Source organism: Neltuma alba, unplaced genomic scaffold, assembly GCF_004799145.2.
Source record: "Neltuma alba isolate B1F8T4 unplaced genomic scaffold, ASM479914v2 tig00012772_pilon, whole genome shotgun sequence".
Classification (NCBI taxonomy): Eukaryota; Viridiplantae; Streptophyta; class Magnoliopsida; order Fabales; family Fabaceae; genus Neltuma; species Neltuma alba.
The window spans coordinates 3,755-136,142 of NW_021637180.1; the positions used below are offsets into that span (position 1 = coordinate 3,755).

A 132,388-nucleotide genomic window follows, 5' to 3' on the forward strand; every position below is an offset into this window, starting at 1 on the left:
GAAGGCGAGTGGTCAACAAGATATGACAACCTCCAGTGGTTGGAATTCCAATATCTTCAAGCTTTAGTTTGCTCCACACATCATCCAGGATTATAAGAATCTTCTTATTTTTCAATCCTTCTGACAGCCTTTGTGCTTTAGTAAGTTGAGTTGGCTCTTGAAGTTGTAAGCCTATTTGCCCTGCTATTTCCTGCTGAATGTTCAGAATATTTAGGGGTTTAGAAACAACTACCATGATGACCTTGTCAAAAAGCTTCAGCTCATCCACTTTCTTGCCCACTTCTTTTGCCCAAGTGGTTTTGCCTGAGCCCCCTATACCATATAGTCCCACCATCTTGTTTTTGCCATTTATAATTGCCTCCAAAAGACGATTATAAGTTGATTTCCTTGAGTTGAAAGCCATAAACTCTTTGGAAGAGAAGTAAGTAATGCCAGGAAGTTGGATCAGTTGGGAAAATGGCTCAAAGCTAGAATTTTGTTTGAGATCTGTCATTTGCTTAGCTTTATTTTCCATTCGTTTTGCTAAAGAATATCTGAGTGACACATTAAAACACTTGTTTGGTCCTCCTTCAAGCTCTTGTTGCAGCTTTTGCACCTCTTCTAGGATTGCATTCACATCGTCCAACCACTTCTTCACGGATGGCATTATTTCTTCAGTTTTTCGATCAGCTTCTTCTTTACGCTTTTTCACGTCTTCTAGTTTTGCCTCCAGCTCTTGTTTTGCTTTCTCAACACCTCCAATGAACTGCTTGAAGCAAAACAAATAAGTAGCTCCTTGTGAAATTGGAGCCACCAAATATTCTGCAAGCTTTGACCCGATTGATATCACAATCTCTGCCATCTGATGCAATAAAACGCAATCACATATACTTACTTAATGTCGCTTTAGTACTAATAATCTCTCATATTATAAATATAAAATCAAGTAAAAAGAGTTCATTCTGCTGTCACATACTTTTGCTGCCAACTAATATAAAATCTAAATAATGACATGAAAATTAACAATGCAGAAAGACGATAACTGAAACTAATTAATTATAAGAGAGTACAAGAAAAAATAGGAATTCTCAAGTTATACCATACCAGAAGATATTATAGACAGCATTGTAAATTAATGATTAATAAATACTCTCTAAAAATGGAGAATTTTTTCTTAAACAAAAATTGAAAGTATTTCCTGCGATTTCCCAAATATTGAGCATCAGAAAGTATAACTTAGGCCCCAGAGTATTGTAACTTCACATAGTTATAGAAATTATTTAAGCAAAAAAAATCATAAGACGTAGCAAACAACTAAAATGAAAAAAATATAAAGCATTTATTCAATTAATTACCTCAAACTGTATAGTCAAATTAGTCTGGAAAGGAAAATGTTTCTCCGAAGCGAGCCTGGAATCAATAAAGAAACAAACAGTGATTCACGTCATTAAGCCTATGACATTATGGATCTTAAAATTTAGAATTCAATTTCTACAAATATTCATTCTCCTAAATTTATTATTGTGAAGTTCAAAAGAATGAATCGAACAGATTTGCAATTTTTTTATACTCCTCTTTCACCAAACTTCAAATAAAAAGTTGGGAAAATTACCCACAGGTTCCGAAAAAGAAAATTAAACATAGATAGTTTTCAAAATATTTTGTATTTACAACTTTTAATATGAATCAATGATTCGTGGAAGGATGATGATTTGGTTTTCTTCTGAAAATACACTAAAAAAATCTATCAGCTAATAATTAAATATTTATACCGCTGTTTTTTTTTTTGTTCAATTGATATAAATATCTAAATAAAGATCCACAATACATATTAAATTAATAACGACACCCAAACCCGATAGAAAAAGTAGAAACATCACAATAAAACTAAGAGTTTTTAGATTATTCTTTACTTTAGGTAAAAAAATCGGCCTGGGTGTTCAATCAGAAAACTGGCAAATTGGCCTTCAGTTTGGTCAAGTTTGCTTGTTAGACCCAGTGACAAACGGGTTTAACCAAGTAGCCACCAGGTGGGATGGGTGATTATCCGGTTTAAACTTTTTTACGTCCTAAAAGTGCATAAACTGTGAGAAAGGAGATGATTTACCGAGAAAAGAAGGTAGAGGAAGAGGAAAAATAGAGAGAGAAAACAAACCTTACTGTGAGAGAATTCCTAAACATGCTAGAAAATGAAGTGAAGAAGCATTTTAGCGTGGAAACTAAAACGCATGGAAGAAAGATAAAAGGATGATTCAACATTCAAGGCTTTACCAGGGGGGCTTATTTGTTGTTGAAGCTGTAAGAGAGAAACTGTGAGAGAGAGGGGAGAAACTAGAACAGTAAAAGGTAAGAAGGAAGATGACAGAGATAATGGAATGGATGAAGTATGGACAAATGAAAGAGAAATGAGGAAGGCAAATGCAAATTAGCTGAGAAAGAGAAATGAAGAACTGTGAAGCGGGTTCCAGGTTTGCTATTTTATTGTGCTTGCTGGTTGTTCGTTGTTCAAAGAAGAAAGAGGAAAACTGCTCATGATGCGTGTCATGGAGAGGAAAATGGGAAGCAGTAACGTGAGAGAGAGAGAGAGAGAGAGAGAGAGAAAGATATGTATTTTAATGAACTGCAGATTTTTGTCTCAACCACCTAAAAATATCAAACATTTAAAGTAGATATGTATTTTAATAATTTTGACTGCTACAATTAAACATTTAAACTGTTGGGAAAAAAATAAACATTTAAACTATTTTTATAGTTTCTTAGATTTTGTTGAGTGATTTTTATTTATAAATGTTGTTATATTTTTTTATTGTCAATTAAATTATATTATTTTAATATGACCAGTCTGACTCTGGCTGGACCCTGATCTAGTCTATTGTCTCAACCGGTTTAGTGATTGATCCGGTGTTTTATTTCTTATCTTTGTCAAGATATCAATTCATTTGGTGATTGAGATATTATTTCCTTACTATATTCATGGCAAATAATAAGAAAAATAAAATATAAATAAAATAAGTGACTAAATGGATTATTATGATATTTGTTACTTACCTCAAATATCATAATAAAGTTACACGAATAATGCAGAAATGCCCTCCCGAGTAACTCTTAGGGATGTTCTGCTGTACAAAAGTAACAAATAACAATTCATGCAATTGGTACAAATACATGATATATTAAATTTTTTTAAAAAAAGTTTAAGTCTTAAAATTCATTATTGCAATTTTTTTGGCCTGATATTATTGCAATTATTGAGGAACTAAAAGGAGGGAAAAATAAAGTTCAATAATCAAACTTGTTATGAAATGCAGAAAAAATAAATTCATTCAAGAATAAATATTCAGTTAATATAAATTCATCATAATATGACAAAAACATCTGATAGATTTGATGTTTAATATTTTAATATTATAATATTTGATAAAATTAATTTAAAAGCCAATAAAAAATATAATTTGATTAAAAGTATTTCAGGAGCCAGTGAACAAAAAGGAAGGTGATCAGAAAATGGTATTTATTTTATTTACGTACTTATGTTTTGATATGATTAATCTATAAGATCAAAATGATTAGACATAATTCTTCGATCTTGTCAAAATATGAAAGTTAAGAAACAACGTTCTGCATGATTATACTGTCACAGATTGAACACACACAAATCCAATCAATACTAATTTACAGTCACCTAGTGATAGGGGTGAGCAACAAACCTATTACCCGTCAAGCTGCCCATAACCCATGAAATTTTTGCCCGTTTGAGCCCTCCCAATTAACCCAAATAAGAGATTATAAATGGGCAGGCTTAAATAGACAGGGTAGCCCATTAAACAGGTTAAGCTATGGGTAAGATATTAGGCTGCCCATACCCGCCCATTTCAGTTTTAATTTTTTTAAAAATATTTTTATTCTTCATTTAATTGATGATATTGTTTCTCATTCATCTTTTATCAAACATTTATGCTTGTCTAAACTTTTATTTTATCCTTTAAGTGAAAGTTGGAACTTTCAAAGTTTATGAGACTTTTTATTATTGGTGACTATTTTTATAATTTTATCAAACTTTGATTGTTTGTGACTCTAAGTGATGTTGTGTGATTGGATATGGTTGATATTATGTGATGTTATTTCATATTTGATTTGCTATTTAGCATGCAAAATTTATTGACAGCTTCATAAGGTTACATATACAAAGTAACTATGCTGAAAAAATTACAAAAAAAAAAAACAGAAACATAAATGGGTTACCCCGTAAACTGGTCAGCCCAAACAGGCTGCCCCATAGCCTATTTAATAAGGGCTAAATAAGCTGCTATCGGATTATGGGTTAGCCCATGCCCGTTTATTCATAAAGGGGCAGGCTAGGGCCTAACTTTCAGGTTAGCCCGCCCTGCCTATTGCTCAACCCTACTTGGTGAGAACATCTAACAGATTGTTTTTTATGTTTAATTTTCTAATATTCATAATTTTTCCCAATAAAAATTAATTAAAGAATCAACATAACAAAGGTTCTCCAAAGACAATATTGACCCGCAAGACGCCTTAGATGAGCTGATGAAATAGGGCAATGAACGGCATAAGAATGTCAACAAAGATAAGAAGGAAGTCTGAACTCTTTAAAGGAGAATAGATGATGAGGATTTATTTTTTACTTGACCTCTTTAATTATGGGGACACCAATTCTAAAGTTGAAGTAAGCCATATGTTCATTCCTTAATGGTGATTTAAATCGGTTTTGATGCACACTGCTTTAGGTTTCTTTTGTGCTGTCCTTTTGCTTGAAGATGAAGAAAATAAATATTCCCTTCTTTCTTTGGGCCCCAAAGTAATTGTTATTTCAATTTTAGTATGGCAAAGGGAATAAGTATGTAAAACAGGCCCCAAACAATCAAGTTATTCCCCAGGTAGTACTTTAAAATATTCATATTTAATAAGCGTACAATAGGAATTAGGGAAAAATTTCTTTTTGAAAACTTAATTAGTTAAAAGGACCTATATTTGGGCACATACAATTATCATCTGTGAGTGTCACATTTCATCTGTTGTATGCAACATATTTTTTGTTATGTGCAAATGCTTTACGTATTGATAATTGTTACACATCTCTAATGATATATTGCATACAGTAAAAGAAAAGTTACACTCATATATATCATAGTTGTATTCGCTCAAATTTAAATTCTTTTAGCTAATTAAATTTTTAAACAGGAACTTTTAATCAAATTTCCTGCGGAATTACTATGGTTGTTTAAAGGGAACTCGTATGCCAAAGACTTGGGACAACAAAAGTAAACATGAAATCTTAGGCGTCACACACCTGGATGAGCAAGAAGAGAGCCTGGTTTGTAAAATCAAGATGAAAAAGAAAAGCACCAGTCAACTTCCAAGTCACTAATTTAATTGGAGTCAAAAAAGAAAAGGATCATGTACATAATTACATATGCTTGAACATATTTGTACTTAAAGAAGGGTTGTTTCAAGATAAAGAGCTAACACTAGTACAAAATTCTGCTCATGTGATTATAATATAATTTGGAAAAGAGCAGTGGTTGAAAAGTCTCCCCGAGAAACCTACTGGATCTAGTGAATACTTTAGTTACAATATTTTCTCCACAGCATTTAGCATCTTAAATTAATTTTTATACAGTTTTTTCTCAAGCTGACAAAATATTACAATTTTTTCTTACAATATTTTTCAGTAACAATGAGTATCCTAAACTATATCTATGTGTAATCTTGGTCATGACGTTTTACTGTGTTGAATACTATTAAGCAAATACCTTATGAGTAAAAATTGTATTCAAATTATCTTAATAATTTAGTGCACTTCTGACTTTAAAAGGAAATTGCTTTAAAAATTAATTTATGATTATGAGTTACGTTAACCATTTCTATAGTCGGTAAGAGCATCTCTTGAGATTTGAATCCACCTAATATAATTCATTGTCTCAACTGATGTAATGATTAGTCCGATTTTTTATTCCTTACCTTTGTCAAGATATCAATTCATTTGGTAATTGAGCTATTATTCCCTCACTATATTCATGGCAAACAATAAGAAAAATAAAATATAAGTAAAATAAGTGATTAAATGGGTCATTATGATATTTGTTACTTACCTCAAATATTATAATAAAGTAAGACGAATGAAGCAGAAATGCCCTCCCGACTAACTTTTAATTCAAATTTAGAGATGTCCAGCTGCGAAAAAATAACAAATAACAATTCATCCAATCGGTACAAATATAAGATATATTAAATTTTTTAAAAAAAATTCATGTCTTAAAATTCATTATTGCAATTTTTTTGGCCTGATATTATTGCAATTATTGACGAACCAAAAGGAGGAAAAAAATAAAGTTGAATAACCAAACTTGTTATGAAATGCAGATTCATTCAAAAATAAATATTCAGTTAATATAAATACATCATAACATGACAAAAGCGTCTAACAGATTTGATGTTCAATATTATAATATTATAATATTTGACAAAATTAATTTAAAAGCCAATAAAATATATAATTTGATTGAAAATATTTCAGGAGACAGTGAACAAAAAGAAAGGTGATCAGAAAATGGTATTAACTTTATTTTTTGTAGTTATGTTTTGATATGATTAATCTATAAGATCAAAATGATTAGACATAATTCTTCGATTTGGTCAAAATATGAAAGTTAGGAAACAGCATTCTGCATGATTATACTGTCACAGATTGAACACACACAAATCTAATTAATACAAATTTACAGTCACATGGTGAGAACATCTAACAGACTGTTTTTTATGTTTAATTTTCTAATACTCATAATTTTGTTCTCGTAAAAATTAATTAAGGAATCAACGTAATAGAGATTCTCCAAAGACAACATTTACCTGCAAGAAGAGAGTCTGGTTTGTAAAATCAAAATGAAAAAGAAAAGCACCAACCAACTGTCATGATAAATCACTAATTTAATTTAATTGGACATCAAAAAACAAAGAGATCATGTGCGTAATTACAGATGCTTGAACATATTTGTACTTAAAGAAAAAGATGGGTTGTTTCAACGTAAAAAGCTAACACTAGTACAAAATTCTGCTTATGGGATTATAATATAATTTGGAAAAGAGCGGCGGTTGAAAAGTCTCCCCCAGAAACCTACTGGATCTAGTGAATACTTTTATACAATATTTTCTCCACAACATTTAGCATCTTAATTTAATTTTTATACAATTTTTTCTTACAATATTTTTTTAGCGACAATGAGTACCCTAAACTATATTTCGGTGTAATCTTGGTCATGAAGTTTTACTGTGTTGAGTATTGTACTTTATGAGTACCAAAAAAATCTGAAATTTCAATTTTAATTTTATAATAATATTTTAATTAAAAAAGAAGTAAAGAAAATTGTTCAGCATGTGATGAGCAGCAGATCAGAAAATGAGAAACATACCGTGGGGTGTTCTTTCTAGAGGGGTCTGCAGGAACTTGTGGAAGCAGAGGAATGGCCGGCTTTTCAGAGCTGAAAAAGCTTCATACTTTGAGTTGGTAAAACGATCTTGGTCTCAAGCAACGGAATTCGCTGAAATGAAGGTTATCATTGAACGTATGAGTGCTGGGTTGAGGGAGGCTGTAGATGTATGGGAACCTCCGATGAGCTCAACACTGATGGATTCTGTAGAGGTGAGCCCGGTCTGGCGAGTTGTGGGGGAATCCTTCGTGATGAAAATGGGGAGTGGATCTGTGGCTTTTCTCAAAATTGGGGCATTTTGAGAGGGCTGGAGTTAGCTAGAGGGCTGAGGGGGTTCCGTGGGGTCATCATAGAAACAGACTCTGGGATTCTAGCTCGGCGTTTGAAGGGGAAGGAGATGAAGGGGTTCTGTAACGGAATCCATAGGGGAATTCTTTCTTTGATGGAGAAGGAGTGAGCTGCTCGTGTCTGCAAAATCAAGCGAAGTTCTAATTCTTGTGCATATATTATGGCTAAGACGGGATTTGGTCTTGGGGGGGTTTCAGATCTGGGAGAAAAGGCGCCCCGGTTCGAAAGGGATAAGGTTGGTGTACGGAGGTTGGAGAACAGGTCTGGGCTGATGTAGTTGGTTGTGTTTTGGACCCTAGGCCTCTTCCTTTGCCGAAACAAAAACCATGTGATGACTGGTGAGCAGCAAGGGAAGACACACAGAGATAAACACAGAGAAATAAGTATGTTGTAGGTATTTATCGCAATAGTGATTCTACATATTTTTTGCCAAAAAAATGGAGACCTTAAAATGAAATCGAGAGACTGAGGGAACAATTTATTCAATTTTTATAATTATCATTTCAATAAGTTTTTGACAAAAATTAAAAAACTAATTATTTTAACTATTTTCATTAGTCAGGGTAACATTTTACAATGTAAAACATATGTATACGTGTCTGTGTTGGGTATTATCATAAAAGAATTTATAAATATTTACTTAAGAAAAAATATTCAAAAAAATTTTCTCAAGAACTTAAATTTTCAAGTCACAAGCCCTTAACATAATATATTAAATATTCCCTTGACTAAAGAGGTGTGTAAAACTTTATAATATAATTATTCATCGTTTAATAATTTAAATTTGGAGTTTAAATAATGATTAGAGACACATTAAAAACTAATAAATATCTTAAGTTAACACAAGCTGTATGTAGTATAGTTTTGTAAAACATGTATTTCTAATATTCCATGCAAAAAGAAGTATATATTTTATGTACCTACATAAAATTTTTCCTCCCCTCCCTTTCCTTTCATTTTCCTCATATCAAACGAGCCCTGAGAATCTTATTCAAAATTTAACCAAACTACAAGCACTATCAAATTAATTTTTCCTATTTCAAAAAACAACATAGCAAAAAATCTTTACGTGAATATTTACGTGTTTGACAAATAAATGAACTTGAAAATGTTTGATGAGAAGCTTGAACAGTAGAGGCAGGTTGAAGAAAATGATTGAGACTGCTGCTAGTATGTACATATCGTGCAAGATTGAACATAAATATAAGAAAGAACAAATGAGATCAGGTGAATGTAAATGAATCAAACAAGTTAATCTAAACTCTTTAACAATTTAGAAATTAAACGAAATACCACATAAGAAGTCATCAACAACTAAATAATACAAATCCAACTAACATAAATTTACTCTCACATGGCTAGACCAAATAGCAAACTCTTGTTGATGTTTCACTTTCTATTATTCAATTTTTCCTAGCAAAAATTAATTTAAGAATCAATATAACAAAGAATCTCCAACACAATATTTACCTACAAGATTGAAACATGGCCTTGAGGATAAGAGGGCAATGAATGACAGAAGAATGTAATTACGGATACTTGAACATATTTGTACTTAAAGACAAAGATGGATCGATTCAAGTGAAAAAGCTTGCAACACTACAAAAGCAGCTGATTGATTCTAGTGAGTCAATGTGCACCATAAGCTTCTTGCTCTCTAGCAAACGGAATGCTCCATCAGCAAGTATGATTACAATTTGGAATACAGCAATGGTTGAAAAGTCTACCAAAGAAACCTACTTGATCTGAGGCATCTTACTGAATGAACAAACCTAATTACAATTTAATCTCTCATGTTCACCTTTAACTATGGGTGTTCCAACTGATGAGGTCTGTCTCCAATTAGCCGAACATGCCTACCTAAATAAATATAAGAGAATACTATAGTTATGGTGAAAATCTACTTGACATTGTTTCTAGTGAATAGTCTTGGCACAATATTTTCTCCACAGCATCTAGCATCCTAAATTAATTTTTATACAATTTTTTCTTAAGCTGGCAAAAAACAATTGTTTCTAAAAATATTTTCCAGTAATAATGAGTATCCTAAACTATATTTTGGTGTAATCTTGGTTATGAAGTTTTACGGTGTTAAATGAGTAAAAAATTGTATCAATATTATTTTAGAATTTTGAGTACTTCTGATTTTCAAAGCAAATTGTTTTAAAAATTAACTTAAGATGATAATTAAGTTACGTTGACACATTTTATAGTCGCTAAAAGCATTACTTGAGATTTGAATCGACCTTCTATTATTAGTTTATTACTCTTTTTCAAGGGTAAAGAAGATTTTTTGTTCCCTAAATTAATAATTAATTAATGAGTAGATTACTATTCCTACTGTATCATTTTATAAAAATAATTCATGTTCATTAAAAAAAGTTGTTAAAAATAGTTACTTCTTATAAAAATATTAATTACGTTTTTTTTAACTCATTTAATGTTTACTCCCTCCAATTTATAATATAAATTTTATTAGAAGGAAAAATTTGTTTCAATTCATATTTTTTCAGAAGTAGAAAGCAACATCTGTTAATGCTTTTTATTTTATGATCTAACGCCAAACTTTTTTTTTATTAATAGGCTTCTTTGAATGAAAAGAGAAATTGAAAGAAAAAAATAAATAAAAATATTTTAAAACAATCTCTCATCATACTTTTGATCAATAAAAGAAAACACAGAAAAGCAAAATTAGCTAATTTTATTATTGTTGTTGTTGTTGTTGTTGTTATTATTATTATTATTATTATTATTATTTGCAAAAGATATGGGTCATATGTTTGGAAAACTTTAGAAACAATGTTTTAAAGCATATTTTTTATGCTATCGTTTAGGTTTCTCTTATACTGTTTTTTTCCTTGAAGATGAAGAAAATGAAAGTATTCCCTTCTTTCTTTGGATCCCAAAGTAATTGTTATTCCAGTCTTAATATATAAAGAGAAGACAAGATGTGACACAAGTCTCACTAATTTGATTGGAATCAAAAAGGGAAAAGGTAATGCAATTAAAGATGCTTGAACATTTATTAATGAAAGAAGGTTGTATGCCCACAATATGCTTCATTTTCTATTTATTTAATCAAAGATGAGACCAAGTGGCTCAATATGAGTGGGCATGAGATGAAACGTGTTTCAGAGCGCTCATATAATGAATTTGTTGACCAACTTTTTCAAAGAAATATAATTATGAGATTTAAAGAGATCATTAACATAAATTATGGGCAATATTAAGAAGGAATAAAGCTTGTTAATTTCATTAGCGTAGATTAACAAGTCACGATTTCAACCTAAACACTTGATTATTGCTCGCGGTTGAATGTGCCTAATCCAGAAGCCATTACATATCAAGATTCAAGAACATGAGGCTAAGCTTTAACTCCTTCGGTTAATTAACCATGCCGACATGGTCTAAAAATATGAGTTGTCATTTTTTTTTCTTCTGGTGACTAAGGTCTTTTTCCCCACTGGGAATGGGAGAAGTTGGTGGAAGCCTTCAGCGATGGTAAGCTAGAACTCACGGAAGACAAATGTGCTCTGTTCATCCGCAGTGCTCTACTAAAGTCATCATTTTTCTTCTGGAAAAAAGAAAAATCTACTGGTGTCTCTCTTACTGCCACCACATGAAGTTTTCAGCTATGTGTTTGATCTTATTCTATGGAGAGTGCCCTGTTTTAAACAGAATTTTAGTGGAAGTTTTCAGTTTTTTTTTTTTTTTAATATTGACAACTATATCGATTATACAATCAGTGTAAAAGAGTGAGTTCAACAGCAGCTAAAAAGGTATGATGATCCATTCCCTTCTTCTTCTCTCAATTTTCTTTCTTTACTTTCTCAGTCTCTCCCTTTGTGCTTCTTAACTCTCTCTCTCTCTCTCTCCCCTGTCTTCCAGCCACCTATTAATTTGTTAGAAGGTCTCCATATCTGTGTGTGTTTGTGTGTAGCTTTAATTAAAGCAAAGCTCCGTGTATATATCTGTGTGGCTTCTGGCTTTCTCCAGAGGATTTTCAGTTTATTTTACGTCATATCTCCGGATGATTTTGGCCGCTAGCAGCCAGGGATATACGACTAACCCGACCCGGCAGCGATGTTACCCCTTTGCTTGTGGCCGATAACGAACAAAAATCGATGTTCTCCTCTGTCCACAATGATACAGAGGATCCGGCGGTGGGGGGAAAAAAAAAAAAAGAAGAAGAGATTTTCCCTGTCCGGATTTGAAGAGAAAAGTGGGAGGAAAGGAAAATACAGGAGAAAATAGGGTATAACGAACAACAATCGATGTTCTCCTCTGTCCACATCCCTTGTATGTCCTCCTCCAAAATAGTCTAGTAATCTCCCATTTCTATGTTTGATGCAAAATTTTTCTTTTTATTTTTATTTATGGCTACTTCATAATTCAGCAAATTAATATTAATAAATCATCTCACTGTATTATGGCCAAATTCAAAACCAGCACGCAAACTCCATTATTAATATATATATCTTCATATATTTCAAATTTTATTTTAAATTTTGATTATTAATATATAATTTATTTATTTCTTTTATCATGTTTAATTTTAAAAATTTACCCACTTTTTATTTTTACCTTAAAAATAATATTTTTTACTAAATTATTTGGTTTTTAAAATATAATCAAATGACAATATTCTTTTACCAAATCATTTGATTTTAAATTATTTAATGATGTTAGTCTTAGTATGATGTTTTCATTGGAATGTTCAATTTTATTTTCAACATGATATATTTTGATATAGATATAAAAGTATTTTAGTCATTTATGTATTTGCTCTTTTTTTTTCCTATTTTCTCTCCTCTAATCAAACAAGAAGGAGGATAACATTATCTCTTCAATTTTCTCTCTTCCTATTTTTGTTCCTTTTAACTTTTATTCCCATCCAAACGAAGCATAAAGAGTTTGGCTATAAAGTGACGCCTCCATCGTGACCCAATCTCCATCACATAATTTCAAGATCATTCTAGAAGAATATGGAAAACATGCTTGACAAGTTAGACGGAACAAAAATATAGCTCAATGCAGAGCCAGAGAAAGGAAAACAAAACACTAATTTCTTAAAAGAGCCACAGAGAATCTGGGATTCTGGATTCATAGCACCGTGCAGTATTCTAAAGCCTAGAATGATGATATTTAGAAAAATTCTTATGTTAGAATTGATCTATATATGTTTTATTAGAGAAAATGTGTTTTCCTGGAAGCTTCATAACCACGATGCAGGTAAAGATGTGTGGATGGAACCTAAAACAAATTATGAGGTTCATATATTCAATATGTCTTGTACTCCTTCAATCTGTGTATTTCTTATTAGATTATCTAATTAAAAATAATACTCTTCCGGTCCTAATTATAAGACCCAATTGACTTATTTGAGGAGATTAAGGAAGTAAGTTAAGTTGGTTATTTATAATAAATAAGTGTTGTCATTCCTAAAATATCCTTGCTAATTAAGTATATTGGCTAAAACTATCATTTTTAGAAGGATTATCTTGGAAAAAAATGCACAAATATAAGAGACAAAATGGATTGGGGTCTTATAATTAGAACTAAATAAAAAGTCAAATTGGGTCTTATAATAAGGACCGGAGAAGTATATTTATTTGTTATCATTGAAAGATATTTCCAAAAGCTTGAATAGGAATAGAATTCAATTGAGATCTGTCCGTTCTTTAGGTTCCAAAGGACAAGGCGGAGTTTACGACTTTCCAAGCAAGCTTCAGAAAGCAGATTCCAATTCTATGTCTCTGATCTTTAACACATGTTTGATCCGTTTAAAAAACATAACTATAGCTGATTATTAAACTGTACATGAAGCTTTTCTTACATGCTACCTCCCAAGGTTCAGAGCAATTTTAGTTTACTTTCTAATATTCTGACATGGCTCTCCAGCTTGAACTGTAATTCAGAAGCATCGATCATAATCAGAGTTGCAACATGAAACTAGGACATTAATCCAAATAGATGTTACTTGAAGTAATTGGTTGGATTCATTCCAATAAGGTACTATCTCTTATTCTTAATATTATTATACCGGAAGATACACTAATCCTCTGATATCTCCCCCAGTAGGTATCTGCCTCCATTGTGTGAGTGAAGATGACTATATCTACTAATTTTTGTGTGATTGGACAATTTTGATTATGAAGAAAGGTCACTTTCCTGAGCTTAACAAGTCAGTTGTTTTCTGTTATGATGACAGAGCTGAAAGCAGAGTAAGCAGATGGTTTTTTACACAAGTTTCCACAAGAAAGTTTGGGGCTGTTTTTGCATCTCTACCGTTCCTGATATTCACTACACTGTACTGCATTCTCTTTGGATAATAGATATTACACTTGTTTTATATGCAAGCAAAATGGAATCTATTTCCAGAAATGTTGAACCAAACAAGTTAAGTTAAATAAATTTCAGTCTATTTCTTTGTGGTTTGACTTGAAGTTAAAATGGTTTAGAATATTTTCTATTAATTTAGAATATTTAATTTCAATGCCTTTGACGGCATTAAGGGGAAAGTTGTCTAAAAGGCTGAGATTATTGATTAAGATAAAAGCAAACCATCTTTGCATTATTGCTGAAATTTTTGAACATCAAGAGCTCATTTTAATGTGCGACAATGTGTCATCTTTGTAGTTTAATGCACTCATAAACACCATATTCTCATGGCCAGCCACAGTGGCTTTGATCGTGGGGGTATTACTTGCCAACACGCTCAAGGTTGAAAAGTCAAAGAAAGATAGAGGAATGACGTGGGGGATAAAGTTCAAAAAGTTTATAGGAGAATATTTTGCCTTTCAATCGAAGAGTTCTATACTTTGCCATTCAATTTCAATAGGTTCCTTCCACCTACTTGATATTCATGAGAATGAGAAGCACATATACATAAATCCTTAAGTCATGACATAGATGATGAGTGATATTATTTCTTCACAATCATCCCTCAATTTTTTTTTAACTTGTTTCCACTTAGGATTATAAAGCATTTGGATTCATGCTTTGTAAGTTCAATAAACAGAACATTTATGTTTCTAGCTTTAGTAACTTTTCAAAAACTCTCAAGACTATTTCTAATTTGTAGTTGCTTCTTTTTATGGAACTTTCCTCAAATGTGAATCCATGAATGTAAAGAACCTAATTTCTTATAAACGTTTGCTAAAGTATAATCTATTAGGTGAATTAAAAAAAGGGGAAAAATAGAGAACCTATCAGCAGGACTTTCGTTTACACTAAATGGACTATATATGGATGATATTTTTATTGTTAAATTAAACACTAGGAGCTTTGCCATATTCTTTTATTATATCACTTATCACTAATCCTTGTAGAGGCCAAATATAATTTAATTCTTTTTTAATAACATAATTTAATTCCATTTGATGATGGATTAATATTATTATCCCTTAATGACGTTTTCTTTCTCAATTTTTTTAATTTTTATACAAACATGTAGGCAACTCTTAAATTTTATAATTATTTACTGTTGTCAAATTGATGGATTGGATTATAAACTTCACTTAAAATGCTTTATAAACATTAACATGACTTTATCCTTTGGAAGGATGAAGCAAGTGTGGAGAGATTATGGGTAGGACCTTCAAAACTTATTCGTCTACAATTTAAAATATGTTATCCTTTTTTTTATTAGAAAAACCTTTTTTGTGATGATTCTTTTACATATAAATCAATATAGAATTGTGATTGTATTTTTTTAAACAATAACAACTATATTGCGAGATTGAAATAAAGGACGACATAAGAAATCATTGATTGATACAATATTTGAAATAAAATAAGTTACGCACACAAGGGCCACGCAGTTATTGTATTTTGTGTCCAATCTTGAATATAGTTTGCATAGCTCCAACAGACTCAAATAAAAACAACTTCAAAGCAGGGTATGTCTAAAATTTTAAGTTTTTCTTAATTTTTTGTGTAATTTTCAATACACTGATACAAATCCAACATATTTTCACACACAACATAGTAAGAAACAAATGCAGATAAAGAAACCATTGGAAGATCCAAAGCTCATCATCAGCCGTTCATTGTCTAACTTTCCAATTTGATCTCCAAGGCTGACCAAAAAAACAAACAATTAATTATCAGCTTAATCAAAATGGAACATATAGACAAAATAAAAGATAGAATTTTTTATTAAAAAAAATTAGAGGGATGTGATGTGTGGGTGTTAAGATAAAAAAATTTTCCTTCTAATAAAAGACCTTTTTTTTTCATATAGAGATAGAAATTGTAATGCACAAAATTATTTCATTGATTAAATATGATAATAGTTTGAAAGAAAGAGTGTAGCTACGAACTTGATGACGAGGGCTTGTCTTCTAATGGGATTTTTGAGATTTTTGATATGTTTGGACAATCTTCTATTGTTATAGTACCAGAAAGGAGGTTGGATTCATAACCTTCATAAATCTCTCTCAACTTTGGCAACTTCCCGAGATCCAAATCATTCAGTTTAGGAAACAGCCTTTGATGATGAGCAGCTACTTCACCTTCATTCAAACAACAACCCTCTCCAATTGAGAGCAATTCCTTATAGTTATTTCCTCCAAAGAAGGACAATGAGATGCCAGAGAATATGAGAACACCCTTCTCACTTTGTGGCAATCAATTATTTCAATGGTTTTAAGTTTGGGGAAGCAAACAAGAGGAGCAGTAGACAGATTCTCAAGTGACTCTTCACAAAATATTCCCTCCCATTCTTTGCAACTTTTTACACTAAGATACCTCAACTCTGGAAGGCTTGTAACAACAGCAAGAGTGAACGTATTTCTCAATCTTGGGCATTTACATAGTCCAATCGATTTAAGTCTATGGAAGCTCAAAATTTGTATGGGATCTTTCCAAATATATTCTAATTCCGGTAGATCTTCCAACAGTACAAAACACAATTTTGACTTTACCACCTTCACTCTGTCATTGTCATGTTTCTGTGAAGTAAATATATTCAATGATTAGATGAAAATTCAACATATGGACTATGTATACACACACATGAACCACATAAATTTAATGGCACTGTAACATTAAAAAGTGAACCCCATTCATTTCACATATTTATAAAACTGTAATAATATAAGCTCAGTAAGATGAATTTTATTAAGTTAGACTTTTCTTATACATATTATTGATGGTCCAATGTGAAATATACATAGACACACACACACGTACACAATGTATGATGTATAAATATGCATCGACGTTGATTTATTTCAAATCAAACAGTTTTGGACAAATCATACTTTCCATGATAAAGAACCGCTCACAAAAACAAAAAATGGTTCCGCAACCAAGCATTAATGGGAACATTGCTAATACTTCAAGTAATTTCTAGCTTGATTTCATGACGAGAAGACTTCTTCATTGACGCAAAATATTAAATAATAAAATTGAAATGATTATGGCTTTTCATTAGAATATAGTCTTGCTACTCATATATATCGTTTCACAGTAAACACAAATTTTCAAATAAATTTAAAAAGTAAACAAGAGGAAAGGAAAATAGGTCCTGTAAAAAGAATTTTCTCACGTCCAAAGAAAATGAGAAAATATTTCCACTAATTCATTCTTAACAAAAACAACCATGAACAAGTACTTTCTGTAATAACAAAGAAGTTATTTCTCCGACGAAGCTATAAAATGAAAAATAAAGTGTTATGTTTGATAAATAATTTAAAAGACATTTATCAATTTTATCCATAAAAAATCACAAATAAAAAAAGAAATAGTGAGAGAAAACACTTACGTGAGGGAAGATCTCTCTCAATTTTGGCACTGACCGCAAGCTTAAGTACTTCAGTTTGAGAAGTGGTAGCCGATCCCCATATGATGCTTCTTCAGCAAGCCTCTCAAGTTCAGAACAATTTCGGATCAAAGGTTGCTGAGAGATTAAAGCATGCCAGTTAGTTTCGCCAAAAAAGTTGAAAGGAAAACGTACAAATTTTAATAGCAATAAAAGATGTCCACTGACAAAGAACTTTTTAACGTCCACAGAAAAACAAATATTGTATATACGTAGGTAATTTATAGATATTATATCAACTCTAACTTATTCTAAATAAAATACAGTCCCACATAATTATTTGCTTGACAAAATAAAAAATAAAGAATCAAAAGGGTTGTTTGGAAAAATAAAATTAATTATTTGACAAAAAAATTAAAAGGAACTAAAGAGATTAAATTTTTTATCAAATTCACTTGTAGAAAGATAAATTCAAAAATGCAGCCTGCAAATAATATTTTGTAGTACTGGAAAAAGAAAAATTCGAGCAGTTTAATCTTTAGTAGCATAATGTAAATGCTAAACAGAAATTCTATGAAAAAGAGGTAGGTGAGTGAAAGAAAAATTTTATCAAAATGTTTGAAATCTGTGGTGAGAACTTCTACGGACAATAATTTATATTATGCTAGCCGTTATAAGTATTTTCCGAATTGATCATTTAATGGCAAAATGAAAATAACGTGCTTTTAAAATTGTGTTAACATAGTCTCGACACGTGTTTTACCAGACTCAATCAATCTTTATAGTAACATGGAAAATGTGTGACTGGCAAATGTTGTATATAATTTTTACTACATGATTATGTTAATTCTCCATTATGACAACCATATCACATTTAATAAATAATATATATATTTTTTAGCAAGAAGTACACATATTAAATATTTCTTGACCGACAAGAACTATTTGAACAAAAATTGTAATGTTAACTTAATTTTTAGCAGAAAAAGAAAGAGCCACAAAAAGGTATTTTTTTCACATCAAAAAGAAAAGAAAAGCATGGCGAAAATTTTGAAAGGAAAAATATTTCTTTTAAAGTATGTGTAGTTTTTAGATAATGCATCAACACTAATTTATTTTTGAATAAAATAACTTTGAACAAGCACTTACCACAATAAAAGTCATTATTTTAAAAAAAAATTAATAAGAAAAAGACAAAGCTCAAAAAGGCAATAATATTTTATTATTATAAAAATAAGGAAAACTCAGAAAATAGTTCCATCGTGCAGCCTGAATGTATAGCTAAGAAAATTTAATAATAAAAAGAGGTTTATACAGGTATAATAAAGTGAAGTCAAAAATAAAATAATTACTGTAGAAGTTATGTTTAATGATTATACAAATATATATATATATTATACGATAGTAAACAAAAAATTTTCAAATAAAAGGGAGATGTAAATTGAACATGGCTACTTTAGCAAATGCGTCAACATATATATATGGATTATTATTATTTCTAATATGCAATGATTCAAGAGAGACATTGCGGATTTGCTGTTCAAAAGAGAGAGAGAGAGAGAGAGAGACATTGCGGATGAGACTTACCTGTGGATGATCTTGCATATCATGAACTAGTGGATCCCCATGTGCAGCTTCTTCATCAATCAGCCCCTCAAATTCAGAGCAACTGGATATACTTATATCCTCTAGTGAAGGACAATGAGATGCTAGAAAATAAGTTAACAACCATCTCACTTTGTTGGAATAGGATATACTTATAACCGTAAGTTTGGGGAAGCAAATATTAGAAGAAGAGAGGTTTTTGAGTGATTCTTCACAAAATATTCCCTCCCATTCCTTGCAATAATTTACTTCAAGTATTCTCAACTCTGGAAAGCTTGCAATAATAGCAAGAGTGAAGATATTTTTTAATTTTGGGCAGTGCTGCAATAAAACATTTTCAAGTCTATAAAGACTCACAATTTGGATGGGGCCCTTCCAAATATATTCCAATTCTGGTAGACTAAATAATTTTAATCCACTCAACTCTGAATCCAGCTTTAGAGGCTCTTGGGCTTTAATAGATTCATCATCATCTTCCACTATTCCTTTGACTTGGATTTCCAATATACCTTTCTTTTTTCCACTCCTTACAATTTGTAGACTTTTCAATCTTAGAAAAAGGATCAAGGATTGCTCATTTTGCAACTGATTGAATCTTTTTGCTATAACGCCTACATAAGCACTGTCAGTTTCCTTTCCCTGTAAATGTATTAAAATTAAAATTATGAAATGGACTGATTATAACAACTTGCTTTTTACTCTAACTAGATTTGAGATTAAACCCAGTAAGTTTCTTATATTATATATTAATTATTGCCAACTATTGCTAGTAAATAATCCTCTTTAACAAGTTGGCAAATATATATAATAACAATCAAGACTTCTTACCAAAACTTGAAATGAAAATATAAAAATTTTAATAGCAATAAAAGAGGCATGGTAAGAGAGATCTTTTTAAATATCAAAAGAAAATTTAAGAAAAACATTTATCTTAAAATTTGGTATCCTAAATCATTATTTTATTGACAAAAATATAAAACAAAAAATTTAAAGTGCTGTTCGGAAGAATGAGATCAATTTTTTGATAATAAATTAAAATGAGCAAAAGATATTCAAGTTTTTATCAGATTCGTGTGTGGAAAGAAATAAAAAATACAATTTGTAAATAATTTTTGTAATACTCCAAAAAGAAAGAGAAAAATACAAGTAGTAGTGTATTTTGGTTACAATACATAATTAGTAGTTAAATCTATAAAAAAAATTAATCTCTTAGTCCCAATAATTTTAACTTAATATAAAATTTGGTCCCCAAACTTTTATTTATTATTGCTACTTAGTCCTTAATCTTCCCTTTAACATTATGCAAAGTTCTCCAATTATATATGATTATGTATGTATCCTATATATTTTTAAAATATTATCATTGAGGTGCACTGCAAACTATATTTTATACTGAGGACTAGCAGTAGTACAAAGATATAGAATTTCATTATACAAACATTATTATATAGTTAAAAATCTTTAAGTAAAGAAAGAAACGACACTAATTTATAATATATTAGCTTCTTTAATTACCTTGTACAATTAATATATAGATCGTGATATAAATTATGATTTACCAAACTATTTTATGATAACAAACAACACTTTTGCTTCATGGTAAAAAAAAAAAAAAGAAGAGAGAAGCAAAAAAATTCAGTTTAAAAATTAAATGAGAAGATAAATATTTTTCATCAAATGTGTGAATATGGACTATTATTTCTAATATGCAATGATTCAAGAGGAATTTTGCTTCATGGCCAAAAAAAAAAAAGAAAAGAGGAATTTTGCAAATAATACTTACATATGGATAATATTGCTTATCATGAAGTAGTGGATCCCCATGTGCAGCTTTTTCATCAATGAGCCTCTCAAATTCAGAGCAATGGCTTATAATTATTTCCTTCAGTAAAGGACAATAAGAAGCTAGGGAACAAGACAGTAGCCATTTCACTTTGTCATAGTTGCCAATATGAAGTTTTCTCAGCTTTGGCAGGCTCGTAATGGTGGCATGTGAGAAGATACAAATTCTCAATTCAGGACAACTCCATATCCATAGCTCTTGTAACATGGGGAGAGAGCAGCCAATAGATGAATCTTGAAACACTTGTTCAAGACTATTCATTTCAAACAATGTTAAAGTGATCAAGCGTGAGAATACTTGTTGTGTTTGAAGAATGTTCACATCAGGGTTCTTGATGATGAATCTTTTCTCTTGACAGCATGATACCACTAAGTGCTTTATCTAAAAATTTGTATCTTTATAATCCCACTCACAGTTATCTAGCCAAAGGTGGTTTGCTCTAAGAATGAGATCTTTCATTGGTAAATTCAAATAAGAGACTCTAAAGCCTTGTATACACAAAGCTCTTAATGCTTCATCACAACTATCAAAATATTCTTGAAAAGACTCGTGCCAATAGTCACAAATTAATCTGGAATCATAGATAATATACCTCTTCAAATTTGACAGAGAGAGAATTTCGAGGATGACAGATTTGTGGTCCCAAAAGTATAATTCTTCAAGCTGCTCACATCTTCCAATTACTTCTAAAGGGCTTTTCTCAATTTGACAACCAAATATATCCAAAAGTTTCAGCATTTTCATATCTACAATTCCAATAGGTAATTCATCAAATAGAGAACCACGTAAGTCAAGAATCTCCAATCCTTTAAGTTCACCCAAAAGAGATACGTCCCCCAAAATTTTCCCCCTAAGGCATAAGGTGTGAAGATTAGTTAATGATACAATTGATTGTGGAATTAAACAAAAATTTAGATCCCGCCTCCGCAATTCCCACTCAAATCCATGTCTTACGAGTGCCAAGACTTTGAGTGACTCCATTGCTTCAATATCTCGAATGAACCCATATGGTTGAAGTAGTAGAATCTCAAGTTTTGGAAAATGCAATTGTTTAGAGAGCTCTAGATGCTTATCCAAATTCCACAATGACACTGCCTTTGTATCTTCCAAACTTTGGTATTTACCAATTAACATCTCTGAAATTTCTTGGTTGTCCACCAGAACTTCTTGACACTTCTCCTTTGCAGTCCACAAGGCTACATCTCGAACCACATCATGCAATTTTACATGTGCCTGCTTACTGGTATACATTAACAAACAAGAATCTAACAATTTCTCAATGTTGGCTAAAACCCTATCCCTTGTTTTCTCCATTGTGTAAATTCTTTCACCAAGCTTAAGAGTCCCTTTGCCAAAACGAATTAAATCCTCTATATGGATTTCATGATCCTCAGGAAACATAGAGCACAATATGAAGAGTGACTTAGCTAGCGGACTCGACAAATTATCATAACTTACTTTGAGAGTTACATAAGGGGTCTTCAAATCATCTTCAATATCCAGTGGTGGGGGATGTCGTAGCCTTTCTAATGTTGATCTCCACGTATGAATACTCTTTTCTTTTAATGTGCTTCCAACTGTTACAATTGCTATAGGCAAACCCTTACACTCATCAACAATCTTCCTTCCGATGCTATCAAACTCATTCGTTGACACACTAGTTGTGTTAGCATGCATCTTGAACAAAGCCCATGCCTCTTCCTCTGTTAAGAGTAACAACTCAATTTTACTCTCACAATCCATAGAGACGCATACATATCGAAGGCGAGTGGTCAACAAGATATGACAACCTCCAGTGGTTGGAATTCCAATATCTTCAAGCTTTAGTTTGCTCCACACATCATCCAGGATTATAAGAATCTTCTTATTTTTCAATCCTTCTGATAGCCTTTGTGCTTTAGTAAGTTGAGTTGGCTCTTGAAGTTGTAAGCCTATTTGCCCTGCTATTTCCTGCTGAATGTTCATAATATTTAGGGGTTTAGAAACAACTACCATGATGACCTTGTCAAAAAGCTTCAACTCATCCACTTTCTTGCCCACTTCTTTTGCCAAAGTGGTTTTGCCTGAGCCCCCTATACCATATAGTCCCACCATCTTGTTTTTGCCATTTATAATTGCCTCCAAAAGACGATTATAAGTTGATTTCCTTGAGTTGAAAGCCATAAACTCTTTGGAAGAGAAGTAAGTAATGCCAGGAAGTTGGATCAGTTGGGAAAATGGCTCAAAGCTGGAATTTTGTTTGAGATCTGTCATTTGCTTAGCCTTATTTTCCATTCGTTTTGCTAAAGAATATCTGAGTGACACATTAAAACACTTGTTTGGTCCTCCTTCAAGCTCTTGTTGCAACTTTTGCACCTCTTCTAGGATTGCATTCACATCGTCCAACCACTTCTTCACGGATGGCATTATTTCTTCAGTTTTTCAATCAGCTTCTTCCTTGCACTTTTTCAAGTCTTCTAGTTTTGCCTCCAGCTCTTGTTTTGCTTTCTCAACACCTCCAATGAACTGCTTGAAGCAAAACAAATAATAGCTCCTTGTGAAATTAGAGCCACCAAATATTCTGCAAGCTTTGACCCGATTGATATCACAATCTCTGCCATCTAATGCAATAAAACGCAATCACATATACTTACTTAATGTCGCTTTAGTACTAATAATCTCTCATATTATAAATATAAAATCAAGTAAAAAGAGTTCATTCTGCTGCCACATACTTTTGCTGCCAACTAATATAAAATCTAAATAATGACATGAAAATTAACAATGCAGAAAGACGATAACTGAAACTAATTAATTATAAGAGAGTACAAGAAAAAACAAGAATTCTCAAGTTATACCATACCAGAAGATATTATAGACAACATTGTAAATTAATGATTAATTAATACTCTCTAAAAATGAAGAATTTTTTCTTAAACAAAAATTGAAAGTATTTCCTGCGATTTCCCAAATATGGAGCATCACAAAGTATAACTTAGGCCCCAGAGTATTGTAACTTCACATAGTTGTAGAAATTATTTAAGCAAAAAAAATCATAAGACGTAGCAAACAACTAAAATGAAAAAAAAAATAAAGCATTTATTCAGTTAATTACCTCAAACTGTACAGTCAAATTAGTCTGGAAAGGAAAATGTTTCGCCGAAGCGAGCCTGGAACCAGTAAAGAAACAAACAATGATTCACGTGATTAAGCCTATGACATTATGGATCTTAAAATTTAGAATTCAATTTCTGCAAATATTCATTCTCCTAAATTTATTATTGTGAAGTTCAAAAGAATGAATCGAACAGATTTGCAATTTTTTATAGTGCACTTTCACCAAACTTCAAATAAAAAGTTGGGAAAATTACCCACAGGTTCCGACGAAGAAAATTAAACATAGAGAGATTCAAAATATTTTGTATTTACAACTTTTAATATGAATCGATGATTCGTGGAAGGATGATGATTTGGTTTTCTTCTGAAAATACACTAAAAAAATCTATCAGCTAATAATTAAATATTTATACTGCTGTTTTTTTTTTTTGGGTTCAATTGATATGAATATCTAAATAAAGATCCACAATACATATTAAATTAATAAAGACACCCAAACCCGATAGAAAAAGCAGAAACATCACAATAAAACTAAGAGTTTTTAGATTATTCTTTACTTTAGGTAAAAAAATCGGCCTGGGTCAAGTTTGCTTGGTGGATCCAGTGACAAACGGGTTTAACCAAGTAGCCACAAGGTGGGATGGGTGGTTATCCAGTTTAAACTTTTTTGCGTCCTAAAAATGCATAAACTGTGGGAAAGGAGAAGATTTACCGAGAAAAGAAGGCAGAGGAAAAGGAAAAATTGAGAGAGAAAACAAACCTTACTGTGAGAGAATTCCTGAACATGCTAGAAAATGAAGTGAAGAAGCATTTTAGCGTGGAAACTAAAACGCATGGAAGAAAGATAAAAGGATGATTCAACATTCAAGGCTTTACCGGGGGGCTTATTTGTTGTTGAAGCTGTAAGAGAGAGGGGAGAAACTAGAACAGTAAAAGGTAAGAATGAAGATGACAGAGGTAATGGGATGGATGAAGTATGGACAAATGAAAGAGAAATGAGGAAGGCAAATGCGAATTAGCTGAGATAGAGAAATGAAGAACTGTGAAGCGGGTTCTAGGTTTGCTATTTTACTGGCGTTCGCATTCCGTGCTCATCAGTGAGAGGCATTACGTGTTAAAATTTAATCAATTGGTGATTTTAGTTAATACACATAATTAGTGAGAGGCATTTTAGAGAAAACAACACTTATTTATTACAAATGACTAATTTAACTAATTTTTGTAGTATACTCGAATTAGTTAAATTAACTTTTATATTAAGAATCGGAGGAAGTATGTATTAAAATTATTTTCGGTTAACATTTATCTAGTACTTAAAAATATTTTTTTTAGATGTTTTCAATATCTTAAAGTATTTTATGATTTATTTAGTACCTTAAAATATTTTTTCATGTGTATTTAATGTTTTAAAAAATTTTCTATTTCCTAATATTGTATCATAAAATATTTTAGAATACTAAAATTTTAGGATACTAGATAAATCATAAAAGACTTTAGAATACTAGATCCTGAAATATGTTTTTAGGTAAGCCCAGTCACAAAGTATTTTAAAATAATGAACACATATGAAAAAATATTTTAGGTACCAAATAGATCACAAAATACTTTAAAATACTAGATTCTTAAATATTTTTTCAAATGCATTGTCAGAAAATATTTTAGAACACTAAATACATATGAAAAAATATTTCAAGATATGATAAAATATTTTAAAATATTGAATATGTGTAAAAAAAACATTTAAAAGTATTAGATAAACTTTAACTAAAAATAATTCTAATACATATATTTTTTTAATAAAAAAAAAAGGTCCCTCATGCTCACGTTTTGAGTGCTGAGCACTCCGTGCTCATCATCTTGATGAGCACGGAATGTGGATCCTACTGGCGTTCGCATTCCGTGCTCATCAGTGAGAGGCATTATGTGTTAAAATTTAATCAATTGGTGATTTTAGTTAATACACATAATTAGTGAGAGGTATTTTAGAGAAAACAACACTTATTTATTACAAATGACTAATTTAACTAATTTTAGAGAAAAATACTGTGCTTGCTGTTTGTTCGTTGTTCAAGGAAGAAAGAGGAAAACTGCTCATGATACGTGTCATAGAGAGGAAAATGGGAAGCAGTCACGTGGGAGAGAGAAAAAAGAGTAAAAAAAATAAGAAAAAAGATATGTATTTTAATGAAGTGCAGATTTTTGTCTCAACCACCTAAAAATATCAAACATTTAAAGTAGATATGTATTTTTTTGGACCAAAAAAAAGTAGATATGTATTTTAATAATTTTGACTGCTACAATTAAACATTTAAACTGTTGGGAAAAAATAAACATTTAAACTATTTTTATAGTTTCTTATATTTTGTTGAGTGATTTTTATTTATAAATGTTGTTATATTTTTTATTGTCAATTAAATTATATTATTTTAATATAATCGGTCTGACTCTGACGGGACCCTGATCTAGTCTATTGTCTCAACCGGCTTAGTTATTGATTCGGTGTTTTATTTCTCATCTTTGTCAAGATATCAATTCATTTGGTGATTGAGATATTATTTCCTTACTATATTCATGGCAAATAATAAGAAAAATAAAATATAAATAAAATAAGTGACTAAATGGGTTATTATGATATTTGTTACTTACCTCAAATATTATAATAAAGTTACACGAATAATGCAGAAATGCCCTCCCGAGTAACTCTTAATTCAAATGAAGGGATGTCCGGCTGTACAAAAGTAACAAATAAGTGAATAACAATTCATGCAATTGGTACAAATACATTATATATTAAATTTTTTAAAAAAAAGTTTAAGTCTTAAAATTCATTATTGCAATTTTTTTGGCCTGATATTATTGCAATTATTGAGGAACCAAAAGGACGGAAAAATAAAGTTCAATAACCAAACTTGTTATGAAATGCAGAAAAAATAAATTCATTCAAGAATAAATATTCAGTTAATATAAATTCATCATAATATGACAAAAGCGTCTGATAGATTTGATGTTTAATATTTTAATATTATAATATTTGATAAAATTAATTTAAAAGCCAATGTAATATATAATTTGATTGAAAATATTTCAGGGGCTAGTGAACAAAAAGGAAGTTGATCAGAAAAAGGTATTTATTTTATTTACGTACTTATGTTTTGATATGATTAATCTATAAGATCAAAATGATTAGACATGTTTCTTCGATCTCGTCAAAATATGAAAGTTAGGAAACTGCATTCTGCATGATTATACTGTCACAGATTGAACACACACAAAACCAATAAATACTAATTTACAGTCAACTAGTGATAGGGGTGAGCAACAAACCCATTACCTACCAGGCCACCCGTGACCCATGAAATTTTTACACGTTTAAGCCCGCCCAATTAACCCAAATAAAAGATTATAAACGGGCAGACTTAAATGGATGAGGTAGCCCATTAAACAGGTTAGGCTATGGGTAAGATATTAGGCTGCCTATACCTGCCCGTTTGAGTTTTAATTTTTTTAAAAATATCTTTATTCTTCATTTAATTGATGATATTATTTCTCATTCATCTTTTATCAAATCTTTACGCTTGTCTAAATTTTGATTTTATCCTTTAAGTGGAAGTTGGAACTTTCAAAGTTTATGAGACTTTTTATGATTGGTGACTATTTTTATGATTTTATCAAACTTTGATTGTTTGTGACTCTAAGTGATGTTGTGTGATTGAATATGATTGATATTATGTGATGTTATTTTATATTTGATTTGCTATTTGACATGCAAAATTTATTGACAGCTTCATAAGGTTACATATACAAAGTAACTATGCTGAAAAAATTACAAAAAAAAAACAGAAAAGTAAATGGGTTACCCCGTAACCCAGTCAGCCCAAACGGGCTGCTATCGGGTTATGGGTTAGCCATGCCTGTTTATTCATAAATGGGTGGGCTAGGGGCTAACCTTCAAGCTAGCCTACCCTGCCTATTACTCAGCCCTACCTCGTCAAAACATCTAACAAATTGTTTTTTATGTTTAATTTTCTAATATTCATAATTTTTTCCCAGTAAAAATTAATTAAAGAATCAACATAACAAAGGTTCTCCAAAGACAATATTGACCCGCAAGACGCCTTAGATGAGCTGATGAAAGAGGGCAATGAACGGCATAAGAATGTGAACGAAGATAAGAAGGAAGTCTGAACTCTTTAAAGAAGAATAGATGATGAGGATTTATTTTTTACTTGACCTCTTTAATTATGAGGACACCAATTCTAAAGTTGAAGTAAGCCATACGTTCATTCCTTAATGGTGACTTAAATCAGTTTTGATGCACACTGCTTTAGGTTTCTTTTGTGCTGTCCTTTTGCTTGAAGATGAAGAGAATAAATATTCCCTTCTTTCTTTGGGCCCCAAAGTAATTGTTATTTCAATTTTAGTATGGCAAAAAGAATAAGTATGTAAAACAGGCCCCAAACAATCAAGTTATTCCCCACGTAGTACTTTAAAATATTCATATTTAATAAGTGTACAATAGGAATTAGGGAAAAATTTCTTTTTGAAAACAGAATTAGTTAAAAGGACCTAAGTTTGGGCACATGTAATTATGATCTGTGAGTGTCACATTTCATCTGTTGTATGCAACATATTTTTTGTGATGTGCAAATGCTTTCCGTATTGATAATTGTTACACATCTCTAATGATATATTGCATACAGTAAAAGAAAAGTTACACTCATGTATATCATAGTTGTATTCGCTCAAATTTAAATTCTTTTAGCTAATTAAATTTTTAAGCAAGAACTTTTAATCAAATTTCCTGAGGAATTACTATGGTTGTTTAAAGGGAACTCGTATGCCAAAGACTTAGGACAACAAAAGTAAACATGAAATCTTAGGCGTCACACCCCTGGATGAGCAAGAAGAGAGCCTGGTTTGTAAAATCAAGATGAAAAAGAAAAGCACCAGTCAACTTCCAAGTCACTAATTTAATTGGAGTCAAAAAAGAAAAAGATCGTGTACGTTATTACAGATGCTTGAACATATTTGTACTTGCAGAAAAAGATGGGTTGTTTCAAGATAAAAAGCTAACACTAGTACAAAATTCTGCTTGTGTGATTATAATATAATTTGGAAAAATTTGGAAAAGAGCAGTGGTTGAAACGTCTCCCCGAGAAACCTACTGGATCTAGTGAATACTTTAGTTGCAATATTTTCCCCACAGCATTTAGCACCTTAAATTAATTTTTATACAGTTTTTTTCTTAAGCTGGCAAAAAATTACAATTTTTTCTTACAATATTTTTTAGTAACAATGAGTATCCTAAACTATATTTCCGTGTAATCTTGGTCATGAAGTTTTACTGTGTTGAATACTATTAAGAAAATACCTTATGAGTAAAAATTGTATTAAAATTATCTTAAGAATTATGTGCACTTCTGACTTTAAAAGGAAATTGCTTTAAAAAATTAATTTATGATGATGAGTTACGTTAACCATTTCTATAGTCGGTAAGAGCATCTCGAGATTTGAATCCACCTTCTATTATTAGTGTGTCACTCTTTTTAACGGCAAAGAAAATTTTTTTATTCTTTAAATTAATAATTAATGCCCTGTTGTGCATTTTATAGTAGGTTACTATTCCTACTATCTCATTTAAAACAAATAATTAAATCATGTTTATTAAAAAAAAAGTTTTTAAGGATAGTTACGTCTTATAAAAATATTAATTACGTTGTTTACCTCGTTTAATATTTACTCCCTCCAATTTATAATATAAGTTTCATTAGAAGAAAAAAAGTGCTTCAATTCATATTTTTGTAGAAGTAGAAAGAAACATCTATTAATGCCTTTTATTTTATGATATACCGTCAAACTTATTTTGTTATTTATTTGCTTCTTTGCATGAAAAGAGAAATTGAGGGAAAAATAAATAAAAATATTAAAAAATCTCTCATTATATTTTGATCAATAAAAGAAAACACAGAAAAAGAAAATTAGCTAATTTTATTATAATAATAATAATAAAATATTCCAATTCCAAATTTCCATAAGTACTGTGATTCAAATCACAATATATCAAACAATTAACATTTTTCTAATTAAAAATGGATCGCATGCTTATCTTTACAATATTAGCATGGGATGCTCACATCTAAACTTGAATCAGACAGTCCAAATTAAATATTATTTTATTGTTGTAATTATATTTTAATATCATGATATCTAAAACAAGGCTGATCTTATAACTATCAGGTGTTTGATAAATGCATATTTCGTTTAAAACCGAAAACAAAATCATTCATTATATGGATGAGTTAAGTTAAAACAATTTATTTACATGAAAAACAGGTTCAATAGCATAAATTCAGTATCAAAGCATTGCCATTCTTTTTTCTTTTTGGCCAAAAGTTAGATTTCAATTAAAAAAATAACCTGAAAATAATCTTACTATTTTCACTAGTATATATTTCCGAAAATAGGCATTCCATCAAATTCAGTAAAAAAAAATTTAACTAATACAAATTGAATGCAAGAAAAAAATCTGAAATTACAATTTTAATTTTCTAATAATATTTTAATTAAGAAAGAAGTAAAGAAAATGGTCTTAAAAATCGAATTTACCTGGACTATTTTCAACATGTGATGAGCAGCAGATCAGAAAATGAGAAACATACCGTGGAGTGTTCTGCTTGGAGTGGTCTGCTGGAACTTGTGGAAGCAGATGAATGCCCGGCTTTTCAGAGCTGAAAAAGCTTCATACTTTGAGTTGGTCTCAAGCGACGGAATTTGCTGAAGTGAAAGGGTTAACGTATAAGTTTTGGGTTGAGGGAGCCGGTAGAATGGTAGATGTATGGGAAGCTCCGATGTAAGGCGTTTTGAGGGGGGAAAAGTAGCTTACAAGGATGATAAGTGAATTTGTAAATTTAAAAGCTGTTTATCACAGTTTTTGACTAATCTGACTTATGGGTCAAAAACTGTTTTTTTAAGTAGGATTGTAAAAGCACCTAAAATATACTTATGACTTGTGCAAAAACATCTTTTTGAAATTAAAAGACATTTTTCCTCTTATATTTATATTGTTCCCATGCTTCTCTCTATATATTATTTGTGCTTTCCAATTAGTTTTTAATTATTTATTTTTAATATTCTCTTAACTGAAAATAATTTTTAACAGTTTTTATAATATTTTTAATTTTTAATATTATTTTTATTTATATTTATACAAATTATGCAAAGCATATTATCCAGTTAATTATATTATATTATTGTTTTCAAAAAATTTTATATTATTATGATTTCTCATTTAAATATATTTTACTCATTAAATATAACATTATCCTATTATAATAATTTAAAATTATTATATTTTGTAAATTCACATTTTTAATCATTTTTCATTGTTAAATAAAAATTACACCTATTTTGATCATTTTACATATTAAACTTACTTATTTAATCATAATCCAAATAACTTTTTTACTTTAGAAACTAACTTTTATAAAAGTCAATCCAAACACAAATCACATTACTTAATATAACTTTTAATTACCCAATTTTACTTTTTTAAAATTCATATTAAAAATAAGTTACTTTTTCTACCACCAATCCAAACAAACCCTAAATGGGTTATTGTGATATTGGTTACTTACCTCAAATATCCTAATGAAATTAAATGAATAATGCAGAAAAATCCATTTGAGTGACTCTCAAATCCAATTAAGAGACATGTAATCTTTTTTAATCTTAATATCACTTTGTCCTTTTACCCAAAAAAAATAAATATTCATAAATTAAATATTATTTTATTAAAAAGGATCGCAGGCTTCTTAAAAGATTGGCATGGGATGTTCATAAATTAAATATTATTTTATTTTTGAAATTATACTTTAATATAATCATGATGTAAAACTAAAACAAGACTATTCTTATCAGTGGTTTGATAAATACATATATAATTTAAAACCGACAATAAAATTATTCAATATTTTGATGAGTTAAATTATAATAATTTATTTAAATGAAAAGCACGTTCAATAACATAAATTCAGTATAATATTAAAAGCATCTAACGAATTCAGTGTTTAATACAGTACTATCTTTTTGGCCTGATAATAATAATAATATTATTATTATTATTCTTTTTTTTTTTGGCCAAAACTTCTTTTATATTCTCAAGTTCAAACTGTGTCGCGCAGATGCAATAATAAAGAAACAAACAACAATTCGATATACTAGTATATCTAGATGATATTATTTTAAAACAAACAACATTTAAAAAAAAAAAACATAGCCAAAAAATCTTCAATGAATATATACCTGACAGATAGATGAACTTGAAGATATTTGAGAAGCTTGAACAGTAAAGGCAGGTTGGAGAGAATGATTGACTGCTGCTGGAACGTATAAAGCAAGATTGAATGTAAATATAAATGACTCAAGATAAGAAAGATTAGATGGGAGACAAAGGTAAATGAATCAAAGAAGTCAGTCTAACTCTTCAATATTTTAAAAAATTAAACAAAGGACCATATAAGAAGTCACCGATTGAACCAACATCTGAATAATACAAATCCAACTAATATAAATTTACTGTTACATAGCTGGAACATATAGCAAATTCCTTTTGATGTTTCATTTTCTAAAAGTCATTTTTTTCTGGCAAAATTAATTTAAGAATCAACATAACAAAGAATCTTCGCCTGCAAAATTGAAAGATTGCCCTGATGATAAGAGGGCAAAGAATGACAGAAGAATGTGCGCCCATAAAAACAAGAGCTTTTTTAAACATTGATTTGACCGCAAAGTTGCAGTCAGTTTTCCCCCACAAAACAGAGGATGGAAAGCTTGTCATTTTCTAAAGTATGAGGACTGAACTTTTTTCTTAGCATTACAGACATTTTGTAATTGAAGGGAAAATGCCGCTATTTGTTTTGAGTTTTCTGAGTAACTAAAGAAGTGTAGAAACATGCTTTCACTGTCCTTTTTGTGTGTCGATTAAAAGTTCAAATTTTTATGTTTCTCTCTGTTTGCTCTTTGAGGGTAATTTTCTTTATACTTCTGTGAACAAATTTACACTTTGCATTCTGGCTTTATAATTGGCATTTCGAGCTTCCCAGTACTTCATTATCATGTTTACTTAGCTATGGAAGATTAATAACCATGCGTCGCAAATGAGGGCATCAACAATGGCATCATGTCACGCTAAGTTGCCCTTTTACCCTGTCAAGTTTGAGCAACTTTCTCCTTCTAGCTAGTTCTGGTGAATGATTAATTGATTACTGAAGAGATTAAAGTGGCCCCACATATTTACTTAAGACTAATCCTTTATTTATTTAACTTGTTTCTGTTGGTAACCCTTGCATGAGTTGATGTTCTATCTACAATAGCCAAGTCAATATTATTTATTTGTTTTTGCTGTATCCTACTCCTACAATGAAACTATTTTGAATTCAAATCATCTTGTATAGTTAGAAGGTTTAAACTACTGGGCTATCTCGAATTGAGAAATGTAGCCATAGCATTAAAAAGGACAGAAACAGTTATTGACTTTATTTTCCAGACTTTGGACTAACTACTTTGTTGACTTATAAGACATGGAGAAATTTTAGGAAGACTCAATCATGTGCTTCTTGAGTTATGAAAATTATGCACTTGTTATGTTTTTAGTGAACTTGATAATGAATGCCCGAAACCTTTATCACTACAAAAAAATTGACTTTCAGCGGCGACTTTTGTCGCCGCTGAAAGTACAAAAGTCGCCGCCGAAAGTTTTTTGCGGCGACAAGTCGCCGTTGAAAAGTCGTTGCCATAGCAGCAGTGGCTGAAAACTTGTAGTGGCGACTAAAAAGGTCGCCGTTAAAAGATACTTTCAGTGGCGACTTTTAGAAGTTTCAGCAGCGACAAATGTCGCCGCCGAAAACACTTTCGGCGGCGACTTTTTTGTCGCCGCTGAAAGTAATGCCTAAGAAGAATTGGCTTTAACAATGCCACGTCATCATCGCCAGTGCCATGTCATCGTCTCCGGCCGCCACGTCAGCACCGTCGACCTCCACGTCATCGCCATCGGCGGCCACGTCATCATCGTCGACCGCCACATCATCACTAGCCACCTCCACGTCATTGCCACGTCACTCCTCCTCACCACGTCATCGTCTAAATATTTTCACCTTAAATGTGTCTTCTTCCAGATTCAAACTCGTGACCGCCTCCCTTCGTGTCCAACCTTCTTGCCGCTGAGCCAGATTGAATTTGTTTATTAATATTGTAAAATAAAATATATATTATTATATTATACTTTCAGCGGCGACAAAAAAGTCGCCGCTGAAAGTCCACTTTTGGCGGCGACAAAAAAGTCGCCGCTGAAGGTCCACTTTCGGCGGCGACAAAAAAAGTCGCCGCTGAAGGTCCATTGTCGGCAATTTATTTATTAATATTGTAAAATAAAATATATATTATTATATTATACTTTCAGCAGCGACAAAAAAAGTCGCTGCTGAAGGTCCACTTTCAGTGTCGCCGCTGAAGGTCCACTTTCGGCAATTTGTTTATTAATATTGTAAAATAAAATATATATTATTATATTATACTTTCAGCGGCGACAAAAAAAGTCGCCGCTGAAGGTCCACTTTCAGCGGCGATACTTTTGTCGCCGCTGAAGGTCCACTTTCAGCGGCGACACTTTTGTCGCCGCTGAAAGTCTTGGTTTCAATGGCGAACTTTCAGCGGCGACTAGAAAAGTCGCCGCTGAAAGTCCACTTTCGGCGGCGACACTTTTGTCGTTGCTGAAAGTCTTGGTTTCAGCGGCGACTTTTTGGTGTCGCCGCCGAAAGTGGACTTTCAGCGGCGACTTTTTTTGTCGCCGCCGAAAGTCATCGCCTAAAGTCTATTTTTTTGTAGTGTATCAACATTTTTTTGTTCTTTTGTTTATTTTTTCAAATTTTACTGGACAACATTCAGTTTTCTCTAGATTCCTAGTTGCATGAAATACAGATGGGAACCTCATGAAGGTCCCTTCAGTTTCTTTACCGTGTAAACCTCATGAAGGTCCCTTCAGTTTCTTTACCGTTAAAAATGGGTTAGCATAATGTTAATCTGTATCGTACAAAATTTAGTGATAGTCAAAGTTTGTAAAATGGTAACTATGAGAAAATTGCCATTAAGATTCTGAAAATTTTTCCTTATATCACATATCCTATTGGCGTGTACATAAAGATTCGCTTGGATGTTTCTCTATAAGTGACTGAGGTCTAGTTAAGTTGCATCAAAAAACAATTGTCTAACTCTAGTCTTCTGTTGTCATTTAAGCATATGAATGTAAGTTGTCTGATATATTGCCTGTGCGAGTCAGATAATAAAAGAATGCTATTCTATAATCTACCGCTGACTTTCTTCAAGCTTGGGAGATATTACAAGTCCTGGCTGCATTACCACGTGGCTATGTTAAGCATGTTTCAACTAAGCTACAATGTGTTCTGTTATGTGCGGCTGAGGAAAGAATAGAGAGAGAGTGAGAAAGAAGGAGGGAGGATTCTGTTACACCCTCTAAATCTTGATATCTGAAAAGTTCTAACTTTCTTAACTTTAAACAAATATATGATCTAAGTTAGGGTATAGGACATCCAATATTTAGAGAGTGAAGGATACATGTTTTGGTATAGTTAGATGCTTGTTTACATTCTGTTCTTTTTTCATTAAATTTTTGTCCCTTTTCCTGCTCATAGTGAATGTCCTTTTTTGCAGTGGAAACTATCTTATTAGGATTTCAAAATTACATACTAGTGCTGGGGGCAAGTGTGATGATACCTTCATTGCTCGTTCCAGCCATTGGAGGAAGTGATGTAAGCTGAGTTTCTGCTGCCTTGTGTTCTTTCATCTTTTCAACTTCCTTCACTATTGGCTCACATGTTCATGTATGGTTGAAAAGGCTTTTATTCATGATTCACTAAAGACCACGTAGGAATGGTATAACAGTTTGTTTATGCTTTTTATCTCTAAGTATCTACATTTAGTTATACCATGCTTGCGCTAATCTCACGTGCCAATTCCCATTCTAATTTTCAACTTGACAAAACTTCACAGAATTCTTTTTAACTACATAGGGTTAAATTTTAGCCAAGATGATCTTTTCAGGTTCTGTTAATGTGGTGTACAAAGCATTGAGTGATTTGCTTGCTCATACAACCAGGGTGACAAAGCAAGAGTGATACAGACTTTACTCTTTGTAGCCGGCATTAACACACTTCTCCAATCACTTTTCGGAACCAGATTGCCTGCAGTTGTTGGAGGATCCTATGCCTATTTAATTCCAGTCGGTTATATTATCAGTGACTCTTCATTGCATCGAATTAATGATAATCATGAAGTAAGTTTCCTTCACACATCTCATCTCAATGCATCAGCTTTAACAATGATTTTCTTTTCTTTCTTGCCATCTGATAATTGACTGAGGTTCTTCCCTTGTCATTGGCAGAGATTTATACAGTCAATGCGAGCTATACAAGGAGCTCTAATTGTAGGCTCAAGTATTCAGATAATCCTGGGATACAGCCAAGTTTGGGGACTACTTTCAAGGTACACAAGTTGCATCTGAAAATGTTGATGAAATGAAAATTACAAAAATAATATATCTAAGCATTTACTGAAATATGGTTTCCCCACCTAGTGAAATAAGGATTGTTGTTGTTGTTGGTGGTGGTGGTAGTGTTGTTGTTGTTGATGCTTTACTAAAACATGGTTTATGGATCTTCTCCCTAGATTTTTCAGCCCTCTTAACATGGCACCTGTAGTTGGATTGCTTGGATTAGGACTCTTTCAACGAGGATTTCCTGCGGTATGTGTTGCTATGAGCAGCTTTATATGTTATACATTTGGAAAACCTTAGCCTTTTCGAGGAGAAGAAAATGACAAGGGAAATTATGTGACCATACCATTTCAATTATAAAAGGACTTTACTCTGAAATCTGAATGTTGCTAAACAGTATAGCATCTAAAAAGTGTAATATCCTATTTTTTTAAAAAGAAAAAAAAAATATAAGAGTCAACTTTCCACCAACTTTCGGTGGAAAGTTGAAACTTGAGGGTGGAAAATTTGGGAGAGACGTGTGGAAAAAATGGGAGGAATGAAGACTTTGGGGAGAAGGATTTAATGCTAGAAGAAAAAAATGAAAAAGGTAGTTGGGAAGATGGAGATAAAAGAGCGAGTAAGGGGCAGATGAGAATGCGTGAGAGAAAGAGGAGAAGAGAGAAAGAGAGTTGGAGTGTGCTTGAGAGAGAGGAGCATACCGGTGAAGGAGAGGGCAAGCTTTGCAGATATTTTAGGTACATAAAATTTCTTCTTTTTATCAAACTTTCTTTATAAATATTTCCTGTATATTTTAAACTTCATATTTACATTATTACTGTAGTTATTAGAGAAAATTTTGAGACTTATATATGATCTAAGTACTGAGTTTTGACAAAAGATGACTATAGAAATTTAGAAATAAATGAGTTGTTAATTTTAATCGGTTTAGATTTCTCTATTTGTTGGTTTTTAGTATTTAAATAAATTTTTCTAGTTGAAAAATCTGTTACATATGATTTATATTATATTTTTACCGATTAAATTTAAGTTAAATAATTTATTTGGATTGTTTGATATATTATTGAGATTTTAATCGGTTTGGATTGGTCCATTTGTTGGTTTTAGTGCATAAATGGATTTTTCTAGTTGAAAAAATATGTGATATATGATTTATATCATATTTTACCGATTAAAATTAAGTTGAATAATTTAATTGAGGTGTTTAACATATTATTAAGATTTTAATCGGTTTATTTTTATTTATTGGGTGACTGGAGGTTTTAAAATAATTATTGTAGCTAAAAAGTTTATTATTTATGGAAATATATATATGGTAGTTATACCATTAAAGTTTTGATTAGATTATTTATTTATAAATATTTGAAATATTATTGAATTTTTGATAGTTTGATTTTGAGGTTTAAACTTAAATGAGGATTTTTAGAGTTTATAATATAATAATTTTATATTTAGAAATTGTTGAAAATCCTTTTTATTAAGGTAAATAATTTGGAGGTGGTAAATAAATAATTTGGGGTTGTTAGAAATTTTAAATTGTTGCTAAAATACTTAATAATTTTTGGGTTATGAGAGTTGCGGGAATTTAGAGTAAAAATTTAAATAATATAGAGAAGTTTAATTAATTAATTAGTTTATATTAATATGTGGTTATATTAATTGTGTAGATTAATTATTGGTTGAGCAAAGGATTGACCTTGTGGTAATCCTAAGTATTGCTTTGGCGAGAGGTAACCACTTTCCACTTGTTATATGTGCTAATATGTTGTTTGTGAGTATTTTGTTGTTTTTAGAATAATATTTGATATTTGGAACTTGAGTAGATATGTTATATCTTTTGAGCTATGAAAATTGTCTTGTGGGATTTTTGGAATGGTGATTGAGAAGTTTGGAAAAGATATATGATTTATATCTTATGGATTATACTGAGAAAAGATTGAGACATTTTTGTTATATTGTGAATGGTTGGTTGTTATTTGGATTTTGGATTGAGCGTTATCCTACCACGTGGTAAGGCCGCCATTGGTGCACATTGGTTGGCTTTTTCCTTCGTCCCTAGAGTAAGGGATAGACCTTGTGGCTTTTTATTCGTCCCCCAAAGTGTGGGATAGGCCTGTAATAAGGGATGGATCTTTGTGACTATTTAATCGTCCCCCAAAGTGTGGGATAGGCCTATAGGTCGGTTTGATCCCCTATAGTGAGGGATAGACTTATGTGGCTTGTGTGTTAGCCCCCATAATGAGGGTTTGGATGATTGAGATTATTTGAGTATACATATTTGTATTTTCATTGGTATATAGATATTGAGGTTTAATAATTATCCCACTTGACACCTCACGAGCACATGTTAGTATGTATGATGAGTTGGAAAGTTGGTTACTGAGGCGTTTGTCTCACCCCGTGGTTTAACATTTTCAGGCGATAGTTCAGGTGGTGGCCCATCAGGGAAGGCTCCGGAGGCATAGTGTGCTGTTATAGCTTGTATAGCCTTCCTGCTTTTGTTCTATGTGTTGACTTGTTATATATTGCCACATAGGGCTCATCTACTATCATGATGTAAAATAATACTTTTAATTACTACTATCTGGTATGATAGGGCCGTGAGGAGGTCCGAGACATTTTAGACTTTGCGTATTACACTGATTTGATAGTGTTGATTTTTGACTAATGGGCTCTATGACTTATATTAAAATGTTTTATCAGTTCGTGTGTTTAAAAGTGTAAGTTTGGTTTGGGCTAACGGTTGAATGATATTTCTGGACTTTGAAAGTCCAAGGCCCAAGTGAACGATTGATGTGGCTCGTAATATAAGTTTATTTCTTTTAACCATGATAGCGATTTTAAAATTTTAAGGTTTCTTCTTTTCTATCATGGTTAATCATTCAAATAAATTGTTGGATTTAATCTAAAATGGTTTTGAAAGAGCGGTTGTCACAATTTGGTATCAGAGCTAAAGATTCTGTGAAGCGGGTTGCATTACATTGCATTTAGTGGCAATATATAATAATCTCACATAACCTTCCCTGTTACTTTGTGTCTGTGTTTGTCCTTACGTTGTGTTTCTTTTGGTGGGTTCCATCCTTAGGTGGGGAGGATGGTACGGACACGATCCCGACAAACTGATCAGGGTGGGGATGAATCCACAAACCCGCCTAATCAACCACCGAATCCTTTGCAGTTTAACCAGGAGACTTTACTGCAACAGTTAAGGGAAGTGGTAGTTACGGTTACGGTGGTAGATGAGAGAGTAAGAAAGATGGAGGAAGATTTGAGAGTCAAGAAAGCTGTGGAAGAGTTTGAAGGGAGTGGGCTTCCTGGACCGTCGGTGGGAAATTCTGTCACCCACAGGGGTTCTATTGAAGGAACCAGAGGAGAGTAGTTCACAAAGGCGACCAGGAAAAGAAGAAGCGGTGAACCTTAAAAGCGTATGGAAGGACATAGAGCGGCATCACCCAAAGACGTTTGATGGGGGTATGGATCCTGACAAAGCTGAGGCTTGGATAGATGACATGGAGACAATATTTAAAGCTTGTGGCTGTAATACCTACCAAAAGGTACAAGCAGCGGTAGTTTTACTGAGGGACCGAGCTAAGAGGTGGTGGAGGAGCGTAAGCGGCATAGATGACTCGGGGATTACTTGGAACGAATTCAAACAAATGTTCTTTGATCACTACTTTCCCCCAGCCATGAGACAAGAAAAAGAAACAGCTTTTTATGCTCTTCGACAAGAGAACATGCATGAGGATGAGTTTATTGCCAAGTATATTGACCTCTCCAAGCATGTTACATACCTGCAGCAGAATGATAACCCAGAGTGGATGGCCCGACAATTGATAGAACGGGCGAGGCCAGAGTTGAAGCAGCAAATGGCCTTATATGAGTTTAAGAGTTTCGAGGATGCTTGCACGAAACTCAGGATGACAGCTCGCAGAACCCGAGAGGTAGAGGAGAGCCGACGTCGGGATAACCAGGGCAGATTCTCTGGTTTTATGAGGCCAATGGGAGGAATCAATAAAAGAATAGCTATAGTTATGGGAGCTCGGGTAACTCAAGCAGAGGCAAGAACCAGAATCAGAAGGATTCAGCCCGTAGAGGCTATATGCAGAGGAGACAGGCTCAGGGGAGCCGTATGGGAGGAAATCAGAGCTTTCCACCATGAGCCTACCAGATCCACACCAAGTGTTAGCGGTCCTTGCTCAGATGTGGGAAGAATCATCCAGGACAATGTTTGGAATGCTACCGATGCCATAAGTTCGGACATATAGCTCGCAATTGTCCAGAGATGCAGCAGCAAACTCCTAGTTTCAGATCCACGGTGCCAGGGAGAGTTTTTGCTTTGACTAGAGAGGAAGCTGGTATGTCTCCTAATCTGATTAGAGGTACTGTCTCTCTTCAAGGACATGATATACCTGTGTTGTTTGATTCTGGTGCCACTCATTCTTTTATTGCTGCGGAATGTGCTCAAAAGTTTAAATTTCCAATGCATGATTTGTCTTACATGTTGAAAGTGTCAACTCCAGCGGGAGCCACTGTGTTAACCACACAGGCATGTTTAAGTCTTGTGCTTAAATTTGAGAATCGTGAGTCTGTGATTGATTTGATTTGTCTACCCCTCAAGGGTATTGACGTGATTATTGGTATGGATTGGCTATCAGCAAATAATGCCATTTTGGATTGTAAAAGGAAGATAGTAACTCTTCCTTTGTGCACTACGATAGTTGAGGCTATTAATGGTCGTTTGTGGTTGTCTGCTACTCAAGCAACTAAGTGTATTCAGAAGGGTTGTCAAGCGTATGCTGTTTTCTTTTCCGTTAGTACGGATAAAGAAGTTGGTATAGAGCAAATCGAGGTAGTAAAGGAGTTTCCTGAGGTATTTCCTGAGGAAGTGTCCGGTTTACCTCCTGAAAGGGAAGTTGAATTCTCCATTGAGCTAGTACCAGGGACAGCTCCAATTTCTAAAGCACCGTACAGAATGTCACCTTCTGAATTGGCAGAGCTGAAAAAGCAAATCGAAGAGTTACTTGAAAAAGGATTTATTAGACCAAGTGTCTCACCGTGGGGATCACCAGTACTGTTTGTGAGAAAGAAGGATGGGAGCTTGAGATTGTGTATAGATTACAGGCAGTTGAACAAAGTGACTATCAAGAACAAATATCCTTTGCCTAGGATTGATGACTTGCTAGATCAATTAATGGGGTCAGCAGTGTTTTCTAAGATTGACTTAAGGTCGGGATATCATCAATTAAGAGTTAGAGCAGAGGACATCCCGAAGACGGCCTTTCGTACCAGATACGGACATTACGAGTTCCTAGTAATGCCTTTTGGTTTGACGAATGCTCCAGCGGTGTTTATGGACTATATGAACCGGATCTTTAGGCCGTACTTGGACAAGTTTATTGTGGTGTTTATAGATGATATCCTATATACTCCAAGAATGAGGAAGAACACCGAGAGCATCTTTACATTGCATTGCGAATATTGAGGGATCATCAGTTATATGCTAAGTTAAGCAAGTGCGAGTTCTGGCTTAGAGAAGTGAAGTTCTTAGGCCATGTAGTATCTGCCGAGGGAGTAGCTGTTGATCCTAGCAAGGTCGATGCCGTATTGAAATGGGAAACACCAAAATCTGTGACGGAGGTACGAAGTTTCGTGGGCTTAGCTGGGTATTACCGAAGATTCATCAAGGGATTTTCTCAGATCGCCATGCCTCTAACTAAGTTGACCAAGAAAGACCAACCGTTTATCTGGAGTGAAAAGTGTGAGGCGGCTTTTCAAGAACTGAAGGCTAAGTTGACCACGGCTCCAGTGTTGACTATTCCAGATCCTAGTAAACCGTACACCCTTTACACTGATGCTTCACTTAAGGGTTTAGGGTGTGTCCTGATGCAGGAAGGAAAGGTGGTTGCCTATGCATCTAGGCAATTAAGGCCACATGAGGAAAATTATCCTACACATGACCTGGAATTAGCGGCGGTGGTTTTTGCATTGAAGATCTGGAGGCACTACTTATATGGATCACAGTTTGAAGTCTTCAGCGATCACAAGAGCCTGAAGTATTTAATAGATCAGAAGGAACTGAATAATAGACAACGCCGGTGGATGGAATTCATCAAGGACTATGACTTTGAGCTTAAGTATCATCCGGGTAAAGCCAATGTGGTTGCAGACGCTTTGAGTAGGAAAACGGTGCATGTGTTTCACATGAGTTTGGAGGAACACTACTGCTTAGAGAGATTGAGAGATCTCCAAGTGGTGCATGAGGCTCCAGCCACTCTACAATCAATTTTGGGTGATTATGAGTTTTTTCGAGACTTGAAGGTTGCACAGATGGAGGATGACCGGTTACTAAGCATCCGAGAGGAAGTAGAGACCCATGGTATGCCTGATTATGAAATTGGTGAAGAAGGAATCCTGAGGTACAAGAAGAGGATTTGTGTCCCTAATAATGAGGAAATCAAAAGGACTATTCTAGAAGAGGCGCATCGAAGTAATTACACGATACACCCAGGGATAACCAAGATGTACCAAGACCTGAAAAGGAACTACTGGTGGCCAAAAATGAAGAGGGATGTCACGGACTTTGTAATGAATGTCTGACATGTCAAAAGGTCAAGATAGAACATCAGAGACCTCCAGGACTATTAAAGAATCTCGATATTCCCCAATGGAAATGGGATAGTATTTCTATGGATTTCATTACTGGTATGCCAAGAACCCCGGCTGGCTATGATGCGATATGGGTAATTGTAGATAGATTGACTAAGTCAGCGCACTTCCTGCCTATCAAGAGTACTTACTCTTTAGAACGATTGACAAAGCTGTATATAGATGAGATTGTTCGACTTCATGGAGTGCCGGAGTCTATCATTTCAGATAGGGACCCGAGGTTTACATCGAACTTCTGGCAGTCATTACATGAAGCCATGGGCACTAAGCTCAAGTTTAGTACTGCTTATCATCCTCAGACTGATGGACAGACTGAGAGGACGATTCAGACTCTCGAGGACATGTTGAGGGCTTGCGCTATAGAGCTAAAGGGTAGTTGGGACACTCACTTGTCATTAGCTGAGTTTGCCTATAACAACAGCTATCACGCTAGCATTCAGATGGCACCATATGAAGCTTTGTACGGGAGGAAATGTAGATCTCCACTTTGTTGGACTGAATTAAGTGAAAGAACAATTATTGGCCCAGATTTAGTGGACATCACAACCAGAAAGATTGAGCTGATCAAGCAGAAGTTGTTGATGGCCCAAAGTCGACAGAAGAGTTATGCAGACCGGAGGAGACCTTTAGAATTTGAAGTGGGTGATCATGTATTTCTGAAGGTTTCACCTGTTACTGGTGTTGGTAGATCCATCAAAGCCAAGAAGCTTACACCCCGATTTATGGGTCCTTATGAGATTTTGGAGCGGATTGGACCTGTTGCATATCGAATTGCGCTGCCGCCACATCTTTCCAGTTTACACGACGTGTTCCACGTGTCACAGTTGAAAAAGTATCATCCTGATCCGTCTCATGTTATTGAACCCGAAGAGGTCGAGTTGCGAGATAATTTGACCTATCAGCAGAACCAGAGCGGATTTTGGACGTTAAGGATAAACAATTGAGGAACAAAACTATCCGTCTTGTTAAAGTCTTTTGGAAGGGCATGAGTCCCGGTGATGCTACTTGGGAGACAGAGGAACGGATGCGTTACGAGTACCCTTACCTGTTTTCTTAGTAAGCGCTTTGAGTTACTTTTGTTTTTATTTCTTGTGTGTGGTTGTTTGAATTTTGGGGACAAAATTCTATTTAGGTGGGGAGAATTGTAATATCCTATTTTTTTTTAAAAAGAAAAAAAAAATAAGAGTCAACTTTCCACCAACTTTCGGTGGAAAGTTGAAACTTGAGGGTGGAAAATTTGGGAGAGACGTGTGGAAAAAATGGGAGAATGAAGACTTTGGGGAGAAGGATTTAATGCTAGAAGAAAAAAATGAAAAAGGTAGTTGGGAAGATGGAGATAAAAGAGCGAGTAAGGGGCAGATGAGAATGCGTGAGAGAAAGAGGAGAAGAGAGAAAGAGAGTTGGAGTGTGCTTGAGAGAGAGGAGCATACCGGTGAAGGAGAGGGCAAGCTTTGCAGATATTTTAGGTACATAAAATTTCTTCTTTTTATCAAACTTTCTTTATAAATATTTCCTGTATATTTTAAACTTCATATTTACATTATTACTGTAGTTATTAGAGAAAATTTTGAGACTTATATATGATCTAAGTATGAGTTTTGACAAAAGATGACTATAGAAATTTAGAAATAAATGAGTTGTTAATTTTAATCGGTTTAGATTTCTCTATTTGTTGGTTTTTAGTATTTAAATAAATTTTTCTAGTTGAAAAATCTGTTACATATGATTTATATTATATTTTTACCGATTAAATTTAAGTTAAATAATTTATTTGGATTGTTTGATATATTATTGAGATTTTAATCGGTTTGGATTGGTCCATTTGTTGGTTTTAGTGCATAAATGGATTTTTCTAGTTGAAAAAATATGTGATATATGATTTATATCATATTTTACCGATTAAAATTAAGTTGAATAATTTAATTGAGGTGTTTAACATATTATTAGATTTTAATCGGTTTATTTTTATTTATTGGGTGACTGGAGGTTTTAAAATAATTATTGTAGCTAAAAGTTTATTATTTATGGAAATATATATGGTAGTTATACCATTAAAGTTTTGATTAGATTATTTATTTATAAATATTTGAAATATTATTGAATTTTTGATAGTTTGATTTTGAGGTTTAAACTTAAATGAGGATTTTTAGAGTTTATAATATAATAATTTTATATTTAGAAATTGTTGAAAATCCTTTTTATTAAGGTAAATAATTTGGAGGTGGTAAATAAATAATTTGGGGTTGTTAGAAATTTTAAATTGTTGCTAAAATACTTAATAATTTTTGGGTTATGAGAGTTGCGGGAATTTAGAGTAAAAATTTAAATAATATAGAGAAGTTTAATTAATTAATTAGTTTATATTAATATGTGGTTATATTAATTGTGTAGATTAATTATTGGTTGAGCAAAGGATTGACCTTGTGGTAATCCTAAGTATTGATTTGGCGAGAGGTAACCACTTTCCACTTGTTATATGTGCTAATATGTTGTTTGTGAGTATTTTGTTGTTTTTAGAATAATATTTGATATTTGGAACTTGAGTAGATATGTTATATCTTTTGAGCTATGAAAATTGTCTTGTGGGATTTTTGGAATGGTGATTGAGAAGTTTGGAAAAGATATATGATTTATATCTTATGGATTATACTGAGAAAAGATTGAGACATTTTTGTTATATTGTGAATGGTTGGTTGTTATTTGGATTTTGGATTGAGCGTTATCCTACCACGTGGTAAGGCCGCCATTGGTGCACATTGGTTGGCTTTTTCCTTCGTCCCTAGAGTAAGGGATAGACCTTATGGCTTTTTATTCGTCCCCCAAAGTGTGGGATAGGCCTGTGATAAGGGATGGATCTTTGTGACTATTTAATCGTCCCCCAAAGTGTGGGATATGCCTATAGGTCGGTTTGATCCCTTATAGTGAGGGATAGACTTATGTGGCTTGTGTGTTAGCCCCCATAATGAGGGTTTGGATGATTGAGATTATTTGAGTATACATATTTGTATTTTCATTGGTATATAGATATTGTGGTTTAATAATTATCCCACTTGACACCTCACGAGCACATGTTAGTATGTATGATGAGTTGGAAAGTTGGTTACTGAGGCGTTTGTCTCACCCCGTGGTTTAACATTTTTCAGGCGATAGTTCAGGTGGTGGCCCATCAGGGAAGGCTCCGGAGGCATAGTGTGCTGTTATAGCTTGTATAGCCTCCCTGCTTTTGTTCTATGTGTTGACTTGTTATATATTGCCACATAGGGCTCATCTACTATCATGATGTAAAATGATACTTTTAATTACTACTATCTGGTATGATAGGGCCGTGAGGAGGTCCGAGACATTTTAGACTTTGCGTATTACACTGATTTGATAGTGTTGATTTTTCACTAATGGGCTCTATGACTTATATTAAAATGTTTTATCAGTTCGTGTGTTTAAAAGTGTAAGTTTGGTTTGGGCTAACGGTTGAATGATATTTCTGGACTTTGAAAGTCCAAGGCCCAAGTGAACGATTGATGTGGCTCGTAATATAAGTTTATTTCTTTTAACCATGATAGCGATTTTAAAATTTTAAGGTTTCTTCTTTTCTATCATGGTTAATCATTCAAATAAATTGTTGGATTTAATCTAAAATGGTTTTGAAAGAGCGGTTGTCACAAAAAGCATTCCTTGAATAGCTGAATGCAACCTCTGAAGTTGATTTCTGTTTCAAGTGACTACATTTTTTTTCCCTCAAGCTCAGAGTTGGACCTCTGCTTCTATCTTTGCTTATTTGAACTTAGTCTAAATTCTATCATTTTAGATTTCTGAATAGTACTTGATTTGACCTCTAAATAACCGTATTAATGAATCTTCTTTCAGAAGGCTATTTTAACTTGCTAAGCTATCTAATGCCAGATTGAAACCTTATTTGCATAATTGGATACCATCTAAGTTTGATGGCTCATTTGGTATGCAGAATATTGGGGATAGAGAGTAAAATAGAATAACAATGGAGAAAAGAATCTTACTTATATGCTTGGAAAAAAAAAGATCATAATGTTGAGTGATCATATGAGGAACATAATAGATGCCATGTATTTTTTTTTTTTTGGTTTTTTTAATTGGAAAGGGAATGCTTATTTCTTTATGATATAATATGGGTCCTAAGAGTACTCAATCATTTGATTATCTATTTCAGTTGGGAAACTGTATAGAAATTGGCCTGCCAATGCTCTTCTTGGTGATTGGATTATCACAAGTAAGTGGAAAATCACTAATAAAACATGGTCCTTCAAGCCATCACATTATTCAAATCTTCCTTCGGACAAAACTAATTCTGTCTAATTTGCAGTATTTTAAGCATGTGAGACCATTTAGAGATACCCCTATATTTGAAAGATTTCCAGTGTTGATTTGCATTGCCATTATTTGGATCTATGCTATTATATTGACTGCAAGTGGAGCTTACCGGCATAAACCTGCTAGAACGCAGCATTTTTGTCGTACAGACAGAGCAAACCTGATATCTACTACCCCATGGTACATCTTTTTGTTCGATTCTTCTTAAATTTTGAACCACTTAGTTGCTAAGGTCTCAGGTTTCTTTCAATGCTAATAATAGGTTCATGTTCCCGTACCCACTCCAGTGGGGCCCACCGACCTTTTCTGCTGGTCATGCATTTGCTACAATGTCTGCAGTTATTGTCTCAATTGTTGAGGTAACCATTTATCCTAATCATGTCATTTACCATTAGCACTGTTATTTTCACTATTCTGGCAAAGAGAATGATGTTCTGCATTAAGTGATAAAAGCTGTTTAGACCAAAAACCCTAGGCTTTTAAATATTTGTGGCACATATATTTTATGTCTTGTTCAAATGGTTTGGAAATAACTTTCCATGGTCTTGAGAAATTAGTATAACCACACACCAGCTGCTCCCATTGTGTTCAGTTATTTCTGTTGACTATTTCTGTAACTACAATATTTACACTTTGAAAATTGTTCAAGGGGCTGAAGATATTTTTCTCAACTCATTTATTTAGTAGTAATTAGACAAAGGGATTTTTCTTCCCTGTTCTGCAATGACTATTATATCTTTATAATCATTATTCAGTGTTTATTTTTATTACTTTTTCAAAGTAAGAGAATGATGTTTAATTTTTACCCTCAAAATCATTTTATTATTATTTTCCGATCCATTTATTTTTCAACGTGCATACCAAATGATAAAAGGAAGAATTTAGAATAATCATAATGTTGGCCTCTTTACTATTTTGGGGAATTCTGCAATGGTGTTCTGATAAAGAATTTCTCATTGCAGTCAACTGCTGGATATCAGGTAGCATCCCGGTTGGCAATTGCAACTCCACCTCCTGCTTATGTTCTGAGTCGAGGCATTGGCTGGCAGGTAAGTCACCACTTACCACAAATTAGTTATTGATAAAGTACGGCGTGTGGTCATACTGATTGTTAAATTTTGATTATATTGATTTGTTGGTCCTGTTACTTGAATTGCAAGAAATGCATAATAACATTATTACAGATCTGATACTTGATGTGTATGAAAGCTGATCCTATTAATTTTGCACAGGGCATTGGTGTCTTGCTCGGTGGTCTTTATGGAACAGGGACAGGTTCTACCGTTTCAGTGTAAGTGACACCCTTTCGTGAGATGTTACTGCAAAGTTACTTGCATATGGTCTCTCTAATATTTGAATTTAGTTTTATGGCCATCTTTATTATGCATTCCAGAGAAAATGTGGGTCTTCTTGGACTAACCCGAGTTGGAAGTCGAAGGGTTGTTCAGATTTCTGCTGGTTTCATGATATTCTTCTCCATGTTAGGTTTGTATGGTTCTTTCAAAACATTAGTCTGCACCACTGATACAACACCACTGATACAACAGAAATGAGGCTCTGATGTTTTATTTCTTTTTCATGTTGTGTATTTTAATTGGGGAAAATGAAAATACATCTCTTCATCTCTTTGTAATTTATGAACACCATCAACTTTGAAATGATATATTTCCAACTTTAACATATAAAACCTTTTGTTTATTACTTGGTTACAGAATATGACATCTCATACCCTTTATCCTGCCACATGAACTGCCCCTATTAGTTTAAACATAAACAAGAATGCAAGAGTGATTGGTCTCCTTGCCTTAAAAATGTATTAAAAAAGAGATATTATTGAGTTTAACAAAGATATAAAAAGCATCCTTTCCATCTTTATCTTTCCTCCTCAATACCAAACGGGGCCTAAATCCCAAAGTTTCCAGTAGAACTGTTTGCAAATGACTTAAAGGGTTGCATCCACATTTTCCTATGTTTTCTGATGTTCTAAGCTTAGTAAGTTAGTTGTTTTCTGTTATGATGATAGAGTAGAAATTAGAGTAGGAAGATAGTTTCATTTACACTAGCTAAAGTATTATTCTATTTGTTTCTGCAGGGAAGTTTGGGGCTGTCTTTGCATCTATTCCGTTCCCAATATTCACTGCACTGTACTGCATTCTCTTCGGTCTCGTAGGTACACAAGCAATTAGTTCAATTGAATTTTTATTTCCATAGTTAACTTTGGCTCCTCCATTCACAGTTACTTGTTTTTGTTCCTTTAGCTTCAGTTGGAATATCATTTCTTCAGTTCACAAACATGAACTCCATGAGAAACCTAATCATCACTGGGCTATCATTGTTCCTTGGAATTTCTATTCCTCAATTTTTCAATGATTACTGGAGTCCTCCACATCATGGCCTTGTTCATACCAATGCTGGATGGGTGAGTTTTCGTTTAGTGGCATAATTAGCTATTACGCAAAATTTGATTGAGAAGAGTAGTGATCAAAGTGTATAATAGATATTACACTAGTTTTATGTGCAAGCAAAATAAAATCTCGTCCCAGAAATGCTGAACCAAACAGTTAAAGTTAAATAAATTACAGTTCCTTCTTTGTGGTTTGACTCAAAATTAAAATGGTTTAGAATATTTTCTATTAATTTAGAACTAGTTTCAAGCCCTTTGATGGGATTAAGTGGAAAGTTGTCTTAAAAGGCTGAGATTATTGATTAAGACATAAGCAAACCATCCCTACATTGTTGCTGAAATTTTTGAACATCAAGAACTCATTTTTATGTGTGACAATGTGTCATCTTTGTAGCTCAATGCACTCATAAACACCATATTCTCATCGCCGGCCGTAGTGGCTTTGATTGTGGCGGTGTTCCTTGACAACACGCTCGAGGTTGAAAAGTCAAAGAAAGATAGAGGGATGACATGGTGGGCAAAGTTCAGAAAGTTTAAAGGAGATAGCAGAAATGAAGAGTTCTATACTTTGCCATTCAATCTCAACAGGTTCTTCCCACCTACTTGATATTCATGAGAATGAGAAGCACAGATACATAAATATTTAAGTCATGGCAAATATGATGAGTAATATTCTTTCTTCACAATCATCCTTCGATTTTTTTAACTTGGTCCCACTTAGGATTATAAAGCATTTGGATTCATGCTCTGTAGATTCAATAAAGAGAATATTTATGTTTCTAGCTTTAGTACCTTTTCAAAAACTCTCAAGACTATTTCTAATTTGTAGTTACATTCTTTTATGGAATTTTCTTCAAATGTATCAATCCATGAATGTAAAGAATCCTAATTTCTTATATATGTTTGCTAAAGTATGCTTTATTAGATGAGTAAAAAGGGGCGAAAACAGAGACCTATCAGCAAGACTTCGGTTTATAATAAGTGGACTATGAATGATATTTTTATTTTTAAATTAAACACAAGGGAGCTCTTAAAAATTGTTTTAATTTTTATACAAAATGGAGGCAACTCTTAACATTTTTTTTTAGTTATTTACAGTTGTCAAATTCATGGATTGTATTATAAAGTTTCACTTGAAATGCTTTATACACATTAACATTACTTTATCCTTTTGATTATGAAGCAAGTGTGGAGAGGTTATGGGTGAGACCTTCAAAATTTATTCGTCTACAATTTAAAAGTATGTTATCCTTTTTGCTATTTGAAAAACCTTTTTTGTGATGATTTTTTTTTTCAATATAAATGGATATACAAGATTGTTTTTTTTTTAAAATAATAACAACTATATTGCGAGATTGAAATAAAGAATAACATAAGAAATCATTGATACAATATTTGAAATAAAATAAGTTGTGCACACAAGGGCCACACAATTATTGTATTTTGTGTCCAATCTTGAATGTAGTTACATAGTTTCAACAGACTCAAATAAAATACAACTTCAAAGTAAAGGTATGTCTAAATTTTTAAGCTTCTTTGTTTTTTAAAAAAAATTTTTGTGAAATTTTCAACACACTGATACAAATCCAACATATTTTCACACACAACTTAGTAAAACACAAATGCAGATAAAGAAACCATTGGAAGATCCAAAGCTCATCATCAGCCCTTCATTATCTCACTTTCCAATTTGATCTCCAAGGCTGACAAAAAAAAAACAATTAATTAGGAGCTTAATCAAAATGGAACATATAGACAAAATAAAAATTAATAACCTTGTTTATTCTTCACAATCTTCGAGACGGTCCTTAGATAATGTGTATTAAATTAGAGCTAACTATTTATAATGATGAGAAATAATGTATTAAGAATGTCTAAATGGTGGAAATTAATTATTTTTGAGTTCCATATAATTATTCAACTTCTAATATTACCATAACATGTCACTTATTTAATACGAGTGCATTATTATGATTTTGATATGACGAAAAATTTTGGGAGTGATTGCAATTTCTGATTAAAAAAATTAGAGCGATGTATGTGTGGGTGTTAAGATAGAATTTTTTTTTTCTCGTAATAAGACCTTTTTTTTCCATATAAAATAGAAATTGTAATGCACAAAATTACTTCATTGATTAAATATGATAATAGTTTGAAAGAAAAAGTGTAGCTACGAACCTGATGATGAGGGCTTGTCTTCTAGTGGGATTATTGAGATTTTTGATATGTTTGGACAATCTTCTATTGTTATAGTACCAGAAAGGAGGTTGAATTCATAACCTTCATAAATCTCTCTCAACTTTGGCAACTTCCTGAGATCCAAATCATTCAGTTTAGGAAACAGCCTTTGATGATGAGTAGCTACTTCACCTTCATAAGCTTCAACAACCCTCTCCAGTTGACAGCAATTCCATATGGTTATTTCCTCCAATGAAGGACAATGAGATGCCAGAGAATATGAGAACACCCTTCTCACTTTGTGGCAATCATGTATACGAATGGTCTCAAGTTTGGGGAAGCAAACAGGGGAAGTAGTAGACAGATTCTTAAGTGACTCTTCACAAAATTCCCTCCCATTCATTGCATCCTCTTACTTCAAGTCTCCTCAACTCTGGAAGGCTTGTAACAATAGCAAGAGTGAACATATTTTTTAATCTTGGGCATCCCCTCAGTGTAATATATTCAAGTCTATGGAAGCTCAAAATTTGTATGGGATCTTTCCAAATATATTCTAATTCCAGTAGATCTTCTAACCATATAGAACACAATTCTGACTTTACCACCCTCACTGTGTCATTGTCATGTTTCTGTGAAGTAAATATATTCAATGATTAGATGAAAATTCAACATATGGACTATTTATACACACACATGAACCACATAAATTTAATGGCACTGTAACATTAAAAAGTAAACCCCATTCATTTCACATATTTATAAAACTGTAATAAGATAAGCTCAGTAAGATGAATTTTATTAAGTTAGACTTTTCTTATACATATTATTGATGGTCCAATGTGAAATATATATAGACACACACGTACACAATGTATGATATATAAATATGCATCGACGTTGATTTATTTCAAACCAAACAGTCTTGGACAAGTCATACTTTCCATGATAAAGAACCGCTCACAAAAACAAAAAATGATTCCGCAACCAAGCATTAATGGGAACATTGCTAATACTTCAAGTAATTTCTAGCTTGATTTCATGACGAGAAGATTGCTTCATAGACGCAAAATATTAAATAAAATTTGAAATGATTATTGCTTTTCATTAGAATATAGTCTTGCTACTCGTATATATCGTTTCATAGTAAACACAAATTTTCAAATAAATTTAAAAAGTAAATAAGAGGAAAGGAAAATAGGTCCTGTAAAAAGAATTTTCTCACGTCCAAAGAAAATGAGAAAATATTTCCACTGATTCATTCTTAACAAAACAACCATGAACAAGTACTTTCTGTAATAACAAAGAAGTTATTTCTCCGACGAAGCTATAAAATGAAAAATATAAAGTGTTATGTTTGATAAATAATTTAAAAGACATTTATCAATTTTATCCATAAAACATCACAAATAAAAAAAGAAATAGTTAAAGAAAACACTCACGTGAGAGAAGATCTCTCTCAATTTCGGCACTGACTGCAAGCTAAGTACTTCAGTTTGAGAAGTGGTAGCCGATCCCCATATGATGCTTCTTCAGCAAGCCTCTCAAGTTCAGAACAATTTCGGATCAAAGGTTGCTGAGAGATTAAAGCATGCTAGTTAGTTTCGTACAAAAGCTGAAAGGAAAACATACAAATTTTAATAGCAATAAAAGATGCCACTGACAAAGACCTTTTTAGCGTCCACAGAAAATTTAACAAATATTGTGTATACATACATAATTTGTAGATATTATATCAGCTCCAACTTATTCTAAATGAAATACAATTCCATATAATTATTTGCTTGACGAAATAAAAAATAAAAACCAGAAAGTGTTGTTTGGAAAAACAAAATTAATTATTTGACAAAAAAATTAAAATGAACTAAAGAGATTAAATTTTTTATCAAATTCATATGTGGAAAGATAAATTAAAAAATGCAGCTTGCAAATAATATTTTGTAGTACTGAAAAAAGAAAAAGAAAAATTTGAGCAGTTTAATCTTTCGTATTATAATGTAAATGCTAAATAAAAATTCTATGAAAAAGAGGTAGGTGAGCGGAAGAAAAATTTTATCAAAATGTTTGAAATCTCTAGTGAGAACTTCTATAGACACTAATTTATATTATGCTGGCCATTATAAGTATTTTCCGAATTGATCATTTAATGGCAAAATAAAAATAATGTACTTTTAAAATTGTGTTAACATAATCTCAACATGCGTTTTACCAGACTCAATCAATTTTTATAGTAACATGAAAAATGTGTGACTGGCAAATGTTGTATATACTTTTTACTACATGATTATGTTAATTCTCTATTATAACAACTAAATCACATTTAATAAATAATATATATCTTTTTTTTTAACAAGAAGTACACATATTAAATATTTCTTGACCGACAAGAATTATTTGAACAAAAGTACTAATGTTAACTTAATTTTTAGCAGAAAAAGAAAGAGCCACAAAAAGGTATTTTCTCACATCAAAAAGAAAAGAAAAGCATGGTGAAAAAATTTGAAAGGGAAAAATATTTCTCTTAAAGTATGTGTAGTTTTTATATAATGCATCAACACTAATTTATTTTTGAATAAAAATAACTTTGAATAAGCGCTTCCCACAATAAATATCTAATAGCAAAAGCAATATGAAAAAGTCATTTACTTGACCAAAATGCAGAATACGAAATCTAAAATGTTACTGCATCTGACAAATAAAAGTTGTTATTTAAAAAGAAGAGAAAAAGGAAATAATATTTTATTATTATGAAAATAAGGAAAACTCAGAAAATAGTTTCATTGTGCAGCCTGAATATATAGCCAAGAAAATTTAATAATAAAAAGAGGTTTATACAGGTATAATAAAGTGAAGTCAAAAATAAAATAATTACTGTAGAAGTTATGTTTAATGATTATACAAATATATATATTATACGACAGCAAACAAAAAATTTTCAAATAAAAGGGAGATGTAAATTGAACACGGCTACTTTAGCAAATGCGTCAACATATATATATGGATTATTATTATTTCTAATATGCAATGACTCAAGAGAGACATGGATGATCCCCATGTGCAGCTTCTTCACCAATAAGCCCCTCAAATTCAGAGCAACAGTATATGGTTATATCCTCTGGTGAAGGACAATGAGATGCAAGAGAATAAGATAACAACCATCTCACTTTGTGGCAATGATGTATGTTAATCTCCTTAAGTTTGGGGAAGCAAATATTAGAAGAAGAGAGGTTTTTGAGTGATTCTTCACAAAATATTCCCTCCCATTCTCGCACAATAATATACTCCAAGTGTTCTCAACTCTGGAAGGCTTGCAACAATAGCTAGAGTGAAGATACTTTTTAATTTTGGGCATTTCCACAACAAAACATTTTCAAGTCTATGGAGGCTCACAATTTGGGTGGGGCCCTTCCAAATATATTCCAATTCTGGTAGATCACCTAATTTTAATTCACTCAACTCTGAATCCAGCTTTAGAGGTTCTTGGGCTTTAATAGATTCATCATCATCTTCTACTCTTCTCTGACATGGATTTCCAATATACTTTCTTTTTTCCACTCTCTTTAATTCGTAGACTTTTCAACCTGAGAAAAAGGATCAAGGATTGCTGATTTTGCAACTGATTGAATCTTTTTGCTGTAACGCCCACATAAGCACTGTCAGTTTCCTTTCCCTGTAAATGTATTAAAATTAAAATTATGAAATGGACTGATTATAACAACTTGCTTTTTTTTTTTTTAATAACAAAGCAACCTCACAGCAAGCCCCCACGATCGCGTATGGCTGTACAAAAACAATTTGCTTTTTACTCTAACTAGATTGGAGATTAAACCCAGTAAGTTTCTTATATAATATATTAATTATTGCCAACTATTGCTAGTAAATAATCCTTTCTAACAACTGGGCAAATATATATAGTAACAATCAGGACTTTTTTTATTACCAAAACTTGAAATGAAAATATAAAAATTTTAATAGCAGTAAAAGAGGCACGGTAAGAGAGATCTTTTTAAATATCAAAAGAAAATTCAAGAAAAACATTTATCTTAAAGTGTGGTATCATAAATAATATTTTATTGACAAAATATAAAACAAAAATTTAAAGTGCTGTTCGAAAGAATGAGATCAATTTTTTGATAATAAATTAAAATGAACAAAAGATGTTAAAGTTTTTATCAAATTCGTGCGTGGAAAGAAATAACAATTACAATTTGTAAATAATATTTTGTAATACTGAAAACAGAAAAAGAAAACCACAAGTAGTAATACTCACTATAAAACCGTGTCCCTGGACTTTTATTTATTATTGCTACTCAGTCCTTGATCTTGCCTTTAGTGATCTAGAATTTCATCATAAGAACATTGTTATATAGTTAAAAATTCTAAAATAAAAAAATGACACTAATTATAATATAGCAGCCTCTCTAATTAATTTAGAAATCGTAACTTATAAAACTAGTTTTTGACAACAAACAACAACTTGACCTTCTTTCTGAAATTAAACTATATTGATTTCACGTATTTTTTAGATCATGATAACATAATCTCAACATGTATTTAACAAGAAAAATATGTAACGAACGAAGATTTTATATATTTTATGCTGCGTGATTATATTCAACCTCCATTATGACATTTAATTAATGACATGTATACAGTAGATCAGACATATTATGTATTTTATGACCAACACGAAGAATTATTTGACCAAAACCTGAAATATAAACATACAATTTTTTAAGACAAAGAGACACAGTTAAAAAGTGTTTTTTTTCACATCCATAAAAAGCATGGCGGAAAAATCAAAAAAATAAAGATAACTCTATGTTTAAAGTATGTGTAATTTATGGATAATGCATCGGCACTAATTTGTTATAAATAGAACAACTTTGAATTAATACTTCCTAAAATAAGTATCTGATGCCAAAAACAATGTATAAAATATTTCCTTGACCAAAATACAGAATAAAAAAATATGAAGTATTTCAATTGGCAAAGTAAAATGAATAAGTCAAAAATAAGAATTAATAAGAAAAATACAAAGCCTGAAAAGCAATATTATCTTGAAATAGTTTTATCATGTAGCCTAAATACAAATCTCAGAAAATTTCGCAATAAAAGAGGCTTATAAAGTCACAATGAAGTCAATTCAAAAATTAAATGACTATTATCTCTTACTAAGAATATATTTGTGTAGTGATTATATATAAATATATATAATACGATTATAAACATGGCTATTTTTAAATTTAAAAAAAAGTAGAGGAAGAATAAACAAAAAAGAAATATGATATGACTATTGTTTGTTATTGAGAACATATATCTTTTACGGAGAATCTCATAAAAAAAGTTTGAAGTTACTAAATCTCAAATAAGAAGTTTTTACAAAAATGTTTTATTATTTGCAAATCTAGCTTTATAAAAAACCTAATAAAGTGTTTGTTACAAAACCTAATTTAAGATTTAATAATTCAAGGTTCTCTTTATGGGATTATTCCTATTTTTTATACTTATATATATTGCTGGATCATATGCACAAAATTTTCAAATTAAATGAAAAATAAATAAATATGGCTATCTTCAAAAAAATTTTAAAAAAATAGTTAGCCTGGTAGAGTGAACAAAAAGAAAAAAAAAACCTAAAAACGTGTGAAATTATTAGCAGTTGCATGATTCTAGTTTTTCCAGCAAAGGAGTTAAAATAACTAGAGAGGCAAAATAGAGGCATTGATTTCACATAAATTGAGAAAAAGATATCAAATTCATATAAGGAAAGAAAAACAACAAATTTCAGCAAATGCATGTACACAGATTGTTATTTCTTATGCAGTGATTCATGAGGGATTTTGCGAATAATACTTACATGTGGATAATATTGCTTATCATGAAGTCGTGGACCCCCATCGGCAACTCCTTCATCAATGAACCTCTCAAGTTCAGAGCAATAGCGTATAATAATTTCCTCTAGTAAAGGACAATGAAAAGCCAGAGAACAAGACAATAGCCATTTCACTTTGATGCACCTATGAAACTGAAGTTTTCTCAACTTTGGCAAGCTCATAATTGTGGCATGTGAGAAGATGCAAGTTCTCAATTCAGGACAGCTCTGTATCCATAGCTCTTGTAACATGGGGAGAAAGTAGCTGATAGATGAATCTTGGAACACTTGCTCAAGACTATTCATTTCAAACAACCTTAAAGTAATTAAGTGTGAGAACACTTGTTGTGTTTGAAGCATGTTCATATCAAGGTTCTCGATGATGAATCTTTGATCTTGACAACACGATACCCCTAAGTGCTTTATCTGAAAATTTATATCTCTATGATCCCACCTCACATTATCTAGCCAAAGGTGGTTTGCCCTAAAAATGAGATCTTTCATTGATGAATTCAAATCAGAGACCTTGAAGCCTTCTATACATAAAGCTCTTAATGTTTCACCGCAACTATCCAAATATTTTTCAAAAGGATCATGATCAAATGGAGACATTATACTGCATGTGGAATCATAAATAACATACCTCTTCAACCTTGACGGAGAAATTTTTTTTGGGATGACAGATTTTTTGTCCCAAAAGTATAATTCTTCAAGCTGCTCACATCTTCCAATTACTTCTAAAGGGCTTTTCTCAATTTGGCAACCATATATATCCAAAAGTTTCAACATTTTCATTTCTACAATTCCAGCAGGTAATTCAACAAATAAGGAACCACGTAGGTCAAGAATCTCTAATCCTTTAAGTTCACCCAAAAGAGATATGTCACCCAATATTTTCCCTCTAAGACATAAGGTGTGAAGATTTGTTAATGATACAATTGATTGCGGAACTGAACAATAATCAACCCGCCAAGGTTTCCAATTAAAGCCATATTGTATGAACGCCAAGACTTTTAGTGCTTCCATTGCTCCAACGTCATCGATGAACCCATGGGGTTGAAGGAGCAGAATCTCAAGTGTTGGACAACACAATTGGTTAAAGCGCTTGAAATAATCCACATCCAAATCCCACAATGAGAGTGTCTTTACATCTTTCAGACTTTGGTGGTTTCTAACCAACATGTTTGAAACTGCATTGCTATCAACCAAAATTGGTTGACATTGCTTCTTTGCAATCCACAAAGCTACATCTCGAACTAAGTCATGCATTTTTACACAGGCTTCCTTATCCGTACTTATTAACAAACAAGAATCTAACAAGATGTCAAGAGCTACTAAAATCTGTCGCCTCACATCCTCGATTGTGTCAGTAGTCTCCTCTAGCTCAAGTGTTCTCTTGCCAAATCGAATTAAGTCCTCTTTATGGATTTTATGATCTTCAGGGAACATAGAGCATAATAAGTAGAGCGACTTGGCTGTTAGATTTGGCAAACTATCATAACTCAATTCGAGACAAGCATAAGGGCTTCTCAAACCTGGTTCAACATCCATTGGTTGGAATTGTTTTAGTCTCCCTAGGGTCAACTCCCACGCTTCAATACGTTTTTCCTTTAAGGATCTTCCAGCTACAACAATTGCAATAGGTAGCTCCTTGCACTCATCAATGATTTTCCTTCCCACATCATCAAACTTATTTGAGGGATCATTGCGCAGGTTCGCATGCTTCTTGAATAATTCCCATGCCTCCTCCTTAGTTATCAAAGGGAGTTCAATCAAAGGCTCACAATCCATAGAGACACAAATATTCCGAAGACGAGTGGTTAACAACACATGGCAACCTTCAACGAGTGAAATGCCAATATCTTCAAGCCTTAGACACTCCCAGACATCATCCAATATTATAAGAATCTTCTTATTTTTCAATCCTTCTAATAGCCTTTGTGCTCTCGCAGACTGAGTTTTCTCTTGAAGTTGCAAGCCTATTATCTCCGCTATTTGTTGCTGAATGTTCAAAATATTTGGGGGTTTCGAAATGACTACGATGATGACCTTGTCAAAAAGCTTCAGCTCATTTAATTTCTTGCCCACTTCTTCTGCCAAAGTGGTTTTGCCTGATCCTGCCATACCATATAAACCCACCATCTTGTTTGTGCCATCTTTAATTGCCTCCAAAAGATGATTATAAGTTGACTTCCTTGAATTGAAATCCATAAAGTCTTTGGAAGGGAAGCCAGTCAAGCCAGGAAGTTGCCTCAACTGGGCAAATACCGGAAAGTCAGACTTTTGTTTGAGATCCGTCATCTGTTTAGCCTTATTTTCCATTTGTTTGGATAATGAGTATCTAACTGACACATTGAAACAATTGTTTCGTCCTCGATCAAGCTCTGGTTGCAGCTTTTCCGCCTCTTGTAGGATAGCATTCACATCATCCAACCACTTCTCCACGGCTGGCATTATGTCTTCATTTTTTCGATCAGCTTCTTCCTTACGGTTTCTCACGTCTTCTAGTTTCACCTCCAGCTCTCGTCTTGCTTTCTCAAAGTCTTCATTAAATTTCCTAAAGCAGAACAAATGAGCAACTCCTTGTGAAATCGGACCCACCAAGCATTCTGCAACCTTTGACCCGATTGAGATCACAATCTCTGCCATCTAATGCAATCATAATTAATGCATGACTAATTAGTAATATATTCAGAGAACCAAACTTACACTGTGTGTGTTTGTGTATAATGCTTGAACACCACACTTTTTAAGCCGATTATTTTAATAACAACGCCATTTTTTTTTTCTAATCTTCTTATTTTCAGAATGTAAGCATTGGAACACAATAAAATACATCTTTTTTTAATAGGAAAAACCTAAAGCTTTTAATAATGTGAAAAGGGGTTGCTCCCTCAGCAAAACTATGACAAAGTTTAGCCAAAAGATCCCAATTCAAGATTATTTAATAAATTTTATTTATTTAAATTAAAAAAATACAATTAATTATAAAAATTTTAAGTGAGAACAATATCAAAATGCATATAATAAGAAGTTTAGGAAAGACTTGAGTTTTTTTTTGTTGCTATAATTGTAAAAAATATGTAATAACATTATTCTTATGTGATATGACATCTCCCATCTCATGAAAACTGATAAATCTTTTACGAGGAAGCAAGCTAAGTTATATATATAGCAGAATTTATGATCCACAATAGACATCTAAAGTGACAAAGACATACAATAGACACTAAAAAAATAAGAAGCCTTTGGATAAAAGAAATAAAGTTAAAAAGGTAAAAATAAATTATTCTTAACTTGAGTTCTTTGGCAAGGTACCGATTTCATTTGGTGATTAAGTTAACCGTCATCGCACTCACCACAAATGATAAGAAAAATCTGAAAAAACAAATAAGTAAATAAGTAAGTAAATACACAAAAATGGCAAATAACAATTCACAGAAATGAGACTAATGATGCAGAAATGTCTACCAAAATGACTCTTAAATTATGGGATGCCTAAATACACAAAAATAGCAAATAAAAATGCACAGAAGTTAGCACAAACATATTATATATATATATATATATATATATATATTAATTTTCAAAGATTTTAAATTCTGGAAATTCATTATTATATAATTATTGAAGAACAAAAAGAAGGGGAAGAAAGCTTACATGTGCCCAGAACATGGTGTTTATTGAAATAGTTTTCAGGTTCATGGTATTTTCTGATTTCTGATTTCTTTTCGATGAAAATATTCAAATTTTTGGAAAAGTACTATGATTCATCAACTACATATTGTCTTATTACTGTGAGCTTCATCTCAGAATTCACATCACAATATATCAAACAATTACTTGCCAAAGACGATCCAATTAAATATTATTGTATTTTTTATACTTTTATTTTAATATAATTGACAATCCCTATTTTGTTATATATTTTCATATCTTATTTAAGAGTTTTGTTATTTTTTTTGACAAAAAGATAAAATATATTAATTAAAAGACAAATAAAAGCTCACCTAATAGAAGTTATATGCGGACATAATTAGATGAAAAAGGGAAGAGAAATTCCTAAAAAGTCTACTTTAAGAATTTTGCTATTGCTATTGAGCTTAAAATATTTTCTCGTATTAACAATGATATTAATATTGTTAGAACGGAGGAAACTTAGATATTTTCACCTTATCTAGCATACTTAAACTACCTTCTTCCAATAAATTAGAATAATTGGATTTATTTTTTTAAAATATAAAAGTATTAACAACAAAATTTAGTTCGACGAAGAATCATAGATTTAAAAAAATACAAATATGCATATATCACCGGAAAAAATACAAATATATTGAAAATAAGCATTGCAAGTATGCAAAGTTAGTATCAAAATTTTTTCATGTGGAATTCGGATGGAAAGGAAAAAAAAGCTCATGTTTTTATTTTTGTTAGTCACTCCTTCCCAAAACTTCATAACACGTCATATAAAATTTAGTTCATAATTACTACGCAATTCAAATTATTAATTTTTCATTATAATAAAAACAATAATCACAAAATTTTTTACAATAGACTCCAAAGACAAAGAAAAAAAAAATATATCACATCATTTATCTTTTGCTTCTATATGTTTTCTTTTGTTAAAAGAAATATAATTTATTGTCTGTAAAATAAAGAACTCATATTCCCTTGTTTATATGTAATATGAATATAAATAAGTGATAATTTTAGTGCTTTTTCAAACTAGAAAATGCTCATTAATGCCTTATTTTAAGTTTATTTGTCATCATATTTCCAAATTAAACATTTTTTTGGTAATAAATGATATTTTATGTAACAGACGGAGAATTCTCAATCAAGTAAGAAGTATTCCTTCTGCTGTAATATAAAAATTTTGCCCCCTAGAGTATAGTGACTATGTTTATATACGCATAATAATTATAGAAGTCATTCATTTAAATGGAAGTAATCCTCGTATACCACTTTCAAGAAAGAAACAAATAGTGATTTAATAAAGCCTATGATATTATGAAGCTCAAAATTTTAAAGAGTTTGATTTCTACATATATTCTTTGTCGTAAATTTATTCTGAGATTCAAAAGAAAGAAAAACAAAGTTGTAATCTTTTATGACGAAGCAATTTATAAAGCATAACTTATTAACATGTATGAAACAATGAGTCTTTGCATAAAAAAATTAAAGTTAAAAACATAAAAATAAATTATTCTATACTCCTTTACAAAAGTATCAATTCATTTGGCGATTGAGAAGTTATTCCCCTACTATATCCATGGCAAATAATAAGAAAAATATAAAATATAAAAATAAGCAAATAAATAAAAAATGGAGTTCGACTAAAAGGGTTATTGTGATATTGGTTATTGACCTCGAATATCCTAATGAAGTTAGATGAATAATGCAGAAATATCCACTTGAGTGACTCTCAAGTCAAATTAAGAGACATTGTAATCTTTTTTAATCTTAATATCATTTTGTTCTTTTACTAAAAAGATCAAATTAACATTTACTTAAAAAAAATCAAATTAAGGAATACGTCCAGCTACATAAAAATAGGAAACAACAGTTCATCCAATTAATACAAATATATGATGTATATTAGTGTTCAAAAATTTTAAAGTCTTGAAATTCATTATTGTATAATAACTTAGGAATCCAAAGGAGGGGAAAAAAAAACTACAAAAACCAGTATATTAGCAATAACATTAGTAAAACAGTAAACTGATTAGAAACGAAAATTGTGTGGCTAATTTACGTTTTTTTTTTGGGGTAAAATAAAGCTCATTAGTCATTAACAAAACTTGCTATGAAATTTGAGGAAAAAATAAATTCATTAGTCTAAAAATTCAGTTAATTTAAATTCAGCATAAAATAAGAAAAGCGGGTAACAGATTTGATGTGTAATATTTTAATATTATTATGTTTGATAAAACTAATTTTAAAGGCAATAAAAAAAATCATATTTGATTGAAAATATTTTAGGTCTTTATTGAAATAGTTTATGGGTTAGTGATATTGTTGATTTCTTTTTTGGCTTTGATGAAAATATTCCAAATTTACATAAGTACTATGATTCAAATCACAATATTTCAAATTACGACTAAGATTTTTCTAATAAGAAAAGGATCGCATGCTTCTTAAAACATAATTAGATTAGCACGGGATGTTCATATCTAAACTCGAATCATCAGACGGGCCAAATTAAATATCATTTTTATTTTTGTAGTAATACTTTAATATAATCATGATGTAAAACTAAACCAAGACTAATCTTATAACTATCAGTGGTTTGATAAATACATATTTAATTTAAAACCGAAAATAAAATTATTCCATATTTGGATGACTTGATGAGTTAAATCAAAATAATTCATTTAAATTAAAAGCACGTTAAATAACATAAATTCAGTATAATATTAAAAGCACCTAACAAATTCAGTGTTTAATGCGGTACTATTTTTTCGGCCTGATAATATTATTATTCTTTTATATTTTTCTGTGGCCAAAACTTCTTTTATATTCTGAAAGTTTAGATAAGTTATATTCCATTAGTACTCCTCCAATCCTAAATATAAGACCCATTTTGCAGTGTAATTTACACTACAAAATGGGTTTTATATTTAGGACAAGAGGAGTATCAATTATTCTCGAGTTCAAACTCTGATCCGCAGATGCAAGAATAAAGAAGCAAACAACAATCTGATATGTATCTAAATGATATTATTTTGAAACAAACAATATTTAAAAAAAAAAACATAGCAAAGAATCTTCAAGTGAATATATACCTTTTTGACAATAGATGAACTTGAAGATATTTGAGAAGCTTGAACAGTAAAGGCAGGTTGTAGAGAATGACTGAAACTGCTGCTGGTACGTATAAAGCAAGGTTGAATGTAAATATAAATGACGCAAGATAAGAAAGATTCATATAATGAGAGACAAAAATGTAAATGAGTCAAAGAAGTTAATCTAACTCTTTAATATTTTGAAAAATTAAACAAAGGACCATCTAAGAATTCACCGATTGAACTAACATCTGAATAATACAAATCCAACTAATATAAATCTGCTGTCACATAGCCAGAACATCTAGCAGATTCCTTTCGATGTTTCATTTTCTAAATTTTTTTTTTCCTGGCAAAATTAATTTAAGAATCAACATAACAAAGAATCTCCAAGGCAATATTTACCTGCAAGATTGAAAGATGATGATAAGAGGGCAATGAATGACAGAAGAATGTGAATGGAGATAAGAAGCAAGTCCGAACTCTTTAAGGGAATAGATGATGAGGATTTGTTCCTTACTTAACCTCTTTAATTATGGGGACATGCCATAAGCTACATATTCATTCCTCAATAATAACTTATGCCTCTTCCTTTACCTAAGAGAAGAACATGAGATGAGGAAGCAAGGGAGGGCGGACACAAAATCACACACGCAGACAGAGAGAGTTTGGAGTACTTAATTTAAATAAGTATGTTTTTTACAAAAAAAAAAAAGTATGTTGTGAGTATTTATCGCAATAGTGATTCCACATTTTTTTGCCAAAAAAATGGAGACCCTAAAATTAAATCGAGAGACTGAGGGAACAATTTATTCGATTTTTATAATTCTTATTTCAATAAGTTTTTGGCAAAAATTGAAAAACTAATTACTCCTCCGATCCTAAATATAAGACCCTTATACTAGTGTGTATAAGGGTCTTATATTTAGGACCGGAGGAGTAATTTAAGTATTTTCATTAGTCAGGGTAACCTCTCTCTTTTCTTTTGTTTTTATTTTATTTTATGAAACACCTTCGCATCCACCTTAACGGCGGCTCCATAAGAGAGCGTCTTACAATGTAAAACATATATATGTGCGTGTCTGTGTTGGATATTATCATAAAAGAATTTATAAATATTTACTTAAGAAAAAAATATTCAAAAAAATTTACTCAAGAACTTAAATTTTCAAGTCACAAGCCCTTAACATAATATCTTAAATATTCCCTGACTAAAGAGGTGTGTAAAACTTTATAGTATAATTATTCATCGTTTAATAATTTAAATTTGGAGTTTAAATAATGATCAAAGACACATTAAAAACTAATAAATACCTTAAGTTAACACAAGCTGTATGTAGTATAGTTTTGTAAAACATGTATTTCTAATATTCCATGCAAAAAGAAGTATATATTTTATATACCTACATAAAATTTTTCCTCCCCTCCCTTTCCTTCCATTTCCCTCATATCAAACAAACCTCTAAGGTCACATAAGATGAAGAAATAATATTATGAAATTTACCAACGAATCTGTTGAAACTGAAAATTAATCTATAAGAGCAAAACGAAATCGTGGGAGAAAGTGTTGCGGCTGACGGAGGAAGACAATGTCAACTTAGACTAACGGCTTTTTAAATGTAATAATTGGCATTATTGACAGAGTAAACAATAAGGGTTAGGTGAAAAGAAAAATAACTAGAAGGACCTTATTTAAAATTTAACAAAACTACAAAGACTTTCAAATTAATTTTTCCTATTTCAAGAAACAATATAGCAGAATATTCAAGTGAATATTTACCTGTTTGACAGATGGATGAACCTGATGATGTTTGATGAGAAGCTTGAACAGTAGAGGCAGGTTGAAGACAATGATTGAAACTGCTGCTAATACCTACGTATTATGCAAGATTGAATGTAAATATAAGAACGAACAAATGAGATCAGGTGAATGTAAATGAATCAAACCAGTTAGTCTAAACTCTTTAATAATTTAGATATTAAACGAAGTACCACCTAAGAAGTCACCAACAACTGAATAATACAAATCTAACTAATATAAATTTATTGTCACATAGCTAGACCATCTAGCATACTCTTTTTGATGTTTCATTTTCTAATATTCAATTTTTCCTGGTAAAAATTAATTTAAGAATCAACATAATAAAGAATCTTCAAGACGATATTTACCTGCAAGATTGAAAGATGGCCTTGATGACAAGAGGGCAATGAATGATAGAAGAATGTGAATGGAGATAAGAAGCAAGTCCGAACTCTTTAAGAGAATAGATGATGAGGATTTGTTCTTTACTTAACTTCTTTAGTTATGAGGACATGCCAACTCTAAAGCTGAAGAAAGCTACATATTCATTCCTTAATGGTGACTTGTGCTATTGTTCTTTCCTTTCATTTAGGTTTCTTTTATGCTGTCATCTCCCTAAAGAGGGAGAAAATGAAAGTATTCCCTTCTTTCTTTGGGCCCAAAAGTAATTGTAATTTCAGTCTTAATATATCAAAAAGAGAACAAAGATGTGATACAAGCCACAAGCAATCAAGTTATTCCCTGCGTAGTACTATGGTTGTCTAAAGGGAACTTCTATGCAAAAGACATGGGACAACTATGCCATTCATGGTTACCGCATACAAATGTAAACACACGTATTTGTATCTGGGAAACGAAACGAATGAAGAAGGTCTGGTTTCTGAAATCAAAATGAAAAAGAAAAGCACCACTCAACTTCCAAAATAAGGCACTACTCTGATTGGAGTCAAAAAGGAAAAAGATGATGTAATTACAGATGCTTGAACATATTTGTACTTAAAGAAAAGATGGATTGATTCAAGAAAAAAAGCTTGCAATACAACAAATAAATTACAGATGCTTATTTGATCATAATATAATTTGGAAAAGAGTAGTGGTTGAAGAGTCTCTACGAGAAACCAACTGGATTTGACGTATCTTACTGAAGAAAGGAATATGCGTGATCAAGATGAATATAAGAGAATAATATCCTTGTGGTGAAAAACTAATATTGTTTCTAGTGAAGGTAAAGCAGCAATTTAGTAGCTTGAAACCACTGCATAAATCAAGCAGGCAAATTTATATTCCGTGCTAGGCAAACCGAAAACTAACAGAATCAATTATGACTTTATTCTTGAATAAAACAGCAAGAACAAAGCTTGAAAAGGGAACACATAACAAATCTGCAAACGAGGTAATAAGAAGCTAACCAAGACATAACTGCTGTCTTCTAGATATATGTAGATCCATAATTCCAGTGGACAGACACTGCGGAAGCTCAAAGTTGTTGGACAAATAATGGGCTGTTCTCGTAAGACAATCAGCACATTCCAGTCTGAATTCCTCGCTCTCTAGCAATTGGAATACTTGAATATTCCATTCTCTGCTTCTTCCATCAGGTTTGACTCTTTTTGTTGAGTGAGTTTGTAGGAAGCCTCTATTAACCTCTAGAATTTCATGCCATTTCACCACTTTTTCTTTAAGTTTTATGCACTATTTGATACAATTGTGCATAATTTGGCTTTAACCCTTGTTAGTTTTGAGCTTATAGAGGTTACACTATTGCATGGTTATTTTGGTCAAATAATTAAAGTCCCAAGCCGCTTGGAAGTGCTTTGAAAGGATTTGAAGACCAAGGTTGCTTAAGAATTATATTATGATGATCAAAGAAGAGCCTTATAATTCATAAACCATAAACTATTTTTTTTCTTCTCTTACAATCTCAATGCATGGCTGAAATCCAAATAGTGCTAGATAGGATTTCAATTCAGTAAACTCATTTGTCCACTGAAGATAGGTTAAAATAATTTAGTAACTTCCTTAATTTTCTCAAATTAGTCAAATGGGTCTTATATTAAAGACCGGGGGTAGTAATCTGGAAAAGAGCAATGGTTGAAAAGTCTACCCCGGAAACCTGATGAATCTGAGGCATCTTACTGAAGGGAGGAACTTTATACTACAAAATTCCAGTGGGCGGACTCTGCAGGAGCTCAATACTGCTGGCCTGTCACCAAAAAAAAAAAAAAATTTGCTGCTGCCCAAATGATGGGCTGTTCTCACAAGATAATCAGCACATTTCATTGTCTCTCTGCATAATTCCACTATGAGTAAATCATGCATGTCTCTGATCTCACTGACTTCAGTCCTTATGAACAGGTATGAAGAAGCTGATTGATTCCAGCGAGTCAGCGTATGTCTCTGATGTCATTGATTGGAATACTTGATGCTTAATGAGTATTCCATTCCCACCAAGAATCAATTAAGTCAAGTCACATTTCTCTTCATATAGAGACTTATAGTGTGTATAAACCATTTCAAAATTACATATTTAGAATTTCGATCGTCTTGTCTTCTTTCATCTTTTCTACTTCTTTCACTATTGGCAACATGTTCATGCGTGGTTTAAAAAAAGCCTTCTATTCTTGATTCACTAAAGAGCATGAAGGAATAGTACATCAGTTGGTTTATGCTTTGCATCCTTGAGGGTCTACATTTAGTTATATTATGCTTGCTGCTAATCTCATGCGCCAATTCCCATTCTAATTAGTAACTTAACAACACTTCACAGAATTCTTTTTTATTGGCTTATATTTTGACCCAGATCATCATGTCAGGTTTTGTTAATATGGTGTACAAAGCATTTAGTGATTTTCTTGCCCATACAACCAGGGAGAAAGCAAGAGTGGTAGAGACATTACTCTTTGTTGAAGGATCTTACGCCTATTTAATTCCAATTGGTTATATCATCAGTGACTCCTCATTGCATCGAATTAGTGATAATCATGAAGTAAGTTTCCTTCATCCATCTCTTCGTTGTGGTCAATTAATTTAGTAAGCATCAGCTTTAACAGTGATTTTATATTCTTTCTTGCCATCTGATAATTGACTTGAGGTTCTTCCCTTGTCATTGGCAGAGATTTATACAGTCAATGCGAGCTATACAAGAGCTCTAATTGTAGCCTCAGGTATTCAGATAATCTTGGAATACCATCTCTCCCTATGCTATTTCCCAATTCCACTTACATGGGTTTATCCAATTCCATGTAATAAGTAATCTCTCATGCTAAATACTCTTTTAATAGATTTTTTTTCAATTTCGATTCCCAAATAAGATCAAATGAGATCTTATTGTCTAACTTGTTACCAAATTGTAAATCAATTGGTCATAGGTTGGCTTGGCTTGTCTCAGTAATTAATCATTTGGCTATAATCACTATACAGATGGAAACGGTGCAAGGCAGCTTGGATTCAGAAAAGTTAGAGTAAGCCATATATTCATATCTTTATTCCAAAGTTAATGTTGCCTTTATTTGGGTTTATTCTATGCCTTCTTTCCTTGAAGACCAAGGAAAACAAAAGTATTGCCTTCTTTATTATTGGGGCCAAAGTAATTGATATTGTTTAGCTTTAACATATCAAAAAGAAGAAGACCAAGGGGTATTGGATCTAACGAAATGGGTTAATTCCATACAACGTGGTGAATAAAGGTGATCATTATTGATTTTTGTTTAGTTTTAACATACTGAAAAGAAGAAAGAAGCGTGTGATATAAGTCATTCTTTCAAATCAGATTTTCCCCCCCAAAAAAAATTTCTCATTTGTACATTCGAGTCTCAATGTAAGAAGTAATCAACTCCCCTCCCCCACCTTAGCCATGATTAAATTTGAAGAACCGAAGATATTTATTAATAAAAATTTGTCCTGTCATGTAATTAACAAACGTAGATGAAAAGTACCTAATTAATTATTATAAATATTGTGAGAAATGAAACTAGAGATAAAAGCTTTATGTATGATGCCTATTGAAAACATTTTAGTAGTAGTTGGTGCTAAATCTTAAAACTTGAATCTCATTATTACCAATTCTAAAGAGTTTGACTCTGAAGTGACCCCTCCAGCCACGACCCAATCTCCATCAAATAATTTCAAATCGTTCCAGAAGAATATTGAAGACATGTTCTTTGACGATTTGGATGGAACAAAAACATAGCTCAACACAAAACCAGAGAAAGGAAACAGAACACTAATTGCTTAAAGAGCCATGAAAAATATGGGATTCTGGATTCAGTAGTATTCTTAAGCCTAGAATGATTTTGTTTAGGAAAATTCTTAGGGAAAATTTCACTGTAGGACCGCAGAAGACAATTTATATTAGACAAGGACCAAAACTTTCTGAAATTTCACTGCAGAACCAAGGGACCAAATTGAAATTAAAATTTAGAGTGAGATTACAATAATACCCCTCCCTTTTTATTTTATTAAAAAATAAATATTTACCGGAGTTACTATTCCGGCCACCAGAGCTCAGGTGGCCGCCGCCGGGGTCCGACCACCGGTGGGCGGAATAGTAACTCCGGCTGGACCTCCGGCAGCCAGAATTTTTTTTTGTTTAAAACAAAGTGGCCAAGGGAGGGTTTGAACCCATGATCCCTTGGCACACCAAAAAACTTATAACCACCAAGCCAAGCAACCCATTTAATCATAAGATGCAAATAAAACTATATATAACAAAACAAACGCAATTATCCAAATATAAATGAACAAGTGAAATTAGATGATTTACAAGTGGAATTCAGAAATTTACAACAAAAATTAGGCAATTTACAAATAACATAATAGAAGTCATAACCCCAAATACAAGTATTTAAGTGCAAATGAGCAAGTGAAATTTGAAAATTTACAATAAAAGGTTATGGATTTACAATCCAAATTTGGCAAACGCAAGAGAATTCACAACCCAAAATGTAAGTGTTTGAGTGTAAGTGAACAAGTGAAATTAGACGATTTACAAGTTGAATTCAGCAATTTATAACAAAAATTAGGCAATTTACAAATAACATAATAAAAGTCATAACCCCAAATGCAAGTATTTAAGTGCAAATGAGCAAGTGAAATTTGAAAATTTACAATAAAAGTTTATGGATTTACAACCCAAATTTGGCAAACGCAAGAGAATTCATAACCCAAAATATAAGTGTTTGAGTGTAAGTGAATAAGTGAAATTGGACGATTTACAAGTGGAATTCAGCAATTTACAACAAAAATTAGGCAATTTACAAATAACATAATAGAAGTCATAACCCCAAATGCAAGTCTTTAAGTGCAAATGAGCAAGTGAAATTTGAAAATTTACAATAAAAGTTTATGGATTTACAACCCAAATTTGGCAAACGCAAGAGAATTCACAACCCAAAATGTAAGTGTTTGAGTGTAAATGAACAAGTGAAATTAGACGATTTACAAGTGGAATTCAGCAATTTACAAATAACATAATAGAAGTCATAATTCCAAATGCAAGTGTTTAAATACAAATGAGCATGTGAAATTTGAAGATTTACAACAAAAGTTTATGGATTTACAACCCAAATTTGGCAAACGTAAGAGAATTCACAACCCAAAATATAAGTGTTTGAGTGTAAGTGAACAAGTGGAATTAAACGATTTACAAGTGGAATTCAACAATTTACAACAAAAATTAGGCAATTTATAAATAACACAATAGAAGTCATAACCCCAAATGCAAATGTTTAAGTGCAAATGAGCAAGTGAAATTGTTGAATACTTGCATTTTGGGTTGTGAATTTTCTTGTGTTTCCCAAATTTGAGTTGTAAATCCATAAAATTTTGTTGTAAATCTTCAAAATTTACTTGCTCATTTGCACTTAAATACTTGCATTTTGGGTTATGACTTCTATTATGTTATTTGTAAATTGCCTAATTTTTATTGCAAATTGCTGAATTCAACTTGTAAATCATCTAATTTCACTTGTTCACTTATATTTGGACATTTGCATTTGTTTTGTTATATATAGTTTTATTTGCATCTTATAATTGAATGGGTTGTTTGGCTTGATGGTTACAAGTCTTTTGGTGTGTCAAGGGGTCATGGGTTCAAACCCTCCCTTAGCCACTTTGTTTTAAACAAAAAAAAAATTCCAGCCACCGGAGTTACTGTTCCGGCCACCGGTGGTCAGACCCCGGCGGCGGCCACCTAAGCTCTGGTGGCCGGAACAGTAACTCCAGTAAATATTTATTTTTTAATAAAATAAAAAGGGAGGGGTATTATTGTAATCTCACTCTAAATTTTAATTTCAATTTGGTCCCTTGGTCCTGCAGTGAAATTTCAGAAAGTTTTGGTCCTTGTCTGATATAAATTGCCTTCTGCGGTTCTACGGTGAAATTTTCCCAAATTCTTATGTTAGAATTGATGTATATATGGTTTATTAAAGAAAACGTCTGTTACTGGAAACTTCATGAGGACGGTGCAAGTAAAGATGATATGGATGGGACCTCAAAACAAATTCTCTGTCTCTGATCTTTAACATATGTTTGATCCATTTAAAAAGCATAACTATAGTTGATTGATCTTAAACTGTACATGAAGTTTTTCTTCCATGCTACATCCTACGCTTCAGAGCAATTTTAGTTTATTGTCTAATATTCTGACATGGCATTCCAACTAGAACTGTAACTCAGGAGCATCAGTCATAATCCGAGTTGAAACATAAAACAGATCATCATATAAAACTAGGACATTAATCCAAATAGATGTTACTTGAAGTAATAGGTTGGATTCATTCCAATAAGATACTATCTCTGGTCCTTAATATTATTGTACCAAAAGATACACTAATCCTCTGATGTAGCTGCTACGTATCTGCCTCCTTTGTGTGAGTGAAGATGACTATATCTACTAATTTTTGTGTGACTGGACGGTTTTGCTTATGAAGAAAGGTCACTTTCCTGAACTGTGGTTTAGGTGTATACACCTAAGTGATCTTATATTGTCTGATTTGTTACAAAGTTGTAAATCAGTTGGTCACCGGTTGTGTTATGACTATCTACTTTGCAATTCAAGCTGTGTTGTCAAACTAGATCACTTGGTTTGGGTTCCGTAGATTCCAAATTAGTGTTTCTAGCCTAACGGACTTGTGTTGGGCATTGACTGGTGGTTCGACTAAAGTAATCGTTTTTTAATTGAAAAAAGTTGAATTACTATGAATTATAATCTACTGATGTATCCTTTGCTGCCCCTACAAGAAGTTTTCAGCCATTGTGTTTGATCTTATTCCATTGATGTCAGTCTCGTTAGACCTCACTGATACAGAGGATTTACTAGAAGTTTCAAGTCACTAAGCATGGCCAGTCACTAAGCATAAATAAAGGGCACATTCAGGAATTACCTAAGCCGCATTCGAAGACCCTCATATACAGACTTTTTGGGCCACCAACTAATTAGGTTATTAACACTTGCAACTAATTAATCACCTTACTAATTCAACTTTCCAACTGCTACTACTAATATTCTGGCATGGCAATTCAAAAGCATCAGTCACAATCAGAATTACAGCAAAAAAGAGATTAAGTAGCGTACAAAACTAGGAAATTAATCCAACTAGATGTTATTACTTGAAGTTAGAATATCACAGGCGCCTTTTAAATGTCCAGCGAATATTTACTTTACACCTTCAACAGAAGTACTTTTGATTCCCCCCCCCCCCCAAAAAAAAAATTATGTCCAATGTAATCATAAGTTCTATGAAAAAGAAGTTCTAATGTGTGTGTGTGTGTATATAATAATAGTTTATAGGTTTTTAGTTGTTAATGTATTCTTTCCAATTTTAGATTTATATTAATTGATGCTGTCATGTGAATAATTGCTAGAAATGTACAATCGCACACCGTTATGTTATAACTGATGATGCACGCCATTAACTATTTGCAGCGGAGCTTCTTTCTTTTTTCCAGCAAAATTTTAACGGTTGCATTCACATTTTCCCATCTTTTCTGATGATCTGAACTTAATAAGTCAGTTGTTTTCTGTTATGATGACAAAGCTGAAAGCAGAGTAGGCAGATAGTTTCTTAAGCCATACACTAATGTTCTGTTTGTTTCCGTAAGAAAGTTTGGAGCTGCTTTTGCATCTATACCGTTCCCGATACTCACTGCATTGTACCGCATTCTCTCTGGATAATAGATATTTTCTATTTATTTAGAACATTTAATTTCAAGCCCTTTGATGGGATTAAGTGGAATAATTGATCAATTCTTTCTTTAGGGTGACGATGAACAAACTCCATAATTTTTGTGTGATTGGACAATTTTGGTTATGAAGAAAGGTCTCTTTAATTTCCTGAACTGTGGTTCAGGTGCCAGCTGTGTTACGCACCTAAGTGAACTCATATTGTTTGACTTGTTACCAAGCTGTCAATCAATTGGTCGCCGGTTGGCTTGGTTTGTCTCAGTGCAGCTAATCATTTGGCTATAATCACGATACAGATGGAAACGGTGCAAGGCAACTTGGATTCAGAAAAGTTAAAGAAAGGCATATATTCATTTCTTTATTCCAAAGTTAATGTTGCTTCCATTTGGTTTATTCTATGTCTTCTTTCCTTGGAGACCAAAGGAAAACGAAAGTATTGCCTTCTTTATTACTGGGGTCCAAAGTAATTGTTGCTGTTTAGCTTTAACATATCAAAAAGAAGAAATAGAAGAAAGAAGCAAGTGATATAAGTCATTCTCTCAAATAAATATATATATATATATATATATATATGTGCCACAACTTACACATGTGTATATCTTAGTCCCGAAGTAAAAAGGAGTCAGCTCCGCTAATTGAAAAACCAGATATATTTGTTAGGTGAATATAGAAGAAAGTATCTAATTATGATTATTCTGAGGGAGATAGTACCTTTATGCTTAGCCCCTATTAGAAGGATTTTATTAGTAATGGTATGTACTAAATCTTAAATCTTGAATTTCATTTAATTTTCTACTATGTTGTACGAGAAATGAGATAGGAAAGAAAAGTAAAGGAGAAAATAGGGTATGGGACCCACGTCATTTTTCTCAAATTTAGTCTAATAATCTCACATTATGGTATTTGATGCAAAAAAAATTTCTTAATTTTATTTATGGCCACTTCATAATTCAGAAAATTTAAATTAATAAATTATCTCACTGTATTATTATCAGATTCAAAACCAGCACGCTTACTCCATTTCTTCACATCCAATGAAATGCACGCACAAATTAATATATATCTTCATACTTCATATATTTCAAATTTTATTTTAAACTTTGATTATTAATATATAATTTATTATGTTTAATTAAAAAAATTGACCTACTTTTTATTTTTACCTTAAAAATAATATTTTTTACTAAATTATTTGGTTTTTAAAATATGATCACATGACAATATACTTTTACCAAATGATTTGATTTTAAATTATTTAATGATGTTAGTCATAATATGATGCTTTCATTGTGATGTTAAATTTGATTTGCAACATGATATATTTTGATATAGAGATAAAGGTATTTTAGTTATTTATGTATTTACTCATTTTGTTTCATATTTTCTCTCTTCTAACCAAATAGGAAATATGATAATATTTTCTCTTCGGTTTTCTTTCTTCCTATTTTGTTTCCTCTCAACCTTTCCCAAATGAAGCATAAAGAGTTTGGCTCTAAAGTGACCCTTCTGGCCATGACATAATTTCAAGATCATTCCATAAGAATATTGAAAACATGTTTGACAAGTTAGATGGAACAAACATATAGCTAAACACAAGGCCAGAAAAAGGAAAACCAAAAACTAATTTCTTGAAGAGCCACAAAAATCTGGGATTCTGGATTCATAATACCGTGCAGTATTCTAAAGCCCAAAATGATGATGTTTAGGAAAAGTCTAATGTTAGAATTGATCTATCTATGTTTTATTAGAGAAAATGTATGTTACTGCAAGCTTCATAACGACGATGCAGGTAAAGATGTGTGGATGGGACCTCAAAACAAATTATGGGATTCATATATTCGATATGTCTTGTACTCCTTTGCGCTGTATATTTCTCATTAGATTATCTAATTAAAAATAATATATTTATTATGTTGTTATTGAAAGCTATTTCCAAAAGCTTGAATAGGAATAGAATGCAGTTGAGATTTGTCCGTTCTTTAGGTTCCAAAGGACAAGGCAGAGTTTACGACTTTCCAAGCAAGCTTCAGAAAGCAGATTCCAGTTCTGTCTCTAATCTTTAACATGTGTTTGATCCATTTGAAAAACACAACCATAGTTGGTTCTTAAACTGTACATGAAGCTTTTCTTATATGCTACATCCCAAGGTTCAGAGCAATTTTAGCTTACTTTCTAATATTCTGACATGGCATTCCAACTAGAACTGCAATTCAGAAGCGCAAGTCATAATCAAGGTTGAAATATAAAACAGATCAGCATATAAAATTAGGACATTAATCCAAATAGATGTTACTTGAAGTAATTGGTTGGATTCATTCCAATAAGATACTATCTCTGTTTCTTAATATTATTGTACCACAAGATACACTAATCCTCTGATATCTCTGCTGGTACGTATCTGCCTCCTTTGTGTGAGTGAAGATGACTAATTTTTGTGTGATTGGACAACTTTGATTATGAAGAAAGGTCATTTTCCTGAACTGTGGTTCAGGTGTATGCACCTAAGTGATCTTATATTGTTTGGTCTGTTACCAAGTTTTAAATCAGTTGGTCACCGGTTGTGTTATGGCTATCCAATTTGTTGTCAAACTTGATCAGTTGGTTTTGGTTTCAGATTCCAAATTAGTGTTTGTAGCCTAACAGATTTGTGTTGGACATTGACTAGTGGTTCTTAGACAGAGAAGACAAAGGTGCTTTGTTTACCCCAGTGCTGTACTAAAGTAAACATTTTTTTTAATTGAAAAAAGTTGAATTATCATGAATTACGATCTACTGATGTCCCCTTTACTGCCCCTGCAAGAAGTTTTCAGCCATTGTGTTTGATCTTTTTAGGCCACCAACTAATTAGGTTATTAACACTTGCAACTAATCAATCACCTTCCTAATTCAACTTGTCCAAATGTTACTGCTAATATTCTGGCATAGCAATTCAAAAGCATCAGTCACAATCAGAATTACAACAAAAAAGAGATTAATTAGCATATAAAACTAGAAAATTAATCCAACTAGATGTTATTACTTGAAGTTGGAATCATAGCAGGTGGCTTTTAAATGTCCGATGAATATTTAATTTGCTCCTTCAACAGTAGTACCTTTTGAATTTTCCCCCCCAAAATTACGTCCAATGTAATGATAAGTTTTATGAAAAGGTAGTTTTAATACACACACATATATAATAATAGCTATAGGTTTTTTTTTTTTTTTTGGTGAAGATAGCTATAGGTTTTTTGTTGTTAATGTATTCTATCCAACATTAGATTTATATTAATTGATGCTATCCTGTGAGTAATTGCTAAAATGTACAACGACACATCCTTATGCTATAACTGATGATACACGCCATTAACTATTTGCAATGGAGCTTTTTTTTTTTTTTTTCGCTTTCAGCAAAATTGTTTTCTGTTATGATGACAGAGCTGAAAGCAGAGTAGGCAGCTTCGCTGTTCTAATTCTGTCGATCACCCACAAAGGTAGGAATTTTCTCCATTCTTGTAAATTCCAAATGAGATGTTCATTTTGAGCAATCAGCTGGATTAAAGGCACATCTAGTGGCGTTCACAAGTCCACCCAAAATCTAGTACTCCAGCACAAAAATCTTCCCGAACAACAACAATACCTTCCCACCAGAATGAATTATGACTTTAAAACCGACAATTAAATTAAATAGCATTTCTCTTCATCTAGAGACTTATAAAGTATAAACCATCGACAATGTATTTCTTTCTTCTCTTACAAATGTCAGTGCACGACTGAAATCCAAATACTAAATAGGATTTCCATTCAGTAAATATCAGCAACTTGTTTGTCCACTAAATATATATTAAAGGATAACAAGCTAGTTAATTACAGCTGTTGCTGACCTTGATGGTTTAGAGGGTTGGGCATGAGTGCCTGCGCTAGCATTCCTAACTAAGACATCCCGTTTTCTGCACTTAATCTCCGCCAATCGTAGAATCAATGAAACAGGGCGTGCCACACCTCTTGTCTCTTGGCATTCAGAAGCCTTCCGTCGTCACTGGATCAGAGAGATCTCCATCCGAATGGCGGGAGAACATCGAAGATTGAGCGCAACAACGGTGTCGTTTGGTTCCAAACGCGAGGCGAGGGGTGGCAGAATCTACCTTGCAGTTGGATGAGGATGGACATTTCAGCATCGGTGGAACAGACATAGCTCATAGCCTCCAACAAGACCATGATTGCTTTACCATTGGCAGAGCAAAGATGGCGCGAAGGGAGGATGGGAAAAATACTCTGAGTGCGTTTGGGACAGTTTATGAATAGATTATAAATAGTTTTTTAATAATAATTTATGAAATACAAGATAACCATATAAAGAGAATTTTATTTCCATTTGTGTAAAATGAGTTTATGGGAAATTTTCACCGCTCTGCTAAATGGAACTTTGGTTTTTCCTTAACAAATTTTAGAGTCGCAGTAATATTTTTTTTGGGTATAAGAGTAGTGGATAGGTGAGGAGTACAAAATCAAGAGTTCAATTTTTTATTCAAAAAAATAGAAGAGTATGATTATAAGATTTTAATAAATAAAATAGTGTAAAATAAAAGAGTAAAAAAATTACAAGTGAAAGAGTCAAAAAAAAAATTAAAACTTTTATTTTAAATTTAACTCATCAAAGTTTTTCATTTCCTGCTTTCCCTCCATTTATCTCATCTTAAACTGATTTATGACTTGGCGGTTTTATTTGCTTATAAACAGATCTGGCTTGGCAGCATCGCTAAATAGACATAAAACTACAATTTTAAAAGTAATCCTATCTGAAGAAGAAATTGTAAAGGCTCCAAACATATGTCAGACATACATGACCTTCCTGACGGTACATTTCCTGGGTCAAGCCACGCCTAGACTTAGATCCATTCACTCATATTTACTAGATCTTGTCATGTATACTTTTCTTAATAACAAAGTTTGGATAGACAACATTTTAAAATTCTATCAGACTGTTATTAATAATAAAATTTTCTGCCTATGATGAAAATTTAATATTATCAGCAGGAATCATTTTTTATAAATAAAATTGTGGTCTCATATTTTACATAAAGTCTACAGTACATTGTATTACTCATAAGATATAGATAATTTCATTTTTTTAAAATAAATTTTACATAGCATAATATAAAATAATTAAAAAAGATGTTCGGACAGTGAGATTATGGATTTGCAATCTGAATATGGTTTATAAATGAGAACAGTGAGATTAGCTCGTTGGCACCCCCCCAAAAAAAAAAAAAAAGACAGTGAGATTAACATTGAGGGTTTGATGTTCGGACTTATTTATAATACTGCCATCACCCCCAAGGCGCACTCAAAAGCTGCCAACCCACTGTCTTCGCTTTTTACTTGATCAGCACATATTCCTTCTTGCTGCTTCCTCACCCGAAAAGCTAAATTGCCAATTATAATCCATATATTTATTTTTTTCCAAATAAATAAAAGATGTTCATATGATATTAATTGTAAAATTGTACTGATAATTAATTCTGGTACCACGTTATTATTAAATTTGAAGAATTTATCATTTAAATTGGCTAAAAATACATATTTGATTTTCTAACTTCATATGAAATTTTAATTTAATCTTTTAATTTTATAAAATATCTTTTCAGTTTTTTAATTGTAACACCATTAATCTTAAACGATAATATTTTGTGTCAATCATTATGACTTTTAAACAACAAACTTATTATATTAGTATTTAAAATATTTTTTAAACATGTCAAATTTCACTGTCAATATTTTTTTATGATATTAGAGTTAGATGATTGCATAAGACACTTCATAAAATTAAGAAATAAAAAAATAATTTGAATTTTCATCACTTCCCAATTTCCCATGCCTCTTTGCCCTTTCTCAAATGTTCCCTTTTCATTTTGAATTTATATTATTTTTTAATTTTATTTTTTCCATCCCAACCAAACTTAGGAATGATTTTAATTTTGTAAAGGAAAATAGTTATGCTGCCACATTTCATTATTCCGAATATAAGATTCAGCAAAACATTTGGGCCCTTATATGTCATTTTCACGACAAACAGATATCCAAGCAACTATACCATAAGGCAGCTAGAACCAAAAAGGACTTCTTGGTTCGCGTATTTTGACATCACAGTTTATAAGTTATAATCCTTGCAATTCATTTAATGCCCATTAACTCCCTTTTCCAAATTCACACTTCTCAAGGTTTTTCAATGATCATCATTTTATTATTGGCATTTTTTTTTTGCGGCTTCCTTCAAATTAAATAATATTATAAATTAATCATGCTACAGTAACAATTTAAAATCAAATAATAATATTTTGCCTAATATTTATCTAACATATTAATTCTGTTGGTAATTAAGAATTATTAAAATTTTTAATTATTATACTAGCTACCATGTGACCTGTGGTGTATTGCCAGGCTTTGAACTATATGGTATGGTACTAAAGTTGGCATCCAACAAAGATTTTTCGATGTTATAAATTTTTAGGAAATATGCTAGATTCAATAGTTCGACAACGGAAACAATTCATTAGTTCATCTTTTTTGCATTTCATGTTACATGTATTTTTAGTATTTCTCGTTGAATTGTAATATTTCTCGTAGCATTTTTATTTTCTTATTTATATAAGTTTTGGTTACAGAGCAATAATATCATAATTTTGAAAATATCATATATTTTATAAATATTAAACATTATTTCAAATAATAATAATTATGAGAAACTCCTTTGCTTCTTATAAAATTAATAAATATAACCAATAATTTATAACAAAATATAAAATAAGGGAACAATCAATTTGTATTTAACTATAATTAAACAAGAGACGTGTTATGACTAGTTAGCATAATAGTTTGCTTTATTAAATCATGAATTCCAAAATATTAATGAGGCAAGTCTGAGTTCTGTTTATGAAATAATTTCTCCGGTCATAAATATATAATCTAGTTTATAGTACAATTTGTACTATATACTAGATATTATATTTAGGATGGAAGGTAATATGTATTAAACTAATATTAAATTAGTTGTGCATAGAAACTGAGAGGTGAAGATTTGTCACCTTGATAGATATAACATCATTTTGGCAGGTAATTTAACAAAGTCCTCTCATTTTATGGAGGTAAATATTTGCATCGTTATCAGCCTCCGCTGTTTATCATTGAAATAAAATGGATATTGATTGAGGGGTTTAGGTTGTAATCTTGAAGGTTTCTCTCTCTTTTTATGGAGGTAAATATTTTGCATTGTTGCCAGTTCAAACTCAGAGTCGTTCTTTACAATGCAGATGCTAGCAACACTCTGTGGCCCGAATTTGAGATCATTATTGAAGACGAAAGTGATAGCAATAAGCCTGACATTTCTGAGAGCAATGCTTTAACTAGTTCTTTGATATCAAAGAACAGAATTGACGACACAATGAATTCCATATTGGAGAACTTTCAGGTGTTGCCTCAAATTCACCCGTCATTGACAGCATAGTTTATATGCAGCTATGTTGTTTGCGAAGTGTTTTTTTTTTTGGGCCTGTAAAGAGGGTGATGGTGACAAAAAGAGTTGGGTTTGCTTCCAGGAGCGTATTAGGTCAGCCCCTGAACAAATATTGAGGTGATTATTGCTTGACTGGTTGAAATTCTGTTGGATAATTGTGCTTCCAGCACCACAGAAATGTGTGGCAAACAGGTTATACTGTGTCTTGGTGTGACCGATAAGCCTGAAAAAGAGTTTTTTTTTTTTTTTTAACTTGACTGGTCTATCCTAGCATGTATGATACTTATATTGTGAACAGAGTGATGGTTGTGACTATGCTGCAATACATTATCTGACTATTGTTCACATGAATGTTCGGGTCACTAGAAACTTGGATTACCCAATTTAAAATGTCACCACTTGTCAATACCATATGTAGTGGCAATAAAAGGTGTGATGACAAACATGGATGTGTTTTACCCATCTTAGAAAAATTTGGCGAGTCTTGCCCCTTTTCATTGTAATACCCTTTTTTTATTGCATTCTTAATAGCTTATTTATTCTGGCGGCAGAAGGTATTATCGAAATACTAATGCGAGACCCATATGGCCAGTTTCAAGCGGTCGACCGTCTAAAGCTGATATCCCTAAATGCAATTACTGTGGTGGTTCAATGTGTTGTGAGTTTCAGGTAAGGTTTTTGAGGATTCATTGATAGAAACTCAATGAATATAGTCCTTAGGTCCTTATTTGACCAACTTAGATAGATCAAGAGAGTTAAATAAATTAGTTGATTATAACAAATGTGGTTTAATCTTTTTTAAAATATCCTGGACTTATATTATAGTATATATCAAGTAAATTAGTTTGGAGAAAAATGATAAATATAAAAAAAAAAAAAACAAAGTAGATTGAGGACTGGAAGACTAGTATTTGTCATTCTTGTTACGGAAGTTACTGATTTAAAAATGTCGTTGGTGCCAGATTCTGCCACAGCTACTCTATTACTTAGGTGTCGACAATGAAGTGGACTATAGATTGGGCATCAATTGTGGTGTACACGTGTGAAGCATCTTGTGACTCAGATGTGGCTTACAAAGAAGAATATGCTCGGGTTCAACTTTACCGGCCTTCCACCACCTGACAGCACTGTTGAAATATCTATTTTTCCATTCTTTTTTTAATAGAGGAAGTATGAGATAGAAATATAGTAACGTGGCATTAAAAGAAAATTTTGTATTATAATGGGATATTGATTTTGTTACTGAGAATATTCAATTTTGGTTCATATTTATTCTGATAATCACTGCTCATGATAACATTGGTTTGAAGTTCTCTACAGCTTATGTCTATTTTGAATCCCACTTGGATTACTGTAAAGGTGGGTTAATCATGTGAGGGTAATTATGCTTAAAATAAAGCTTTTGATCAGACGTGCTCAAGTGGAACGTGAATATTTTAAAAGATAATTTTTGTCAGCTAATCTTGTAGTTGGAATACAGCTGGCTAAACTATATTATTTCTGATCCTTAATGTAAAATTTAGTAGATTGAGATAGTTAATAAATTACAAATATATATTTATTTTCCTTTTTTTTCCTGTTTATCAGTTTTATAAATTTTTGTATAATTGAATAATACATATAAATATATTAAAAAGATCATGTAATATCTATTATAATTAAATAATTTCGTTGTTTTAAATTTTTTTAAAATTAGTTATTTATATCTTATATTGAGGACAAATATTTCGTTCAGCATTTGTGGAGTCAAAGCATGGATATAGAACGAATCAAGGAGAGTACGTTTTGTATGCTAAAGCATTTGAAAATTCGATAATGGATATGTTAAAATATTTATACACTTGTAATTTTTTTTTTGGCAACGAATTATATGCATGGAATTTATTTCATACGTTATGTAGATATTATTTTTCATCTACCTTATACATATGTGTGCGTTTTAAGATATTGCTCCCTATAATATTGGCTTTTCCATTATAGAAGCAGCACACGTCCGAGGGACATCATGCAACTCAAAGTAAGTTGATGTCATGAACAATATCAATTTCTTGTTAAAATTATAAATTTTGTTTTTAATTGATCTGTCATTTTAGAAGCTCAACGCGACATTAATTATTATAGTAGTACTTTTAATAATACACTTATATTTGATTAATTTATTTTCTTGGCCACATTTATAAGACAAAGTTATACATTTGTAAGTAGTAGAAACTTGTTTATAATTAATTTTCTCATTTAGAATCAATACGTAGCTCTCCAAATCTTTTATAAATATGATCAAATGATTGAAACCAGGGATCGATGAGATTAAAATAAAAAACAATAAATACGTGTAAGTAATTAAACCTATCATAATATGCAGGTAATAAGTAATTGAAATTGAGCTTAATGAAAAGGGGCTAACTCTCTGCTAAATCAATATTTGAGTTCTAAAAGATGTGCTCAACTTTTAAATAAGCAAAATCTCTAAAAAGTTAATAATACCTCCTGTCCTTATAGTAATAGAGTTAGATAACTAATTTGATGATATTCAAAAAATTAGTTAAGTCGGATATTTGTTACAAACATGTGTTGATTTCTCTAAACTATCATTTTTAATTTTGTGCATTAAAATACTTTTTGGTTGGAATCTTTTATGATCAAAATGAATATTTTGAGTAGAATGCCAGACAAAGTAAGCTGAATTTTTATATTTAAGACTAAATTTAACTCATAACTAGTGATCAGAGGTAGTAGTTAAGAACATGCTAATTCTAGTGCATAATACTTTTGCTATTCGTATTAAAAAATGGAAAGGAAGAAAGAGCTAGTACAGGTTAATTGCTTTGTTCCTTTATCCTTCTGAAGGCTACCAAAACATTGAAATACAAATAACGATTGCAAAGTTATTAACTAGAATTATATTTGAGAAAGATTATATTAAGCAAAAGATAAAATATAGCATTTATATCCATAAATACATACTTCCTCATCAGGTTATAACCAATTTGACGTTAAAATTAATATTAATTATTGTAAGTTCTGAGCATTTATGAAAAATAAGTTATATTATGGATAAAACTTAGATCCATTTGCTCATATTTATTAGATCCAATTCTCCAATTGAATCTTGTCATGTATGCTTTTCTTAATAACAAGGTTTGGATAGATAACACTTTAGAACTCTATCAGACTGTTCTTAATAACAAAAGTCCTTATATTTATATATTATTTACAAATAATATAACTTAATAATATTTTTAAAATTATATATATTAATAAACTGATTAATATCAATGGATATACATTTAAATTCATATTTTTGTCGAGCAAGTCACAATAATGTCACATTTCAGCCTGCAAATTCTAGTGCTCGCCAACTTTAAAAAAAAAAAAAATCATATTCTTATTTATCAGTGAGTCCATTGCATAATGTAATCTTATAAATATATATATATATATATAACATAAAGATTCTACAATAAATCGCATTACTTATAAGTTACAAATACTTTTATTTTTTATACATTTTATATCTCATAATATAAAATAATCTTTTTTATGAATTTGCAATTTGAATATGGTTTAGAACTCGTTGGCCCAAAAAAAAGTAACAGCGAGATTACCATTGAGGGTTTGATGTTCCAACTTATTTACAATATTGCCATCATCACCCACAGAGCGTTCAAAAGCAGCCAGCCCACGGTCTTAGCTTTCCACTTGGTCAGCACATATTCCTTCTTGCAACTTGCCGACCCAATAAAGCTAAAATTACAATTATGGTCCATAAATTTATGGTTTTCCCCAAATAAATCGAAGATGTTCGTATAGTAATTTGGAGCACTAGTTAATTCAGACTCAAGTGAACAGAAATTATAAAATGGACACCAAATTATTATTAAAAATGAAGAATTTATTATTTAAATTTCGTAAAAGTGCATATTTGATCTTCTAACTTCATACAAAATTTTAATTCATAAAATATCTTCAGTTTTTTAATTTTAACACAATTAGTCTTAAACAATAATATTTTGTGTCAATCATTATTACTTTTAAACAATAAACTTAGTATATTATTATTTAAAATATCTTTTTAACATGTGAAATTTCAATGCCAACATTTTTTTATGATATTAAGGTTAAATCATTGAAAAAAACACTTTATAAAATTAAGAAACAAAAAAAAAACTTAAACTTTTCATCACTTCCCACTTTCCCATGCCTATTTACCCTTTCTCAAATGTTCACTTTTTATTTTAAATTTATATTATTTTTTACTTTTTTTTTTATGCCAACCAAACTTGGGAATGATTATAATTTAGTAAAGGAAAATAGTTATGCTGCCACATTTCATTAATCTGAATATAAGATTCAGCAAAACATTTGGGCCCTTATATGTCATTTGCTCCATAAACAGATATCCAGGGAACCATCCTATAAAGCAGCTGGAAACAAAAAGGACTCGCCGGTTCGCGTATCTTGATGTTACAGTTTATATCCCTGACAATTCATTTAATGCCCGTTAACTCCCCTTTTCAGCTATTTGGATAACATAAAAAACTATGGTTTTGGGACCCAAACTATGGTTTAGGTCCCAAACTTGCCAAACACCTAGGAAAAAATAGGAACCATTGTTTTGGATCAAAACCATGGTTTGAAGCTCAAACCATAGTTTCAGAAGAAGTGAATCCATTCTGCTTCTGACTCAAATGGGAGAGTATGATTGTGCCTGTAGAGTAGATCTCAACGATAATATGATTTTAACATTCCTCAATTATTTTTTTATAAACATATTTAATCTTATATTTTATAAATATATATACATATTAATTATATTATTTTATATATTATTAATTATGTTGGTAAAAAATATATTATTAACAATTTATTTTTTCAAATTAAAATATATTATAAAATCTATCTTTTATATAATTATCATATTAACTTATGATTTTTTTAGTAAAATTTGTACATATAAAAAGTTCTTCTGATAACAACTATCAAAACACTCTCATTTATCAGAATCACTTTTTCACAAAATCTATTCTTCACAAAATCTATTTTTTTCATAATCTATTCTTCAGAAGTTATTTTCCAAACCATGGTTTGATTTCATCCAAACATCCCCTATCTTCCCAAAGTTTCTCATTGATCATCATTTTATATTGGCATTTCTTTTTGCAGCTTCCTTCAAATTAAATAATATTTTTTCGGTTTTAAATATAAAATCTATTTTGTAGTATAATTTATACTATAAAATGAATCTTATATTTAGAATCAGAGTAGTATTATAAATTAATCATGCTACAGTAATAATTTAAAATCAAATAATAATATTTTGCATAATAATTCAGTTCGTAATTAAGAATTATTAAAATTTTTAATTATTATACTAGCTGCCGTGTGACTTGTGATGTATTGCCAGGCTTTGAACTATATGGTATGGCACTAAAGTTGGCATCCAACAAAATTTTTTAGATATTGTAAATTTTTAGGAAATATGTTAGATTCAATAGTTCGATAATGTAAACAATTCATTAGTTCATCTTTTTTGCATTTCATGTTACGTGTTTTTAGTATTTCTCATTGAATTGTAATATTTCTTGTAGCATTTTTATTTTCTTATTTATATACATATAAGTTTTGGCTACAGAGCAATAATATCATAATTTTGAAAGTATCATATATTTTATAAATATTAAACATTATTTCAAATATTAATAATCATGAGAAACTCCTTTCCTTCTTGTAAAATTTATAAATATAATCAATAATTTATAATAAAATATAAAATAGGGGAACAATCAATTTATATTTAACTATAATTGAATAACAGATGTGCTATAACTACTTAGCATAATGGTTGACTTTGCTAAATCATGAATTCCAGAGTATTAATGAATCAAATTTTTCAAACAGTTCATTCATTTGTATTTATGAAATAATTCCTCCGATACTAAATATAGGATTTAGTTTATAATATAATTTTTATTATAAACTAGATATTATATTTAAGACTGGAGGTAATATATATTTAACTAAAGTTGTCTCATTTTATGGAAGTCAACATTTGGATTCTTATCAGCCTCCACCTTTTATTCATGAAATGGATATTGACCAAGGGGTTTGGTTTGTAATCTTGGAAGTTTTTCTCCCCCTCTTTTTATTGCAATAGAGTAAAAGAACGTATTAAACATTAATATTTTGTTTAATTTTTCTTCGTTACAATGAACTGAATTTGCCGATATGGGGGATTTACACAGTTTGACTTGGTATTAAAACACTGACAAAAAAGAAAAAGAAAACTTAGTTTCAAATTTCTGAATTTCAAACAATTTGAATTTCAAATGATTGAGTTTATCTGGATTTGGTTTGTTTATAATGATCAAGAGAAAAATAACAAAAATTTATTGAATAAACAAAAATAGTGTTCATAGCTAATTTTAGATTCTTATACCTAGGAAAATTTCTGTAGTTCCACAATTCATAAAAAATTACAATTACTAATATAAAATTAAAAATAGTCAAATTAATGACCTTTAGATTTTTGGAATTATTATACAACAACAACAACAAGCCTTATCCCACTAGGTGGGGTCGGCTACATGAATCACACGACGCCATCGTGCTCTGTCAACAACCCAATCTTTAGATATGTTATTGACTAGGAGGTCTCTTTCAATGACCTCATTCAACGTTCTTCTCGGTCTTCCCCTGCCTCTTTTTATGGGACTCCATCTTGTTTGATCCACCCTCCTCACCGGGGCCTCCAAAGGCCTTCTCTGCACATGTCCAAACCATTTTAAACGATTTTCAACCATTTTCTCTTGGATAGGTGCCACACCAACTCTTGTCCTGATCTTTTCATTTCGAATCCTATCTTTTCTTGTATGACCACACATCCATCTCAACATCCTCATTTCTGCTACTCCGACTTTGTGCTCTTGTTTTCCCTTTATTGCCCAACATTCACTACCATACATCATAGCTGGTCTTATAGCAATCCGATAAAATTTTCCTTTAAGCTTCTCAGGTACCTTCTTATCACAAATAACTCCGGTAGCTTTCCTCCACTTTAACCAGCCAACTTGTATTCTATGAGAAATGTCTCCATCAATTTCTCCATCCTCTTGTATAGTGGATCATAAGTATTTAAACTTAGATACTTGAGGAATAATTTGTTCTCCCATCCTCACCTCCAAATCCCCATTACCTTGCCTCCCTCCAAAATCACAATGCATATATTCTGTTTTGTTCCTGCTCAAACGGAAACCTTTCGACTCCAAAGTCCTTCTCCATAACTCCAAACTAGTGTTAATCTCTTCTTTTGATTCCGCCATAAGGACAATATCATCCGCGAAGAGCATGGACTTAGGGATTCTTTCTTGAATAGGTTCAGTTAGAACATCCAGAATAATGTTGAACAAGTACGGACTCAGAGAGGATCCCTGATGTAGGCCAATCTTAATAGGGAAGTCCTTTGTCTCCCCTCCAGGCGTCCTTACACTGGTAGTTACCGCCTCATACATATCTTGTATGGCTTTGATATAAGCAACCCGTACACCTTTCTTTTCCAAAGCCTTCCACAATACTTCTCTTGGCACACGATCATAAGCCTTTTCCAAATCAATAAAAACCATATGTAAATCTCTTCTTTTACTTCTATATCTTTCCATTAACCCCCTTAGTAAATAGATTGCTTCCGAAGTGGATCTCCCTGGCATAAATCCAAATTGGTTTTCCGAAATAGAAGTCTCCAACATCAACCTATATTCCATCACTTTTTCCCACAACTTCATTGTATGACTCATAAGTTTTATCCCTCTGTAGCTTGCACAATTTTGAATGTCTCCTTTATTCTTGTAAATAGGAACTAAAATGCTTCTCCTCCAATCATCCGGCATATTTTTAGAGCGTAGAATTTCATTAAAAAGCTTGGTTAGCCACACCTCCCCCTCCTCGCCCAAACATTTCCAAACTTCAATAGGGATACCATCAGGCCCAACAGCTTTTCCCTTGTTCATTTTCTTGAGAGCCGCCTTAACCTCTCCGATACGTATCCTGCGGTAGAAAGCCAAATTCCGATCATCTTCGTTAATTAACAAGTCCTGCAAGTCCTGAATCGCATAATTGCTTCCCTCATTAAACAACTTGTAAAAGTAAGCCTCCCATCTGTCCTTAATATCACCATCAGTAACCAACACTTTACCATCTTCATCCTTTATACACTTTACTTGGTCCAGATCTCTCTTTTTCCTCTCCTTTTGCTTCGCGATCTTGTAAATATTTCTTTCTCCTGTCTTTGTTCCTAACTCTTGATAAAACCCTTCATAAGCTTTAGTACGTGCTTCGCTCACTGCTCTCTTTGTCTCTTTTTTAGCCAATTGATACTTTTCCCGGTTCTCTACACTATTGCACAAGTGTATGGCTTTAAAACAATCTCTTTTCTGTTTGACTTTCTCCTGCACACTCTTATTCCACCACCAAGTCTCCTTATCTCTTTGACCAGGACCTTTGGATTCTCCCAAAATTGCTTTAGCTACCAAACGAACCCTCGTAGCTATCTCTTCCCACATCATGTTTGCGTTTCCCTGCAACTCCCAAATCCCTTCCTTCAAAAGAGTCCTTTTGAATAACTCCTGCTTTTCTCCTTTTAATTGCCACCACTTAATTCTGGGTTTTGCCACTTGATGGTACTTTTCCCTGGTACTCTTAAAACGCACATCAAGGATAAGTACTCTATGTTGGGTAGTCACCCCGTCTCCTGGAATCACTTTGCAATTAGTACACAATCTTCTGTCCAGATTCTTAACCAAAAAGAAATCAATCTGTGATTTCGAGACGCCACTTTTGTACGTGATTAAATGCTCCTCTCGCTTCTTAAAACAAGTGTTGACAATCTTAAGATCGTATGCAAGAGAAAAATCGAGAATAGATTGTCCTCCACTATTAAGCTCCCCGAAACCAAAACCACCATGGGCCCCGCTGAATTGTCCTGCTTCCTTACCAACATGTCCATTAAGGTCCCCACCGATAAAAATTTTTTCTTCAAGTGGTATGCTTTGAACCAAACCCTCTATATCTTCCCAAAACTTATCTTTAAGATGTGTCTCTGCCCCAACCTGAGGTGCATAGGCACTAATGATGTTGATAGTATCCTTCCCAACGATTACTCTTAACGATATTATTCTGTCCTCAAACCTTTTAACCTCTACCACATTCTTTTTCCATGTCCCATCCACGATGATACCAACCCCATTCCTTGCGCTCACCTTTCCTCTGTACCAAAGTTTATACTCTCCAAGTTCTTTGGCAGCTTCTCCAGTCCATTTGGTTTCTTGGAGGCATAAGATATTAATCCTTCTGTCCCTCATAACTCCTGCTACTTCCATAGATTTCTCATTCAACGTCCCAATATTCCAAGTGCCAAATCTAATCTCAGTCTCATGAACTAACTTCTTTAGCCGCCTCCGTCCAAGAGAGTGCGGTAGCCCTTGCTCATTTAACACTACATCCGGGCGACGATGCAGCGGCTCTAGCTCATTTCTCACTGTACTCGAGCCATACAGCGCGTCACTTCTGGGCAACGACCTAGCATTAGCATAATTACTTCGTTGATCCATGTTCATGAGATTCGACGGGTTTTTACGTTAGCTGTCGAGGGCCTAACACAACCCTCCTCCTTTATCCGGGCTTGGGACCGGCTAAACAATATAGGCGGAGTTATTTTTGGAATTATTATGAAACACATAAATATGAACAATGTAAAATATTTTTTTAAAAAAATACAGTTGAGGCCCCAGAATTTTTTTTTCCAATTTTAAATATTTGATGCAGTTTTAAAAATTAAAATTTTGTATTATTGAATATAAATATTTGAAAATTATATATTCTTTCCTCTATCTCCTCCTAGGATACCCTGGCCGTCCCTGCATCCCTATGAAGGGTAAAACAGCCCTCCATTTATTAGACAAAAAGTGAATTAAAAGAGAATGCTTCCCTCCTTTACCAGGTTCCCACATAAAGCCTTGAAATTTCCCAGCTTCCTTCGAATGACCCCATTCGTGATATTGTGAATTATGGCGCCTTTGGCTTCCATGATAGTCATTAAGGAATGAAATTGAAGATCTTCGGGGGGATTTGTCATTTTACATTCTGTTTCGAAGAGAGAAAACAAGCTTATTGGCCACATAAGAGGGAGTTACCCAGAAGCTCCGAGCTTATGCGTACACACACACACGTATATATATTCATTTCCTTATTTATTCATTTTCATGCTTTTATTTGCTTACTTTATATCTGCACTTACTTTGTTCTGAATTCCTTTCCTTCCACCTTTTTTCCTCCTTCCCTCTCTGTTATTACTATTATTTTTTGTCTCTCTGTTTCTCTTCTTGTGTGTGCGCTTTGTTAGAAGCTTCAGCTTTCAACAATGGCGGACAATACCCATGCACCTATGGATCAGCTTCAGGACCTTGAGTACTGCATAGACTCAAATCCTCTGTGGGGTACGCCTCGTTCTTTCTCTTTCTATAATCTCATTTGGGTTTTGTTTGTTTCGGTTTTCCACGCTTAAAGAAATATGCTTTGTGGGTCTCTCTCCCTCTGTTGTTTTGGCGTCTATTGTCTTACTCATTATTACTTCCATTTTCTATTGCTTCTTATCTTCCTTTCATAATCATGTGCGCCTTTAAAAACAAGAGCTTTTTTAAATATTCATTTGACTGCAAAGTTGCAGTCAGTTTTCCCCCACAAAACAGAGGATGGAAAGCTTGTCATTTTCTAAAGTATGAGGATCGAACTTTTTTTCTTAGCATTACAGACATTTCGTAATCGAAGGGAAAATGCCGCTATTTGTTTTGAGTTTTCTGAGTAACTAAAGAAGTGTAGAAACATGCTTTCACTGTCCTTTTTGGTGTGTTGATTAAAAGTTCAAATTTTTACGTTTCTCTCTGTTTGCTCTCTGAGGGTAATTTTCTTTATACTTCTGCGAACAAATTTACACTTTGCATTCTGGCATTATAATTGGCATTTCGAGCTTCCCAGTACTTCATTATCATGTTTACTTAGCTATGGAAGATTAATAACCATGCGTTGCAAATGAGGGCATCAATAACGGCATCATGTCACGCTAAGTTACCCTTTCACCCTGTCAAGGGTGAGCAATTTTCTCTTTCTAGCTAGTTCTGGTGAATGATTAATTGATTACTGAAGAGATTAAAGTGGCCCCACATATTTATTTAAGACTAGTCTTTTATTTATTTAACCTTTTTCTATTGGTAACCCTTGCATGAGTTGATGTTCTATCTACAATAGCTAAGTCAATATTATTTATTTGTTTTTGCTCTATCCTACTCCTACAGTGAAATTATTTTGAATTCAAATCATCTTGTATAGTTAAAAGGTTTAAACTACTGGGCTATTTAGAATTGAGAAATGTAGCCATAGCATTAAAAAGGACAGAAATAGTTATGGACTTTATTTTCCAGACTTTGGACTAACTACTTTGTTGACTTATAAGAGGTGGAGAAATTTTAGGAAGACTCAATCATGTGCTTCTTGAGTTATGAAAATTATGCACTTGTTATGTTTTTAGTGAACTTGATAATGAATGCCCGAAGCCTCCATCAACATTTGTTTTTTGTTCTTTTGTTTATTTTTTCAAATTTTACTGGACAACATTCAGTTTTCTCTAGATTCCTAGCTGCATGAAATACAGATGGGAACCTCATGAAGCTCCCTTCATTTTCTTTATCATGGAAAACGGGTTAGCATAATGTTAATTTGTATCGTACAAAATTTAGTGATAATCAAAGTTTGTAAAATGGTAACTATGAGAAAATTGCCATTAAGATTCTGAAAAATTTTGCTTATATCACATATCCTATTGGCGTGTACATAAAGATTCACTTGGACGTTTCTCTATAAGTGACTAAGGTCTAGTTATGTTGCATCAAAAAACAATTGTCCAACTCTAGTCTTTTGTTGTCATTTAAGCATATGAATGTAAGTTGTCTGATATATTGCTTGTGCAAGTCAAATAATAAAAGAATGCTATTCTATAATCTGCTGCTGACTTTCTTCAAGCTTGGGAGATATTACAAGTCTTGGCTGCATTACCATGTGGCCATGTTAAGCATGTTTCAACTAAGCTATAATGTGTTCTGTTGTGTGCGGGTGAGAAAAGAATAGAGAGAGACTGAGAAAGAAGGAGGGAGGATTCTGTTACACCCTCCAAATCTTGATATCTGAAAAGTTCTAACTTTCTTAACTTTAACCAAATATATGATCTAAGTTAGAGTATAAGACGTCCAATATTTAGAGAGTGAAGAATACATGTTTTGGTATAGTTAGATGCTTGCTTACATTCTGTTCTTTTTTCATTAAATTTCTGTCCCTTTTCCTGCTCATAGTGAATGTCCTTTTTTGCAGTGAAAACTATTTTATTAGGATTTCAAAATTACATACTGGTGCTGGGGACAAGTGTGATGATACCTTCATTGCTCGTTCCAGCCATAGGAGGAAGTGATGTAAGCTAAATTTCTGCTGCCTTGTGTTTCTTTCATCTTTTTAACTTCCTTCACTATTGGCTCACATGTTGATGTATGGTTGAAAAGCCTTTTATTCGTGATTCACTGAAGACCAAGTAGGAATGGTATAACAGTTTGTTTATGCTTTTTATCTCTAAGTATCTACATTTAGTTATACCATGCTTGTGCTGATCTCATGTGCCAATTCCCATTCTAATTTTCAACTTGACAAAACTTTACAGAATTCTTTTTAACTATATAGGGTTAAATTTTGGCCAAGATGATCTTGTCAGGTTCTGTTAATATGGTGTACAAAGCATTTAGTGATTTGCTTGCTCATACAACCAGGGTGACAAAGCAAGAGTGATACAGACTTTACTCTTTGTAGCCTGCATTAACACACTTCTCTAATCACTTTTCGGAACCAGATTGCCCGTAGTTGTTGGAGGATCTTATGCCTATTTAATTCCAGTTGGTTATATTATCAGCGACTCTTCATTGCATCAAATTAATGATAATCATGAAGTAAGTTTCCTTCACACATCTCATCGTAATGCATCAGCTTTAACAATGATTTTCTTTTCTTTCTTGCCATCTGATAATTGACTAAGGTTCTTCCCTTGTCATTGGCAGAGATTTATACAGTCAGTGCGAGCTATACAAGGAGCTTTAATTTTAGCCTCAAGTATTCAGATAATCCTGGGATACAGCCAAGTTTGGGGACTACTTTCAAGGTACACAAGTTGCATCTGAAAATGTTGATGAAATGAAAATTACAAAAGTAATATATCTAAGCATTTACTGAAATATGGTTTCCCCACCTAGTGAAATAAGGATTGTTGTTGTTGGTGGTGGTGGTGTTGTTGTTGTTGATTTACTGAAACATGGTTTATGGATCTTCTCCCTAGATTTTTCAGCCCTCTTAACATGGCACCTATAGTTGGATTGCTTGGATTAGGACTCTTCAACGAGGATTTCCTGCGGTATGTGTTGCTATGAGCAGCTTTATATGTTATACATTTGGAAAACCTTAGCCTTTTCGAGGAGAAGAAAATGACAGGAAATTATGTGATCATACCATTTCAATTATAAAAGGACTTCTACTCTGTAATCTGAATGTTACTAAACAGTATGGCATCTAAAAAGCATTCCTTGAATAGCTGAATGCAACCTCTGAAGTTGATTCCTGTTTCAAGTGACTACATTTTTTTTCCTTGAAGCTTAGAGTTGGACCTCTGCTTCTATCTTTGCTTATTTGAAGGCTTAGTCTAAATTCTATCATTTTAGATTTCTGAATAGTACTTGATTTGACCTCTAAATAACCGTATTAATGAATCTTCTTTCAGAAGGCTATTTTAACTCACCGAGCTATCTAATGCCAGATTGAAACGTTATTTGCATAATTGCATACCATCTAAGTTTAATGGCTCATTTGGTATGCAGAATATTAGGGATAGAAAGTAAAATAGAATAACAATGGAGAAAAGAATCTTACTTATATGCTTGGAAAAAAAAAAGATGGTAATATTGAGTGATCATATGACGAACATAATAGATGCCATGTATTTGTTTGTTTTCTTTTTTTCTTTTTGTTTTTTTAATTGGAAAGGGAATGCTTTTCTTTATGATATAATATGGGCCCTAAGAGTACTCAATCATTTGATTATCTATTTCAGTTGGGAAACTGTATAGAAATTGGCTTGCCAATGCTCTTGTTAGTGATTGGATTATCACAAGTAAGTGGAAAATCACTAATAAAACATGGTGCTTCAAGCCATCACATTATTCAAATCTTCTTTCGGACAAAACTAATTCTGTCTAATTTGTAGTATTTTAAGCATGTGAGACCATTTAGAGATACCCCTATATTTGAAAGATTTCCAGTGTTAATTTGCATTGCCATTATTTGGATCTATGCTATTATATTGACTGCAAGTGGAGCTTACCAGCATAAACCTGCTAGAATACAGCATTTTTATCATACAGACAAAGCAAACCTGATATCTACAGCCTCATGGTACGTCTTTTTGTTCGATTCTTCTTAAATTTTGAACCACTTAGTTGCTGAGGTCTAAGGTTTCTTTCAATGCTAATAATAGGTTCCCGTACCCACTCCAGTGGGGCCCACCGACCTTTTCTGCTGGTCATGCATTTGCTACAATGTCTGCAGTTATTGTCTCAATGGTTGAGGTAACCATTTATTATCCTAATCATGTCATCTACCATTAGCACTCTTATTTTCACTATTCTGGCAAAGAGAATAATGTTCTTTTTCTGATGCAACATAGCATGCCTAAGTTATGTTTAACCAAATGCAAACACACGTGAGAAAACTTCAAGTGATAAAAGCTGTTGGACCAAAAACCCTAGGCTTTTAAATATATGTGGTACATATATTTTATGTCTTGTTCAAGTGGTTTGGAAATAACTTTCCATGGTCTTGAGAAATTAGTATAACCACACACCAGCTGCTCCTATTGTGTTCAGTTATTTCTGTTGACTATTTCTGTAGCTACAATATTTACACTCTGAAAATTGTTCAAGGGGCTGAAGATATTTTTCTCAACTCATTTATTTGGTAGTAATTAGACAAAGGGATTTTTCTTCCCTGTTCTGCAATGGCTATTATATCTTTATGATCATTATCCAATGTTCACTTTTATTATTTTTTCAAAGTAAGAGAATGATGTTTAATTTTTACCCTCAAAATCATTTTTTTATTATTTTCCGATCCATTCATTTTTCAACGTGCATACGAAATGATAAAAGGAAGAATTTAGAATAATCATAATGTTGGCCTCTTTACTATTTTGGGGAATTCTGCAATAGTGTTCTGATAAAGAATTTCTCATTACAGTCAACTGCTGGATATAAGGCAACATCCCGGTTGGCAATTGCAACTCCACGTGCTACTTATGTTCTGAGTCGAGGTGTTGGCTATTTACCATAAATCAGTTATTGATAAAGTGCAGCCTGTGGTCATACTGATTGTTAAATTTTGATTATATTGATTTATTGGTCCTGTTACTTGAATTGCAAGAAATCCATAATAACATTATTATAGATCTGATACTTGATGTGTCTGAAAGCTGATCCTATTAATTTTGCACAGGGCATTGGTGTCTTGCTCGGTGGTCTTTATGGAACAGGGACAGGTTCTACCGTTTCAGTGTAAGTGACACCCTTTCGTGAGATTTTACTGCAAAGTTACTTGCATGTGGTCTCTCTAATCTTTGAATATTAGTTTGATGACCATCTTTATTATGCATTCAGAGAAAATGTGGGCCTTCTCGGACTAACTCGAGTTGGAAGTCGAAGGGTTGTTCAGATTTCTGCTGGTTTCATGATATTCTTCTCTATGTTAGGTTGGTATAGTTCTTTCAAAACATTAGTCTGCACCATTGATACAACAGAAATGAGGCTCTGATGTTTTATTTCTTTCTCATGTTGTGTATTTTAATTGGGGAAAATGAAAATACATCTCTTCATCTCTTTGTAATTTATGAACATCATCAACTTTGAAATGATATATTTCCAACTCTGACATTTAAAACCTTTTGTTTATTACTTGGCTACAGAATTTGACATTTCATACCCTTTATCCTCCCACATGAACCGCCCCTATCAGTTTAAACGTAAACAAGAGGGCAAGAGTGGTTGGTCTCCCTACCTTAAAAAATGTATTAAAAAAGAGACATTATTGAGTATAACAAAGATATAAAAAAACATCCTTTCCATCGTTATCTTTCCTCCTCAATTCCAAACGGGGCCTAAATCCCAAAGTTTCTAGTAGAACTGTTTGCAAATGACTTAAAGGGTTGCATCCACATTTTCCCATCTTTTCTGATGTTCTAAGCTTAGTAAGTTAGTTGTTTTCTGTTATGATGATAGAGTAGAAATTAGAGTAGGAAGATAGTTTCATTTATGCTAGCTAAAGTATCGTTCTGTTTGTTTCTGCAGGGAAGTTTGGAGCCGTCTTTGCATCTATTCCGTTCCCAATATTCACTGTGCTGTATTGCATTCTCTTCGGTCTCGTAGGTACACAAGCAATTAGTTCAATTAAATTTTTATTTCTATAGTTAACTTTAGCTTCTCCATTCACAGTTACTTGTTTTTGTTCCTTCAGCTTCAGTTGGAATATCATTTCTTCAGTTCACAAACATGAACTCCATGAGAAACCTAATCATCACTGGGCTATCATTGTTCCTTGGAATTTCTATTCCTCAATTTTTCAATGATTACTGGAGTCCTCCACATCATGGCCTTGTTCATACCAATGCTGGATGGGTGAGTTTTCGTTTAGTGGCATAATTAGCTATTACGCAAAATTTGATTGAGAAGAGTAGTGATCAAAGTGTAAAATAGATATTACACTAGTTTTATGTGCAAGCAAAATGAAATCTCTTCCCAGAAATGTTGAACCAAACAGTTAAAGCTAAATAAATTACAGTTTACTTCTTTATGGTTTGACTCAAAATTAAAATGATTTAGAATATTTTTTATTAATTTAGAACTAGTTTTAGGCCTTTTGATGGGATTAAGTGGAAATTTGTCTTAAAAGGCTGAGATTATTGATTAAGACATAAGCAAACCATCCCTACATTGTTGCTGAAATTTTCGAACATCAAGAACTCATTTTTATGTGTGACAATGTGTCATCTTTGTAGCTCAATGCACTCATAAACACCATATTCTCATCACCGGCCATAGTGGCTTTGATCGTGGCGGTGTTCCTTGACAACACGCTCGAGGTTGAAAAGTCAAAGAAAGATAGAGGGATGACATGGTGGGCAAAGTTCAAAAAATTTAAAGGAGATAGCAGAAATGAAGAGTTCTATACTTTGCCATTCAATCTCAACAGGTTCTTCCCACCTACTTGATATTCATGAGAATGAGAAGCACAGATACATAAATCTTTAAGTCATGGCAAATATGATGAGTAATATTTTTTCTTCACAATTATCCCTCGATTTTTTTTAACTTGGTCCCACTTAGGATTACAAAGCATTTGGATTCATGCTCTGTAGATTCAATAAAGAGAACATTTGTGTTTCTAGTTTTAGTACCTTTTTAAAAACTCTCAAGACTATTTCTACTTTGTAGTTACATTCTTTTATGGAACTTTCTTCAAATGTATCAATCCATGAATGTAAAGAATCCTAGTTTCTTATATATGTTTGCTAAAGTATACTTTATTAGATGAATAAAAAGGGGGGAAAACAGCAAGACTTTGGTTTATAATAAGTGGACTATGAATGATATTTTTATTTTTAAATTAAACACAAGGAAGTTTTGTCATATTCTTTTTATAATTATCACTTATCACTGTTCCCTGTGAAGGCCGGATGTAATCTAATTCTTGTGTTTTTATAACATAATCTAATTCTATCTGATCATGGAATCTAATAATGCTCAAATTAACAATATTAGATATCATATTTATAAATGAAACAAAAGAAAATTATAACATACGTTGTTGTTGAAATGTGCAAATATATACAATAATTTAGTTGTAATGTAACTAGTTTATGTCTTGCCTAACAATATTTTTTAAAATTAAGTTGCATGAATGAAAATTATGACAATTAGAGTTATCAAATAAATGGCGGAGCTCACAACTCGAGCTGGTGTGTTTGAAATTTCTTAAAACAAAAGATAACAAAGTATACTTTAGCAAGACATAAATTAGTTACATTACAACCAGATAACTTATTTATTTTTCAATTTTTGTCTTTGATGAAAAATATTTTAAATTTATCTAATTTTATTAATGTTGAATTTTTATTCATAAAATTTACATAAATGTTCCCTTTAATGATATTTTTCTCTTAAAAATTGTTTTAATTTTATACAAAATGTCGGCAATTGTTGAAAAATTTACAATTATTTACAGTCATCAAATTGATGTACTGGATTATAAAGTTTAGAACCTTCGAAACAGATTCGTTTACAATTTAAAAGTATGTTATCCTTTTTTTTCTTTTTTAATTTGAGAAAGCTCTTTTGGAATGATTTTTTCTACATCAAAATGAATATAGAACTGTGATTATATTTTTTTAAATAATAATAACTATATTACGAAATTGAAATAAAGAATAAGATAAGAAATCATTGATTGATACAATATTTGAAACAAAATAAGTAGTGGACACAAGAGCCACGCAATTATTGTATTTTGTGTACAATGTTGAATATAATCACATAACTTCAGAGTAAAGTTATATCTACATTTTCATCTATTTTCAACACAATAATACAAATCCAACACATTTTCACAGACATAAAGCTCAGTAAAACACATGCAGATAAAGAAACCATTAGAAGATCCAAAGCTCAAATCAGTCCTTCATTATCTAACTTTCTAATTTGATCTCCACGGCTGACCAAAGACAAAAACAATTAATTAGCAGCCTAATCAAAATGGAACATAGACAAAATAAAAACCAATAAACTTATTTATTATACACAATTTTTGAAATTTTCCTTGGATAATGTGTACTAAACTACAGCTAATTATGCTTATAATGATGAGAAATAATGTGTTACTACGAATGCGAAAATGGTGGAAATTAATTATTGTTTAGTTCTAAATAATTATTCAACTTCTAATATTACCATAACATGTCAATTATTTAATACGAGTACATTATTATGATTTTGACATAACGACCATTATATAGACACGGAAAATTTTTTGGAAGTGATTGCAATTTCTTATTATAAAAAAGAAATAGAGCGATGTGTGTGTGGGTGTTAAGATAGAATTTATTTTCTTCTAATAAAAGACCTTTTTTTTCTCCATATAACGATAGAAATTGTAATGCACAAAATTATTTCATTGATTAAATATGATAGTAGTTTGAAAGAAAGAGTGCAGCTACCAACCTGATGACGAGGGCTTGTCTTCTAATGGGATTTTTGAGATTTTTGATATGTTTGGACAATCTTCTATTGTTATAGTACCAGAAAGGTGGTTGAATTCATAACCTTCATAAATCTCTCTCAACTCTGGCAACTCCCTAAGTTCCAAAACATTCAGTTTCGGAAACAAGATTTGATGATGATGAGCAGCTACTTCACTTTCATAAGCTTCAACAACCCTCTCTAGTTGACAGCAATTCCCTATATATAATTCCTCCAATGAAGGACAATGAGATGCCAGAGAATATGAGAACACCCTTCTCACTTTGTGGCAATCATATATACGAATGCTCTCAAGTTTGGGGAAGCAAACAGTGGAAGTAGTAGACAGATTCTTAAGTGACTCTTCACAAAATATTCCCTCCCATTCATTGCATCCTCTTACTTCCATGTAACACAACTCTGGAAGGCTTGTAACAATAGCAACAGTAAATGTACTTCTTAATCTTGGGCATCCCCATAGTTTAATCATTTCAAGTCTATGGAAGCTCAAAATTTGTATGGGATCTTTCCAAATATATTCTAACTCCGGTAGATCAAGTAACGATAGCGAATACAATTCTGACTTCACCACCCTCACTGTGTCATTGTCATGCTTCTGTGAAGTAAATATATTCAATGATTAGATGAAAATTCAACATATGGACTATGTATACACACACATGAACCACATAAATTTAATGGCACTGTAACATTAAAAAGTCAACCCCATTCATTTCACATATTTATAAAACTGTAATAAGGTAAGCCTAGTAAGATGAATTTTATCAAGTTAGACTTTTCTTATACATATTATTGATAGTCCAATGTGAAAATATATATATATATATATATATAGACACACACACACGTACACAATGTATGATGTATAAATATGCATCGACGTTGATTTATTTCAAATCAAACAGTCTTGGACAAGTCATACTTTCCATGATAAAGAACTGCTCACAAAAACAAAAAATGATTCCGCAACCAAGCATTAATGGGAACATTGCTAATACTTCAAGTAATTTCCAGCTTGATTTCATGACGAGAAGACTGCTTCATAGACGCAAAATATTAAATAAAATTTGAAATGATTATTGCTTTTCATTAGAATATAGTCTTGCTATTCGTATATATCGTTTCATAGTAAACACAAATTTTTAAATAAATTTAAAAAGTAAACAAGAGGAAAGGAAAATAGGTCCTGTAAAAAGAATTTTCTCACGTCCAAAGAAAATGAGAAAATATTTCCACTGATTCATTCTTAACAAAAGCAACCATGAACAAGTACTTTCTGTAATAACAAAGAAGTTATTTCTCCGACGAAGCCATAAAACGAAAAATATAAAGTGTCATGTTTGATAAATAATTTAAAAGACATTTATCAATTTTATCCATAAAAAATCACAAATAAAAAAAGAAATAGTGAGAGAAAACACTCACGTGAGGGAAGATCTCTCTCAATTTCGGCAATGACTGCAAAAATAATTCCTTCAGTTTGAGAAGTGGGAGTCGATCCCCATATGATGCTGCTTCTTCAACAAGCCTCTCAGGTTCAGAACAATTTCGGATCAAAGGTTGCTGAGAGATTAAAGCATGCTAGTTAGTTTCGTACAAAAGCTGAAAGGAAAACATACAAATTTTAATAGCAATAAAAGATGCACACTGACAAAGACCTTTTTAGCGTCCACAAAAAATTTAACAAATATTGTGTATATATACATAATTTGTAGATATTATATCAGCTCCAACTTATTCTGAATGAAATACAATTCCATATAATTATTTTCTTGATGAAATAAAAATAAAAATCAGAAAGTGTTGTTTGGAAAAACAAAATTAATTATTTGACAAAAAAATTAAAATGAACTAAAGAGATTAAAATTTTTATCAAATTCATATGCGGAAAGATAAATTAAAAAAATGCAGCTTGCAAATAATATTTTGTAGTACTGAAAAAAGAAAAAGAAAAATTTGAACAGTTTAATCTTTAGTATTATAATGTAAATGCTAAATAGAAATTCTATGAAAAAGAGGCAGGTGAGCGAAAGAAAAATTTTATCAAAATGTTTGAAATCTCTGGTGAGAACTTCTATAGACACTAATTTATATTATACTGGCCATTATAAGTATTTTTCGAATTGATCATTTAATGGCAAAATAAAAATAATGTACTTTTAAAATTGTGTTAACATAATCTCAATATGCGTTTTACCAGACTCAATGAATTTTTATAGTAACATGGAAAATGTGTGACTGGCAAATGTTGTATATACTTTTTACTACATGATTATGTTAATTCTCTATTATAACAACTATATCACATTTAATAAATAATATATATTTTTAACAAGAAGTGCACATATTAAATATTTCTTGACCGACAAGAATTATTTGAACAAAAATACTAATGTTAACTTAATTTTTAGCAGAAAAAGAAAGAGCCACAAAAATGTATTGTTTCACATCAAAAAGAAAAGAAAATCATGGCAAAAAAATTTGAAAGGGAAAAATATTTCTCTTAAAGTATGTGTAGTTTTTATATAATGCATCAACACTAATTTATTTTTGAATAAAAATAACTTTGAAGAAGCACTTCCCACAATAAATACCTAATAGCAAAACCAATATGAAAAAGTCATTTACTTGACCAAAATGCAGAAAATGAAATGTAAAATGTTACTGCATCTGACAAATAAAAGTTGTTATTAAAAAAAAAGGAAAAAGGAAATAATATTTTATTATTATGAAAATAAGGAAAACTCAGAAAATAGTTTCATCGTGCAGCCTGAATATATAGCCAAGAAAATTTAATAATAAAAAGAGGTTTATACAGGTATAATAAAGTGAAGTCAAAAATAAAATAATTACTGTAGAAGTTATGTTTAATGATTATACAAATATATAAATTATACGATAGCAAACAAAAAAATTTCAAATAAAAGGGAGATGTAAATTGAATGGCTACTTTAGCAAATGCGTCAACATATATATATGGATTATTATTATTTCTAATATGCAATGATTCAAGAGAGACATTGCGGATTTGCTGGTCCAAAAAAAAAAAAGGAGAGACATTGCGGATGAGACTTGCCTGTGGATGATCTTGCATATCATGAAGTAGTGGATCCCCATGTGCAGCTTCTTCACCAATAAGCCCCTCTAATTCAGAGCAACGGAGTATACTTATATCCTCTAGTGAAGGACAATGAGATGCCAGAGAATAAGATAACAACCATCTAACTCTGTTGCAATCATATATGACAATCCTCTTGAGTTTAGGGAAGCAAATATTAGAAGAAGAGAGGTTTTTGAGTGATTCTTCACAAAATATTCCCTCCCATTCCTCGCACTCATCTACTTCAAGTCTTCTCAACTCTGGAAGGCTTGCAACAATAGCAAGAGTGAAGATACTTTTTAATTTTGGGCAGTCTCCCAATGAAACATCTTCAAGTTTATGGAGGCTCACGATTTGGGTGGGGCCCTTCCAAATATATTCTAATTTTGGTAGATCATCTAATTTTAATTCACTCAACTCTGACTCCACCTTTAGCGGTTCTTGTGCTTTAATAGATTCTTCATCATCTTCTACTCTTTCTCTGACTTGGATTTCCAATATACCTTTCTTTTTTCCACTCCTTCTAATTTGTAGACTTTTCAACCTGAGAAAAAGGATCAAGGATTGTTGATTTTGCAACTGATTGAATCTTTTTGCTGTAACGCCCACATAAGCACTGTCAGTTTCCTTTCCCTGTAAATGTATTAAAATTAAAATTATGAAATGGACTGATTATAACAACTTGCTTTTTTTTTTTTAAATAACAAAAGCAACCTTACATCAAGCCCCCACGATCGCGCATGGCTGTACAAAAATAACTTGCTTTTTACTCTAACTAGATTGGAGAGTAAACCCAGTAAGTTTCTTATATTACATATTAATTATTGCCAACTATTGCTAGTAAATAATCCTTTTTAACAACTGGGCAAATATATATAGTAACAATCAGGACTTTTTTTATTACCAAAACTTGAAATGAAAATATAAAAATTTTAATAGCAGTAAAAGAGGCACGGTAAGAGAGATCTTTTTAAATATCAAAAGAAAATTTAAGAAAAACATTTATCTTAAAATGTGGTATCCTGAATCATTATTTTATAGACAAAATATAAAACAAAAAATTTAAAGTGCCGCTCGCAAGAATGAGATCAATTTTTTGATAATAAATCAAAATGAACAAAAGATATTAAATTTTTTATCAAATTCGTATGTGGAAAGAAATAACAAAGACAATTTGTAATTAATTTTTGTAATACTCGAAAAAGAAAAAAGAAAAATTAACAAAGACAATTTGTAAATAATTCTTGTGATACTCGAAAAAGAAAAAGAAAAATATAAGTTGTAGTGTATTATGGTTACAAAACATAATTAGTATTTAAATCTAAAAAAATTAATCTTTTGGTCCCTACACTTTTAATTTAATATAAAATTTGGCACCGGACTTTTATTTATTATTGCTACTCAGTCCTTAATCTTCCCTTTAATCTTTAGTATCTAACATAAATGTTAAACAACAATATTTATGTAAAGTTCTTTATATCCATTATGCAAAATTCTCCAACAATGTATGATCATGTATGTATCCTATATCATTTCATTTCATGCAAACTAAATTTCATACCGAGAACCAGCAGCAGTACAAAGACATAGAATTTCATGATACAAACATTTTTATATAGTTAAAAATCTTTAAATAAAGAAAGAAACGACACTAATTTATAATATATCAGCTTCTTTAATTACTTTCCACAATTAATATATAGATGGTGATAGAAATTGTGACTTACAAACCTATTTTATGATAACAAACAACACTTGACTTTCATTTTGAAATTGATTTCACGTATTTTTTAAATGGTGATAACTAACATAATCTGAACATGTATCTAACAAACGAATATTCTATATATTTTTTGCTACATGATTACATTCAACCTCTGTTATAACATTTAATTAATGATATATATATATATAAAAAGTAGACATATTATATATTTCTTGACCAACACAAATATTTATTTGACCAAAAATTGAAATATAGACATACAATTGTTTAAGACCAAGAGAGGCACCGTCAAAAAGTGTTTTTTCACATCCACAAAAAAGCATGGCAGAAAAATCCAAACAAAGAAAGAAAGAACATTGTATATATGGAAAATGCATCAATGCCAATTTATTATAAATAGAACAACTTTGAATAAGTACTTCCCACGATAAATACTTGATGCCAGAAGACAATTTATAAGAATTAATATGAAAAATACAAAGCTTGAAGAAGCAATAGTATTTTATTATCTTGAAAATAAAAAAAAACCCAAAAAGTAGTGTTATCGTGTAGCCTAAATAAGGAGCTCATAAAACTTCATAATGAAAAAAGGCTTATATAGTTACAATGAACTCAGGTAAAAAATAAAATGACTATTATCTCTTTCTAAGAATATTTTTAAAACATAAATATATCTTTAAATTAAAAAGAAAGCAGAGGTAGAATAAACAAAAAGAAAAATAACATGACTATTGTTGGTTATTGAGAATATATATTTTTTATGTAACATATATTGTTCGATCATAAGCACAGATTTTTCAAATTAAACGAAAAAGGTAATATCTTCAATTTGTTCTCGAAAAAAAAAAAAGGTAGAGTGAGCAAAAAGAAAAAAAATCACCTACAAGTGAAATTATTAGCAGTTGCATGATCCTAGTTTTGTTTTCAGCACAGGAGTTAAAATAAACAGGCATTGATTTCACATAAATTGAGAAAAGGATATCAAATTTATGTGCATCAAAAGAGAAGAGCAAAAAAATTCAGTTTAAAAATTAAATGAAAAGATAAATATTTTTTCATCGAATGTGTCAACACGGACTATTATTTCTAATATGCAGTGATTTAAAAGGAATTTTGTGAATAATACTTACATATGGATAATATTGCTTATCATGAAGCAGTGGATCCCCATGTGTAGCTTCTTCATCAATAAGCTTCTCAAATTCAGAGCAATTGCTTATAATTATTTCCTTCAGTAAAGGACAATAAGAAGCCTGGGAATAAGACAATAGCCATTTCACTTTGCCACAGCTGTCAATATGAAGTCTTCTCAACTTTGGCAGGCTCGTAACAGTGCCATGAGAGAAGATACAGATTCTCAATTCAGGACAACTCCGTATCCATAGCTCTTGTAACATGGGGAGAGAGCAGCCAATAGATGAATCTTGAAACACTTGTTCAAGACTATTCATTTCAAACAATCTTAAAGTGATCAAGCGGGAGAACACTTGTTGTGTTTGAAGGATGTTCATATCAGGCTTCTCAATGATGAATCTTTTCTCTTGACAGCATGATACCCCTAAGTGGTTTATTTGAAAATTTATATCTTTGTAATCCCACTCACAATTTTCCAGCCAAAGGTGATTTGCTCTAAGAATGAGATTTTTTATTGATGAATTCGAAGCAGAGACTCTGAAGCATTGTATGCATAAAGCTCTTAATGCTTCATCACAACTATCAAAATATTTTTGAAATGAGTCGTCCAAATAGTGACTAGTTAATCTGGAATCATAGATAACATACCTCTTCAAATTTGAAAGAGAGAGAATTTCTGGGATGACAGATTTGTGGTCCCAAAAGTATAATTCTTCAAGCTGCTCACATCTTCCAATTACTTCTAAAGGACTTTTCTCAATTTGACAACCAAATATATCCAAAAGTTTCAGCATTTTCATATCTACAATTCCAGCAGGTAATTCATCAAATTGAGAACCACGTAAGTCAAGAATCTCCAATCCTTTAAGTTCACCCAAAAGAGATATGTCCCCCAAATTTTTCCCTCTAAGGCATAAGGTGTGAAGATTAGTTAGTGATACAATTGATTGTGGAATTGAAACCAAAGTTGGATACCACCTCCGCAATTCCCACTCAAATCCATGTCTTATGAGTGCCAAGACTTTGAGTGACTCCATTGCTCCAATATCTCGAATGAACCCATCAGGTTGAAGTAGCAGAATCTCAAGTTTTGGAAAATGCAATTGTTTAGAGAGCTCGAAATCCTCATCCAAATTCCACAATGACACTGTCTTTGTATCTTCCAAACTTTGGTGGTTACCAATTAACATCTTTGAAATTTCTTGGTTGTCCACTAGAACTTCTTGACATTGCTCCTTTGCAATCCACAAGGCTACATCTCGAACCACATCATGTAATTTTACATGTGCCTGCTTGCTGGTATGCATTAACAAACAAGAATCTAACAATTTCTCAATGTTGGCTAAAACCCAATTCCTTGTTTTCTCCATTGTGTAAATTCTTTCACCAAGCTTAAGAGATCCCTTTGCCAAAACGAATTAAATCCTCTATATGGATTTCATGATCCTCAGGAAACATAGAGCACAATATGAAGAGCGACTTAGCTAACGGACTCGGCAAATTATCATAACTTACTTTGAGAGTTACATAAGGGGTCTTCAAATCATCTTCAATATCCAGTGGTGGGGGATGTCGTAGCCTTTCTAGTGTTGATCTCCACGTATGAATACTCTTTTCTTTTAATGTGCTTCCAACTGTTACAATTGCTATAGGCAAACCCTTACACTCATCAACAATCTTCCTTCCGATGCTATCGGACTCATTCGTTGACACACTGGTTGTGTTAACATGCATCTTGAACAAAGCCCATGCCTCTTCCTCTGTTAAGAGAGACAACTCAATTTTACTCTCACAATCCATAGAGACACATACATCTCGAAGGCGAGTGGTCAACAAGATATGACAACCTCCAGTGGTTGGAATTCCAATATCTTCAAGCCTTAGTTTGCTCCACACATCATCCAGGATTATAAGAATCTTCTTATTTTTCAATCCTTCTGATAGCCTTTGTGCTTTAGTAAGTTGAGTTGGCTCTTGAAGTTGCAAGCCTATTTGCCCTGCTATTTCCTGCTGAATGTTCAGAATATTTGGGGGTTTAGAAACAACTACCATGATGACCTTGTCAAAAAGCTTCAATTCATCCACTTTCTTGCCCACTTCTTTTGCCAAAGTGGTTTTGCCTGAGCCCGCTATACCATATAGTCCCACCATTTTGTTTTTGCCATTTATAATTGCCTCTAAAAGACGATTATAAGTTGATTTCCTTGAGTTGAAAGCCATAAACTCTTTGGAAGAGAAGTAAGTAATGCCAGGAAGTTGGATCAGTTGGGAAAATGGCTCAAAGCTGGAATTTTGTTTGAGATCTGTCATTTGCTTAGCCTTATTTTCCATCCGTTTTGCTAAAGAATATCTGAGTGACACATTAAAACACTTGTTCGGTCCCCCTTCAAGCTCTTGTTGCAGCTTTTGCACCTCTTCTAGGATTGCATTCACATCATCCAACCACTTCTTCACGGATGGCATTATTTCTTCAGTTTCTCGATCAGCTTCTTCCTTGCGCTTTTTCACGTCTTCTAATTTCACCTCCAGCTCTTGTTTTGCTTTCTCAACACCTCCAATGAACTGCTTGAAACAGAACAAATAAGTAGCTCCTTGTGAAATTGGAGCCACTAAATATTCTGCAAGCTTTGACCCGATTGATATCACAATATCTGCCATCTGATGCAATAAAACGCAATCACATATACTTACTTAATGTTGCTTTAGTACTAATAATCTCTCATATTATAAATACAAAATCAAGTAAAAAGAGTTCATTCTGCTGTTACATATTTTCGCTGCCAACTAATATAAAATCTAAATAATGACATGAAAATTAACAATGCAGAAAGACGATAACTGAAACTAATTAATTACAAGAGAGTACAAGAAAAAACAGGAATTCTCAAGTTATACCATACCAGAAGATATTATAGACAGCATTGTAAATTAATGATTAATAAATACTCTCTAAAAATGGAGAATTTTTTCTTAAACAAAAATTGAAAGTATTTCTTGTGATTTCCCAAATATGGAGCATCAGAAAGTATAACTTAGGCTCCAGAGTATTGTAACTTCACATAGTTATAGAAATTATTTAAGCAAAAGAAAATAATCATAAGACGTAGCAAACAACTAAAATGAAAAAAAATAAAAAAAAAAATATAAAGCATTTATTCAGTTAATTACCTCAAACTGTACAGTCAAATTAGTTTGGAAAGGAAAATGTTTCGCCGAAGCGAGCCTGGAATCAATAAAGAAACAAACAATGATTCACGTAATTAAGCCTATAACATTATGGATCTTAAAATTTAGAATTCAATTTCTACAAATATTCATTCTCCTAAATTTATTATTGTAAAGTTTAGAAGAACGAATCAAACAAATTTGTAATTTTTTTTATAGTGCTCTTTCACCAAACTTCAAATAAAAAGTTGGAAAAATTACCCACAGGTTCCAAAGAAAAAAAATTAAACATAGATATATTCAAAATATTTTGTATTTACAACTTTTAATATGAATCGATGATTCGTGGAAGGATGATGATTTGGTTTTCTTCTGAAAATACACTGAAAAAATCTATCAGCTAATAATTAAATATTTCTACCGCTGTTTTTTTTTTGGTTCAATTGATTAAATATCTAATTAAAGACCCATAATACATATTAAATTAATAACGAAACCCAAAGTCCCAAACCCAATAGAAAAGGTGGAGACATCACAATAAAACTAAGAGTTTTTAGATTATTCTTTACTTTAGGTAAAAAAAAAAAAAAAAAAAGGGACTTGGCCAACCAGTTCGATAAGAAAACTGGCAAACTGGTCAGGTTTTCTTGTTGGACCCGGTGACAAACTGGTTTAACCAAGTAACCACCAACTGGGATGGGTCATCCGGTTTAAACTTTTTTGCGTCCTAAAAATGCATAAACTGTGGGAAGGAGAAGATTTACCGAGAAAAGAAGGAAAAGGAAGAGGAAAAATAGAGAGAGAAAATAAACCTTACTATGAGAGAGTTCCTGAACATGCCAAAAAATGAAGTGAAGATGCATTTTAGCGTGGAAACTAAAACGCATGGAAGAAAGATAAAAGGATGATCCAACATTCAAGGCTTCATCAGGGGGACTTATTTGTTGTTGAAGCTGTAAGAGAGAAACTGTGAGAGAGAGAGAGAGAGAGGAGAAACTAGAAGATTAGAAGGTAAGAACGAAGATGATAGAGATAATGGGATGGATGAAGTATGGACAAATGAAAGAGAAATGAGGAAGGCAAAAGCAATTTAGCTGAGAAAGAGAAATAAAGAACTGTGAAGCGGGTTCCAAGTTTGCTATTTTACTGTGCTTGTTCGTTGTTCAAGAAAGAAAGAGGAAAGCTGCTCATGATGCGTGTCATGGAAAGGAAAATGGGGAGCAGTCACGTGGGAGAGAGAAAAAAGAGTAGAAAAAAATGAGAAAAAAGATATGTATTTTAATAAAGTGCAGATTTTTGTCTCAATCACCTAAAAATATCAAACATTTAAAGTAGATGTGTATTTTAATAATTTTGATTGCTACAATTAAACATTTAAACTGTTGGGGAAAAAAAATCAAACATTTAAAAATATTTTTATAGTTTCTTATATTTTATTGAGTGGTTATTATTTATAAATGTTGTTATATTTTGTTATTGTCAATTAAATTATATTATTTTGATATGACCTGCCTGATTCCAGTTGGACTCTGATCTAACCCACTACCTCAACTATTTTAATGATTGGTCCGGTTTTTTAATCTTTGCCTTTATCAAGATATCAATTTATTTGTTGATTGAGATATTATTCCCTTACTATATTCATGGCAAATAATAAGAAAAATAAAATATAAATAAAATAAATGACTAAATGGGTTATTATGATATTTGTTACTTACCTCAAATATTATAATAAAGTTACACGAATAATGCAGAAATGACCTCTCCAGTAACTCTCAATTCAAATTAAGAGATGTCTAGTTGCACAAAAGTAACAAATAACAATTCATGGAATTGGTACAAATACATGATATATTAAATTTTTTTTAAAAAAATTTAAGTCTTAAAATTCATTATTGCAATTTTTTTTTTGGCCTGACATTATTGCAATTATTAAGGAACCAAAAGGAGGAAAAAATAAAGTTCACTGACCAAACTTTTTATGAAATGCAGAAAAAATAAATTCTTTCAAGAATAAATATTCAGTTAATATAAATTCATTATAATATGACAAAAGCGCCGAACAGATTTGATGTTTAATATTTTAACATTATAATATTTGATGAAATTAATTTAAAAGCCAATAAAAAATATAATTTGTTTGAAAATATTTCAGGAGCCAGTGAACAAAAAGGAAGGTGATCAAAAGATGGTATTTATTTTATTTTTGTTGTTATGTTTTGATATGATTAATCTATAAGGTCAAAATAATTAGACATAATTCTTCGATCTTGTCAAAATATGAAAGTTAAGAAACAACATTCTGCATGATTATACTGTCATTGTCACAGATTGAACACAAACAAATCCAATTAATATGAATTTACAGTCACAAAGTGAGAACATCTAACAGATTGTTTTTTATGTTTAATTTTCTAACATTCACAATTTTTTCCTGGTAAAAATTAATTAAAGAATTAACGGTTCTTCAAAGACAATATTTACCTGCAAGATGCCTTGATGAGTTCATGAAAGAAGGCAATGAATGACATAAGAATGTGAAAAAAGATAAGAAGGAAGTCTAAACTCTTTAAAGGAGAATAGATGACGATGATTTGTTCTTTACTTGACGTCTTTAATTATGGGGACACCCATTCTAAAGTTGAAGTAAGCCATATGTTCATTCCTTAATGATGACTTAAATCGGTTTTGATGCACACTGCTTTAGGTTTCTTTCGCGCCGTTCTTTCCTTGAAGATAAAGAAAATAAGTATTCCCTTCTTTCTTTGGGTCCCAAAGTAATTGTTATTTCAGTTTTAATATACCAAAGGGAATAAAATGACACACAAGGGAAGGCGGACACAAAATGACACACACACGCATGCACACAGAGAGTTTGGAGTATTTAATTTAAATAAATACATTGTGAGTATTTATCGCAATAGTGTTTCTACTTTTTTTCTGGCCAAAAAATAGAGATCCTAAAATTAAATGGGGAGACTGAGGGAACAATTTATTTTTTTTATGATTATCATTTCTATATGTTTTTAAGAAAAATTGAAAACCGAGTTATTTTGAATCTTTTCATTAGGCAGGGTACCATTTCAAAATGTAAAACATATGTGTGCGCGTGTCTATGTTAGATATTATTATAAAAGAATTTCTAAATATTTACTTAAGAAAAAAATATTCAAAAAAATTTAGTCAAGAACTTAAATTTTCAAGTCATAAGCCCTTAACATGATATATTAAATATTGCCTGACTAAAGAGGTGTGTAAAACTTCATAATATAATTGTTCATCGTTTAATAATTTAAATTTGGAGTTTAAATAATGATCAAAGACATATTAAAAAACTAATAAATATCTCAAGTTAACTCAAGCTGTATATAGTATAATTTTGTAAAACACGTATTTCTAATATTCCATGCAAAAAGAAGTATATATTTTATATCTATATAAAATTTTTTTCTCCCCTCCCCTTTCTTCCATTTCCCTCATATCAGATGAATCCTTAAGGAGACGTAAGATGAAGAAATAATATTATGAAATTTACCATCGACTCTGTTGAAACTGAAAATTAATCTATAAGATCAAAATGATTAGACATAATTCTTGTCAAAATATGAAAGTTAAGAAACAGCATTCTGAATGGTTATGTCAATTCCTATGAGTTTATACTGTTCAGTGTTTAAACTTGGGAGGAAAGGAAAAGAACTTTGTGAGAACACACACACATATATATATATCCAGATTTTTAACTGGGGAACAAAGGAGGGAAGGTTATGAAACATCAAACTTGGATGAGCCAGGACACATTCTTAAGGTCAGAGAACAGGCAGCATCCTTAACAATAACAATGAAGCAGAGGACAACCATTAAACACAGCCCAAAGGTTTGGAAGAGGAGATACAGACAATGATGATGGGGAGAGAGAACATGAACAGTGAGAAAGGAGAGAGAGAAGCCACGGGAACAAGTGTTGCGGCTGATTGAGCAGGACAGTGTCAACTTAAACTAAGGGCTTTTTAAACGTAATGATTGGCATTATTGACAGCGTAAACAATAAGGATTCGACAAAAAGAGAAATAACTAGAAGGATCTTATTCAAAATTTAACAAAACTACGAGAACTGTCAAATTAATTTTTCCTATTTCAAAAAACAATATAGCAAAGAATCTTCAAGTGAATATTTACCTGTTCGACAGATAGATGAACTTAAAGATGTTTGATGAGAAACCTGAACAGTAGAGGCAGGTTGAAGAAATGATTGAAACTGCTGCTAGTATATACGTATCATCCAAGATTGAACGTAAATACAAGAAAGAACAAGTGAGATCAGGTGAATGTAAATGAATGAGACAAGTTAGTCTAAACTCTTTAATAATTTAAAAACTAAACAAAGTACCACATAAGAAGTCACCAACTACTGAATAATACAAATCCAACTGATATAAATTTATTGTCGCATAGCTAGACCATTTAGCAAACTCTTTTTGACGTTTCATTTTCTAATATTCAATTTTTCCCGGCAAAAATTAATTTAAGAATCAAGATAACAAAGAATCTCCAATACGATATTTACCTGCGAGATTGAAAGACAGCTTTGATGATAAGAGGGCAATGAATGACAGAAGAATGTGAATGGAAATAAGAAGCAAGTCCGAACTCTTTAACAGAATAGATGGTAAGGATTTGTTCTTTACTTAACCTTTTTAATTATGGGACATACCAACTCTAAAGCTGAAGTAAGCTACACATTCATTCCTTAATAATGACTTATGCTATTGTTCTTTCCTTTCATTGAGGTCTCTTTTATGCTGTCATTTCCTTAAAGAGGAAGAAAATGAAAGTATTCCCTTCTCTCCTTGGGCCCAAAATTAATTGTCATTTCAGTCTTAATATATCAAAGAGAGAAGAAAGATGAGATACAGGCCACAAACAATCAAGTTATTCCCTGCGTAGTACTATGGTTGTCTAAAGGGAACTTCTATGCAAAAGACATTGGACAACAATGTAATTCATGGTTAACGCATACAAATGTAAACACACACATATTTGTATCTGGGAAACGAAACGAATGAAGAAGGTCTGGTTTCTAAAATCAAAATGACAAAGAAAAGCACCAGTCAACTTCCAAAATAAGTCACTACTTTGATTGGAGTCAAAAAAGGAAAAAGATAATGTAATTACGGATGCTTGAACATATTTGTACTTAAAGAAAGAGATGGATTGATTCAAGGAAAAAAAGCTTGCAACACTACAAAAGCAGCTGATTGATTCTAGCGAGTCAATGTACACTTGTTGCTCTCTTGCAAATTAAATGGAATACTCCTTCGGCAAGTATGATTACAATTTGGAATAGAGCAATGGTTGAAAAGTCTACTTGAGAAACCTACTTGATCTGAGGCATCTTACTGAAGGAAGAAACCTTATGACAATTTAATCTCTCTCGTTCACCTTTAACTATGGGTAGTGAATGTTGGGGGATAAAGAAAAAACAAGAGTATAAAGTTAGGGTAGTAGAAATGAAGATGTTGAGATAGTTGTATGGCCATACAAGAAAATATAAGGTTCAAAATGAAAATATCATAACAAGAGTAGGTGTGGCGCCTATTGAAGAGAAAATAGTTAAACATCAATTGAAATGGTTCGGACATATGCGCCATTGGAGGCTCCGGTAAGAAGAGTAGATCAAACGGTTTGGAGTTCTATAAAAAGGAGTTGAGGAAAACCAACAAGAACGTTCAATTAGGTCATTGACGAGATCTCCCAGTCAACAACATATTTAAGGATTTGGTTATTAAGAAAGCACAATGACATCATGCGATTTATATAGCCGACTCCACCTAAGGCTTGTTGTTGTTTGTTGTTTCTTCACCTTTAACTATGAGTATTCTAGCTGATGAGGTCTGTCTTTAATTAACCGAACATGTATACCTAAATAAATAAAAGAGGATACTATACTTATAATAAAAAAACTTGACATTGTTTCTAGTGAATACTCTTAGCACAATATTTTCTCCACAGCATTTAGCATCCTAGATGGATTTTTGAATAAAATACATTGACTAGCCCTTTATTTTACTTAAATTAAAGAAACTTTCTTTCTATTTTGAAAACATATATATATTTATATATATATATAAACTTCCTTTCAAATTAAAATGTATGTTACGCAAATCTTCCTTATATTTTTAAGATTCAATTTCCATCCATCCAATCGTTAGTTGATCGTTAAGTTTAACTTTTAAATTTTTATTTTGACCAAAATATCCCTCTTTAACATAAATGTTATTTGAAACAACCTTCCTAAATAAACAGATAAACCTATTTTTTTTAATAGTAACTTTAAGAAATAACTTTTTATAACCAAACCATGCTAAATACAAACTCAAATTATATCACAATCATCTACACTAACTAATTATATACTATTGTTATCCGTGATAGAAAAGAGCAGCACTCAATCATACATCCTATCACGGATAAAAGAACTTTTCTTAACTCATTTAAATACAAACTATATAAGAAAGGATCAATCTTATCTAATATGGTTATAAAACAACATATAATATAGCTCATAAATCAAAATATTAAAAATTAAATCTTAACTCATACTTTATAATAAATTCATAAATAAATCACATGCGAATATGCGATCCTAGGCTTCTGGCCACCTATCAGCACACATACCACAATATTACACTCAAAGGACATAAGAAATAATAATGCATGAATCAATTAAAACCAATTTATCCTAAGGTGGCAATATACAGGATACAACATAGCTCATAAACCGAGGAGACGCTACAAGTTACTAATGTAGCTTTACTCCTCCTGAGCCTTCCCTGAGGTCCCTCCTTTAAAGCTTTCACCTGAAAAAATGTTAAACAATAGGGATGAGACAACGTCTCAGTAACTAAATCCCTACCTATCACACACCCTAGCATGGGCTAGCGAGGTGTCAGGTGGGATACACAGAGTTAATAATAATTTATAAACATTTATTTAACATTTAAACTCACAATAATCATACAAGACAAATATTTCCACCACTCTCATGCAATTTATACATTTCAAAAAAAATAGCATACTTGTCATTTATTTAAAAGATATAAATATCAATGAATATCTCATGTCATATGCAATTCCTGAACCCAAATCCATCCTTATATCCTCCTTATTTCCGCCGACTGGACCCATGGGCTAAGTTCTTTCCATTTGACTGGCAACTCTGACAAGCTCACCACACGAATGATGTGGACCGGCCAAAGACCACAGAGCACTCGGTGGACCATGGGTCCCCCTCGAAGAACTAGTGGGGTGTCGCAGTCCCTCGAAGAACTAGTGGGACAATAATAGTAGCCAACCATAGAGCTCCGTATGGAGGCTAATACCACGTGGCAAGTATATGAATCTCAACAACTCCAATTATCTCCTTTCCCCACCCAAAATAGATGCACAGGGTTCAAAATGACACATTTATATGCATAATCAACAAAATTTCATAATAATATACCATAATCATGATCACCAATTTCTTGCAATACAAACTATGTCAATCCTTTTTAAAATAGCATCCCACAAGACAGTTCATACAAAACGTAATATACTTTTATAGAATTAGTTGTAAAGCCGCTCACCAACTTCATACTAGAACATGCAACAGATAGAAATTTAGTTACCTGGTCTCCTAGCTAACAGTCAACTACAACCAGAGTCTAACCTCGAAAATGCCACAATAGAGTTTATATCTACAAACAAAATTAAAATATTATCTCTATAGTATTAGAGTAGGCTACTCACAAAATTCTAGCCTCTAACTCCTCCTCTAAAAGCTTTAATTTTACTCAGAACTCTAGCCTAAAAGACATTTCTCTAAGGTTTGGAATGAGAACATATATATATGATTTAGACTCGATTCCTAAATTTTCCTTACTTAAATATCCTTTAATTATTAGATTATATTATTAGAATCATCAAATTCATAATGCAAATAGACAAACTATAAATTTATAACTTATATTCCATCTTCAAAGGACTTAGACAAATAGACTTAGTACGAACCAGGTTATTCTCACTACAAAAGTTAATCCCTTAATCTAACCATTGAATTTAATTTCCTACCTATCATGATATTATCCTCCAAATTATAGCTCAATCTAACGGTGAATGAACTTTAAAATACTAATTTACTATTCAGGACTCTATATGCTAAATCCAAAAGATATAAGTTAAAAACGTACCTAATAACTTGTAACTCAGAGATCAAAATGATGATCCAACCGTTGAAATTAACGATTTGGATGTTCCAAATGGGCTGACCAAATTTCAGTCCGATCCAACGGTAAATAAACTCAAAACTAGCACTTTTCTAAGACTACCTCAGATATGTGCGAAAATTATTTACTCACTTCAAGCTCCACTCACTATCTCCTATATATAGGCTCCTCAAACTCCTTCACTCTAAAGATTAGTCGATGTGGGACTTCTTAACATTGCTATTTTATCTACTTCCTATCATTTAATCAATGTGGGACTTCTTGACATCGCTATTTTATTCATTTTCTCATACACACACACACACACACACACACACATAAAATCAGAATTATTTTAATTACATATATGTATATTTAACCTCTACCTATTCTATAAAAATTTGTTTAAATATTAGATATATAAAAACTAGGATGTTACAATTCTTCCCTCCTAAAAGAAATTTTGTCCTCAAAATTTAGGTTCCAAATAAGTTTATCATGCCATTCACTATCTCATATATATATATATATATATATTTTATCTCTAGGATATATAATGTTGTTGTTTAACTTTCACATTTGTATCACCACACATACATGTCATATACATATATATTCCCTAAAATTCTTGAACCACAATTTCATTACGTTACTCTCACTTACAACTTTTATTCTCATCTATTCATAATTTCTAGTCTAACTATTATTTTTTATCTCTATTTTCTTTTTATTTTTATTTTTTAAAATAAAAATCTTAAGAGCCATGCATTTTATATTACCAACTCTACTATTTTGTCAAAAATCTCAGCAATTTACTCTATCTCTTTTTTTTCCCACTTATTTATGTTAATTTCATGCAAATAAATTGTTTCACATCCATATATAGAGAGAATTACCTTATACCTTAGGTGTAAATGCCCCTTCCTAAATAGTAAATATATATATGTTTTAGCTTTTTGCACAAAACACATTAGTTTATAACATGCAAAATTATACCGTTACATGTTATAATCAATTCATTGAAACTCTTTTTTTTTTCCCTCTTACTAAAAGAACAAAAATTACAATGACATTTATATAAACTCCAGCAACTATGAAATAAAAAAAAGAGTAGAAATGTCACACTTATATTGTAACAGTGTTTCTAAGGTTCAATAATTCATTCTTTGTTCTATTCATATTTATACTAAAATTTTCATTAAAAAAGTCAATTTTCTTATAAAGATTCCAAACATTATTTTTATTCACTAATAGCTTTTCATAATTCATGAATTGATCTATAAACTCATATTAATATTTATAAAACTTTTCATACATACACAATCCTAAACATCCATTAAAATCATGAATAATCTTATCCTCTAATTTCTCAGGAAACAAATCTTAGAGTTTAATCAGAAATGTTTGACTATAGTAATTTATATTACTATTTCAAAATATAATTAGAAACAATTAACACTATGCATGCCATTTTCAATACAACTTCATCTTCCTCATCTAAACAGATGTATGTTAAAAACAAGCTCACACCTATAATCATTATTTACCATTATTCCCCAATATTTTGTAATATTTTCAAATAATTTTCTATAACTTCGTGAATAAAATATTCATGAACGAAGAAGGAATTTTGATTAAAAAAATACTGGGCAAATTATAATTTAAGGAATGTCCCTTTCTTTTATTTGCACAAAAAAATTCTCTAGTTCACAGTATTTTTTTTTTAAAACTCGTCTTTAAGGATTTTTTTTTTTAATCCGAACATTCAGTAATGATCTAGTAGCAAAACAGTCATATAAGATATGCATGAAGGTCGATACTATATCTAACATACACACACATGTATATATTCATTGAATACTATTTAATATCATCTTATGGGTGTAAACAAGCTGAAATAGGTTCTTACTTTCTAATGTAATGCTTATCATTAAACCAATCAACTCTTTCCTATGTATATGTATTTTGTTCATTATTCAACATTGAGATTGTTTCAAAATAAGCCATTATGACATGAGAGTATGAAATTACATAATGGTATGTCTTAGATTGTTGATTTTAAATTAGTTTAACAAGTAGGAACAATACACTCAAACAAGTGACCAACACAATACCAAACTAATATATCATCAACAACATACTAAGCATACACATACAGAAGGAATATACACACACACACATATATTCATAAGATACATTATTTGTCAAAACACAGTTTATGAGGGCTTCCAAATAAAAATAAAATAACTATAAAATTTCAAAAATCTTATATATGTGTACATCAATATTTTCAAGCTTATAAGAAGATCAGTGGCCTAATCCAATTTACTATCGTCTATTAATACCAATAGTAACACTTTCATATGGATAATACTCACAATAATTACTCATACTTTCTCATCCAATATTTCACTTTAAATAATACTTGGAGTACAAGAATATTTGTTCTCTATTATTAATTATCTAAAGTACTCATTCATTTTATTATATATATATTTTGGTCACTCATTTATAACATTTCTCATGTAAGTATAGAATTTATAAGAATTTGTCATCCAATGACCTTATTGTTATTAGGTTCGTTAACATGTAAGAATATGTTTAAAATTTTTTTTTTTTTAAAACCAATTCAAAGGAAATTTCTCTTCTTCTTCTTTTTTTTTTTTTGGTAAAGTTTGACCATTACTCTCCTTATAGTAGATAAATCTTCTTAGTATGAAAAATAAGAAATAACATTATTTAATTTATATGTATAATACCAACCTTCACAAAAAAATTTGAGAATGAATTTAATAGGAAAAATTTGTCAGTTCTAAGATTTTCAAGTAAAATTTCAAAAATATTTCTTAACATAAAATTTTGGAAACTCAAAAAGAGAAATAGCAATTTACTAAATACTTCATCTTACCAACATCACTTTATGTGAACTCTAAGTCAAAAACAATACATTAATACAAATGAATCCATACTTAAATATATATATATCGAAAAAATCTTTCATTCATTTAAGTTTCGCCACTCTATTGTACAATATATTTATTCATAATTTCATAGTGTCATAGTGTCTTTACTACTACCCATGGTCTTATGCTTAATTCAAAATGTCTATCATCAACATATTTGTGACATCCTTAAGTTTCACTTACTAAATCCTTTTCTTGTTTATCGGTATTCGGAATGGTTAATCTCTACTACTACTTCTACTTCTCCATTTTTTTTAATAGATCAATTATATTAATAAGAAAAATACATAAAAGTAGTTATATTCAATACACAATTTACGACATCAAGCATCAAACACAAACATATATAATAGGGGAAAAACACAAAAGGCAATTCTATACCATTGATTGCACAACACAATTATTATTTGGATCTCACAATAACTCTCTCTCTCTCTTTTTATGATCTATAACAATTTATATAGTATTTAAATCTCTCCTAATTTCAAAAAGTCTTTTTTTTTTTTTATAGCATTTAGGTTGAATCATAAGCTACATAACCTAGTGAGATGAGTTTAGAGGTCATCTAACATAAAGCAATGTGTTTCACATCTCTTAATTAGAAGTACTCATTTAAATTTTATTATTTTTCCAAACATCTTATTTGTATGTCTTTATTGTTGAATGACTAGTATTTATATCATTTGTAGTTCAAGGTATTAATATAAAATGCTGTCTTCCATGCATTTGGAAGTTACTTAGTTACATTTATTATTATTGATACTATCAACACAAATACCTATTATCAAAACTTAATACATGGTAATACAATCACACAAATTTAACATATACTTTACAAACATTCATTAATATCATCCAATCTTATTCGTCACTAACTTAAAAGTCCCCAAAACAAGTATTTTTCACACCTATTCATTAATTTCCTTTCACAAGGGCCCTATGTCTTCCTCCTATTAGTAAGAAAATATTGATAATATATTTATCAACTCTCATAACGAATTAGTTGTTAGGAAAATAACAAGAGGTAAGCTACCATAAAATTTATATTTTTACTTCTCTTATGAAGAGTTTAACTATACAACAAATTTCTATAAACATATGTTTACACTCTTATCAATATAAATTTTTAATCAGGTCAATAGTTTATATTTACATTAAAAGACACAATTCTCATATAATTTTGTTGTTAAATGCAATGTAAAACTTAGTTATCAAGGTTAATACACATTATTCTTCTTATGTATTGTTTATTTGACATCTCATTCTATTATTTTTATTCCTAACTTTGAAATTTACTCATAAAAATATAACATCATCTCCTTCATCTGGCTCAACATTATGTTGTTTTTAGTTACAAATACAAAAATAATAATAATATTTTGAACTTTTTAGTTTTGTACTCTTTCTTCCCTCCTAAGGATGCAACCCACCTTAATATAAAGAAAACAAAAGAAATAATAATAATAATAATAATAATATAACACACAAAACTAAGAGGTTGACAGGGAAGGATATGTTGAAAGCTGTATAATGCCACCATCATCTATATGCAATGCAATAAACAAACCACAGAGTTGCAAGACCGTTTGCTCTGATACCAAAATGAAACAACCTTCCTAAATAAACAGATAAACCTATTTTTTTTTAATAGTAACTTTAAAAAATAACTTTTTATAACCAAACCATGCTAAATACAAACTCAAATTATATCACAATCATCTACACTAACTAATTATATAATATTGTTATCCGTGATAGAAAAGAGCAGCACTCAATCATACATCCTATCACGGATAAAAGAACTTTTCTTAACTCATTTAAATACAAACTATATAAGAAAGGATCAATCTTATCTAATATGGTTATAAAACAACATATAATATAGCTCATAAATCAAAATATTAAAAATTAAATCTTAATTCATACTTTATAATAAATTCATAAACAAATCACATGCGAATATGCGATCCTAGGCCTCTGGCCACCTATCAGCACACATACCACAATAGTACACTCAAAGGACATAAGAAATAATAATGCATGAATCAATTAAAACCAATTTATCCTAAGGTGGCAATATACAGGATACAACATAGCTCATAAACCGAGGAGACGCTACAAGTTACTAATGTAGCTTTACTCCTCCTGAGCCTTCCCTGACGTCCCTCCTTTAAAGCTTTCACCTGAAAAATGTTAAACAATAGGGATGAGACAACGTCTCAGTAACTAAATCCCTACCTATCACACACCCTAGCATGGGCTAGCGAGGTGTCAGGTGGGATACACAGAGTTAATAATAATTATAAACATTTATTTAACATTTAAACTCACAATAATCATATAAGACAAATATTTCCACCACTCTCATGCAATTGATACATTTCAAAAAAAACATACTTGTCATTTATTTAAAAGATATAAATATCAATGAATATCTCATGTCATATGCAATTCCTGAACCCAAATCCATCCTTATATCCTCCTTATTTCCGCCGACTGGACCCATGGGCTAAGTTCTTTCCATTTGACTGGCAACTCTGACAAGCTCACCACACGAATGATGTGGACCGGCCAAAGACCACAGAGCACTCGGTGGACCATGGGTCCCCCTCGAAGAACTAGTGGGGTGTCGCAGTCCCTCGAAGAACTAGTGGGACAATAATAGTAGCCAACCATAGAGCTCCGTATGGAGGCTAATACCACGTGGCAAGTATATGAATCTCAATAACTCCAATTATCTCCTTTCCCCACCCAAAATAGATGCACAGGGTTCAAAATGACACATTTATATGCATAATCAACAAATTTCATAATAATACACCATAATCATGATCACCAATTTCTTGCAATACAAACTATGTCAATCCTTTTTAAAATAGCATCCCACAAGACAGTTCATACAAAACGTAATATACTTTTATAGAATTAGTTATAAAGCCGCTCACCAACTTCATACTAGAGCATGCAACAGATAGAAATTTAGTTACCTGGTCTCCTAGCTAACAGTCAACTACAACCAGAGTCCAACCTCGAAAATGCCACAATAGAGTTTATATCTACAAACAAAATTAAAATATTATCTCTATAGTATTAGAGTAGGCTACTCACAAAATTCTAGCCTCTAACTCCTCCTCTAAAAGCTTTAATTTTACTCAGAACTCTAGCCTAAAAGACATTTCTCTAAGGTTTGGAATGAGAACATATATATATGATTTAGACTCGATTCCTAAATTTTCCTTACTTAAATATCCTTTAATTATTAGATTATATTATTAGAATCATCAAATTCATAATGCAAATAGACAAACTATAAATTTATAACTTATATTCCATCTTCAAAGACTTAGACAAATAGACTTAGTACGAACCAGGTTATTCTCACTACAGAAGTTAATCCCTTAATCTAACCGTTGAATTTAATTTCCTATCTATCATGATACTATCCTCCAAATTATAGCTCAATCTAACGGTGAATGAACTTTAAAATACTAATTTACTATTCAGGACTCTATCTGCTAAATCCAAAAGATATAAGTTAAAAACGTACCTAATAACTTGTAACTCAGAGATCAAAATGATGATCCAACCGTTGAAATTAACGATTTGGATGTTCCAAATGGGCTGACCAAATTTCAGTCCGATCCAACGGTTAATAAACTCAAAACTAGCACTTTTCTAAGACTACCTCAGATATGTGCGAAAATTATTTACTCACTTCAAGCTCCACTCACTATCTCCTATATATAGGCTCCTCAAACTCCTTCACTCTAAAGATTAGTCGATGTGGGACTTCTTAACATTGCTATTTTATCCACTTCCTATCATTTAATCAATGTGGGACTTCTTAACATCGCTATTTTATTCATTTTCTCATACACACACACACACACACACACACACACATAAAATCAGAATTATTTTAATTACATATATGTATATTTAACCTCTACCTATTCTATAAAAATTTGTTTAAATATTAGATATATAAAAATTAGGATGTTACAATTCTTCCCTCCTAAAAGAAATTTTGTCCTCAAAATTTAGGTTCCAAATAAGTTTATCATGCCATTCACTATCTCATATATATATATATATATATATATTTTATCTCTAGGATATATAATGTTGTTGTTTAACTTTCACATTTGTATCACCACACATACATGTCATATACATATATATTCCCTAAAATTCTTGAACCACAATTTCATTACGTTACTCTCACTTACAACTTTTATTCTCATCTATTCATAATTTTCTAGTCTAACTATTATTTTTTTATCTCTATTTTCTTTTTATTTTATTTTTTAAAATAAAAATCTTAGGAGCCATGCATTTTATATTACCAACTCTACTATTTTGTCAAAAATCTCAGCCAATTTACTCTATCTCTTTTTTTCCCACTTATTTATGTTAATTTCATGCAAATAAATTGTTTCACATCCACATATAGAGACAATTACCTTATACCTTAGGTGTAAATGCCCCTTCCTAAATAGTAAATATATATATGTTTTAGCTTTTTGCACAAAACACATTAGTTTATAACATGCAAAATTATACCGTTACATGTTATAATCAATTCATTGAAACTCTTTTTTTTTTTCCCCTCTTACTAAAAGAACAAAATTACAATGACATTTATATAAACTCCAGCAACTATGAAATAAAAAAAAGAGTAGAAATGTCACACTTATATTGTAACAGTGTTTCTAAGGTTCAATAATTCATTCTTTGTTCTATTCATATTTATACTAAAATTTTCATAAAAAAATCAATTTTCTTATAAAGATTCCAAACATTATTTTTATTCACTAATAGCTTTTCATAATTCATGAATTGATCTATAAACTCATATTAACGTTTATAAAACTTTTCATACATACACAATCCTAAACATCCATTAAAATCATGAATAATCTTATCCTCTAATTTCTCAGGAAACAAATCTTAGAGTTTAATCAAAATGTTTGACTATAGTAATTTATATTACTATTTCAAAATATAATTAGAAACAATTAACACTATGCATGCCATTTTCAATACAACTTCATCTTCTCATCTAAACAAATGTATGTTAAAAACAAGCTCACACCTATAGTCATTATTTACCATTATTCCCCAATATTTTGTAATATTTTCAAATAATTGTCTATAACTTCCTGAATAAAATATTCATGAACGAAGAAGGAATTTTGATTAAAAAAATACTGGGCAAATTATAATTTAAGGAATGTCCCTTTCTTTTATTTGCACAAAAAATTCTCTAGTTCACAGTATTTTTTTTTTAAAACTCTCTTTAAGGATTTTTTTTTTTAATCCGAACATTCAGTAATGATCTAGTAGCAAAACAGTCATATAAGATATGCATGAAGTTCGATACTATATCTAACATACACACACATGTATATATTCATTGAATACTATTTAATATCATCTTATGGGTGTAAACAAGCTGAAATAGGTTCTTACTTTCTAATGTAATGCTTATCATTAAACCAATCAACTCTTTCCTATGTATATGTATTTTGTTCATTATTCAACATTGAGATTGTTTCAAAATAAGCCATTATGACATGAGAGTATGAAATTACATAATGGTATGTCTTAGATTGTTGATTTTAAATTAGTTTAACAAGTAGGAACAATACACTCAAACAAGTGACCAACACAATACCAAACTAATATATCATCAACAACATACTAAGCATACACATACAGAAGGAATATACACACACACACATATATTCATAAGATACATTATTTGTCAAAACATAGTTTATGAGGGCTTCCAAATAAAAATAAAATAACTATAAAATTTCAAAAATCTTATATATGTGTACATCAATATTTTCAAGCTTATAAGAAGATCAGTGGCCTAATCCAATTTACTATCGTCTATTAATACCAATAGTAACACTTTCATATGGATAATACTCACAATAATTACTCATACTTTCTCATCCAATATTTCACTTTAAATAATACTTGGAGTACAAGAATATTTGTTCTCTATTATTAATTATCTAAAGTACTCATTCATTTTATTATATATATATTTTGGTCACTCATTTATAACATTTCTCATGTAAGTATAGAATTTATAAGAATTTGTCATCCAATGATCTTATTGTTATTAGGTTCGTTAACATGTAAGAATATGTTTAAAATTTTTTTTTTTTTAAAACCAATTCAAAGGAAATTTCTCTTCTTCTTCTTCTTTTTTTTTTTTGGTAATAGTTTGACCATTACTCTCCTTATAGTAGATAAATCTTCTTAGTATGAAAAATAAGAAATAACATTATTTAATTTATATGTGTAATACCAACCTTCACAAAAAATTTGAGAATGAATTTAATAGGAAAAATTTGTCAGTTCTAAGATTTTCAAGTAAAATTTCAAAATATTTCTTAACATAAAATTTTGGAAACTCAAAAAAAGAAATATCAATTTACTAAATACTTCATCTTACCAACATCACTTTATGTGAACTCCAAGTCAAAAACAATACATTAATACAAATGAATCTATACTTAAATATATATATATCGAAAAAATCTTTTATTCATTTAAGTTTCGCCACTCTATTGTACAATATATTTATTCATAATTTCATAGTGTCATAGTGTCTTTACTACTACCCACGGTCTTATGCTTAATTCAAAATGTCTATCATCAACATAGTTTAGTGACATCCTTAAGTTTCACTTACTAAATCCTTTTCTTGTTTATCAGTATTCGGAATGGTTAATCTCTACTACTACTTCTACTTCTCCATTTTTTTTAATAGATCAATTATATTAATAAGAAAATACATAAAAGTAGTTATATTCAATACACAATTTACGACATCAAGCATCAAACACAAACATATGTAATAGGGGAAAGACACAAAAGGCAATTCTATACCATTGATTGCACAACACAATTATTATTTGGATCTCACAATAACTCTCTCTCTCTCTTTTTATGATCTATAACAATTTATATAGTATTTAAATCTCTCCTAATTTCAAAAAGTCTTTTTTTTTTTTATAGCATTTAGGTTGAATCATAAGCTACATAACCTAGTGAGATGAGTTTAGAGGTCATCTAACATAAAGCAACGTGTTTCACATCTCTTAATTAGAAGTACTCATTTAAATTTTATTATTTTTCCAAACATCTTATTTGTATGTCTTTATTGTTGAATGACTAGTATTTTATATCATTTGTAGTTCAAGATATTAATATAAAATGCTGTCTTCCATGTATTTGGAAGTTACTTAGTTACATTTATTATTATTGATACTATCAACACAAATACCTATTATCAAAACTTAATACATGGTAATACAATCACACAAAATTTAAACATATACTTTACAAACATTCATTAATATCATCCAATCTTATTCGTCACTAACTTAAAAGTCCCCAAAACAAGTATTTTTCACACCTATCCATTAATTTCCTTTCACAAGGGCCCTATGTCTTCCTCCTATTAGTAAGAAAATATTTGATAATATATTTTATCAACTCTCATAACGAATTAGTTGTTAGGAAAATAACAAGAGGTAAGGTACCATAAAATTTATATTTTTTACTTCTCTTATGAAGAGTTTAACTATACAACAAATTTCTATAAACATATGTTTACACTCTTATCAATATAAATTTTTAATCAGGTCAATAGTTTATATTTACATTAAAAGACACAATTCTCATATAATTTTGTTATTAAATGCAATGTAAAACTTAGTTATCAAGGTTAATACACATTATTCTTCTTATGTATTGTTTATTTGACATCTCATTCTATTATTTTTATTCCTAACTTTGAAATTTACTCATAAAAATATAACATCATCTCCTCCATCCAGCTCAACATTATGTTGTTTTAAGTTACAAATACAAAAATACTAATAATATTTTGAACTTTTTAGTTTTGTACTCTTTCTTCCCTCCTAAGGATGCAACCCACCTTAATATAAAGAAAACAAAAGAAATAATAATAATAATAAATAATATAACACACAAAACTAAGAGGTTGACAGGGAAGGATATGTTGAAAGCTGTATAATGCCACCATCATCTATATGCAATGCAATAAACAAACCACAGAGTTGCAAGACCGTTTGCTCTGATACCAAAATGAAACAACCTTCCTAAATAAACAGATAAACCTATTTTTTTTTAATAGTAACTTTAAAAAATAACTTTTTATAACCAAGCCATGCTAAATACAAACTCAAATTATATCACAATCATCTACACTAACTAATTATATACTATTGTTATCCGTGATAGAAAAGAGCAGCACTCAATCATACATCCTATCACGGATAAAAGAACTTTTCTTAACTCATTTAAATACAAACTATATAAGAAAGGATCAATCTTATCTAATATGGTTATAAAACAACATATAATATAGCTCATAAATCAAAATATTAAAAATTAAATCTTAACTCATACTTTATAATAAATTCATAAACAAATCACATGCGAATATGCGATCCTAGGCTTCTGGCCACCTATCAGCACACATACCACAATAGTACACTCAAAGGACATAAGAAATAATAATGCATGAATCAATTAAAACCAATTTGTCCTAAGGTGGCAATATACAGGATACAACATAGCTCATAAACCGAGGAGACGCTACAAGTTACTAATGTAGCTTTACTCCTCCTGAGCCTTCCCTGAGGTCCCTCCTTTAAAGCTTTCACCTGAAAAATGTTAAACAATAGGGATGAGACAACGTCTCAGTAACTAAATCCCTACCTATCACACACCCTAGCATGGGCTAGCGAGGTGTCAGGTGGGATACACAGAGTTAATAATAATTATAAACATTTATTTAACATTTAAACTCACAATAATCATACAAGACAAATATTTCCACCACTCTCATGCAATTTATACATTTCAAAAAAATAACATACTTGTCATTTATTTAAAAGATATAAATATCAATGAATATCTCATGTCATATGCAATTCCTGAACCCAAATCCATCCTTATATCCTCCTTATTTCCGCCGACTGGACCCATGGGCTAAGTTCTTTCCATTTGACTGGCAACTCTGACAAGCTCACCACACGAATGATGTGGACCGGCCAAAGACCACAGAGCACTCGGTGGACCATGGGTCCCCCCTCGAAGAACTAGTGGGGTGTCGCAGTCCCTCGAAGAACTAGTGGGACAATAATAGTAGCCAACCATAGAGCTCCGTATGGAGGCTAATACCACGTGGCAAGTATATGAATCTCAACAACTCCAATTATCTCCTTTCCCCACCCAAAATAGATGCACAGGGTTCAAAATGACACATTTATATGCATAATCAACAAAATTTCATAATAATATACCATAATCATGATCACCAATTTCTTGCAATACAAACTATGTCAATCCTTTTTAAAATAGCATCCCACAAGACAGTTCATACAAAACGTAATATACTTTTATAGAATTAGTTATAAAGCCGCTCACCAACTTCATACTAGAGCATGCAACAGATAGAAATTTAGTTACCTGGTCTCCTAGCTAACAGTCAACTACAACCAGAGTCTAACCTCGAAAATGCCACAATAGAGTTTATATCTACAAACAAAATTAAAATATTATCTCTATAGTATTAGAGTAGGCTACTCACAAAATTCTAGCCTCTAACTCCTCCTCTAAAAGCTTTAATTTTACTCAGAACTCTAGCCTAAAAGACATTTCTCTAAGGTTTGGAATGAGAACATATATATATGATTTAGACTCGATTCCTAAATTTTCCTTACTTAAATATCCTTTAATTATTAGATTATATTATTAGAATCATCAAATTCATAATGCAAATAGACAAACTATAAATTTATAACTTATATTCCATCTTCAAATGACTTAGACAAATAGACGTAGTACGAACCAGGTTATTCTCACTACAAAATTTAATCCCTTAATCTAACCATTGAATTTAATTTCCTACCTATCATGATATTATCCTCCAAATTATAGCTCAATCTAACGGTGAATGAACTTTAAAATACTAATTTACTATTCAGGACTCTATATGCTAAATCCAAAAGATATAAGTTAAAAACGTACCTAATAACTTGTAACTCAGAGATCAAAATGATGATCCAACCGTTGAAATTAACGATTTGGATGTCCCAAATGGGCTGACCAAATTTCAGTCCGATCCAACGGTAAATAAACTCAAAACTAGCATTTTTCTAAGACTACCTCAGATATGTGCGAAAATTATTTACTCACTT

At 31.6% G+C, this 132,388-nt stretch overlaps 6 protein-coding genes and 2 pseudogenes across 6 annotated transcripts in view; 3 read left to right on the top strand and 5 right to left on the bottom strand.

The window, feature by feature from the left end:
* LOC114730863 (disease resistance protein At4g27190-like) overlaps positions 1 to 841 on the bottom strand; it is a 2,004-nt gene extending 1,163 nt beyond the window's left edge. The window contains exon 1 of the mRNA XM_028917967.1: positions 1 to 841. This exon is cut by the window's left edge and continues 1,163 nt beyond it. Coding sequence (XP_028773800.1) covers positions 1 to 841 — 841 coding nt within the window.
* Positions 842 to 7,774: 6,933 nt separating this feature from the next.
* LOC114730864 (disease resistance protein At4g27190-like) lies at positions 7,775 to 23,395 on the bottom strand. Its single transcript, XM_028917968.1, has 6 exons — positions 21,582 to 23,395; positions 20,930 to 21,242; positions 19,656 to 19,785; positions 19,129 to 19,229; positions 17,579 to 17,679; positions 7,775 to 7,895 (listed from the first exon to the last, which is right to left on the bottom strand). The coding sequence occupies exons 1-6, from the start codon at positions 23,393 to 23,395 to the stop codon at positions 7,775 to 7,777; spliced, it is 2,580 nt and encodes an 859-aa protein (XP_028773801.1).
* Positions 23,396 to 35,140: 11,745 nt separating this feature from the next.
* On the top strand, positions 35,141 to 50,962 carry LOC114730865 (nucleobase-ascorbate transporter 1-like). The gene is made up of 14 exons (XM_028917969.1): positions 35,141 to 35,144; positions 35,810 to 35,907; positions 36,255 to 36,431; positions 36,540 to 36,640; positions 36,824 to 36,899; positions 47,500 to 47,559; positions 47,653 to 47,840; positions 47,923 to 48,019; positions 48,623 to 48,709; positions 48,893 to 48,951; positions 49,054 to 49,145; positions 49,753 to 49,830; positions 49,919 to 50,079; positions 50,459 to 50,962. The coding sequence occupies exons 1-14, from the start codon at positions 35,141 to 35,143 to the stop codon at positions 50,669 to 50,671; spliced, it is 1,491 nt and encodes a 496-aa protein (XP_028773802.1). The 3' UTR covers positions 50,672 to 50,962.
* A 7,089-nt stretch (positions 50,963 to 58,051) lies between these two features.
* LOC114730866 (disease resistance protein At4g27190-like) lies at positions 58,052 to 60,763 on the bottom strand. The gene has a single exon (XM_028917970.1). It carries the CDS (start codon positions 60,761 to 60,763, stop codon positions 58,052 to 58,054), a length of 2,712 nt encoding a protein of 903 aa, XP_028773803.1.
* Positions 60,764 to 69,013: 8,250 nt separating this feature from the next.
* Positions 69,014 to 83,493, top strand: LOC114730868 (programmed cell death protein 2-like; annotated as a pseudogene).
* A 9,289-nt stretch (positions 83,494 to 92,782) lies between these two features.
* On the top strand, positions 92,783 to 99,918 carry LOC114730889 (nucleobase-ascorbate transporter 1-like; annotated as a pseudogene).
* A 1,839-nt stretch (positions 99,919 to 101,757) lies between these two features.
* On the bottom strand, positions 101,758 to 109,134 carry LOC114730869 (disease resistance protein At4g27190-like). The gene is made up of 5 exons (XM_028917971.1): positions 108,413 to 109,134; positions 107,761 to 108,073; positions 104,881 to 105,537; positions 103,230 to 103,367; positions 101,758 to 102,399 (listed from the first exon to the last, which is right to left on the bottom strand). The coding sequence occupies exons 1-5, from the start codon at positions 109,132 to 109,134 to the stop codon at positions 101,758 to 101,760; spliced, it is 2,472 nt and encodes an 823-aa protein (XP_028773804.1).
* Positions 109,135 to 109,156: 22 nt separating this feature from the next.
* LOC114730870 (probable disease resistance protein At5g63020) lies at positions 109,157 to 110,422 on the bottom strand. The gene has a single exon (XM_028917972.1). It carries the CDS (start codon positions 110,420 to 110,422, stop codon positions 109,157 to 109,159), a length of 1,266 nt encoding a protein of 421 aa, XP_028773805.1.
* Positions 110,423 to 132,388: the final 21,966 nt, after the last annotated feature.

Coding starts and splice junctions, on each gene's coding strand:
- LOC114730864 (XM_028917968.1), bottom strand. CDS start 23,395: ATGCCATCCGTGAAGAAGTGGTTGGACGATGTGAATGCAATCCTAGAA. Junction 19,786..20,929: donor ATAAGCAATATTATCCATAT/GTAAGTATTATT, acceptor ATACATTTACAG/GGAAAGGAAACTGACAGTGC. Junction 7,896..17,578: donor CTGAAGTACTTAAGCTTGCG/GTCAGTGCCAAA, acceptor TTGATTTTGCAG/ACACGAGCAGCTCACTCCTT.
- LOC114730865 (XM_028917969.1), top strand. Junction 49,146..49,752: donor GATATTCTTCTCCATGTTAG/GTTTGTATGGTT, acceptor TTGTTTCTGCAG/GGAAGTTTGGGGCTGTCTTT. Junction 50,080..50,458: donor TTCATACCAATGCTGGATGG/GTGAGTTTTCGT, acceptor TCATCTTTGTAG/CTCAATGCACTCATAAACAC.
- LOC114730866 (XM_028917970.1), bottom strand. CDS start 60,763: ATGGCAGAGATTGTGATCTCAATCGGGTCAAAGGTTGCAGAATGCTTG.
- LOC114730869 (XM_028917971.1), bottom strand. CDS start 109,134: ATGGAGAAAACAAGGAATTGGGTTTTAGCCAACATTGAGAAATTGTTA. Junction 108,074..108,412: donor TCTCTTTCAAATTTGAAGAG/GTATGTTATCTA, acceptor TGAAATGAATAG/TCTTGAACAAGTGTTTCAAG. Junction 102,400..103,229: donor TGAGAGAGATCTTCCCTCAC/GTGAGTGTTTTC, acceptor TTTACTTCACAG/AAGCATGACAATGACACAGT.
- LOC114730870 (XM_028917972.1), bottom strand. CDS start 110,422: ATGGCAGATATTGTGATATCAATCGGGTCAAAGCTTGCAGAATATTTA.